Here is a 144,179-nt window from a genome sequence, read left to right as displayed (position 1 = left end):
CCTGTCAGACAACGAAATAATAATTCACCAAGCAAAAATCAGTTCAGGTCATGAGTTATCAAGATGCATGTATGTTCAAATAAGCTTCGCTTCGCAATAAGCTTACAGTATGCAGTAGCCTTACTTACTGCAGGATATAATGACAATATTTTGTAGTCAAACGCCCCTTCAACATTTTTGTTTAGTTCTTAAAAAAATGCAAACAAAATTCTTTTTCCAAAACAAAACTTCGTTATTAAACTTTTCATCAAATATTTTTATGATTTCACTGACGATCCGATTAGGATGCATTGCATAGTGTGATATAATATTTGAAACAAAGTAGACAGTATCACACTAAATCAGAAGAATCAATTTATTTATAGAACTTTTGCCACACAAGTGTGACTTTTTAGTTTAGTCTTATTCAAATAAAATGAAACAATTTAACACTTACAAGTAGCCTATGTCTAATTCAAATTGAATAAGACTATACTAAAGAAGCCACATTTGTATAGCGAAAGTTGTATAAATAAAGTGATTTATCTGATTTAGTAAATTTTTTTTTTACTAGGAAGACATAACTAATAAAACACTTCATCATAACTGGAGGACACTGGTGTAACGGTGCTAGAGTTACTGCGGTCCAGTAGTTACGGTAATTTTCAGACTACGTGTAGCCTACACAGTCTAGAAGGAACTGTCAGACCAGAAGTGGCCAAACAAAGGTTACCAGATTTGATGGTCGCAGCAGCTTCAATAAAAATAAGAAGAAAGTTAAAACAAAACCTTGTGACAAGATCATTGTTGTGTTTGAACAAAAAAATATGTTTGAATCAAGGCGTTAGTTAGAAAGTTTGAATTTAGTTAATAAACGTAGCCTGACCATATTTTTATGTAATTTCGTAGGCTAATGCCTTTTTGCCACTGGCAGCATGCAAATTGCAAATTATCAACTAGTTTTTAGTATTTGTGTTGAAATTCATGAGACATCCTGGAAACCATGCAGCAAGTGAATTGCCTTTTCAAATTTAAATTTTATGAAAAGTAAAATTAAAGGTCTGGGATAAATCGAATCAATTTTACCTAACATCATATGCGAAGTCAAGGTGCTTATCGACAAAGTGTGAAAGCATAGCTCATTTGGATTTTTAAAAAATTCTTTGAAAAAATATGTACCCAAAATCTTTAAATTTTTTCCCATAGCCAATGACTTTATCAGTCATAATTTTTGTAGTTTACTTTGAAGTCTAGTTATAAAATATCCAAAAAAAGTTTCAATTGCATAATATTTTACCCATTTTTAAGTTTTCTCAAACCAATTTCGAAACAGCATGCCTCCTTGCAATAGCAGCAGCTTCTGGACTGCTACAGCATAGTTGCAAGGGCTGCCAGGCGCGTTGGCAAAGGATACAAAAACAAAAATGTTGGAAAAAAGTTAAATTAACTTGTTGCTCTCAAACTAAAGCATAATTTTTCATTTAAATCATTCAATGCTTAAAATTGTCATTTTGACTTTTTAAAGGATTATGAATATAATTGTTTATCAAAATAAAATGTTTGGCAACCCTGGTCACTTCTGGACTGCATTAATTTCTGGACCGCTACACGGGGACAGCCACCGCACAATAAAAGTGACAGCACTGCAAAGATACAATGACTACAAAATGTAGTCAATCGTGATATTGGGTTAAACATTTTATAAAACATGAAACAATTTTATTGAAAAAAATAAAAATAAAATAGTTGAAAAAGTAGACAGATGTGATTTTTACAAAGTGTATATTTACATTTTTTCTCTAAGTCACTGATTTGTCAAAAAATAAAAGTTTGGAAATTTGGATAAAACAAGTAAATCAAACAAATCAATATCTGTTTTTCTTCTCAGATAACAATCCACCAGAGCTGAACATCACCAACTCACTTGATTTTGTTGATGGATTCTTTCAAATTAAATTATTGGAGAACGCTCAGTTGCAACTTGAAGCCACAGACGCAGATGGAGATAATATTACTTTTGGTTTAGCAATAAATAATACCGTTCCGGTCATGATCTCAGGTGAGTTCATTCTCACCAAACATTTTGATTTTGAAGCAATCAAGAAAATGTCAATTTATTTTTGAAATTGATATAATGGCCTTGTTTACTCAACGCTCTAAACTTTTTTGAAGTTTAGTTTAAACTGTTACAGAGTTAAATTTAAAATATTGATCAGAAAAATTCTTGATTTAGCTTTGCAAGTACTCGGCCTGGTTTTGTGAAGCAGTTGTTCTATTTAGACATAAAATCTGTTGCTGCAAATGCACACCTAAATACACCCACACTTTAACGTTAAAACAAAATACCTGCAGCAAGACGAATAGCTTCTTATAAATGGGAAAAGAGTTCAAAATTCTTTCTGGCTTTAGCAGTATCGTCAATGTCACAAACTTGTGTGCTACATGTCATACCTTTTTAAGAATAATTGCTTAACGAATAACACTACTGCATATTATTCTTATCGATGTCACCCAAAAAATATAAAAGGATGCTTCGTAATTTTATGGTGCGAAACAGATTGCTAAACCTTCATGCACTAACTCTTCGTAGAAAGTGGTTTGTTGTTTTCCATACGGTTCGATAATAATCGCTTTTCAAACAGTATATAAATTAGAGATGTACCGATATATCGGCATCGGTATCGGTGATATCGTCCATTTTTGAGTATCGGTATCAGCAAAATTTGGCCGATACTGTGACCGACACTAAACACGTAAAAAAGGCGTTTACTGCGGATTTTTTACAGAAGCAAAGATATAGATTTTTTAAAGTAGTGACTAACATCACATTGATGTAGAAAAATAACAACCTGTTTAAATTTTTGATACCTCACACTCCCATGACTTCTTGCGCGCACCTTTTGGCATTCGTTGCTTGCAGTGATTCTTTCACTCAAACAAAACGTTTTGTTTCAGCAGTTTTGCGTTGTTCCATTCTTAAATTGTGAAGGAGACACAATTTCTCCAATATTTATCATTTGTGTTTCTTTTTTACTTTCAGCAGAGTATAAAACTTGTAAAAGTTTTTCATCCATACGACGTCATGAATGAAATCATATCTTAAATCGGCGTAATGACGTGACATCATCTAAACATTTTATCAAATTATGAATTAACAAATGCGATCGTCACAAGTGGTTTGGTTGTGGTAAACAAATACGTTTTGACTTCGAACTTCATTGGAACAAATATATCTATTAATCGATATGTAATATATGTAGTCAAATCCCACATCAAGAATAAGTCCATATTTTTTAAGGTTTACGTCAGCTCCAGAGATCAGTAGGCACAACAAGACCTTTTACTGATTGGTTCAGTGAGGATTCGTGGTCTTGTTGCTCTCATTTTTAGTGAATAGACTCGTTTTTAATTCATTCTTATAAGACACTACGTAATGAAGAAATATGTGATAAGGTTGGAAGGCATTACATCATGTATTTTCAATACAAAATAAAGTTCAAAATTTATGCTTTTCTTCATAGTCGTCATCTACCTTCAAAGCGGCATTGCAAAGAACAATTTTCGATAAGTGAGGGCATCAAGAATAAGTCGATATGATTTTTAAGGTTTACGTCAGCTCCGGAGATCAGTAAAAGATAAGGTTGTCATCTTAGGTGCAACAAGACCATTTATTGATTGGTTTAGTGAGGATTCGTAGTCCCATTGCTTTCATTTTGAACCTACTTACTCTGTCATGCCTACTTACTCTTCCATGACATTGTTTAAGCTTGATGAGTTTATTACAACGAAAGGTGGAAATTAAATCACAAACTGATAGAACCAGCTTACTAAAACCAACCAAGTTATATAGTTTTTTTTAAACGTTGAGCAACGTAAAAACGATGCAAAGTTATACATTTTTGCTACCTGGATAGTCTTGGTCTGGTAAAAGTTTTTTAACCAAACGACAAAACCCTTAGGTCGCACATTACTTGTCGAAAATTTTTGTACGACTACACAAATAACTTGGTTTACATCTTATTATCAATTCTGATACCTTATTTGGAGAGTTTGCGCAAACCCTTAATTAGTTTTTCAGAAACCCCAATTATGATGTGATATTTTCCCTCATACCCCAGTCCTCAATCACAGTGGCCTTTCATTACTAAAACCTACTGTTATGACACAACAAAGAGGTTGAGATTGGTTTCTTGAGTCTTTAATAAATTGTGCCAATTCAAAGCTTTTTTTTTAATAGTTTTATGCAAATAAGCCCACATTGCCATTTCATATAATTCCTTGCAAATACCAAAATTGCTTCTTTTTTAACACTAAAGTATTGCCCAAAATATCGGTATCGGCCAAAATATTGGTATCGGTACATTTCTAATATAAATCATGATGTCAATATCACTATTTTTAAGAACTAACTATGCTTCCTAACTATCATTACCTGAAAAAGATATTTCTAAGTCTTTAAAAACACTTTGCGTTGACTTATCTTGTTTTGGATGTGTCATTTAATGTATACTAAAAATATAGTGTGAATATAAACACGATAAAGTTATATGAATGTGTCATTGATATTAAAACCTTTACGAAATATATTCTACCACATTTCAGAAACCGGTTTGGTGACGTGGATAGCAAACACAGCATTAGATACTGCAGGTGCCCAGTTAATCGTCTCAGCTTCTGATGGCATAGAAGAGTCGTTGCTAATGATTGCAGTTCTGTTCTGCCCGTGCCTGAACGACGGGGCTTGTCTTTATGATGAAACAACGACTGGCGATGATCTATTTCAGGTACCCAACTCAAAATCAATATACAGCTCGCAACAGCAAATGAAAAAATCGTAATTAACTGCATAGTGATAATTTTATAATGACAAATTTAACAAGTTTCGTTTTCCAAGTTGGTACTTGCGGGGCCGATCACGTAAAGGTAGGCTCCTTGCTTTCATTCACCGATAAAATCTACTGAATGACATGATCTACTGCATATCCTAATTAATTGCATTAACTAATCCATCCACGTACTGTAACATTATCATAGTCCACCCTGTCATAAAAGATACATGGAACAAAAGTTACAGTAAAAGCTAAAGTAATTAATATAAAAATGAACGTCTCCCTCAACCCAGCAATTGATCTGGGATCATGGGAACAACTTGCTCGTAATGAGTCACTCTGGCCGAAGAGAACAAGGGAGTTGAATTTAGCATTGAGTTTTTTGAAGAAAACAAAAAGCATGAAGCTCAGGAAAAAACAAACATTAAAAACTAAAAACTACAACAACCACGTTCCCCATTCTCCAGAAGATGTGATTATTTCCCACGCCCTTTCCATCATAGACTGGGCCTCCAAAGCCACATCCACCATCATCATCCAAAGCCAAATTCGTCTTAAAGACAAAAACAATGCTCGGACACACGCTGGAGCTGAAGACAGCCTTAACAAATATAATAATATGTAAACAATATTTTCAAATTTGGACAAAGCACATAAAGGCCACTGTAACGACACACAAAAAAGCGCAATACCACTAAACAGACAATCAGGCATTGATGAAGAAAGGGAAAACGCAAACATACACTTTACTGTCGCTTGCGTTTGCTTCTATAACATAATAATGATTTCGCAGTATTAAAAGAAAATGCTCAACCAGCTCAGTGCTAGTAGCAAGATTGAACAAATTATGTATAATAACGATTTCGTATTTTTTTCAGTACGTTTACTAATCTGAAGAAAATTAAATTTTATCTGTAAAAAGTAACCGTTGAGTGCTTTAGATTTTTGATGATAACAAACGTACTCAAAATATTCAAAAGCATTTCCGTATTCACTTTTATAGTTTATAGGTATGTCTCACTTTTGTAGCCTGGTTTATGTAGAGTACATTAGATTCTTGAAGCGAGCAAAATAAATAGTGAAAATGTTTGCTTTGGATTTTCAGTTGAATTAAAGTTATAAAAAAGTTTAACAATTACTGTACAGTGTACAGTAGATGGTAACAAGTTTATGTTTGCATTTAAAGGAGAAGCTAGATAAAATTTAAGTTTTTTAGCTGTCTAAGCAAAACCATTGTTCACGCGATCACAACCAATATTTTCAGATTGTTTCTTGCAATTGTACGGAAGCGTGGTTTGGTGACGTATGCGATTTGGACAGAGATGGCTGTGACTCGGATCCTTGCTATCCTAACGTCACTTGTACAGATGTAACTGCTCCAGGTGTTGGTGAGACCTGTGGACAATGCCCAGCAGGCACATCAGGTACGTTGATATCTTATTCCAAAAAATCGTAACCAAAAGCAAAAACTTACAAACTGGTAGTTTCCATTGGGCCATTGTTTATATCATGTAGCAAATTAAGGTAAGTTAGAAACAAAGTTATCATAAACAAGACATATACAAATTACTGTAAAAAGAAATTATCATTTCCAAAAAGCAGGTGTACATCTTCTATTCAGCTATTGAAGTTTGACTGACTGCAAACAAATTGAAAATCAGTTAGGCCGTCTAAAACAGCAGTGCTTGCAAGACCCTATATTGCAGGCACGGCAGTTTTCATAGTGAATTTCAGCTGTGACATGCAGTGCATGTTTGTATCGTGTGATCTAGACTCTAAAAAAATCGAAATTTTTATCTGTCTTCAAGCAAGTCTATTATTACATATTTTACCAAGATACAAGCATAGATTTTATACGTATCAATCTTGCAATTGTCTAACTGTTGCCAACACTTGATAATTTCATGGTAGACTTGCAGCAATGGTTCAAACCGCCGTCATCACTGTAAATGGACTAACAAAGATGTACAATTAATAGACTTACAGCTTCGGTAGAGAGTTTGTCTTGTTGAACCATAGGCATACGAAGCCGAGCAACGTTATCAAGTTTAACATATTAAAGATTATTATATTTACAAAAAACACAAAACTACGCATCATTTAAATATCGAACGTTTTCGACATCACAAGATGTCCTCTTCAGGAATACTATACATACAACTTAACTACATCTGAATAAAATACAATGGTTAACTAAATCTCTAAACAGGAAAAGACAAAAACTGCACAGTACTTCTGACTAGCTCAAACTCAACGATTAGCTCAAAACTCAACGATTAACTGACTAGCTCAAACTCAACGATTTTATTCAGATGTAGTTAAGTTGTATATATAGTATTCCTGAAGAGGAAATCTTGTGATGTCGAAAACGTTCGATATTTAATTGTTGCGTAGTTTTGTGTTTTTTGTAAATATAATAATCTTTAATAATATGTTAAACTTGATAACGTTGCTCGGCTTCGTATGCCTATGGTTTAATAGACTTACATCTATTAAATTAACACTACTTTCAGGTGACGGGAGAAAATGTGTCACAATAAACTTGTGCCAGACAGCAGCAAACTGCAGCCAAGGTTGCACACCATTCTTCAACGCTTTCCTGTGCTTTTGCTACGACGGATTTCGTGCGAATGCCGCGGACGACAGCATTTGTGACGACATAAACGAATGCATGGATTCATCACCATGTGATACTATTCCTAGTTCGGAATGCAATAACACAATTGGAAGTTTTATGTAAGGAATTGATGTAATATTGCATGTAACTGTCAAACTTTTGTGTATTTTGTTTAAGAAACTAATGATATGAGGTATATCAGCAAAGGCTACAGCACAGCCGCTCTGCTGATTCGTGATTATCTTTGATTTTTTTTAATTTGCACTTTCAATGACTTGTAACCAACGCATTGTGTAATTTCATTTAGTCTACCCACCTATAAATTATCAAACATATAAAGTACTTTATTCTATGCACGTTAAAACTTATTAGCTTCCAACTGGAAAAATGGTTACTAAGGTCTTGAACTTCCAGCTGCAATCTGGAACTATTCGTAACTGCTTATTTTTATTAGCTGCGAATGTCCTGAAGGCACAACGTCTGGTGACAGCAGTTGTGACGACATAAATGAGTGTGCTGAAGACGATCTAAATGACTGCGATCCCATCTCCACATCATGTAGAAATGTATATGGAACTTATAACTGTGACTGTAAAACTGGATATGAAAGGTAAGCTCATAGATTTGGTAGCAAAAGTGACGTTGGTGTCTCCTCCCTCTGCCGTGATAGCCTCGGTGAAATAAAAATAAAATCATAATGAACGAATGAAAATCCATTCCAGAATCCTGTTTGTTGCTGTTTTGTATGACGTTATAAGTCCAAACAGTTTTCATTCAACCAATTTATGAGGATGTTGTTACATTGGTAGACTGTGAACTATCTTCCTAAAAGTTGACTTACAGGGCATTTCAATATAAGATGGTCTGTGGACTGATTTGAGGGCGTTGCATTTTGAGCAGATTGGTTTGAATTGTCAACAGTTCATCAATTAACGTTGACCCAAAAGGCGCTGGTTTGATATGTATCGAGGACACGTAATTGTGTGCTTGACACGTCACTTATGAAATACCTGAAGGGTGTTACGAAAGTCAGATTCCGTACATTTCCGTCAATTTAAGCTGCTGTATCTTTTAACCACCGGCGTAAGCCTGGATATAACAAAAATATCAAAAATATCAATAAATGAATGAAAGATCAAACAAAAATTATCAAGTTTATTGAATTAGTATTTCTAACATCTTATTTCAGTAAATGCGCTTCTGTAGTTATTTTACAGTATTTGAAACTCTGACTTTTTATTGTTTATTTTAGTATGTTCTATTCAATTCAGTTGTCATGGATCGTACGCGATTGTTCGAAAGGTTTATGTAATCCGCAGTTACAGCAACTTGTTTTAACAATTCTGCCATTTAGTTTAATGCGATTTTTCTATAGACATTGCGATGTAGATAAAATTTTATGCACATTATTCCTTAAGTAGTGTTATTTTCATGACGTTTTTCCCTTGATAAAGTCTTCGTGTTGAATAGTTGTCTGATGCTCATCATTTTATTTTCTCATGGCTTCCGCTGCAAACCGTGAGTCATTCCAGTCTTTCCGAGTTTACTTTTTTACTCCAAGTTTGTATTACATTAACACAAATAATGTAAAATATTGTTTTACTGCAATTGCGAAAATCAATATTTGATCTTGCATTTCTCAGACCTGACACTGATTCACCACGAAATCCTTGCACCGATATCAATGAATGCGGAGAAAGCGATGATTGTGATGACGATTTTGAAGATTGCTCAAATACGGCTGGTTCATTTGTTTGTGATTGCAAGTGAGTCCATGTAGTGTCGGGAGAGAGTTCTCTTTTTTGTACCAAAGATAGACAAAGCACAACAACATAGCAGGCTTGAGCATTATTAGAATATATTTTACATAGGCTACTTACAAATACTTTTAACAGTCAAACGTTTTCAGCTTGAACTAAGCTCTGCTCAGGATTCTGCAAATGTTTGTAAAAAAAATGCAAGTAATTTCAACTTCTTAAACGCATCTAGCTAAGTGACTAAACAACAAGACACAATCCAACATTAAAATTCTTTATTTTATTTTTAGAATTGGATTTGAAAAACATCCACTAACAGGGGTATGTACAAACCAATGTATATCCAACTTGCTTGTTTATGAGAGTTTGTACTGTTGGCCTACAATACAATAGTTATTGTCCTGACAGATTAGTGGAAAAACACCAGACTATTAAAATGCAGCAGGGTATTAACACGTCTACATCCACGGAACTTCTTTGGTTATTAGTAGGGCCATTTTTATATGACCTTAAAAAATCAATAATATGACTTTATTTTTTGGAAAATATGACTTTATACGACTTTATGTGAAAATCGTTTATTTTTACATGCGAACAACGTCACTCACGGAACTAAAGAGTAAAACATACGCAACATAACAGTAATACACATCCATTTTTATTTTAAACCACTGTTGTAGTACAGTTTCATGTAGTGTGGAATGTTAGAGTCTTTTAAGTTACGATTTAGACGTAAAAATGACTATAGTAAGGAAAATGAGTGCTCCACAGACGCTGATGTGGGTTGACACTTCTGCAGTTTTGTATAAAGCGCTGATTAAATGTCTTGTCATTGTAGCTCCATAATTTGTTTCACGTCATTTTTGTCCTATCGCTTTTTAATGTAATTTTTGAGCTTGAGCGGATCTTTTCCGAAATCAAGGGCATTTAGATCAGCATGGGCCTCTTTGATGGTGTAGCCTACGTACAACTTTCCATTTTGAGTATTAACCCTATTCGGACTAAGCTATTTTTGTGAGGTAATGGCCTGACGTGTAGACTTATTCCATCCACACTTTCATTTGCTAATAACTTTTGATATAAAAACGTTACGAGGTTGCTTTTTTCGCAAAGTTAAAGCAAAATTATTGACAAACTGGTTAAAATTTTAAGTGGACACACATACTCTACCAGTTTTTTGCTATTGCTTTTTTGCTAAAAGTAGTCATTTTTTTTTAAATTTTCTGATGTCTCCGTCATAATCTCCTGAAATCGTTAATATCTTTGTTAACCCTATCTTAATACGAGCTGTTTTCGTACGCGGAAAGCACGTCACGGGCCATCTTAGCCTCGTGCTAATTAATCGCTAATAACGGGAGCTATGAAAATCACAGAACCAAAATATTTTACAAGGTAATAGCCATGTGTATTGTGCGTATAGAAATTAAATTTTTACTCAACAAATTTATTGAAATAAAGTGTTTGAGATGAAAAAACTTCAGAAAGTCGGTTTTTATTCTAATTTCCCGAAAATAGCTTCAAAATTGAAATTTTTGAATTATAACTAAACAAAACAAAAAATTACTTTTGCTCATTAATATAAGGCATTTTTGAACGTTTATACACTTCAAAGTAATCGCACTACCATTTGTATTGCACTAACATTAACATATATATAACTACGATTGCATGACAATGTCTAGTCACCTGAGACGAAATGCTTATTGTGAATGGCAGGAAGGTAGAAAAATGACCAGTTTAGGTTTAGAAAATTCGCAAAGAATAAAAACTAAAAGTCAAGAAATTTCACATTTCTAGTATATTTCCTTCTGTGAAATGTTTCACCAATAGAGTGGGACGTCCTCATAAAACCCCGTGTCGTATTAAGATAGGGTTAAAGGCACACGGTCCAGTCATACATGTAATCCGAAATGGTCAGTAGTCATGTAGGTCACGCAGTAAATCTTGGAAGGCACAAAACAATACAAATGTTTGCTAACTTGTTTGTACCAGATGATAAATTTTTTCAGATGACCTGGCAATTTTAGGAGTAGGGTGTCAAAAACTGCTGATAACTAAAAAATTAAACCACATAAAAATGTCATTTTATTACTAAAACAAAGATGAATAATTTTTAGGAAAAGTCATAAAACTTCAGCTAATTTGAGCCAGTAACTTTTATGTAATCGATGAAAGTTTTAGGTATGGATGGAACCCGTCCACCCGTTAGTCCGAATAGGGTTAAGTTGACCTCAATGTGTGACCTCATAAAATATAGGTCTGTGACTGTTACAAGTGTTATGTAGGCTAATCCTACAGTTTGCCTTCGTTCAATCAGAAATTGCCTTACTTTCTTAGTGCTTAATTGCTTCACCGCTTAAATTGGTATTTTTTATTTAAAGTATACAACGGTATGACTTCATAACTCAAAAATATGACTATATAACTTAAAAAGCTGATTTATGACCTAACCAGGAAAATATGACTTTATTTGACTTCATAACTTTCTTAATATACCTCATAGGGATGCGGTTTTTGCGTTAAAATTGATTTCACGACTTACTGATGCATAGAAAAAAATATGACTTTAATGACTTTAAATGGCCCTAGTTATTAGTGATGCACAATAGTACAACAATCGCGGAAGTGCGGGGTCACGTACTGTCCAACTCTCCGTTGAGGGTCATTTTTTGTGTGGAAACGAGTACAGGCAACGACGACGTTTTATCATCACATTTCTTTTGGTAACTGGATTCGAAGCAATTTTGATCTTCTCAGCGAAGACCTTGCACACAAGGTGGCAAATGTGAGCTCTTCCTTGCCTCAAGTCAATTCCAAACTTGACCCCTCCACTCACGATGCCATAAAGAACAGGAAGCGCATTGCAGGCTTTTTCCATCTCCTCCTCACCTTTTTATTAAATTCTACATCCTTCAGAAGAGGCCCAAATGAAAAGTAACTTCACCGAATGAGCTCACGAGTGACCTCAAGAATGACCTCACTGAATGACCTAATGACTGACCTCACGTCACGTTGTGCCAAGAACTAATGACAGTGAGGCATCATTCTTTGGAGAACTTTCAAGCCCCTTGAAACCAAGCCTATCGCTACAGAGGATCATCTTAAGGCGCCTTGGGTGCTAAACAACAACCCAACATTGAAGAGAAACATCATTCAGTTAATGATGGCGGGCTAATCCGAATTCAGCGGTTTGAAGCTAACATATGCAAGTATGCAGAGCTGCAGGGGTTGAGATTTAAAAATAAATTACTTTCGTTGTCTGATGATGAAAACTCCCGCACGAAATCAATAATAATTAACAATGCTGTTTAAAAAGAAAATCATTTTTTGTCTGAAGCAGTTAACGAAAATATATAAAGGTAGCAAAATGAATTTCTTATTTTTGTTTCCTGTAGTAAGCTTACATGCTTGGTTATTGTTTAATTGATTAGGATGCTTAATATAAATTTAGCCTTTGTGTAAGAGCTTACTAGTTTCATTATTATTTTAATTGTTAGAATTGTGAAAATGTGAACGAATGTGCAGATAATCCATGTCCAACAAATCTGACTTGCTTTGACAATATTGGATCATTCAATTGTTCAGAAGGTGAGTTATCGACCTTTTTGTGTAATTTTAAACTAATGTGAAAATGACATGGTCAAATTTGGAACATACAATGTTTTGTCACAAATTTTTCAAATTATTTTAACTTTGATTGTCCAATAACATTAATGGAACTAGTGACAAGAAAAATGTTATTGTTTGTATTTCAAATATAATGTTATTTAGCAGAATTCTGTTGAATGGTTATGCGTTGAAGTATTTTTATTTCGACTCAAACTGTGTCAACTTCTGATAAGAGTTTTATCTCTGCTTTGGCATGAAAGCTAATGATTAAGATTGTTAGAAAAAAAATGTTATCGCAAAAAGTTTTATAAGCTTACCAGCAACAAATGAGATAATTATTGTTGTTCTGTTGTCTTTAGATACTGAATAGAACGACATTCGATATTCATTGCTGATATGTATTATGAATTCAGTCATTTAGAAACGTTATAAAATCTATTGTACTTTAATATCCGATAAGAGTGTATTATACATGCACAATGCACATTGCAACAATCTGCATTGAGAAATTAAATTGATAGTTTAAAACGTCTTCAAGATCATTATAAATTTTCTAATTTTTTACATCAGTAAATATGCAGTGGTACAGTATTATAAGCCAACGATTTATAATTTAAAACTTTTTAGTATATAAGCTGCTTATTGTCATGCCACAAATAGTAAATGATGTTGATTGTGAAGAAAGGGGCGTTCAAAGATAAGAGTTAAACTGACTGGTAAAGCGGTGGTCGAATAAATTTGTGGCTAGAATACGGTGCGATACTGATGAGCCCAGCCTCATGGGCGAAACACGTGTCTATCGCTGTCAATTCTTGCTACAAATCGGCTGCCGAGAAACAAATGATGTTGATCTTACTTTTATTTTCTTATCTTATCTAGGAGAGCCTCCACCTTTGATTGAATGTAGAGCAAGTCCAATTATAAGGTAAAGTGAAGTATCAGTGCTAAGGTGAAAGAGGAATGCAAACGTAGTTGTTATTCCTCTTTCACCTTTCATTAAATTTTTATTGTAGTCTAAAGCAGTGGTTCTCAACCGCTGGTCCGCGGATCGGTGCCGGTCCGTGTATTTTTTTTCCGGTCCGCAGAAGACCTTACTTTCTGCAAAGCTTCTTATTTTAACGTGGAGTCATTAGCATATTGTAAAATTGTGATCGCACTGTGAAACACGCACAGCCGTAAAACTGACCTATATCCACGTAAAATTGTTTGATAATAAAGGTGAACTTTTTTATGACCTAGTTCTGTGGCGTTGATTATGTTTTTGTGACAAATTGCGTGTAATTTTCAAAAAGTTTTGAAACACAGAAATACATAACCAAATGTGGAATTTTGTCATTGATTTTGAAAACTTCAAAGTCGTTGGAGACGAAAATTTGGAAATAGATTAATTTGAAGTTCCGGGGTACAGTCAAGCCTGCAATGGAAATTTGCCAGAACCGCAGTTTGAGAAAGCAAAGATCTTGTTTTTCAAAGACTATGCGGAAAATAGCGCTTCGGAATGAAATAAAGACAAGCCGATTTGCTGTGGAAAATGCTGGTAAAATGGAGTGGTGAAAAAAGTAAAAAGAGGTGCTGAGCGTTGTGAGTCAACACTTGAAAGAGTTGGCTGAGAATTTTGACAATCATTTTGCGTAACATGAAGATCTTCGATATGGAAACTTTTGAATAAACAATCCATGCATCGATGATGTCAACACATGCGACCTTAATCTTCATGAAAAAGAATGTCTGATTGAATTACAATATGTTGTGCTTCTACTTTGCAGTCCAGATTCGAAAAACATCATTGTAACACTTCTGGTTATCTCCTGCAAACGAATTCATGGCTAACTTTCAAAACAATCGATTTGATGGCAATTGTTTCAACTAGCTATTTAGAAACGACAATTCTTTTTTATCTCTAGCTTTAATAACAAAACAAAGAAATCGCATGGATGCCGAAACAGAGCTACGTGTTTTAGAAGCTTCTTTGATATCTCGTTTTCCATCACACAGGCTATTGGCGGCGTAACAGGAGCAAATTTCCCACTGACATTGATTTTGTATGCAAATGGATTGACATTTTCCTGTTCGAGTTGATTTGATTGCCGTTTTATTCCAATTTTTGTACTGAATACAAATCATATGCTAAAACCTTGTATTATGATGCGCAACGACACCTTTGGTTAACAAAACGTTAGAAATGTTCATTCCATTAACTACGATCTTTGGTTGCCGGTCCGCGAACATTTTTTTAAAATTTTGCCAGTCCCCCACTGTTAAAAGATTGAGAACCACTGGTCTAAAGTAAACTTATTTTAGTCAACGCATAAAATTTTTTGGTTTATTGGTGTGTTTGCTAACATGCACAGCATTACCAATAATAACTCATTACCAATAATACCTCATTACCAATAATACCTCATTACCAATAATAACTCATTACCAATAATACCTCATTACCAATAACAACTCATTACCAATAATACCTCATTACCAATAATACCTCATTACCAATAATAACTCATTACCAATAACAACTCATTACCAATAATACCTCATTACCAATAATACCTCATTACCAATAATAACTCATTACCAATAATACTTCATTACCAATAATACCTCATTACCAATAATACCTCATTACCAATAATACTTCATTACCAATAATACCTCATTGCCAATAATACCTCATTGCCAATAATACCTCATTACCAATAATACCTCATTACCAATGATAACTCATTACCAATAATACCTCATTACCAATAATAACTCATTACAAATAATACCTCATTACCAATAACAACTCATTACCAAAAATACCTCATTACAAATAATAACTCATTACCAATAATACCTCATTACCATTAATAACTCATTACCAATAATACCTCATTACCAATAATACCTCATTACCAATAATACCTCATTACCAATAATACCTCATTGCCAATAATACCTCATTACCAATAATAACTCATTAGCAATAATAACTCATTACCAATGATAACAATGATCAGTGCTAACTGCTAAGGTGAAAGAGAAACGTAAGTATATTGGTCCAGTGTTCATTGTGGTCTAAAACGGAGCCCTAATAATTTTAGTCAACGGATTAAAAACTTTTGATATATTGTTATGATAGCTAACATGTAACATTGCCAGTAGTAACTTTGTAAAACGAAGCTCAAAACGTGGTAATGTGTGATAATCCACCAAGTTAAAATTGAGCGAGGTCAGCTTACGTGATGTTTGTGTACAGTACAGTGATTTTTTTTTAAAGAAATATAATGCGTTTTCATGTAAACTTGTTGTTGTCACGATTTCATTTCAAACAAAAAACAAGGATTTGTTCTAAACTCTATACACAAATTAAATGCACCTAAAAGACTTTTCTGTTACATTCAAGCTTGTGAGCTCCGTGCACAAAGTTTTGTTTCGATTAATTTTGTTTCGATTAAAATTTGTTTATAAAGAGTTTTGTTTGATTCGGCCAAACAAATGTCAGAAAGAGTCCAACTGGTGACGTAAATAAACCTAATTATTATTTAAACAACCTGCGATTTAAGAAAACGAACATATTCTCTTAGTAGAGAAATTTTTGATATGTAGGCCTACTATCACTGGTGTCCAATATTTTGGGATCTTTTATTTTTAAGTATTTGCATTGATTCCTCGCTCCTTTTTGAAATGATTGGAAGAGTGTGAAAACAGTGAAAAAAAAGTAAACACAATTAAAACAAAACATTTCTGCGACCACATATCATCGAGTGTTGTTGTCGCATTGGTTGCAATGCATATAAATCGAGGATAATTGCATATTGACTTTGAAACTCTTTTTGCGTTTAACCCATACATGGGATTATCCGAATTGAGATCTAAACTAAAACAAAATAATCAAAATACAAAAACATTTGTTGTTTTTACGTACCCAGGCTTACACCTGGTAGTTAAAGATTTAGATGAGTGGACCGGAAGACAAGGAAGCAAATCTTCGTGTCCACCTTTACACATGCCTTTAAGTGTCCTGTCAAAGATATAGCCGCATGCTTTTGAGCGATGTGAAACCGGCGCCATTCCGAGTGCCCTTCGATGCAAGACTATGCAGCCGACACTAAATAATGACTTAGCTTCACGGTGTTTGCGAAAGTTTTAAAATTCTTCACGAAAATACTATCTAATTTTTCGTTTTCACATTGATCAATCTTTGAAAGTCAAATTTAATTTTTAATATCATTGACAGCCTCACAACAGAGAAGCTGAACGAACTCGATGTTGGGTTTAATGACGGCGTTGTTGTATCCCCCAAACGACTAGATAACTTGAACGATGTTGATGCAAAATGCTTCCAGAATTTCGGCCCATTAGTTAGATTCGAACTGGACCTCGAAGATTGTTCACCAATAATTGAGGTGAGTAGGTTATTGCAGGACAATTAAGTCTGAATCTTGATAAGTTTGTTTTGAAGTTAAATTTTACAAGTTTACAATCGTTTTGTCCTATTCGTCCACATGCATGACCACTCAAGGATAAGCAATGCTATGCATAGAGCTGTTTTACATTGCATGATCAAAAGTATCAAGCAATTATATCTACAACTCCATAGCACGTGGGAGTCTGTTTCACTGTTAGTGACATTTAGTATATCTTACATGATCAAATTTCTGGGAAGTTGTTATGAAGATGATAGGAATAAAAAAGCAGCCTGAACAAAGCCGCTTGTGAAGTATTTTGCTACTTCTTCTTGTTATGTCACAATCACAGGAAGATGATTACTTCATTTACGTCACCTACGTAATCCGCAATCAGCCATACAGGAATCCCAACTCTGTCATCTCAGTATTCAAAGATTACTGTTTCAACGCAACTTGCAAGTTCCAAAAGAAAAGCAACATCAGCATGGGATCATCAATAACTCCTATTATAAAGTAAGTTGGTTTCACTTTTTAAATAAAGAGAAAAATTATTCTTACAACGCCCAATATGTCATATTTAGTCTTGATTGTCGAATGTTTAAACAAATAATATTTGTTTTCTATTTGGCCACGTTTTGTTCATTTTATTGTTTGCAATAATTTCTGATCTTTATTTCATCATTCTGCACAATACGTTAGCAAGATGTGTTTGAACAAGATTTCATTAAAACTAAATCAAACATTAACCTTTTTCGGACTAACGGGTGGACGGGTTCAGTCCATACCTAAAACTTTCATCGATTACATAAAAGTTACTGGCTCAAATTAGCTGAAGTTTTATGACTTTTCCTAAAAATTATTCATCTTTGTTTTAGTAATAAAATGACATTTTTATGTGGTATAGTTTTTTAGTTATCAGCAGTTTTTGACACCCTACTCCTAAAATTGCCAGGTCATTTGAAAAACTTTATCATCTTGTACAAGCAAGTTAGCAAACATTTGTATTGTTTTGTGCCTTCCAAGATTTACTGCGTGACCTACATGACTACTGACTATTTCGGATTATATGCATGACTGGACCGTGTGCCTTTTACGAAGATATTAACGATTTCAAGAGATTATGACGGAGACATTAGAAAAATTAAAAAAAAATAACTACTTTTAGCAAAAAAGCAATAGCAAATAACTGGTAGAGTATGTGTGTCTACTTAAAATTTTAACCAGTTTGTCAATAATTTTGCTTTAACTTTGCGAAAAAAGCAACCTCGTAACGTTTTTATATCAAAAGTTATTAGCAAATGAAAGTGTGGATGGAATAAGTCCACACGTCAGGCCATTACCTCACAAAATTAGCTTAGTCCGAATAGGGTTAATGCACGGTGTACTTTTTAGAGCTTTTTGAACAGTTTAGAAAATTGTACCTCAAGGAAAATTTTTGAATTAGGACATTATAATGTGCATTTACACAAAGTTTACTTGGTCCAAAGTATGTTAATCATGAAACAACATTTTTTAATTTCCAATTTTGTAAGCGTTGAAGTACTTTTTCATCAGTAGCCTGCTTGAAATTCCGCAATATTTTCGTTAAAGATAGAATTTGCCTTGAAAGTGATTTTTTTTCAAAGGATAGATAAATTCAGTAGTTATTAAAAGCAATAGTTTAACAGTGCTCAACGCTTTGCGCACATTGCCCTGGTACGATAGTTCACAAAGCAAACAATACTTCAAATAGCTTGTTTTTTTTGTTATTTTTTTAGAAAAACTGAAGTTGGTGAAGTTGTAGAAAAGACAAACTTTAAGCTAGAAATGTGTTTCTACAAAGATTATGACTTCGAAGAAAAACTTCCCAAAGATAATTTGAAAGTTTTTGTATACGATGACGTATTCATTAAAATTGCTCTACCTGAGTTCGAGAAATGTGATGAAGACTTTATTCTCCAGGTGATCTAGCAAAACATTCTTCCTGTTATAGATTTGTTTGTGCATCCTTGAATTTCAGTTCAACTCCTCTACATTCCATGCATTTGCCACGAAAGAAATATTTTTATGTTAATTTGTTTTTTTAAGTCAAATAGGATTTTATTGTTGTCCAAAATAAATAAACTTTTAGTTAACAGCTTTTGTAATATTACAGTATAACTTGATATACAAAAACAAAGCTATTAATATTCCTGTCATATCTTAAATATCTAAAAATCTACGACGCAAATTCAGCACAGACCCAATTGCTAAGTTATCAAGTAATAATCTACCATCTTGCATTCAAGCAATTTCTATGCAGCGTTCTATTTGCAGATAAAGAAATGCTTTGCAACTCCCTACAGAGATACTTACGAACCGAAATATGAACTCATATCAGACAGGTGAGAGCCCAATAACCTACAATGTAGAATAATAAGCACATAAGCTGTAAGAGCATAAGCTACCTACTACAACTAGACCATAAATGACTTAAGATATAATAATGAAGCAATAGCCTACACCATGTTCACCAACATGGCTAGTCAACTGGCATGACCAGTAGCATGATGGAAGTAAAAATATGAGCTACTACAGTCGTGGCCAAAAGTTTAAGACCAAACCGCAAATTTCGCGAAAATCAGTTCTTCGACCTATTTCTTGTTGTTTTTTTACTTATTTCTTGCTAAACTGTATATAAGACAAAGTAATAAGCATTTATATTGTATTTTGCATCAAAATCTCAAATTTTTAATATTTGGTGTGTCCTCCTTTCGCTTTGATGGCAGCCTTGATTCCTCTGGGCATAATTTCGATTAAATTTTTGCAAAGTTTTTCAGGAATTTCGCAGATCCAGACTGATTTGATTGCTTCAATTAGGGAAGGAATACTCGGGGGATGTTTTTCAGCAACTTTATTTTTGAGAAAAGTTAAAAAGTTTTCGATAGGGTAAAGATTGGGACTTTTTCCCGGCCACATCAGAAGAGTAATTTTCTTAGCCCTAAAAAACTCTGTTACTATCTTTAAACGATGGCATAGGGCTCCATCTTGCATAAAAATCATGCACTCGTACACCGACATGTGCATTATTATGCACTTGTAGCTTCTCCTTCATTAATCTCAAGTATTTCTGGCCGTTCATCGTGGTTCCTGGTTTTAGAAAAAAGAGTTCGGCTGTACCTTTGGTCGAAATGGCTCCCCATATCATCACATCTGGTGGATGTTTCATCGTTTGCCGGATATACTTTTCATCAAATTGTGTCCCTGAGGGTCGACGGACATTTTTTTTCTTGCACCAAACTGTTGGACACTTGATTCGTCCGAAAATTAAACTTTAGATCATCGGGCAGAAGTCCAGTCTTTGTGCTCCAATGCAAACAGGGGGCCCGTCTTCTTCATCACTGGTGTAACCCTCGTTTTTCGTGCTGGTTTTCGTAACTTCAGACTAAATTTTACACCTAAACGGCGGCTAACAGTTCTCCTGCTGACTGGAATACCGGCTTCATTCAAAGAGGCCCTGATTTCTATGGCTGAACATGTTGGAGACTTCACCACTTCTCTTTTCATGAAGATGTCAGCTCTAGGAGTTTTTTTTTTCAAGGACAACCACTGCGTTTTGCATCAGCATAAGTTCCTGATTTCTTAAATTTCACAATTGCCTGATGCACAGCAGTTTTACTAAATCCAAACTGCTCACCAATTTGACGTTCTGTGTAGCCTTCCCTGTGGAGAATAACAATTTGACATCGCTGAACCTCCGAAAGAGAGCACATTTTACCCATTTTAGGCAGACAAATAATACAGAAAAGTAATCTCTACTGGCTAATGTTAAATTGATATTTGCTAAATAATGACTGATTACATTAGATTTCGACCCACAGTAAAGATGATGCAAGTGAAACAATATCTGATGCAGTATTATGATGTAATGCAAAAACCGTCATAAATCAAGTCTGGTCTTAAACTTTTGGCCACGACTGTAATTGTTTTGAGAAAATTGAATATGACAAAAAGCTTGTCAAAGTTTCTGAATTGTATAATTCTTATGCATCTTCCATGTTTGCAAGCGAATTCATTACATTTCAAGTATAGGCCTAAGCCACAAAACTCTAAGATCTGTATCCTCACAACTGTCCTGTCACAGCTGTCCTGCCAATGGTTATGTGACCGTTAAAGACAACTATGAACCTTTGTGTGGATCGTTTAAGTTCAAATCATTTGTGTGGACAAACGTCGCAGACGACGATCAGAAAATCATTGTTAGTTGTGACGTCACGATCTGTTACAAAGACAACGACACTTGGTGCGAGCGCGATCATGTAAGTGCAAATTGGGTTTTTATGTAAATTGATGTTTTAAAATTCCTGCCTGAACTTTGAACCTTATCAATGAGATTTGCACCAAAACGAAAAGACTTTCAGACAAATTTTTTATATTTTTTTCATCTGCAAAATAGCTAGTATAATTTGATTTCATGAAATCACCATTCTTTTTACGTGCTTTTGTAGTAATCGCCAAAAACACCTACTTTCCTACTTTTGCTTTAAAAATTACCACTTGCGTATTAATGTGCAGAAATTTCAACTCATCGTTATTTAACCCTGTATTTGAATAAAAAAAATTTGAGAAATTGTTTATTACGAGTGCAATAAACAATTTCGCCGGTTAATTGTTTTGAAAGTGCTTAGCCTCCCATTTCAATTTATGGTATATCTGTTACATTGGGAAATAAGGGGAAATCAAGGCTGATACAAGTCACTAAAAATGACTGAAAAAATACTACAGTGGATAATAGGCTACGTCGGCAAAGTCGTCAAATATATTAAACGCTTCATTAATTCAACTTCAAGTTAAGGGGACACTAGTGGGACACTAGGGGACACGAATATCAATTCCGGCATCGCCCTTAAAAAATTGGTTGAAAAATGTACCAAGCTTGTAGAATACTCTACACATTATATTCCTTTGGAAAGATTGCAACAAAAATGATTGCAATCAAAATAATGGAACTTAAATAGATGAACAACGATTGTCAAAGAAATGCAAACCTTTTCCATTTTTATTTTAACTCTACCACCGGTAAAAAAATTAATAAGTCTCAAGGGAGAACTTATATCATTCCTAACATTTTGCTGGCATTGTCGCCATCCCTTACCCATATAAGGATGAGAGATTTTTTTTCACAGCTGTATTATTTAAAAAATAAACATTGAATTTATACACTAGAAAAAATTGATATATTTGCAATTGTGTTTTAAGTGAAACTACACAAAAAGAGCAAAAATCTTCTCATAGATCATTTCTCCAGTATTTATTGATTATTCCTGCAAAAAGAAATAAATGAGTAGTTGAAAACATCAAAAAATGATTTTCGAAAAAACCACCCATGAAACACATGTTACATTACTCATATTTATCACTGTAAGTTTTGACAAACAAGACATCGAATAATTGAATATAGTCAAAGTTTTACCATATTTAAAATCCTGATGAAATTTACTGCTTTTTAGATACAAAAAAATGATTGATAAAAAAATTATTTCCATCCGGATCATCCCCTTAAAACAGTTTACATTTGAGCACAGCAGCTGCAGGCCTAAAAGTAAATCTGGTGAACATCTTGTTTCAATTCTTGATTCTTTTCACATTTTTAGGTTTGCGACAACAGCGGCAGCAGGCGGCGACGTGATTTACCAAACAGGACGAAGCATATGAGGCTGATTTCAAATCCTCTGACAGTTCTAAAGATAAAAAACAACCTTTGCGCAGTTGTAAGATACTTTATTTGCATAAGAAAATAATATGAATGGATTCGACCCCGAGATTGCGATTTCCGTGGTAGTCGTTTGTTATTTTTTTAGAATTTTGTAGCGTAAAATTGATAAACAAACTTTTGTCGTGATGTGAGTTTGTTTCAAAGCTTTTCTATGAACCATTTCATTTTAAATATTAATTTCTGTAATTAACATTTGCTTTATTTTATTAGAATAAGGGGGGTTGCTCAGACGAATGCTGGATGGATAACGACAAGGTAAAATGTCTATGCTTGTCTGGGAGGACGCTCGGAAACGACGGGAAGACTTGCTACGGTATGTCGACTCTATTGTTTTACCAACACGGTTATTAATTGGAAGTTAGTTCAGATAGAATGAAACCACTATCAATGTTTTTTGTTGTCCTTTTTCGATCCATTTCGATAAGATTAAGTAGCTGTTTGGAAAGTTTGTCACCACAGTGAGGGCATGAATGCATTCATTCTTTGGCCATAACACATTCAACAATAAGGTTCTGCAGTTGAATCTTAAATGAATGCTTAACTATCTAGGCAGGCTTTCCTAAAAAAATACAATGATTACTTTTTGCGATTGCAAATGTGGAACAGGATTACTAGGTTAAGCGAAAAGACTTCTTGCAATGGCTACTACCATTCAAAGTCAATAAGTAGCTAGTCAATATGAACATCCTACATTAGGCAGGAAAGAAATGTTTGTATGGCCAACAAGCCAAAAAGTATAATTGTCGGTTGAAAATTCGATTAAGGTTCAAAGATCAATTAAACGTCATAACATGACTCGCATCTAGAAAAAAATATGTGGTTGTTAGAGTCAACAAAACCACCATAGGCATTTCTGTGTTAATCACCACGATTAAATGACATAAGCTAAACTAAGAGCAACAAAAACAAGTAGAAAGGCTTTCGCCTCGACACATTTATCACAATTTTAAATTGTGAGAAGTTTCGTATGGTATGCAAGAGAAAATAAGTCAGTTCAATTCGGTGGATTGTTTTTTTCAAAAGTGTTGTATAACGTTTGTTCCCATGCACATGATGCAATTTCGCACCGAAATATATTTTGTTATTTTCTAACAGATCAATTGAAACACAATCTTGCTGAAGAAGCACAAGTCAGTGAAGAAGTTATTCAAGCTCAACGAATCGTGATATTGGTGCTGATGGGATTTGTGCTCATAATGACCTGCCTCGTCATGTATAAACGAAACAGGTCATAAACCAGCTGTCACTTATTTATTTGACGAACTATAGAAAGCTGACATGAGATGTGAAATGTATTTGTCCACCCACTTGATTAGACTGTATCGGGGTCATGCCGATTTTCCAAATGAATCAATGTGAACGAAATTTATGAAGTCTTGCGCGTACAGTACATGTTTATGTCAACACTTGTGCTTAGAATATGTAGAGAGCCAATATAAGATTGCCCTGATTGTCCAGCATTGTAAAGTTATATGTGATTTATTTATGCAGAAATAAAACTATTTATTCACCTCATTTCATAGCTGTTTGATATACAAGGTTTTAAAAATCATACGCGAGTTTGTATTTTACAAATCACTTAAAGGGAGAGAGGATTTTAATCTAGCATAACATTTTTAACTTAGTCTGCAGTCTAAATTTAATTTCATCTTCTTCTTTATCGTGTGTCACACGGCCGTAGCCCAGAGCATCACGCAATTGAATTTCAAAAGATACTGCAGAGCTACGAAACAATTTATGATAAAAATGCAATTTGAATGAAAATAGACAAATTTTGTATACAGTATTAATATAATGTTGCTACTCCTAAAACGAGAAAACAAAATCAAAACGTTATTCACAAAAATATAACTAGCATTAAAGCTTCATGGTTTAACCTTCCTCCGTTTTGTTTGACAAGAATATGACTTGCTGCTGCCGTCTCGCATGAGGTACCAGCAGTAATCTGCCATCAGGTTCGTGTCCCATCGGCCTTGATATCTTCTTTCCATTGTCTTTACATCTTGGTGAAAGCGTTCACCTTGTTCCTTGCTGAGGTGGCTGTTAAGGAAGTTTACTTTTACACTCATATTGCATCCCAGTGTCTTGAAGGAAGAAAACAGTTGTTGAATAAGTTCACAGTAACTGTCAGATTTCTGATTTTCTAGGAAGTTGCTGACAACGTCAACAAACGATTACCATGCAGGTCGTATTTCAGTTTTCATCTTTTTTTAACTTTGAGTCTTTCTGAAGACGTCAAGTTTGAAGGCCGTGGGAAATGTTATTTTTTTCACTCTTGCAATTTGACAATGAGAGGAAGTAGCAATAACGCAATGTAGGCTACTAATTTTTCTGTTTTGTATTGAGCTAATCTCTTGCCCTTTGCACATAATTATCGTGCAAGTTCAAATCTTACAGTAAGATGAAGTCATCAGGCGGTGGGATGGCGCATCGGATAAGGCGTTGGCTTTCCAATAATGTGAACCTAGTTCGACTCCCGGCTTAAGTTGGTATTTGATGCACACCGTTCACCTCTACCCACATTGTAATAAGTGGGTGGGCATAATTGCTGAAATAAAGGCGGCCGAGAAAAATGAACTGGCCACCCTACTCTCATAAGTGTCGAAAGTTGAGTGCGATGAGAACCTTATATTCTCATTCCCCAAAGCTCAGTAACTGAGTATGGGACCTTTACTTTTATGACGTCATCGTTAGAAGTAACTCTCAGGTATCTTCTGTTAGACTAAAACGATTGAGAAATTTCAAGATAGGTATAGGTTGCCTGAAATAAGCATAAAAGCTTTTCACCACTAGTAACGAAAAGCGCTGCCTCTTAATTCCCCACACTTCTCAAAATTATGTCAAACTTTCAGAAATTGATTTTGCAATGTTGAGCTATCAGAAAGGCAATAAATGAAAGTGTTTTCTGTTGAAATATAGAGTTCCACCGTCAGGAGTATGTCTTAAAAGTTAAAATGAGTGATTGAGAAAAACAAACACCAACTGTTTATAGCAAATGAGGCAATGTATCCCATTATCTAAAAGCAAACCGGTTGTCATTTTCAGATTTGTCATAGGCAAAACCGAGGGAATCAAAGCGAAAAGCTATAAAAATTGAATCTTTAATTTTGAAAATGCCTAATCTGTGATACATATGTGTGCCACTGGTCTTCAAAGGGATAAAGGAACGAATTGATGCTTTCAAAATGAGCTTCGTGTTGTAAAATATTTTTGTTCAGTAAAATGTATTCTGTGTATTTCACTGCACTAAACCAATTTTAACTTTTTTTACAGCGTTTGACACTTCTGTGAACACATTACTAATATTTTTTAAGAAAGTTGCAAAAGACCCATTTCAGGTTGGCGATCTAGAAATAAACTTTCATGATATATTTTTTTCCGGTGTGTGTTTTTTACGTATCATATTATACGAAAGTTAATCTACTCTTTGAATTTACACTTAAGAAATAAACAGAAACTTTTCATTTACACTAAATCGACAGCTTCAGACCTAACGGTTGATCAATACATTAATATTTATCTTGCTTTAACCCTTCTTGTTGGTTCAGCACATGTCTTGCTTCAGGTTTGACCTATGCGCCACCGTTGGCTTCCATAGTCGCTTTAATCCAAGAAGATAACACTCCAATGTTTGAATAATAATCCGGTATAGGTTGTATAGCTCCTTCAACCTTAACTGTCTGTCCACAGCCCCAGCCCCAGCTAGAGGCCCCCACTTGAACCCAACATTTGTTATTGTTGCTTTCGTTGATTACCTGAAAAGAGTGGTTGATTATTATCACAAAAACTGTGTTTGTATCTAACGGTAGGCTATATAATTGAAGTAGAGAAGGAATAAAAGTGTTAATATCAAATATTACATTATCTTAGATTTTTAGTTGCTTCAAAATGTTGTAATGCCTCTTGTACAATAGGTAGATAAGTTATTCTTCAAAGCATGTGCATCATTTACTGCAGATATCTACTATTAGATAATCCGTTATCTGGATCTTTTTTGTTAAATAACTTTTTTAAAAAGCTATTTTTGATAATAACTACACCACTCTGACAAAATAACTTCAAATTTTGGAAACCAAACTAATTGATTGGTGTCCACATGACTTCATAAGGTTATAATAAATACTGTAGTATTCATGTATTAACAGATCAACTCAATTTTAAAGCATAAGTCCTTGAAGGCTTACGTTACATCAAGCCGTGACGCGACAATTTATCGAACGACAGTTAATCGAACGAAAGTTTATCAAAACGACAGTTCATCGGACGACGAATCTCCCGAAAGTAATTTTATCTAGAGTTAGGGTTAGGGTAAGTAGTTCGATTAATTTTTGTTCGATGAACAGTCGTTTCGATAATTAGTCGTTTCGATTAACCGTCGTTCGAATAATTTTCGTTCGATAAACTGTCGTTCGATAAACAGTCGTAGTACCACTTCAAGCAGATCAGGTGGAAAATAAAATCAACAAATCTAGTCTCATACCAGCAAAAATATGTAGATTATTTTGTTGTATAAAATAAACCATCCAAACCTCTCGAACTAGCGGAACACCGCTATCTCCAAGACAAGTATTGCCATTGTTTCCTGCTCCATTTGTGCATAGCATTGTCCCCGAAAAGGAAATTCCCTGATGGTTCACCCAAGGAATATTACTTTCTGTGAATTTGGCACAGCTGAAACAAATTGTACGGTCAACACACAATGTTCATACATAGTATAAAAATGTCAAGCCTATTGTTGATGCAAGCTTAATGCATTCAGTGAAATTTGATGAATTGTTTTTTAAGTGTTACCACACAAGCTCCTTTTGGAGCAGTCGTCCTCAAGCTTTATCTGACTGAGCGGCCTTTCGATGTTCCATAAGTTTATCGCGTAGCCTACCGCTTATCATCTAATTCCAAACATAAATAAATTGACCAAACATAGTGCGCGGCAAAACAGAGTCATAAGACACTGACAGTAAAGCCAAAGTGCAGCAAGTAGGCATCCATTGTATGACATGAAGACAAAAAGTACTCCAAAGAATACAAAGTGTTTTTTGTTAATCCTTTATACCCTTAGAAAGATTGAAGGGGAAAGTTACATTATAATCCTTTTTCGACGTTACTGCTTGTCAAGGTTCCTATTCTAAGAGCCAGGTAGGCTGACACAAAGCTGCTTAGATTGATGATGAATACAGCGCAATATTTCCAATCTACAAAAAAATCCATCAACTCAGCATTGAGCAGTACAACCGTCTTGTCACTACGTTCTCAAAGATAGTCAAAAGTTTCAAAATTCCACAGGTCTCGCTCCATACGGTCTTTAGTGTAAAGAGGTTCAACATCCATAGACACCGTTACAGATTTAAAGTCCAATACAGAGTAGTTTTGTTTTTTAAATGACAGATTTAAAGGTTTGGCTACAACAAAGTCTAGACAAAATGTCAGTTGTCTCAAAAAATTCGAGATTGGCAAATATTTTCACAATTGAAAGACTCGAGTTTAAAGACTACTTGTCACATTTGGTCGAAACTGAGTTATCACCAAAAATATTTTGTATAATGGTCAATGCCTGTCCCAGCGCAAAATTTGATTTAAAAAACGACTTAAATTGTCCAATTTTGTGTCTTATAGCAGTCCTTAACAATACCATATTTTCACAGTATAAAACTTAAAAAATTACACTTTTTGCAATAACTTTGTCATTTCTTAATATTTTTTAACAGTCTTTTCAGCTAAATTCTAGTCTCTCAACCGCCCGTCAGTTGCCATAAAAAAAAAAAAATTATAATAATCCAAAAAAAAAAAAAAAAATTTAAAAACAATCTCAATACTGCTCCCTACTGATTCTCCCTTTACTTATTAAAATCGCATACCAGTAAATTCCAAATTAATTCATTTTGTTCAAATTTGTAACTTAGCAGTCCTTAACAATATCCTATTTTTCCCAGTATTTAAAACTCAGAATATTACACTTTTTCCATAACTTCGTCATTTCCTAATATTTTTTTTAACAGTCCTTTCAGCTAAAGTTTAGTCTCTCAACCGTCCTCCCATTTTCCCAGCTAGAAATTTCACGTGTATTACACGTAGATTCCACGTACCTTGGGTCGTGTATTATACGTTAATTTTCACGTATAATACACGCATATGTGTCGACACTATTTCACGTGTATTACTCGTATATTTGGTGGTGGATTTCACGTGTTTTACACCCGCATTCCACCTAATTTCCTCGTATCTGACAACACTAATACACGTGTTTTCCACGTATATTTGGTGGTGGATTTTACGTGTTTTACACCCGCATTACACCTAATTTCCTCGTATCTGACACGTAGATTCTACGTTCCTTGGATCGTGTATTTTAGGTTAATTTTCACGTATAATACACGTATAAGTGTCGACACTATTTCACGTGTATTACACGTAGATTTGGTGGTGGATTTTACGTGGTTTTACACCCACATTCTACTTAATTTCCGCGTATCTGAAATCAACAATTTAATACATTTGTATTTGTAATCTACAAAACTTATGCGTATTGTGTGCCATTACTTTTATCAATTGCAGTGTAAATCGTCCTTGTTAACTGCAGCTATCTATGTATTCAACTTCAAAAACTACACATCAAAGAACATGTATTTAAAATGCGAAAAACTCAACGGTTGTATTAGTGTTTGTACGTGAGGCCGTGATGGTAATGTTCGGTGTAGACGAGCCAGCCTACACGAGGTTGGAATGTCAGGTCAGCATTCAAATTGGCTCGCTTCCCTGTCCGGCTCGCAGAGTTGGTCCTGTTCCAACATGATCTTGTTTTCATTTTCCTTGTTTTTCTGAAAAACAAGAACAGTGTAAACACTAGCAGCGTACTCGGGAGGATAAAAATGCGTTAGGCAAATAAATAAAAACTTAGGCTTAAATGAAAATTCCTTAATCGCTGATAAACGTTCTTATATTTACCTGTAGACCCTTTGGAGCATTTTTTAAAAAATCCGTGATTGCACCATCAAGTTGGTGTAGTTTTCCATCTTTGTTTAGTGTAAGCCAACATTCTGAAAAAGAAAAGGTATTCATTAATCTTTCTTTTTATCTTTAAAACCATTAGGTAAAGTATGTCATAAACATTGTTTATGACGTACCGCACCGTAAAAATAAAAAAAATGAATGAATTTGACATACTTTAGTATATCACAGTATATCTCTTTAGTTATTTAGAAGTTGTATTTCAATCAAACAATATAATATAAAATAATTAAGGAGCGCTCACAATTATTGTCAACAGCTAACGGTTGACACTTTACAGCAGAGCTACTCTACTGGCGGATCGCGGTCCGAATCCGGACCTTCTGGGTGTTGATGGTGAACCTTAAGCTTTTGGAAGAATAACCTAATTGCCAAGTTTCAGGGCTTTTTTAAACAGATTTCTACTGGGAGGAAGAAATTTTTACTGAGATTATCCTAGTTGCTGAGGGGCTGCGACATCCAGACTCCCCAACACTTTCTCAGAAATCCAATGCGAGTTACATTTTACCTCAAAAAGTGGTTTGGTACAGATAATTTAACTTTCGTGGGAAAGAACTTATTTACCGGACCGCTAAAAATGTTCAACTTGTCAACCTGGAACATTGTTAACATTAGTTGAGTAACCCTGCTCTACAGAATTGAAATTGTTGGGAAAATAATGTGGTTGATGTCAATTGTGAACACTCCCATAACAGGAAAAGGTAACGAAATTGCTTAACGTGATGGCTTACTTGTGATAACGGAGTAAATAGAAAGGGGTTGTAGGGCTTTTTTCCCTTTCTTCCCCTTCAAACTATATTGGGACCAAAGTTCGCTTGTCCCAATCTTCCTTAACATCAAGCGTAGACAACTTGCTGGATTTCTTCCTCCGAGCGCACAGAGAAAAGTAGTCTACAAATAAAAATTATAAAGCTTTGGTACAGAGTTTGCTTTGTTAAACCAGAGAAATAAAACAGAGTAATCTTAGCGGGTTTAACATAATGTATTAATTGTATTACACACAAAAATATAACATAAAATAAACGCAAACGTTTTCGACACGTACGTGTGTCCTCATCAGGAATTACTAAAATCTGCAATGTTCTGATCTTCTTCGTCGTATGAGCTGTCCTCTTCCGGACTATATGTTTGGGCATGATGTCATCAGCCATTCAACAGTCTCGTCATCCAGGGTCTTCAGTCCAAGCGTTCCATGTGGTGGTTGATGGATTGGGCAGTCATGGACGACATGGTCTACTGTCTGGTGAGGACACACGTACGTGTCGAAAACGTTAAAGTTTATTTTAATTATGTTATATTTTTGTGTGTAATACATTACGTTAAACCCGCTAAGGCTACTCTGTTTTATTTCTCTATGGTTTAAATAAAAATTAGTGATAATTAAAGCAGATGATGTCAAAGAAAAAACATAGCCGAAGTAAAGTACTTCAAAATATAATGTCTGCATACCAAGTTCTTTTTGAAATCTTGACTATTGTCCAACTTGCCACAAAACTCTTCAAAGTTTAGGACATCACGAAATGGCGCCAGGTTTACATCTGCAGGTTCAGGGTCTGCAACAGTCGAAGTACTCAGCTTGTGCAAATATGCCATCTGCGTTTGCTGGTTCTCCAATATGTTGATCAGCTTTGCACTTAAATTTTTTAGGTCCATTTCAATTTTGTCGAGCCTTCTCGTCGTTGTGGCTTCAAATGCTGTAAAATTTTTGCGATGAGCTATGCGGTCAAAAGTTTAACAGTTTGAAATCAATTACAATCAAATACTTGTATTGAGTACAACTGTGCTGGGTACATTGTACAAGAAAAAGGTATCAAGTAGCACTGTATTCTAATCACGCTCAAGAATAGCATACCACTCACCAGTTAGTGCAAAAGATGGTTCGTCGGTGATCAAATTCCGTCTATTATGTGACGACACAAGACTTTGCACTAAAAAAGTTATTAGTAAAATACAGTGGTGTAACCGGCTACAGTTGCTAATTAATTCTTCAATATTTTGAATAAAAATTATGTTACAAATCTCTTGCAACATTCCCAGATATGATTGTTTGCATTTTATCCTTCTGAGTGGGAAAGCGTCTTGCACACTAATAATAGAGGACACTGCGTAGAACAACTTCTGCAGTCTGCACCCACCATGGAGTCGACTGTATAACTGTTTCCAAATGGATTTATAACTAATGTGACTGGAATTTAATGCTACCCATCACTCCTGATGGACTACTGGGTAGAGGTTATCGTTGTAAAGTTCATTGCCCAAGGAAACAATCTGGTGTTGGAAGGTTTTGAACTCGACACCTCTCGATTCCAAAGCCAGCACGTTAACGCTACACCAAAGTTGTCAGCTCATGTTAATGCCATACTGCTATATAGATTAGAATAGGCTTGGCTATAACCATGTTGGAAATATTGTCATCTTAACCACAATACACATACATGCAAATACATACATGCCAATTCAGATGGAGCGCGACGTTTCTTTCCAGTACTCGATCCTGGCTTGCCTGGTGTAGATAAGAAAAAAACTTATTTAATTGACATGTTTCAACTTTGCAGAGATTGGTAGGAAATTATGAAAAATTACTGTACTTGATGGAGTACAGTCTTCATATTGTGGCGGTATCGGTAAAGAAAATGAAGAGTTCAATGTAAGCCTCTTTGTCTGATGTCCTTCATCACCATCGCTATCTAAACAAAAAATGAAGTTTACCGTAAACTTCAAATTACAACGAACATGTTTTCTGTGTAGTACCTAGCATTAAAAAATCAGTCTGCCACTATTGGGAGAATCTATTTCGAAGAATTCGACTCGGTGAAATCGACAGCCATTTTTGAAGATTTCTAAAATCCCACAGCGGCATATGTATATTGAAAGGAATTAGTTTATAATAGAGGTTATTTATCAAAAAGTCTCAGCCAGAAAAAAAAAACAGTTGTCAAACGACGTTTCATGATTAACAACAGAGGTTAATAAAATAAGTCTCAGCGAAAAAAAGCAATCCGGGCAGAAACAGATCCAACACTGACTGCAACGCAGTGTTCTATATAGATAAGACAGCAGTGCCACTGTGCCAGTCTATGATATTTCAGTAATCAACGTAGGTACTAGGTAGCACATTTGAGACTGACTGAGGGAGGGACGCTAAATCCAATTACCCTCTTCCATTAATAATATCTACTTGCTTAAGCACAGGTATATGGTCAAACGAAGGGTGTACTGTGAGATTGTACATGTACATTGTACAGCTTAAAGTTTTCGGGTAATAACACAAAACAGCTTTGCGCCATATTTATACATGTACAGGGTGACACAAAAAAAACGTTCATCAGTAAAAATCGAATAACTTCTAAAATTTTATTTAGATTAACACAAAAATTCAGCTACATTAGGTTAAGTAATACATTAGGTTAAGTATATGTAGCAGACATCTCCAAAGTTTCAAGTCTATACCACAAAAACTCTTTGTTTAACTGGCGCTCAAAAAATGTGCTCTAAATGAGCTTCCCGTTGCTGCAAGCACATTTGGATCCGGCGGGCAAAGTTCTCGATGACCCTCCCACATTCTTCCCTTGGGATTGCTTTTATTGTTGCTGTAATTGCTGCCTTTAGATCAGGAATAGTCTGGGGGTTGTTGCCATACACCCCATCCTTAAGGTAGCCCCACAGATAAAAATCTGGGGCGTTCAAGTCCGGTGAATACGGCGACCATTCCGGGTCACACCTGCGGCTGATCAGTCGGTCAGGAAAACGCTGCTGTAGCCATGCAAATGATTTGTTTGAGGTGTGGCACCATCCTGCTGAAACCACTGGAGGTCCCTGACGACCCCTCTTCGTCGACCAAGTGCTGTCCAGAATTTGCCAAACACCTGAACATATCAAACGAATCATTGGCATGGCTACAGCAGCGTTTTCCTGACCGACTGATCAGCCGTAGGTGTGACCCGGAGTGGTCGCCGTATTCACCGGACTTGAACGCCCTAGATTTTTATCTGTGGGGTTACCTTAAGGATAGGGTGTATGGCAACAACCTCCAGACTATTCCTGATCTAAAGGCAGCAATTACAGCAACAATAAAAGCAATCCCAAGGGAAGAATGTGGGAGGGCCATCGAGAACTTTGCCCGCCGGATCCAAATGTGCTTGCAGCAACGGGGAGCTCATTTAGAGCACATTTTTTGAGCGCCAGTTTAACAAAGAGTTTTTGTGGTATAGACTTGAAACTTTGGAGATGTCTGCTACATATACTTAACCTAATGTAGCTGAATTTTTGTGTTAACCTAAATAAAATTTTAGAAGTTATTCGATTTTTACTGATGAACGTTTTTTTTGTGTCACCCTGTACAATCACTAAAGTAAGATCGCAAGAGTCTGTTTCCCTCTATGAGGGTTCGTCGGGAGGTACTTACTGACGAACTCTCATAGGGGGAACAGACTGTTGAGTGTTGATACCTTAGTTTAGTGACTGTAAATCCATAAATATACAACTACATTAAATTTAAAATTAAATATAGAACTACATTCAATAAATTTTTCTTAACTATTTTATTAATTGTTTATCATCAACCTTCAGAGTGAGAAGAACTTAGGACTTCTACTCTTCTCTTCCTACGCTTTCTGATGGTCAGATCTTCTTCTTCTAAGTTGGAAGTGTATTCTGCTTGCTCCGACATCGCCAAAGCAATTTTATAGTCATCTGAAAAATAAACAGCTAGACTGAACTAAATATAGTTATCAGGTTATCAATAATTTACTTCATGCAAAAGTTATCAATACTTGTCATAAAGAAATTGACTACAAAACGCTCTTCTTGCCATAAACACAAAATTTGTAGCATTATAAAAATATATTATTTCTTACCATTACAACCCAGGACTCTTATTGCATACAATGTCCATTTCTCCTTATCCACAATTGAGCATTTTTTAACGTGGTAGCTTGCTCTAAATGGTGGCCAATAACAATGACCTAAATTGGTAGTCTGCAAAGTAAATAGGAATTAATACCAGCAGTCAGTACGCCATTTATAAACCAGTTAAGTGAATTTGGTATACTGTACTAGTGTACTAGCTTAAAAATACACAAGATCAACACCTGTCAAAAAGTGGAATTGGTTTTACTATGTTGTTGAACAAAGACACAAAACTGGATAAAATAAATTTTCAAACAATTTATCAATGTTTGCTTTGCAGCCAAATTAACCACTAAGCCAATGTCGTCCATCAACTTAATAATGGTGCTCACCTCATCTATAACTGTCCATGGACTTGGTACAACCTGAACAGCATTTTCCCCTGTAAACTCAACAATTGTATATTTTGCCATTTCTTGACACTAAGTGATTACTTTCCTGAAATGAAAATTCAAAACAGATTGACAATTATTAGGAAGGCAAGAGCTTACACTTCTCTCAAGTTTCACAGGCATGGTACGACATTTGTGTCATTTAGGGCGATTTTTTGTCACTAAAGGTACTTTTTTTAGTTGTACCAATTAACAAATAAAATGTAGAACCAAAATTTCATGGTTGTGGGGTTGTGTGCCATCAACTTGCAATCCATTTTTCAGAATGTCAAGCAAATCTTTAATTGTGTCTTGAGTAAAGTCAAGGTTGTGGGGCTTTTTGCTGCCATAAGTTAATGCAATAGGAAATACTGAAACTGGTTTCAAGTTTAAAGCACACAAAATTGGCCAAAGTGATGATCCAGTGCTGTTGAATAAAGGTATCCCATCTATATTGAGTGATATAGACAAACAATGAGTAGTTTGTTGAACTGGAGTTGGATAGCTTTTAAAGTGTTTCACTATTTCATCCTTGATACCAAGATAAAAGTAATGCATCCCAGATACTTCTTTAAGTTGGACATCTTGGGGTGTTTTCAGCAATGTTTTGGCTGATGCTGGCAAATCAAACCCTTTTTTTCGAAGCAGTTTTAACAAATAATCTAAGGCATTTTGCTTTATGTTATACATAATAGTCCAAGTGGCCAACTCAGCTGCAAATGATGGTTCCCCAGTCACTGATGAAAATGATTCGTTACCACTTTCATCTTCATCAGAAAAGTTTATATTTTGGATTGATTCATCAATGCAAGAGTTATCAACCAAAAATGGATCATCTCTGACAGCAAAATGATTAGCACTGTCCTGGTCACTGTCTATGGGCCTGGTTAAGTTTTCAGAATTTATGACAATTTCATCAACAGCACTGTTTTGGTTACTGATACTTTGAACTTCATTTGTGTGCTCACTGAGCATCTGTTTCTGTTCGTCCAAACGCCTTTTAGCTTTACGTGCACGTTTGCTTGCTATCCACCTTCTTTGGTAACGTCTACGATTTTCATTACGATTATCCATTACAAGAGTAAAAATATGTCTAAATTAAACAGATTAAAAACAGTTTTCAACAATTTTTAACTACCGGTACCGATTAAGTCTTGGCTTGGCATAGAATTGGGATGCAACCTATTTCGTCCCTTGAACACTTTGTACCCCCATTTTGTCCCCCAAAAGCGGGGGACGAAGTGTTCTGGGAACGAAATATGTTGAATCTCTATTTAGAGGTTAGGGTTAGAAACAGAAACATACGGTACAGAATCTGGGTAGGAAGTGTGTGTTGAGGCAAGAGTAGGATGTTGGTCTGTCAGCAACGGCTCAAAACAGTCCCTACATGATATACCAGTACAAAGCGGCCCAACAAATTACCCATAAGCATCATAAGTTGCTTTAAATTACCCATAAGCTCCATAGGTTATGTCGAATTACCTATAAGCAGTTAAGCACCGTAAGTTACATTGAATTACCCATAAGCGCCGTAAGTCACGTTGAATCATCTATAAGCGCCGTAAGTCACGTTGAATTATGGTACCATAAGCAACATGGAATCAGATGGAGTGTCACGTAATGGGTGCAACCTAGTTCGTATCTTGAACCATTCGTACAGTCAGTTTGTAGCCTACCCTGAAAAGATCGACAAAAAAAATAAAAAAAAGCCTAAGTCGCTGATTGCAGTTCAATAGCACAAAGCCGAAGTCGCTGATCAGAGTTTCCCCAAACAATTTGAAACAAACTCGAGGGATAGGGTTAGCTAAAACTGCGGAAAAATGTTTGCGGAAACTGCGATCAGCGAGGGTTAGAACATAGATTACTCTATGGTTAGAATTAGGGTAAGGATTAACGGAAACTGCGGAAAATTTTTTGCGGAAACTGCAATTAGCGAGGGTTAGAGCATAGATTACTCTATGGTTAGGGTAAAGGTTAGCGTTAGGGTTACAGTTAGGATTACTGGAAACTGCGATCACCGACTTCGGCTTTGTGCTATCTTTCTCTCAATCTTTTCTGGGAAAAATTTTTATAATGTTTGCTGAAACTGCCATCAGCGACTTCCGCTTATTTTAATTTTTTCTCTCGATCTTTTCAGGGTACAAACTGTTCAGGGTACGAATTAGGTTGCATCCACCTTCAGGTACGGTATTGCTTCAAATGTCTTGCCAAAGACAAGGCTCTTGAGGCGTGTCAAACTACCAATCTTACGAACACCAAGCCAGTGCTCTCATCACTTGGCTATGCAGCAGACTACTACGGTACGCTACTAGACGACTATGCAGGCTTATGGGTAATTCGACGCGACTTATGGTGCTCATTGATAATTTGACACAACTTATGGTGCTTATGGATAATTTGACGTGACTAATGATGCTTATGGGTAATTCCACCCAACTTATAGGTAATTTGAAGCTACTTATGGGTAATTCAACATGACATATGGTGTTTGTAGGTAATTTGTGGGACCCGTACAAGGAACCGGTGCATTAGCTATTCTGGTGACATACCGTACGGTACTGATATAGGCTTTAATGCGCATCTTCAGAGCGAATTGTCATGGTGCGCGAAACGTCAGTAAAGCAATAAACCATCTTGTTTGTTGTTAATTTTACTTTCAATTTCATCAGATGAACGTAGCAACTAGTGCTAGAAACGATAATTGTCCTGATGAACACCCAAACTTTTCAGTATTCAAGGTGAATTATATTACTAACCACGCGCTGTAAACCAGAAAGATTTTTGAATCTACGATAATAATCCTTATTTCAATCAAGATTTATACCAAACATTCTTACCTTTCAGCACGGTACCGTACCGCCTACCAGTGCTGCAACCCGCAGGGCAGCAATACAGTCTGTACACTCAGTGTACAAGCAAGTAAGCAACTGATACTGATTACTGAAGCAAGTTGATTAGTCGAATCAACAAATTGGGTTGCCAGACCCAAAATAATTCTGTAGCAAAACTGTTGTCGCAAAATCGCCGAACGCAATGAAAACTCGCCAACTTTAGACATTACAAGGATTTCAAGTCTTTTGGTTAAATGTTTAACTCAGTCCGTCAACAGATTAAAAAATTTGCGACTCCGATACAAAACTACAGAAATTCTGCAGAAAAATCAGGTCTAGTCAATCACTGGGTGACAAAGGTGACTAAAAAAAGGGTCAGCAGATGAGTCAACGACATACTTTTAATCTAACCTGGTGGCTAAGCAGTTCCACTATCAATTTTCCCCGGACATTTAAGCACATTTTAACATATTGACTAATCGCCAAAAGAACTTAAAGCCCAATCAGTTTTCAAAATTTGCCAAAAAAGAGCCAAATCGCAGAACCATAAATTTGAAGCCAAACGTCTTCTAAAATTGCAAGATTTTTAAATTTTGGCGATAAATTTTCAACATGGCAACTCTTCAACTTTATTTGATCTATTCCACGTTATTTTTATTATATCTTATATCTGGTAAACTGGCTCTAGTGAAAGACATTATTTTGGAGGGGAGTCAGGGGGCATGTTACAATTCTAAAGATTTCTATGCTGTGCTGTTGTACCATATCCCAATGAGTTGCACAGACCCAGATTAGATTTTTGCATTTTTATGGTTTAATTCATAACTTCTACAAATACAAGTAATCCTCAACAAGTTACTGTATATTGTCAGGAACTTTATTTTATGCTATTTTTACTGTTTGATTGTAATTGTTTAATATCAGTAAGCGAGGCCACTTAAATTTACAGTAAGAGCTATCGTTAAAAGATCGCATTAATTTGCGACTATAAAATGTCATGAACTTTCCTTTTTACATAACGTAATAAAAACGTGTAAAGACACCTACAAAAACACATAATCTAACTTATATCCTAAAAAATGCGGAGGAGTGTGGTTGACACCAATCTACTTGAGTGGAGAATTTTTTCTGTTTATACCGTCCTTGGGAGGTAGTTTTACCCAACATAGATTAAAAATTGCCCAAATGAACGAAAGAGCTTCAACACGTTTAATATACGTGGAAAACACGTGTTACTTTTCAACAGATGGAAACGTGCAATACACGTGGAAACAACATATAATCAACATACCAAAAAATTCAGGTAAAACATTATTCTGCTCGGGTAAACATTTTTTCTCTTTTGTATGACCTCTTCTGGGTGTGATTTTACCTTATATACCTTAAAAATTAGTCAAATAATCATAGGATTTTGAACACGTGTAATATACGTGGAAAACACGTGTTATTTTTGCAAGAGTTATATTCACAAAATAATCCCTGATAAAACTTCTAGAATCATATTGACACACTAGTCATACTAAATGATAGCTAAAATATGTCTCTAAAAAAATGTTTTTTAAACAAGTGAATTTTTGTTGGTGTACACAAACTCCTTAATAACACCTGAATTCTACCTAAGATACCATACTACCTAAAATCAACCAAAAATCAACGTGTAATATACGTAGCTTTCTAGCTGGGTTACCATATACTAAATTTTTCCAACCCCCTAAAATCCCCAATTTTCTTTTTGTGGCATCTTGAAGGGTCATACCATTCGTGCATATTTTCTGATACTTGCCAATTTTGTGTAATTTTCCAGCTGACTTCACGCCCTAACAGCTGTGTATTAACTTTTATTGTGCATTGATTATTATTCCATTATGTCATTGTATCCTTCCACCATACGTGTGAAGACCTCCACTCCACAGGTAACCGCCTCTACACGTACCCCCCATGCTTCAACTTCTACCAGTCAAGGCATGTTGAGAGGAAGACAACCTCCTGTAGGCCCGCCTAACCCAACTGGGGAAGCCCCTCGAGGAGGCACAGGATCCCTCACGAATCTGTCGTTCCTCCGTGACAGCAGAGGCCAACTCCAACCTAACGCGTCTCACAATGGCACCAAGACAAACAATAAAAAGTCGTTCCCCCTTTCTTTCTCCACACCGAGACGGAACAGGTTCCAGGCCATCTGTCCTGTACGCCTCACCCTCCCATTGTTAAGCCCCCTCCTTTGCATCTACAACACCTGCGAGTGGGCGTCCCAAGAATATAGGGACGTGCAAGCTTACCAGGATCACCTTTGGACATGTCACCGCGCGCGTGCCGAATTCCTGGTGACTTGCAGCAGATGCGACAGTGTTCTCCCTCGGGCTTACGGGCTGGAGAGGGCCAATGAGCACTGGTCGGTCTGTCCCGGAGGCATTCGATTGCCAACTTGTGTCCCCTTCAACGACCATGACTCGACAAGTTCGACGAGTCGAAGAAGCCCCTACAGGATGACTTCGCCTGGGCTCAGCTATGCATCCTTTGTGAAGCATGCCGGGTGCCGACCCTAGACCGAAGAGTCTCCTTCCCTCCCTACTGTCGAGACCGTTCGGTCTCAAAACTTCTGGAATCGAAGCCACGTCAGCTTAAGCGACGAATCACCCCACCCCAGCCCTCCTTCAGGGCAAGCCACCCGCTTTGACTCTGTCTCTCCCACCGGGAGGATTGCGACCATGACCTTTCACGGTCGTGAAAGCCCCGACTTTCCTGATCTGGACGCCCTCTTCGTCCTCCCCATAAGACCGCACACGTTCGCAACCCCTCCATATCCTCCCCCCCTGTTCACTGACTCCAGCGAGTCGTCGAGTGGGGACTCCTCTGACTCGTCTTTCAGCTCGAACGGAACGTCCTCACACCGGCCCAGCCCATTCTCAACGGCCAGGCGAGACTCACCGGAAAGTGGGGACTCTTCCGGCCCTCCCTGCGCAACGAGATAAAGGCTTTCCCTCCCCATCACCCCACACGCACCGACTGCCACCGGAGTCGCCGTCAGGGACTCGAGCGACTTTTCCGAGCCGCTCACGTGTTCTACACCCTCCCCTGTCCCGTGCCAGACACGACACACCCTGAACCTCAGCCGAACGTCCTCTGCCCGGGTCGCTATCCAGGCAACCACCCCAATCGCCAGCTGCTCCGTGAAGCGTCATTCTTCGATGCTGTCTGCTGAAGCTCCAGAATTTCACCCTCAAGTTAGATCATGCAACCTTTCCAACTTCTTACCCTCCACCCCCACAATAACGACTTTTCCCCAGGCCCCGCCACAACGAGAGGCCACACCAAGCAACGGACTCCCCCAACCTGACCATAGGGAGTCCTCTACAAACAGAAATCCACAATCCTCCAGGGTCCACAAAGAATCGTCACCGGGAAATAAGTCGCAACGCTCCAGGCGGGCGTTGCGCAGTTTAGTGACTCAAGCTTTAGAGGGTGGGACAAGCTTCGACGTGTTCTGCAACGACCTTGAAGCGTGGACCGTTGGCGTTTCCCCCCCGAAGAGGACCCGACCCCGCAAGCCGCGTTTCAACCGCGGAGCCCGGGCTCGCGCGGCCCGCCGTCGCAAGAACGGGGGTTCTCCTCGGTCGAGCGGCGGAGGCGCACGCGGGAACGGATCCCGGTATCGCCGGGGCGCGAACTTGCGGGACGAGTTCTCGAAGGACATGAAACGCACGGTCCGCAAGATTGTGGAAGGGAAAAACGCCGACTGTCGCTGCGAGATTTCGCGCCGACCTGACCGCTCCTGAGCCCGGGAGCTGCTCAACGATGCCAGAGTGGATGAAGTCTCAACGTTATCGATCTGATTGCGCAAACCTTTCCCCCGTATCCGATGGCGAGGGTCCCATTACGGCCTCGGAGGTGGAGGCGGTACTCCAGTCGCTCGACGTCGGTTCCGCCCCTGGTTCGGACGGTCTGACCTATGATTTTTGGAAGGAATTGGACCCGAGAGGGGGACTCTTGGCCGATCTTTTCGAGACCTGTCGAGTCAATCGCCGCGTCCCGGACCAGTGGAGAACCAGCAGAATCACTCTTATATGCAAGAACCCTGAGGGCGATCTGTCTGACGTCAGCAACTGGCGACCGATCTCCATCTGCCGCACTTTATATAAGATTTACGCCGCCGTATTGGACCGCCGCCTGAGGAGATGGGCGGAAGAGGGGCGGGTAATCGGTCCGGAACAGAAGGGTTTCGTTCCCACGGAAGGTGTTTTTGAGCACGTGTTTGTGTTGGACACTGTTCTTTCCGACGCTCAGTCACGCAGACGGCCTGTGTCGGTCGCGTTCCTCGACATCCGGAACGCCTTCGGCAGCGTCCGACACAAATGCATAGTCGACGTCTTGCGTCACTTTGACGCCCCCGATGACCTTGTCGAGTGCATTTCGGACATATACTGCGGCAACACCACCACGGTTCGCTGTGGCTCCGGTGAAACCGACAGTATCCCGGTCGGGCGAGGAGTCCGCCAGGGCTGCCCGTTGTCCGGCCTGCTCTTCGACCTGGTCATCGAGGTCCTTCTCAGAGGAGTGTCTGAGAAGGATTTTGGCTACAATCTACCAACGGATGAAGAAGAAGATGCCACCGTTCGGGCACTGGCCTACGCGGACGACATCTGCCTCGTAGCTTCCGACCGCGAGCAGATGAACTCTTTACTCTCCACGTCGGAACCTTTCTCCAACTGGTCCGGGCTACGGTTCAACCCACGAAAGTGCAGCACCCTGTCATACAGGAGAGCGTCCAAGTCCCGTCTGGAAGCGGACACCGAACCCTTCTATCTCTCGGGAGAGAAGATCAAGGTGTTGCCGAAGGGCGAGACTTATAAATATCTGGGCGCTCGAACCGGTTACGCCTCGGACTCTTCCCTCACCAAACCTTTCCTGTCAACCCTAGAGAGCCACATCACAGCTCTCTTCCATTCTTTCCTGACCCCCAGCCAGAAACTCGTGGCGCTAAACTCTGTCATCCTTCCGTCCGTGTCGTACCATCTTCGCGTGCGACGCTTCAAGCAGGCCGAGTTGCAGGCGATCGACCGCCTGGTGTCCCGATGTCTGAAGGTGGCCTGGCGTCTGCCGGTCCGAACTTGCGGGGCGTTCGTCCACACAAAACCGGTCTCGGGTGGCTTCGGCGTGATGAACGTGTGCCGCGAAGGCGACATACTGACAATCGTCCAGGCCTTCAAGATGCTTTCGTCACCCGACAACGTCGTGTCCGCCATCGCGCGAGGTCAACTGCGACGTCACGCCTGTGCGAGGTTCAGCACCAAAGAACCGGCTACGACCACCCTGGCCAGCTTCCTGAACGAAGAGAAACCCCCTGACGGCGTCCGTTCGAGGCCGAGTCCCGCGGGCGGAAGCCTGTGGGCCCGAGTCCCGGCGGCCACACGTCGACTGAACGTGTGCTGGTCCGCGCTGCACGACGGCGGCCTCGAGTTGGCCGCGGGGAGCTCCAAAGTCATCCCGTCCACCGGAAAGAAACTAGTGCCTGTCCTCCACCAGCTCACGGACCTGTGGTGGAGGAAGCAGTGGGAGTCCAAACCTGACCAAGGCAAAACGGTCAGCGCCCACTGCTTGTCCGAGTATTCGAACTCTTGGACACGGCACCCGGAGCTCCTCGGATCTGCGGACCGGATATTCGCGTACAAGGCCCGTCTGAACCTGTTGCCCTTGGCCAAACAAGCAACCCCCGGAGGAAAAGGTCCATACAAACTCGCCATGTGCCGAAGATGCGGAAGGGCAGAGGAGACGCTTCCCCACATACTGAACCACTGCCCGGAGGTGATGGGCCTCATCACGGAAAGGCACAATTCGGTGTTGGAGGAGCTCGTGAGCAACGTGCCTGCCGAATGGCAATCCGGCATTTCCGTCGACCGCTCGGTTCCACAGCATGTGGAGGCGGGTGGGGCCGATCTGCGGCCTGACATCGTCCTGCAACGTCCCGACGGTGTCACGGTCGTGTGTGACGTTACCTGCCCGTATGAGTACGGTGCCGATTCCCTCGTGAGAGCCGCCGACAGAAAACGTACCAAGTACGGCGAACTGTGTACCAACATAGTGGCCGCCCAGAAACGCCCCAGAAAGGGTGTCCTGGACGACCCATTCGTCGTGGGCTCCCTCGGGAGTTACCTACCGGCGAGCTCTAGAGCTCTGGTGGCCTTGGGAGTTCCTGCTCGAGGGGTTAAAGAGGTAGCCCGTAAAACGGCCGCTCTTTCGATCGAAGGGTCGTACCGGGTCTGGAAAGCTTGGAAAGCCGGGCTCGTTCGATGAAGAGCTACGTCAACATACAAGACGACACCAGCGGATCAGAACCCCACCCCACAGAGGAACAGGGTGAGTGCGAACCGAACACGTGAGGCAGCAACCTAATCCTTATTTGGCGCGACCAAACCCTCGTATATGTATTATGTAATGAACCTCGCAACGCCTCTCAGAGGCCCAGTGGGCAGGACTGAGAAGCCCCACTTGTTTGAAATCGGCTCGCAAATGTCACGACCGGACCACCCGGCGTGACAGCGAAATGGACGTTCTCCTTACGCCTCGCAACTCTTGACGCCGCGCCGTGACAGCGGAATGGACGTTTCTCCTACGCGCCGCAATGTCTGAAAGTCACGGCCGCGGAATGAGCCCCATTATTCGTACTCTTTTTATTGTACTTGGTCGCGTCCCAGCGTTTTATATTCGCCAGCTGTATGGCGCGACCAAACCTTCGTATATGTAATGAACCTCGCAACGCCTCTCAGAGGCCCAGTGGGCAGGACTCAGAAGCCCCACTTGTTTGAAATCGGCTCGCAAATGTCACGACCGGACCACCCGGCGTGACAGAGAAATGGACGTTCTCCTTACGCCTCGCAACTCTTGACACCGCGCCGTGACAGCAGAATGGACGTTTCTCCTACGCGCCGCAATGTTTGAAAGTCACGGCCGCGGAACAGAATGAACCCCAATATTTGTACTCCTTTTATTGTACTTGGTCGCGTCCCAGTGTTTCGTATTTGCCAGCTGCCTCACCTGTTGGGTTCTCACAAACCTTAGCCCATAACGACCGGTCCCACGAGATCCTTTTGATCTTATCCCCCCTCCCCAAAAACTGATTTTTCCTACCAAATAAAAGTCTGATTTTTTGTGTTTTCGTTTCTGTCCGCTAGCTCTCACGACCCAGTTGAGCGAGAATGCTTTCCGCTCAACTTGTGCACAACTCTCTGTGCTCCGCGGGTGAAATTCACTCACTTCAATTATGATCCTCCCAAACAAAATCAATACTTTTGAGGAAGATTGTATTTTTTAAACGTATTATTAGCCCCTGCAAAACGCCCCACATTTTCAATCAAATCAATCTTTCGTATTGCAGGAGAACACAGTTTCTAGCTCCCGGCCGCTCATAAAAGCAGCCGGCCCGGAGCTCCCAGGAATTAAAACCCAGGTGAGTGTCTGTAGGATGACTGCGAGAGAGAGACGCGAGAGAACGCTCTCCGTGGGCTATCTTCCCCGCGGGTATAAGCCGTGGGGGATGAAAGACCACATGTCCTCTGCCCTGGCGTCTGCTGGTTTTGTTGGCTCTTTTCTTTCCACAAAGATAAGAGTTAAACTGACTGGTGAGTGTCTGTAGGATGACTGCGAGAGAGAGACGCGAGAGAACGCTCTCCGTGGGCTATCTTCCCCGCGGGTATAAGCCGTTCTCCCCGGCAGACCCAAGCAGCCTGCCGGAAGACGAACCCCCATCCCAAAAGGGCGGTTCGTACCCGTCTCTCTGGTCCGTCCCGACTTTCTAAATTTTCGGGACGCGACCTCATCAATCGGAATTTCGGCCACCAATTCTCTCCTCACAGGCACCACATCTCCCCAGCCCTGGCCCCGCGTCCTTAGCTGGTGGACCAACCGTTTCCGGGCGCAAAGTCGCCCGTCCCCTCACGCCGCGCCTCGCATACGCGGGGCGCGGTAGGCCGGTTATTCAAGGTCTTCACGATCTGGCTTATTTTAATTTGCGTCAGTGGTTATTCACGTTTATCGCTACTGATGTAAATAAAAGTTCAAACAAAGTGGTGCGATACTGACGAGCCCAGCCTCATGGGCGAAACACGGTGTCTATCGCTGTCAATTCTTGCTACAAATCGGCTGCCGAGAAACATATTGTTTGATTGGATAGTCTGAATGGCTAGCGTGGAAGCTACACCGTTATGGTTAGCGAATCGCAACTGCTCGCTGTACTAGTGAGTGCTCAGCCATGTGCTGATAGCCGGTAAGAACGCCCTTTCTTCACATGTCCTCTGCCCTGGCGCCTGCTGGTTTTGTTGGCTCTTTTCTTTCCACAAAGATAAGAGTTAAACTGACTGGTAAAGCGGCGGTCGAATACACTTGTGGCATGAATTAGTGGTGCGATACTGACGAGCCCAGCCTCATGGGCGAAACACGGTGTATATCGCTGTCAATTCTTGCTACAAATCGGCTGCCGAGAAACATATTAGTTACTCAGTTCTGGTAAAAGTAGTCAATACTGTTGTTGTAATGTAAAAGCACTTTCGGGCACCACTAATGCAGAGCTTGGAAACGCATGGCTCGCGAATTATAGCCTATATAGCTCTTTTGATGATAGCAGCTGGATTGCTGATAAATTTAATCTTTTAACGATCATTAAAAATGCGAAAGCTTTATCTAACCTTTCATCACAATTTAGAGCTTAATACATTCAAAATGCACCAAATTAAATTATATTTCTACAGGAGAGGTTCTCTAGACCTCTGTTGTTTATATCGTTTTCAGCCAAGACGCTGCCCCACTTTCACAACTCATCTGCAGCCACTACATGTTAGTTGCATTAACTGTTAAAGCATTATTCAGCTGCTTTTGATACCATTGATCACAAAATTCTTCTAAATCGTCTCAAATCAGATTTTGGCATTACAGGAATGGCACTTCACTTGTTCTCTTCTTATCTTTATGACCGAAGTTAGTCTGTAGCAATTGAAAACTCAATGTCTTCTGCAACATTTCTTTCTTCTACAGTTGCTCAGGGTTCTGTTATCGGCCCTGTCTTGTTTTGCCTCTACATAAAACCTCTGTTTAACATCATAAAGCGACCTGAGCTTTCATACCATTCATGTGCTGATGATATGCAATTGTATTTGCGTGTTACTGATGAAAATTCTTTGTGTTGTATTAAATCAAAATTACAAAAATGTATGGTTGACATCTCAAATTGGATGTCTTATAATATGTTGAAATTAAATCAAGAAAAATGTGAGTTTATTGTATGTTCTCCGAAACGGTGTATTTCAAAGTTTAACGACATGACCCTTACCCTGAGTAATATCAATATTTCTTCTTCTAACTCAATTGAATTGCTTGGTGTAACATTAAATCAACATTTGTGTTTAGAAAACTTTGTCAGTTCCACTGCTAAATCTTGCTGTTTTCATCTTAGAAATATAGGTTCCATCAAACAGTTCATAAATGTTTCTGCTTGTAAAACTTTAACTCATGCACTTGTAACATCCAGGCTTGATTATTCAAATTCATTGTTAAATAACATTCCACATTGTACTATTTTACGTCTTCAAAGGTTCAGAACCCTACCGCTCGGCTAATTACTTTAACAAGTAAACATGAGTATATCACTCCTATACTAAAGTCCCTGCATTGGCTTCCAGTATTGTATCGTATTCGCTTCAAAATATGTCTATTAATTTATAAAGTTTTCCATAGTTTTGCTCCGAACTATCTGGACACTTTAATTGTTCATTATAAAACTGCCAGAACTTTGCGTTCTCAACATCAATTGCTCTTGTGCATTGTGCAACCCTTCATATAAGACACAATATGGAAATCGCACCTTCCCAGTTGTTACTGCCAGTTGCTGGAATTGTTTGTCTATTTGTGTAAAACAGGCTGAAAATTTAAACGAATTCAAACCTCGCTTGAAAACGTTCTATTTCACTGAATATTATGACTGAAAGTACCGTATTAATGATCACCATTGTCATGTACAGCGCCCAGGAGCATAGTTTCACTGTGGATGTGGCGCCATATAAATATTGTTACTATTATTATTATTATACGGCTCTAACGGAAATACATATAAAAATTTGTGTAGCTTTTCTGGCTTTCATACCTAAAAAGTTTCGACCTCTGCACTAATGGTACGCTTACCTCAAACTGAAAACCACTGCCTTAGTGATATTTAGGGGACATACTGCTGACTACCGCAAAGATGCTGCTACTTCACAGTCTAGATTAATCTATCTCAAGAAGTTTGCTCTAGCATCCATTTCTGCATCGACATTCTTTGTGGTTTTATAATCTTACTTTAGAAGCTGCCAAATAATTTAGAGAAAGTGCATAAAAAGAAAAAAAAGTGTAGCAAGCTAAGAAAACATGTCAATATTTCACAGCAGGGTCTCATAATATTTTTTTTAGTAAGTAGGATCTGTTCAATATCACCTTCAAGAAATTTATCTGCAAAGCTTGGTAGAAAATTGTAAAAGTGTAGAAAATTGTAGCCTTCGCAAAAAGGTAAAAAATGTATCATTTGTAAACATGGTCAGACAGCGCCTTAGTACAATATGTAGTAGCTTAGCGCACATAGCCCATAATAGGCCTACTGTAATAGGCTGCACTTACTAATCATGACTTCGAATTCCCACGAGGGCACTTTGCAATCTTGCAGATAAATTGGGTAAAGTGGTGTCTTGCTGTGCTCTCACTTGGTTGAGGCCAAATCCAGTAACAACTCCCAAATGAGGGCCTTGACTCGCACCTTCACCAATAAGGTAGTTCACTGCAAAATATATCAATATTACGAATAACTCTATAATTCCAAGTGTGCTATAAATTAGATCTACTTTTCCTGCCATTGTTCCACAAAGCGAACAATTGTTTCGGTGTTGTTGAAACACCTTTAATTATTAGTATAAATGTTCTAATACATTTTGTGCGTTGTTGAAGAGTCGTTATGCCCTTCTGACCAACTTAATTTTTGCTTATATAACAAAATTTACGAGCGCCAATTTCATGAGACTTGTCGTTTGGGGTTAGTTAAACTTGTGAATCCATAAAATAAAGTTGTAGTTTTGCAATCTTTCCATATCTACCATAACTTTTACCAGACACATATAGTCACATGTCCACGTACAAAAAATCTGATCCAAAGCTGTTGTGGGGCGTAAAATTTAGCTCAAACTTTATTTTTCCCGTTGTGAAACAATGGCACAATGGCACTAAACAACTACACATTTTGCTGATGTTCAGCGGCAAGGTTTGACTATATGTAAGCTACCAAGTCCTTTGTCAGTTTAGAATGAAAAAGTAGATGTAGCAGTTTTCACACAAAATGATACAGCTGCATTTCTATGATGGGGAAGTTGACCTACATTTTACGTGTTGTAAAATTGTATCATTGTTCAGCATGTAAATTATGTTAATTTATTATAAACTTTTCAAAGCTCTCGGTTCCTTTTCAACTCTAGTATAGCTACGAAACAGTTTATTTGAACAGTTTGTTTCAAGTACAGAAGGAAAAAAGTTTGGACAAAGCTGAAAATGTGGATGCGAGTACTTTCCATGGTGAAAGATGGGGTTCAAGGGTTACTTTTACTGGGTTTCAAGGGTTACTTTTGAACATGATTTAAAGGTCTGAAACCTTTTTAAAAGGCCATGGTGTTTGAAAAAACTAGCTCGTATTTTTTAGATTGTGTTTTTTTTATAAGTGTCTTGGTTTATGGAAACTACAATCTCATTAGTAGCGGTCCAAAGTCATCCTCTCTACAGCCCTGCGAGTAGCAAAAGCAACAGAATTCTAAAAAATGCACAGGCAGTATTCACTGCAAGCTTGAAAGGAGGAAATAAAGCACTTTGATTTTAGAGACAAGCAAATCAGTGCTTGCTGAACATTCAAGAACACCGTGCACCAGCAAGTAGTGTTTCTTCTAAACTGCCACAAAATATATGGATGTTTTTCGATCAATTTGTAAATCTTACCAGACAGACGCAGTTCTAATTCACTAGAGAAAAAAGCACGACACAACAAATAGCTTGTACGAGAAACTGCCCTTGTTCCACAAAGGAAACATGACATAACTTCCGTTAGAGACATGTTACGACCATAAAACTTTATAAAATAACATTTTTGTCACAAATACAAAAATATCGAATTTTGGTTTGTTATATGTAACTTTTAAACTTTGTATACTTTCAGTTTCTCATTTATTCGTTACTAATTGTATCTACAAATGAATAAACTATAAATAGCTGTCACAAATTACCTTCTTTGTTGCATTTTTCTTCTTCAGTTTCATGACCAGTTAACATTCCTTTCCTTCTTAAAGCAAGCTCCGCGCATCCTCCATCTGTGCATGGAAGACAGATTGGCCGAATAGAGTCAGTGTAGTTTACATATCCAAAGTTTTGTGCTGGAACAAATCTTGTTCCATCTTGACGTAATTCTTCTCCAAGTTTAATCTGAAATATTCCAAATGTAATCAAATGTGATTGCAAGTGAAGAAATAAATAACAATTCATTGAATTTGATGATCAGCTGAACCAGAGTAACTCGACTAGGCAAGATTAGAACCATGAGAGTAAACTCTAATTTCTTTATGGGGTAAAATGACTATGTAAAGCAGAAATAGAAATGCGTGATAAATTCCTAAATCTATTTGAAAGTAGTAATCGAAAAATCTCTCTCTTTGACTGGTAAAATTTTTTGGAAAGCGGGCAGCTGGCAGACAAAGACAAACATCTGAAACAATTTAACGACAAGACAGAAACAATCATCCATGCAACATATAATAGGAATATTTGGTCTAATTATTTATCTGAGGCCGTCGATGCCTGGTTCAGGCAAAGCAACTGAAGAAGAAGAATAGGATAATAACTGATGAGAGGACATATACCTTCTTCAAACAGTTGTCGAAGAGCAATAAGATAACAAGATTAATAACTTCTAAATACATTATATTCTTACGTCTGACGTAATGAAAAACATATAAAAGATTAACTCACCAATGCTACGTCAGCATCAAATGTTCTTTCATCATAACCTGGGTGTAATAAAATCCTTGCAGCAGTAAAAAATCTAGCTGCAGAAGAAAGCGGTTCATTTCTGCTTTGAGGGCGCAGATCCAGCCCTGAAATGTATGTGAAGGTTAACTAATTTGCAGCACTGGACAGTGGACATAGATAACATATGATTCGGTCATGATTTGTGCCACGCATAAGACTTTATTATTAAAATTGATAAGCAAAGCTTGGCGAAAGGGCAAAAGTAACCTTCAAACCAAATCGAGTAGAATCTGCAGATAAAAAGGACAAATCATAATATACATTAGCTAAAAACACGTTCTTGACCCAATAAAATGAAAGAAAGAAATAATTGTGAAGATAGTTAGTTTGCCTTAAAGCCTAAGGCCTCTTTCAAATGTGTTCAAATATTCTCTAATGCTGTTTCTTTGCTGTTCAGCACCCCCTTCAATAGATAGAAATGTTATTCCCCCCCCTAACTTAATAGCAATACAATCCAATGACTGTAGCGTCTGGATGAAATAATGTGACTGTTGGTAGTTCATGTGCAAGAAGACCCTCACACGACGACAAACATGGTTTCCCATACCCTACAACACATAAACCAATGCCCTTCAAGTTTTACCTTTTAGTTTTCTACCTTCCCAAAGGCTTCCATTGTAATTAAACAGTGGCAAGCTCTAAAATGTGGAGATGTTTGCCACTGTTATCTTATAGACCAGGGGTTCTCAACCTGTGGTACGCGAAGGTTTTTCAGGTGGTACGCGGGTAACTTCCGTTTTTATTCACAAAAACCTGGATTCACTACTTTGTATTTTGTTTATCTGGTTTTGTTTACAAAAAAAAAAATTCCCGAAGCCTACTCTCATTTTTAAGTAACTATTCTTGTTGTTTCATATCATTACGATCTTCAAAATACAGGTCATGTCAATTGTCAACAAGGAGCACAGTTGCTTTGAAGATCCGTACAACGCTGTGGGACAGTGGGCGTTAATTATGTCAAAAGATTGCTCTTGATAGATATCATCTACTGATATACAAATAGCGTTGAATAATGCAAGTTGTAAGCTAAAAATAGATCGGAATAAAATGTTCAACAACAGTTACAAGGAATGTTCTCCAATAAACTTCTGGCTCAGTATGGCCTATTAATATTCAACGTTAGCTTTCCATGCTGTTCCACAGCAACTGATTTCCCCTTCCACGTGGGAATGCCTGAAGGCTAGCAGGGATTTTCAGTCGTGATGAACATTAAATCAAAAAATCGAAACCGACTAGGTGCGCCCGGAAACGACTTTCGTTGTGCTGTTAGCAAATTTACACCGCGCATCTACCAATTGGTGGACAGTAAACAAAAACTAAAATCTCATTCAAGTTAGTTGTGGTGCGTTAGTGTTATTTTAGTACGCCAATATTATTCTTCTGAATAAAACATGACTCGATCAAATTAGTTGTTCTGCAAGAAGTGGTACACTTGGCAGTACAGAGCGTCCAAGTGGTACTAGATCGTAAAAAGGTTGGGAACCCCTGTTATAGACGCTTTTTGTTTGACGAATTAGAGTCTATGTTCTTATTCTAGCTTCATACTCGGCAAAAACATCACATCATTTTCATACAATTTAAATCAAAGCTTAATGCTTGAGCTAATTTTATCTATCTACAAATTACCAAACGTGATAAGAAATCTATCCTCCCAGTTACCACCATTTTGCACAATCGAGAAGGGATGAGCTGCAGTAAGAACCCATCTGTTGTTTAACACACTTCCCCCTCCAAAGATGTTTCTAGGTCTGTAAGCCTGAAACATTCATTCAAACATATATGCTGTAACCAATATGTTTGTCTTTACTCAATTCACATTTATTCTTTATGTAATGTTTCTTAATTTTAACCTATAAATGTGCATCTGGCAATCTACACAACACGTTTGTGTTGCTGTAAAACCACCAGTGTAACGTGTAGCCCTCCAGACAACGTGGTTACTGTCCTTTATAATGTTGCCAGCACCATGATGGCTTCAAACAAAAATATCGCAATATGTATAATTGTAGTCTCGACTTAAGATTATTTGTTTTATTTTCATTTCAACACAAAAACACTTCATTTTGTTTTGAACATAAACCGAGATTAACCAAAAGTTCAGGTTTAAAAAGATTCAGCACGAAATAGTTCAAACTTTATAATATATTGTTTCGTTTACCATTTAAGAAACTAATTTATTTTGAGAGATTTTCTTTCATTTTTGACTATATTTTTTTCAGTCACTTCTTCCTCTTACTGGCATAGTTTGTCTTGCAATGACAGAGCACACAATTCACCTTAAATTTAAACTTAGACTTATAGGCTAACATAAACTTAATAATTTAACATTAACTTAAACATTGAAATCTACTTCAGTTGTTAAAACTTTCAGCATTTAAAATTTCCTTGCAAAATTTTACATTGTAATTTTAAAATTGCCAGAAAGATTGTAGGCCTACTTGAAGAATGTCGGCATGATAAAAAGATATCACCACATGCCACGGCCAAGTCTCAATGTTTGCGTTGGATTCTCTAACGAGACCTACTCTGACCGTCAAGCTACTGTTCTTGCCACCCTGTCCACATATACTGAGATCTGCACCTATATAAAAAAAAGAAAATAAATTATGCGATGACGTATAAAGTAATAACCTAAGAAAGGTGTAAAAATTAAAAATGCTATGTATATGCATTAGGGAGGGCCGTCGGAAACAAATCACTTAGCAACTCGAGTTTCTTAGGAGGTTGGTCGAGTAAATGGCAAAATCGAAAACCATTTTTTAATTGAACGCCAGGAAGACGGTGCACAACCAGGGGCGAGTTTAACTGATGGAGGTCCGGGGCACTCTAAGATCAGAGGGCCCTGTGCAAAAAAGTTTTTGCGCCGAGGGCGCGAAAAACTTTGCAAGGTAACTTGAAAGTCACCCACACGGTTGCTAATGCTTTTACGTCAAGCTTAGCTGCCACCTTGTGACTGAAAATTAACCTTGAAAGAAAAAAGATTTTTTTGCAGAAAGTTCAAACCTGAGAGAAAATAAGTATAATAACACAAAATCACATTTTTCCACGTCGGGAGGCCCTTCAAAAGGGGGGTCCGGGACAACTGCTCCCTCTTCCCCCCCTAAATCCGGTCCTGTGCACAACACGGTCCAACTAATCAGTAAATCACCCTATTTGAGGAATATTACCCCCACCAGTGGTGACGTTCTCCGAAATTGCGCCCTAGTGAAAGAAAAAAATCATGAAGAAGGAGGACACCGTAGATTACAAGAAGGAAATGGAGCTGTGCGAATTGGCGGAAGCAGTGGCGACTAAACAAGTATCTATGATTTCGCCACAGTGGCGATCATTACGCGTGAGGGAGTGAACAAGAACATTCTAAAAGAATGGGCCATGGTTAAGATGAAGAATAAACTACCCACGGCGAGAAAGACGGTTGAATGGAAAACTTCAATGAAGGCCAGTCTTTGCCTCCACACTCTTTTCGACGTCGTTGACGACAAATTGCTGCACTCACGCGAGGTTGATTTTGTTAAGGACCAACGCGGAGCACGCATTGATTTCATTGGAAACGTCGATTGGGAGGCGGTGAAATCTGAAAAGAAGAGGGACGAGCGGAAGGAGCAACTGCTTTCTAGAGAAAAGCAAGAAAACGAGTGGAAAAACGCGAAGCATGTACTTACGACTCGGATGACTACATTACAAAAGAAACTCTCAGAAGGCGCTTCCCTTCAGAGCGCTCGATCGGCAGAAAAGAACTCGAAGAAGAGCAGGAGCGGTGTACTTTCGATCTTCGTACAGTTGCGCGTGAGGCAGAAAGGTATGGAATTCCGAGTCGAGCAGCAGCTGCCCTCGCAACCGCAACATTACTGGACACAAAAGATAATTTCAATCCGACGATTGTAGTCGACCAAATCAAGCTCGTTCGTGCACGAAAACAGCTCCGTTTAGAGACGAATCACTTCGCTTCCAGTTCGCTTGGAACAATAGTTGAAGGCCTTTACTTTGACGGCAGAAAGGATAAAACCCTTACATTGAATGGCATAACTGGCTATCGTCAAAAATCAATCAAAACCCACTACGTGATGCTCAAAATAATAAAATACCCAAATACCCAGGATAAAAATACCAAAAAACCAAAAAACCAAATACCCAAAAACGTAAATACCCAGGATCTGAATATATCGACCACGTTTCCATTCAAGGGCGTTCAACTGGGAACAAGATTGCCAAAACGATGTTGGCTGCTCTTGAAGCCAAGGGAACTGACGTGAAAGGCATTCTTGGCTGAGACGGAACTGCTGTCAATACAGGTAAGCACACAGGAGCCATCACCACCATTGAGCAACATATCGGGAGTACGGTGTAATGATCGATTTGCCAGTTTCACCTCAACGAACTCCCGCTTCAGCATCTCTTTGTCGAGCTGGACGGGAAATTATTAGGACCGCAAACCTTCAAAGGATTTATCGGCCGTGTCGTCGCTAATGATAAGTGCAAAATGGGAGAATTTGCAGTCGTCGAGTTCGAGAAGATAATATCCAATCTGACGGAAGTCGATGAGGTGATGGAAATTAGCGGCGATCAAAAGTATCTGCTCGATATCATGTTGGTCATCGAGAGAAGTCTGCCTCCAGAAAGCATTCGATTCCGTGATCCAGGAAAACAGGGTCAAGCACGATAGCTTACACTCGCTTCAAGGACATGCCGACTTTATATCTCGGAGCCAGAACCAACAGAGGCGCTGATAGAAATGACGACATACATCGTTGAAGTTAGGGACAGTAGAATATCGGGACGACTCGCTTCAGTGATTTTTTTCTGACATGTGGACAGCTGGAGGGTTAGTGCGAATTCGAAAGTCAAAATCAGCACTTGTGTAAAAGCTTGTCTTCCCATTTCATAACTAAACAAGTATTTTCAGCAAATAAATTTGTAGGTTTTACTTAAATTTTATTGAGCTTTCCTTGTGAAATCAGCTTACTGTGTTCTCAACATGTGTAAGCATTTAAATGAAATATAAACCTAGGTAGGTTGCAGGCAAGCTTACATATTTCAACAGCAGGTTTGAGCTAGGCCTAGTTCATGTCATGGTAATGACCTGAGTTACAATAGCATAAATACATTGAACTTTGGAAACACAAAGCAATAGTTCATACAAATTAGTTAACAGCTTGAAGGGTAACTTAGACAACCTTTTCTCTTGTTGCCTACCAGCAAGTTGTATGAAATTGAGAATGTACCGTAATTTATTGTTCAGATTCATGTTTTTCGTTTTGACCACCAAAGCAAGTAGAAACAATATAGAAACAATATCACTTGCCATAACATAGCAGGGGTTAGGAAAAAGGTAGAAGCGACAAAACACAAATGTTAAAGTATGACAAAATGCAAGGAGTTTGCCATGGTTGATGTGCCTTTTTGTAAAAAGCAACAGTGCATCTTTGTTGTTGCAGCATATTCTTGTTATTAATATGCTAATACAGTGTTTTTTTGTAAAAGTTTGTTGACATGGTAAATACTTGCTGTGTACCAGGGTGTAAAAGTGGGTACAAATCATCGAAGAATGTTGAGAAAGCAAGTCTGTTCAGGTTTCCTACACTTCCTTCATTAAAAAGCAAATGGATTGCAGCTATCCCACGTAAACATTGGAGTGTGACAAAATATCACAGAGTATGTGCATTACATTTCGACAAACATGATTATCAGATTACTTCTACTGATAATAAAGTCAACCGACGTAGTTCCAGACAAAAGCAAGATTTACAAAAACCTCGTTTAAAAACAACTGCAGTACCACACATTTTTTTAGGTTTACCAAAATATCTGTCATCCAACACAGCTCCTGGAAGAAGCACTGCATCAACATCTTCTGCACGATTGACGAAACAAAATGACAGAGTTGAAAGTGCCACTAAATTTTTTTTTGCTTTGGATGAAATTGAAGACTTTGAAAATTTAAAGAAGAAAGACATGGTGTTACCAGATGGATATATCTTGCAAATTCAGGACACACAAATACTTTTTCATCTGATTGATTGTACTGATACCCCAAAGATACTTGCCTCTGTCATTGTGTTTCAGGATTTGTCAATTTCGGCATTTGTTTCTGCAGTTAAAGTTGCTGGTTACCGCTTTGAACATTTGCTAAAGCAAGAACACATCAAGAGCTATACTGCATTGAGCAATGTTTTGGCTGATTGTAAAGCTTTAGCAGACAAGAGTACTTATCAACAGGAAAACTGCATTGAAACAGCAGTTTGTTTATTGAATGAACATGTGGCTCACTCTTGTTGTACTGAAGACAATGATACATTTAAGAATGCATTATTGCTCTTTTTGATCGAGCAATTACAGCTGCTCTCACGAAAAAAAGGAGGACGAAGGTATTCAAGCAAAACTACAACAATGGCATTCTTGTGGCAGATGACAAGCACAGTCTTGTACCAAAAATTAAGAGAAGTTTTCATTCTCCCTGCTGTTAGTAGACTACGTGTATACTCTAGTGGATTGTCTGTTGGTGCTGGAATTTTAGATTTGCGTTATTTGAAGGAAAGGACTGGAGAATTGGAAACATATCAACAGATTGTAACCCTAATGATTGATGAGGTTTACACTGCCAAAAGAATAGAATACAATAACGGTTCTTTTGTTGGTCTCACAGAAGATGGTTCACCTGCTAAAACAGTGCTTGCTTTCGTGGTTCAGTCAGCTTGTAGTAATTACAAAGATGTGGTTTGCCTTGTGCCAGTCAACAAGCTGGACACTGCCACACTTCATTTCTGGTTTAAAAAAGTGATGGAAGCTTTGAATGATATTTTTCTGGTAATTGCGGTGTGCGTTGACAATCATGTATGCAACAGGTATGTTACAATGTATTTTATTGATGTACTATAACAGGCTTTTTGACTAAATTGAAAGTTATAATATGTATGGAATTTCCATGTTTTTTTAAATTCCACTGTTAAAGTGTTCAGTAGCCTATGTCTACATCTATATATAAAAGAAATTTAACAAAGTGTTTGGAAATGTTACAAAAACCCCTATACAGTATTTTTTTTCTCACAAGGTTGTCATCTATTTTGTTTTCAACTTAGTTTTGTTTGCTTTGTCTTATATGTTAGCGTAGTTTGAAGTAATAGTCATATTTTTAGGAAAATGTTTATTGATTTATGTGGCGGTGAGCTGAAGCCATATATTCAGCATCCTACGAGACCCGAAGAGCGTTTATTTCTACTATTTGATTTCACGCATAACTTCAAGAACATCTTCAACAACTTTGTATCCAAAGTTCGAATGAATGTACCAACTGTTGGATTTTCAAATATTCTTGGTGACTCGTGCAATGCCAGATTCGATCATATTAAGCAACTTTATGCAGTTGAAGAAAGCAAGACTTTGAAAGTAGCTCATGCTTTGAAGAAAGTTTCTTTGAATCCTAGTAATGTTGCAAGAACTTCCCCCAACACGCTATGAGTAAGTATATAGGCTATTAAAAAAGTAAAAAAGTTACTACCAGTTACTTAGTTACAGTTACTAAGTTACAGTTACTACTAAGTTACTACCATTAGAAGAAAATATGGCAAGAAGCTATTGAGGAAGTGTAGAAAGTATGTCAGGAAGAATTTGAAAATTACTTTTATTATATAGGCTATGTTGCATGCAGGACAATATTGTAAAGTGTAGCGTAAAAGTATTGCATCTTTACAGAATACTTATCCATTAACGCTTTTACATTATTTAAGCATTTTATAGGTGAAGACTTGCTGTCTGGGTTAAGGTTAAGTTTAAGTTTTATAAGTGATTCCAGGTCGGGTCATACCAAAATACTTTAAAAAGGGTACCGATTGTGTTCTTTCTTGCATAACGCAGTGAGGATAAATCGGGTAATAATCTGGTGACATATCACCCTCTTCTAATCTGCCTTGAGCCAGCATGGAAGCAGTACGGCTCATAAAATCACATGGAACCCTGTCAAGTAACACATGTTGATGCGCAATCTGCTGCAAGCGGAGATAGCGAATGATTATTAGGTGAAGACGTAAATAATACTTCAACTAATGAAACAATTTTTTAGGTATTTTTAGCGAATCAACTGCTTTAGGTCTGGAGTATTATGGCAAAACATATCCTGACTTTCTTGACACAGCCAGGTACATCAAATTTGTGGTTAATATTTGGAAGGTTATGTCTGTGAAGTCACCCTTTAAAGGTAAGTACCATATGTTTATTACTTATAAAGTCATTAAATCTGGATATGTTGAGTGTACGTATGAGTTGTACGTATATATTTTGGAACTTTATATTTTATACTTTATTACTTGCTAGAGTTTTTGCTAAAATGTGTTTGTAAGGTGTTGTGTTTAGTTAGCATGTGTTGTTAGTTTTATAACATCATATGTTACATTCCACATAACATGGATAGCTCTTTGTGCTGAGAAGTATGATACAGCTTGACGTGCCATAGACGTTAATTTTTGCATTCAATGAGTAAACATCTTATCGTGAAAGCATTAATGCTGTGAACAATTTCCAGGCCGCAACCAACGTGATGACTTGTGCTGCCCGTTGAGATCGTCTGGAAGTTCACAAAATGTGCAGTTTCTGTGTCAAGCGAAGGATATTCTAAAGGCATGGAAAAAATCTGGGCAGTCTGGCCTCACCAAAGAAACTTTCACAGCTTGTATTCAAAGCATTGAAGGAATGATTGCTTTATCCAGCTACCTTGTTTGCAACCATGGGTTTAAGTACATTCTTCCTGGAAAATTTACGTCTGACCCTATAGAAGGACGTTTTGGTTGGTATCGTCAGGTAAACGGAGGCAATTTTTTCATGTCGATCAATCAGCTATTTCAGGCTGAAAGAAAAATTAGATCTCTAAGTTTGCTTAAAGATGGAGCATTTCATCAATTCATGAAACTTGTAGCAAGTGACAACTTCTCTGCAACAGAAGATCTAGATGCTGCTTCGGAAAATTTGTGGTTGAATGAGTATCTTGTCGGGGTGGACCTTGATGGTATTTCAGATGATGATGCGAGTGTGACGTACTATGTGAGCGGTTACGTTGGAAGAAGTATTTCAAGGAGAAGAAAGTGCCAGGCTTGCAGAGATTTGTTGGTGAAAAGCAACGAAATTATTAATGTTCCGGATGATATTGGAGACTACAAAACGGAATTGTTGCAAATGGCTGATCGTGGTGGTCTCTCTGCTCCTTCAGAATATTGTTTTGCTGTATGTTCACTGGCAGTTCAGCTGTATTCGTACGTTGTATCCAATCATGAGGCGCGGACAAAGCTCTTTGCTTTAAAAAACCAAAGATCTGCTTTTACTCATGCAGCCACCGTTGTAGCAAATAAGTCTGAAGGACACAAAGTGCTAGTGTTGCAAAAATGTCATCAGGGTCATTCCAATTTTGCATTTACTCTTCAAGTGGTGTTTAACTGCTTTGCAAAAAATGAACTGAAGCGCTTAAACCACTGCAACATTGACGAACCGATGAAGATGTCTAGAACTGTGCGAAAACTTACTGCTAAAAGTTCTAATAATAATTGTTAGGCAGAAAGCTACATTTTGGCACTACTGTATTTAGTTTTATAAAGTCACAATACAGGGACGAGTGCTTTTCAAGTGTACAGGTACATTTAACATTGGTACATATATCAACTTATTTTTGTTAATGACACACTTGCTGTATTTGCATCGATAAACTTTTAAAGGCTATTTAATATGTACCAATGCTTTCATGTCGTTAACTATATCGGCTGCGTGGAAAACTCCTGTTCGACGCTCGGAAAACATCTGTTTGTCACTGATTTTAAGATGACGCTGTTGCCATGGCTTCAGAACGTAACCTCTTGCTGTGGCAAAAAATTCTTGCTTTCTGTATTAGTGTCATTTTTTATGTAGCTTACGTATTTGCTAACAGTGTTTTGTGTACAACTAAGATGTACAAAGGTATATCAACTTATTTTTTCTAAATGAAACTTGTGTAAGCTTTCACTTAATTTGACTACTTTACCTTTGTGGTTACCTTTACCAGTTTTGCTTATTTATATGAATAAATTACCCGCTTTGTTAATTTGTGTATAGCTTCTGACCAATTTTAAACTTTGTTAGCTTGCAAAATCGAAAATTAAAAAAAAAATGCTATGACCCTCCAGTTGTCCACCTTCATTTTCAGTGAGCGATCCCCTACTTCTACCATCCCTAGTTGAAGTTTACGCTCCCATGCGGTTTACTACCAAGCAAAACAAGAATATTCACTTCGCTGCTCGGTCCTTCCTTCGGTTGGTTAAGCTTACTCGCTATCTGACAGGCCAATCAAAAAAAAGTGGTCTACAGTTGCCTACAAACAAATGCCTTCGCTGCGCATTCGGAGAATGTAGTTGGCCCTTCTGCATGACGAGTCTAAACCAATGCGTAAGCTCGCAGTTCATCGGATCCAGAAAGCAAGGGACGAGTACACGGGTGGGATATGTCGTTTCGAAATTCCTAAACTAAACTTTGAGTACACAGATTTGACAACAAACTCGTTGCTCCGGTGGAACGAGAGGAAACTCACTGAGCCAGCAATTCTACACGATTTCAGCATCCAACAGCTCACAGAGCTTTTGGTCGAGACCGATGTTCCTACATCGATTGACAGTTTTCCGTGCTGCACACAAGCAGTTGAGCCCGCAATCAAACTCGTCACCGAAGTGAGCGATGAAGCCATCGGCCATTACAGCAGAAATGAACTTCCTGACGCGAACTGCTGCTCGTTGACTTGTTTTCGTCGTTTTGTGTATTTTCTATTTTTTAATTTTTTTTTTTTTTTTGGAAGAAAGAATGTTTTTTATTTTATTTGGGTGATATTGACTTTGTGTGCGGCGTTTTCCCGTGGCCGGATCTAATAAAGATTTTCAGATTATTTGTTTGTGACCGAAGCCTCCTATCTGAGCCGAGTTGCTAAGTGATTTGACAAAAAAAGTGCATTGACGGCCCTCCCTAATATGCATATGGCAGCACTTCGGCACAGACATCCCGAATCTCAGTTTATAATGAAACTGTCGTAATATCAAAACTGATCAAAGGCAAACAAAATCAAGGAAGACCAGCACGAACTTTCATGCGAAGGTTTCGATCTCTCACAAAGCGCAGCCCGGAAGCACCGCGACAGTTGGCTGAAAATCGCCAATTATTGAGACTTTTATTGACGCTATTTTGCACCCAACTGGTGTGAAATGAATTATTATTATTATTATTAAAATGGTATGAAATACAGTAACAAACAACTTAAAAAACACAGTAGTAGCGGTAGGATTGTTTCCACGTTTTCATTTTATTTCAATTAGGTGGTTGTGCAATTCATTGTTTTTAAAAGGGACAATTCTTTCTGCATTTGTTTTCTTATGTCACAATCTTTTCACGGGATTGCTGCGGTTTCTGATCCATTTACGCGACGAAATGGCATGATGTGCAAATCTAAAGTATTTTCACTTTTGTCCCTGCAACCGTGATAATTGACAATACTATGATCTCCATTCAAGGTTTATCCTGCAATATAATCTTATACTGCGTTTGATCAATATACTATATTGCATAGCCCATTGCACTTCGATTTGTTAAATCTTGTAGGTTGCATGTTAGAACTTTCGTGTAATGACAAATGGCAATTTTACACATAACTAACAGTTTAAAATGGGTTGAAGATCAATATTACTTACGAACACACGTTGGTAATGGAACAGACCACTGCCTATCACTTTGGCAAGTTGAAGTTACAGTATCTTTGGTATCATGCTGAAAGTGATAGCCTGCATTGCATCTGTAAGTTACTGTGCCACCAACGAATGAATGGCCATCCCTTGGGGTTTCTGGGAGACTTGTAACTTGTCCAAATGGCAACTGTTCAATTATGCATCCGGCTGACAAAAAGTATGAAGCTAAAGTTATAAATTTAATTAAAAGTTGAAAGGGTTTGTAATTCATGAAAATCAATAAGTTACATGAGGTGAGTTATTAAAATGTAATTTTGTTCTCACAATATTCCACTCGCCTTCACAAATAGCTTAATAATGTTGCTTTCAAATCGATAAAGAAAAAGATGAAAACTATTTTTAAATTATTGTATTTTCATACAAAGTACTTGGAGCGAAACTTGTCTTGTTCACCGTTTGAGACTGACGTGAGGTGAGTTACTAGAATGTAACCTTGATTTACATACTTTTACATTGATTTAACTTCTGCAGACGTTTAATGAATGCAAAAATGACGGATTTTGCTGTCTGGGGTGATTTACTAGAGTGTAGAGCGTTGTAACATATGAAGAACGTCAAACGAAAAATATTTTTACAAACAGTTTATTACCGATACAAGTAGGTGTTTCCCCAGACCATTTTCTATCAGATCGACAAGTTCTTTGTGGATTTCCATGCAATATATACCCAACATTGCAAGAATAAGTGATGGTTTGACCGTACGTTTCGTTGCCTGATATCATTCCATTCAAAAACGGCTCAGGTCTGCATCTTAAGCCTGCAAGGATAATGCCAAATCTCAATCACCATTGAAGTGGTACACCCATGCAACTGAAGGCCAAATGCCAATGTTTACAACAAAATGATTTCTGGCCGTATGTTTACTCCATTTTAGCTTGGAAATTACATCTCATTCAATTGTTGTAAGGCAATTGAACCGCTTACCGTCTGTGATGTAGCAACTATATTCATCGTAAAAAATATTTGATACGCTGTTTGCTTTTGCCGTTTTGTGGACATTGTAGAACCAAATAAAACAAAGGTAACTCTATGTTTACCGTCTGTTTTTTTTAGGTGTTAAACCAACTCCCTTACCGCTGGAATGAGCAAGCACCTTGATCACGATTTCATGCGTATTTTGTGCAGATGAAATATTAAAGGAATAGTTTTAAAGGTGCACTGCAACGAAAATATATAGCTTTTGTATTCATAGATCTTTATGAAAAAAAGCGATTTGTAACAACAAAATTTTTTGGGGGTTTGTCATTACCTCAAAAATCTAAAAAAGGGATATTGATTTAAAGGATTCTGATTGGTCAAAATCTTTGATGACGTAGTTGGTTGTTCAGGTAGAATTCAGAACCACTGTTTTGTATACAAATAAACTATAAACAAGTGGGCTACATATACAGAGAACAATTTTATACTTGAGTTTTACGTGTTGAGATGCTTTTTGTATGGCCCCCGGTTGTAGTAACGGAAGAATCGTGAAAGGGGTACACTTTCATCGTTTACCTTTGAATAATCAAGACAAACTTGAAATGGATCTCTGCGATGAAACTCAAAAATCCACCATTCAACAAGCACTGCCATGTGTGCAGCGACCATTTTCTGGCCAGCGATTACCAGCTTGATCTACGGGCAGAGCTACAGGGCACCACACCCAAACATTTGCTCATCCCTGAAGCTGTCCCTTCTGTCTTTGATTTTTCAAGGTATGTGAAAGCCACTGTTACTGCAGTGCCAGCAAAACTTGATCGACCTAGGTCCTATGGGTCAAAATCTCTGAGTAAGAGTGGGCGTTCGGATGGAATAACAAAGCGGGAAATGAACAAAGTTTTAAAACAGGTCAGTAAAACATTGGTAGGGTAGGCAACTCTAAACACATAGTTTTGTTTCATATAAACCATTTGGTTCAAGCCAATTATTTTCTTGCATTTTTTGCAGCTTTACCAGGCAGTAGATCAACGATTGATATCTACGCCAATCCCAGATCCTGAGCCACTTACCCCTGCAGAACCTAAACTTTCCACCCCTCTGGAAGTTTCAGAAACTGAGCAAGCATAGTCACCAAGTTATTGTCTACCTGCAGTACAGGCACACAGACAGACCCTCTTCCCTCTCCATCACTTTGCTCTGCTCCATGTTGCCAGGCACCAAGGATCAGCACACCCAGAAAACTAGCCACACATGGTGCCATCACAGCGAGGAAGTCTCGGACCACGTTAAACCTGGATTGTTCATTTTTTAGTGATATGTCATTAGAAGTCGATGAGACGTATGAGTTATCTGACTGCAGCAGCAGTGAAGGCCTATATGAGACAGATGGAGAAGAGATTGTCTGTTCAACAAAGACTACCAAACTGTTAGTTTTTGAAAATAAATTAAATATATTGTTTAAAAAGTGCTACGCCATCTTTTCATGCTGCTCACCAGTGGATAACATTATCAGAACATATACAGGGTCCATGATCACAGTGACGGCTACATGCAATGAACACCATATCTACACATGGCGCTTGTGCAACGCTTCCAATGCAAATGTATGAAGCTGCCAACTGAGTGAACAACCAACTACGTCATAAGGCACATAACGCCATCCGGTGGCTGATTTTCTTTTCGTTATATTTACCAAACAAAAAGGTTTTTCAAAAAAAAATTTCGAAAAAGATAATACTCAAACACCAAAGAATCACCAAAAAATTTTTCATTTTTCATTTCAGGTCCCCTTTAAGGGAGTAGGTGAAACAAATCCGTAAACGTGGTAGCAGGATTTTTCATCCAACAAATAAGTCCTTTTTTACATCGATTCAATGTCTCTACGTAAGTTTAACCTTGCCTAGATTAAAGCAAGACAATCCACAGACGTCATCACAAGTGCATTGTCTTCGTCGTGCCGAGCACTGTTTGGTGGTGGCGCAACTTCTTTGACACATTCTTCCTTCTTCTACAAGGTCATTCGATCGCATTGGACAGCTTTCAATTGGCGTTGTCCCTAAATTGTTACTTCACTGTTACAAATGCAAATACACAGAGATGAACGTGATCTTGCTCTTGAAGATCACAATGTGTATTGATCAACAAATCTTTTGATCTTGCCCATTTCTGCAAACACGTTTTTTGCATAAAATTTTCCTGAAATTCTTTTTTGTTTAATTTTCTGTTTTTTCCATAGGATCACATTTGTCGATAAATATTATCCCATTTAGAGAACGATATTGTAGTTACTGTATTGTAGTCCACATTAAAGCATTTATCGACAATTATCATTTTGTTGTGATAGAAAAATAACCGAAAACCTTCTCAATATAGGCTACTAATCATTCATTGTAAGTGATGCAAAATATAATCAACAAAATTTATATTTTTTAAATCAAAACTTTGTAGCGTTGCCTTGAAAGTATTAAAACAATGTATCAACAGCAGAAAAACTTTAGATACTTCACCAGTTTCCAAAGCATGGTCTCATTTTGGAATATAACTTTATCAGGTTTCAAGAGACCGCAGCCTTAATTTAAAATAAATTTGCTGGCAATAATTTTTAAAATTACAAACCGCCTATATCATGCCGATTAAGATTATTACTCGACCAACCAAAAGTTTATAAAATAATTCTGATTGACTTGTTAAGTTTTTATAATACAAAATCTGCAAACGTAAAGATTTTGTACATTTTTTTGATCTATGACAGAAGAAATCCTTTATGAGAAACGATACATCAAATGTTTCACAATACGTTTATATATACCAGAAGTTATATTGATTTAACCTCGATGTATATATTCAATAGCTTGTTAATTAATGGACAGGATATTTTATTATTAAGGTTTTGTCAAACCTTCTCCAATGTTCTTTGATATCCAATCAACAAAAGAAGTTACTTTGGAATAATATCCAGGAAAATATGTCGGTTCATCGCTGTCATGGTCTGTATATGACTCTGCGCACTCCAAACCCCAACTGACTATCCCCAGTTGAACCCAACAATTGTCCTGAGTTTCAGTATCTACAACCTCAAAACATATCAAAATATGAATAAATTTGCTCCTTATTAACTTCGAATTAAACAACAATTTGAATTAAACAACTTTGAATTAAACATAATAGTACAATGGAAAAGCGAATGAATTTAAATATGCAATAAATGCAATACGTTGAATACTTCATCACCACCTGGTATCCTGTTAAAAAATTCATATACAGTAAAATATTTTTATTGTATGCAGGAACATTCCTGGTAAGACAAAGTTTAGATTGTGTGGTGAGGCAAGAAAGTCCCAAGTCCACAATCAAGAATGATTAAGGGTCTTCACAGGAACACAGCCTGGTGCTTTGAAAGTTGTTGAACCGGCAAATAAAAGAGAAAGGACAATTAAATGATAAGCAGATAAAAAATAATTTAAAGGAAATGTAAGTAGGCTATTGAGCCTTTCATTTTTACAGCCTAACCTACCTGTTTCTGGTGTCCTATCAACAGTTCATGCAACAATAAATTCATTATTGTTCTTATGTGCCATTGATTTTCTTATTTGCTACATTATTATCAAGGAGACCTATAAGAAATCAACTCTCATGCAACGTGTCTAATCGAAACACTTTGTAGACTTGCTACGTTGCCTGATAGCAAGAGAATGATGCAGTAAACAAAACAAAAAAGCAGTGTTACAATTTTAAATACATTTGCAGCAAACGGTCGGTCGTTAATGTTTAATTTCACTTAAAGAACATAGACAAATGAGGATATTTCAATAGAAGATAACTTTTGTTGCTACTTTACAGCATTTGTGTTCAGGTTTTAAATTTGTTTGTCTTGTATTCTCTCGTAGCTCATCGTCAACTTTCGGCTAATTCTTTCCAGCTATATTGATTGTTTTCTTAAAAAATAACGATTACTGGAAAAATCTACTTTCTGATCTTACCTTTCTTACATCCAGTGAAAATTAACAGAAAAGTCAAATAGGAAAAGTTCAATTACATTAAAGTATCGCAAATCTACAGTACAGCCATTACTGTTCACTGAGATGCTTGGTCTTTTGACGGTTACACTGTTTGTTTTTACTTGGAGGTAAAAAACAAAAATCCTTTACGGGCAATACCATTAATGTCTAGCTGCTGAACTTGGAATAAAAATTGTATGATTTCGTCTACAATTTTTCCCAAAGTGCAATAACTTTGAAAACGTAAGACAAGTTGGACAGTAGGGTGGCTCGTTTTTGAACTTTTTTTTTAAATTCTCTCGGGGTAATGGGGAAATGGTGCCAATGAGTAAGAAAATGCTCATGACAAAATTTGAGATTCGTAACAAATTGTCTTCAGCCTCCTCATGGGGACAAAAATCACCCACAAAAATGTGAAATTTTCAGCAAAATGTAAATTTTCAGAAGCTGTGAGGAAGCTGAAGGAATAGTTTAAATCACTCCAATTTTTTTTCTTAGGTTAATTAGATATATCTAAACAATATTGTATCTACCCAAACTAAAAATATTTTTGGAAAAAATGTTGTTTTTGACCCCATTTTTCGATTTTTAAGCCCCATGAGGAGGCTGAAGACAATCTGTTACGAATCTCAAATTTCGTCATGAGTTTTTTCTCACTCATTGGCACCATTTTCCCACTACCCCGAGAGAATTAAAAAAAAAGTTCAAGAATGAGTTACCCTATTGGACAGTAGCCAACATAAACACAAAAAATAGCTACAACAACACTTGAGAAATCAAATAACAAACTTAAATCATCAGCAACAACCGTTAACCCTATCTTAATACGAGCTGTTTTCGTACGCGGAAAGCACGTCACGGGCTATCTTAGTCCCGTGCTAATTAATCGCTAATAACGGGAGCTATGAAAATCACAGAACCAAAATATTTAACAAGGTAATAGCCATGTGTATTGTGCGTATAGAAATTAAATTTTTACTCAACAAATTTTTTGAAATAAAGTGTTTGAGAAGAAAAAACTTCAGAAAGTCGGTTTCTATTATAATTTCCCGAAAATAGCTTCAAAATTGAAATTTTTGAATTATAACTAAACTAAACAAAAAAATTACATTTGCTCATTAATATAAGGTATTTTTAAACGTTTCTACACTTCAAAGTAATTGCACTACCATTTATATTGCACTAAAATTAACATATATATAACTAACATTGCACGAAAATGTTTAGTCACCTGAGACGAAATGCTTATTGTGAAGGGCAGGAAGGTAGAAAAATGACCAGTTTAGGTGTAGAAAATTCGCAAATAATAAAAACTAAAAGTCAAGAAATTTCACATTTTTAGCATATTTCCTTTTGTGAAATGTTTCACTAATAAAGTGGGGCGTCCTCATAAAACCCCGTGTCGTATTAAGATAGGGTTAAAAGGAAATTGTTGTACGTTGACTTACTTGTCTAACCAATGGTCCTCCACTATCTCCTTGACAAGTATCAACTATATCATCACTGTTATCCCCAATTCCACAGATCATGTTGTTTGTAAATTGAACTCTTCTCTCAAGTCCATGTCTTACTGCTATGTCTCTATCTATTTGACACCTACAAATTATGGTAACAAAACAAAAACAATGGTTACTTAAACTATGTTAAAACACAACTGTCAATTTTTTACTTTGACTAACATTACATATAGATTAATACTTGGAATAGTATAGAATAAGTACTCCAATCATTACTATCCTCAAATTATTAGTTGTAGGTTTAAAGGAGTTTTTGGCTAATCTGATCTATTAGTTTTGTAAACGAATAGATTTTTAGATGCAGGATTTACAAAAATACGTTACATTTACAGCACTGCTGTAACTTACTGCAATTTACTGTAACTTACTGCACGTACTGCTGTAACTTACTGCAATTTCAACAAAGTCAGGTTAGTTAGTTACCTGCTTTTGCTTCTCAGTCTAATTAGTCCTTGCTTCAGAACGTCAGATGTTTCAAAACTATTCACATTGGTTCGCCCAAAACCTGTTATTGCGGACAGAATGTTCTTCTCTTCTCTGTCATCTTCTTGGAGAAGCCATTGACCTAAAAAAACATTCACAAAATTAAGTTTTATAAAATTGTTATCTGATTTATTTAAGGTGTGGACATTTTGATATCACGCAAAAGTAATTAGAGTAAACTCTACAGTATAATTCAACTTTACAAGTATCTATATCTTTGTGTAACGCAACATGTTAAACCCGCTAAGGTAACGTTGTTTCGTTTGTCTGTACTCTATTATGATTTCTTAATAATTGTTTACTTTCGATTCTGCACTTTTCTTCCTTTGATTCCCTTCCTGAAAGTATTCCATCTTTTCTGAGATATTCTCCCACACAGTTTCCTTCCATGCAAGGCAAGCAGACCCTTCTTACTTCTGCTGTATAGTTAACCATACCGATTTGACTGGTGGGCACCCATCTGTTGCGTTCCGACTCTAATCTTTGTCCAATCCGCACCTGTTTAAAAATGGATCCATAAGACCTGTATTGCCATCGACTGCTTCAACGACTCATTGTAACGGCGATCCCATATTCTGTTACTGAGCTTCAGGAAATGAAGATGAAATTTTCGTTATAGTGTAGCCTACTAAGCCTTCAGCACCAACGAGAGTTGGTGGCCAATTCTTTTATCTCGGTTACTTTCCAAAAATTGCGAATCAGGTTTGTGTTTTTGGAATATAAACGCTTTCTCCGCTGCACCATTCCTTCGAATTATTGTAATTGAAATTACTGTAGTTAGCACAAATCATGATTGCGCTTATCCATCAGTCTTATTGCATGTTTAAATAAATAGTGTATAGTGTATTTGCTCAGCATTGCATTTAAAATAGCATTACAGTGTAGAGAAAGGAGGTTGTAGAAAAAAACCAAGGTAACTTTGTTTAGTGCTGTTATATCATGAATTCCATTTCATGCTTTGTACTGTATACGTAGAAGTCAAGAGTATAGTTTAGACTTCCAGAGTTTAAAGTTCCAGAGTTCCAGAGTCTACCTTTAGTTTAAAGTTTCAGAGCTTAGCTTTCTAAATTTTAAAGAACATGTTTCACACTAAAGACAATAATGACGCATCTACTCTGAAACCTGCAGTATCAAAGGATATCTACAACTAAGCACAAAGCTTGTTTAATAAGGTTACAGTACTGTAGGCAATCAAACGGGAAGAAAATTGCAGTTATTAATCAATCCATGTTTACTTTGCCGACAGCAAACCAATCGTTTTTTTTTTTTACATTTTTTCACAATGATTGTAAAAAGGGGAGGGGGTAATCGTTTTTTTTTTTTTTAATTCACATTCAACCTGGGGGTTTGGATGAAAATTAAAAAAAAAAACATACCAGAAGTCTTACAATATACTGTTGTATTTTAGGTACCCGGACATTTTGCCGAAAGACATTTTGCCGAAAGACATTTTGCCGAAAGACATTTTGCCGAAACCCATTTTGCCGAAACCCATTTTGCCGAAAGACATTTTGCCGAATGGACATTTTGCCAAAACTCATTTTGCCGAAAGGACTAATTGCCGAAAGGACTAAATGCCGAATGGACAAATTGCCGAAATTATACAAATGCATTTTATGTATTATCATAACCTAATAACACATAAATGTCATTCACAAACAGATTTCACTCACAAATTATGTGCGACAGCGCGTAAGTATCCGACAGAAGTGTTATATGTATAAACGAACGTCTAATACTGATCTCCAAAACCTGTGGAGACTGCATAGCCTATAGCCTATACTTATAGATGAGAGTTGGTGTCACTTCAAACTAATACTGATTTCCAAAAACTGTGGATACTGTATATAAAGCAATTTTTAGGCAAACAACAGTAGCAAAGTAATTACTACAGTATTTCAAAGCCACTGCTTGCATGGTAACGAGACTTGGTGTCACTTCAAAATAATTATCAGTTCAAAGGCATTGCTTGCATAGCAATGAAACTTGCGACTTGGTGTCACTTCAAAATAATTACCAGTTCAAAGGCACTGCTTGCACAGTAACGAGACTTGGTGTTGCTTCAAAGTAATTTTTAGGCAAACAAACAGTAGCAAAGTGATTCTATTTCAAAAGCACTGCTTGCATAGTAACGAGACTTTGTGTCACTTCAAAGTAATTTTTTTCCAAATTGTTTCGGCAATTTGTCCATTCGGCAATTAGTCCTTTCGGCAATTAGTCCGTTCGGCAATTAGTCCTTTAGGCAATTTGTCCATTCGGCAAAATGTCCTTCGGCATAATGTCCTTTCGGCAAAATGTCTTTCGGCAAAATGGGTTTCGGCAAAATGTCTTTCGGCAAAATGTCCGCGCACGGTATTTTAAATCAGGGCTAAATTTGAAATTAAAATTATTCTCCTTCCCCCTTGGGAAAAAAACGATTGGTTTGCAGTTTGGGCTGTTGGTGAAAGAATGTTTACCAATGCAATATCAAAGTCAAACGTCCCTTCCACGTATTGCTTGTGTTCGATGACGTCAGCTGATCGATAAACTTGAGCATGCGGAGGCAGAGTGGATCCTCTTGTTCTAGGGAGCCGGTGCACACCTTTTTATGTAAAAAACATATATTGTTGTTCTTCTATATGAAATGGAATTTGTTAGGTACTGAATTAATATGGTACTGTAGATCAATTATATTGTCATAGCACATAACTAGGGAGGAACTATGTTTCGAAAGCTAGTGCAATTAGCTTACCACAGCGAACTCCCAGCATCAGGCTAAAACAGGTCGTTAATATCTACATTGTGAAGTAAGCAACGATCATGCTGTTAAAAGCGAAACTCAATCTATTGCAAAATGGAAATCAATATAATTAGTGCGCCCACTTGGTGGCAGATCACACACCTAAACACTGAACACATACTTACTATTCACGAAAGAAACCTACCAGAGAGCAACAGGATTAACCGCAAAGCTAACTATTGCAAGGTACAGTAGGTATACTACAAAGTTATATTTATCGACAAATGATCAATGTTTAACCTTGTTGAACTTATGTTATTGCTCTATATATTTCATCATTATTTTTCATTTATTGTGACACTAAAGAGACAATTTTGTGTACCAGCGCTTATATACTTCATGTGAACAAGTGAATTAAAAACACTGCAGTATAATAATTCAATACAAGCTAATGCTATGATTCACAATAACATCAAGTTTAAAATAAAATCTCATGATTGAGGTTTGGTTTAAAAAAAGCTGAGTAGTTTATATATAACATTTATTATCAAATTTACATTTTTTCTATTGTGATTCAGAGCTCTCGTGTTCACAATTAAAAATTATACCAAGATGTCTTAAAAAAAATGTTCTTCATTAAGTGTTCTTCATTTTCAAATAGTTCTTTTACCAAAAGTGACTCAATACTTAACACAATTTCCTAGAAGGTGAGAATTTCCCCAAATCCAATTTTTTAACCCAACAGACTTGATAGTTCACATTAAGCCGTAAGCATTTTGAAAGTGATCGACTAGTTCATAGATGTTTGTTACAAACCGAAGCTTTATGCATCACAGTACATCATTTAAAAATGATGCTTGGCGTTTCTTGTTAAACCTCAAATCATTTTTAAATAATGGTGTTCACGTTAATTGACCGCTCTCAGAAATAATCATACCAAACGTCAGGATTATTTTAGTTTTCCAGTTTTCGATAAATCGAATTTCCACAAAAACGTGAGAAGCTGTAAGAACCCAATTCCTATTGATGAGAGAGCCGCCAGCGAATACTATTCCGTCAGCATACGTCTGCAATGTATTATGACTTAAAATTTTGGTTGTTTTAAATCTTTATCCCTGCACTTTCTGTTGATAGAAAAACAGTTCTTGAAATGCGTTGGTCAATCGCACATCTCAACATTCGAATCAACGCTGCTCGATTTTGTGTGTTTTTTTTTGTGCACAAAGTCCAACTTTTAATAAGCTGGGCAATGGGAGGAAGACAAATGGAGGTGTTTTAGATAATTGTAATAAACGTAAGCAAATAAACATACTCCTCTGACAGTGCTTCTCTCTCTAGACAAGGTAACTTGCCAGGGCCATGCCCCTCCAACAGCAATATCTCCATTGATCACCCGTCCAATTGCTGCCCTTCGACGAATTTTTGCAACGTCTCCAGCTTTTCCACAGGAATTAATATCTGAAACCACGTTGTCAACTTGTAAATAAATAGGCAGAGGCATTTCAAGCTGTACATGGCTGTATTTGAAAGGTGGCCAACAAAATTAATGCAAAAATTGTTTGTTTTAAAGATGAGTCTGGCGGTAACGTGTTGAGTTATTAGCACAGCCAGCTTAAACACAGCCAGTTCTGGACTTGGTTCAGTCCACTGCTGAATACCAAGCGCTTGCGTAGTGTCTTAACATAACTGCCTCATTTTCTACTTGATTAAACTACTGCTCGGCTTAAGCTGGTTGTTGAAAAACATCGCTCACCTCTACCAAGTGTGTAATAAATTGGATGGGTGTAGTTGCTAAAGGAAAGGCGGCCAAGAGAAAGGAACTGGCCACCCTACTCTCGTTAGTACCGAAGGCTTAGTATAATGAGAACCTTATCTTCTCTCCCCCGATGCTTGGATCAAGTATGGGACTCACCTTACCTTACCATCAGGTCAAAAGATGAAACACACGCAAAGCTCGTTATAAGGTTTAAACTTCGCAACATTGATTATTAATTTTTCGATCAAGAGCTTATTAAACTGATGTTTTAAGTTATTTATCAAATTGTGCTATCAAATGTAAAATCTAATTGCATTAAACCGAAATGTAATAGAATCCGGTTGTCATATTTAATATGTAATATGTATATGTCATATGTAATAGAATCAGCTTGTTTGGCATGCATTGTTCCTATGTTAGTCATAGATAAAGCCAGGCATAATTTCATGTCATTAAATAAAACTGTACTTGGCTCATAGACACCTGTTTAGACAATTGAACAAAGATAAAAGAGTAAGGACAATAGTAAAAAAATCTACAATAAGAAAAATAAATACAACAAAAATAAAAGAACATAAAATTACTCCGGAAAGGAATAGAGGAAATCTTACCGACAGCAGAAGGTTCAAAGGTGAACATCTTTAAGGAATCGGTATCCGGATTATCCAGAAACCTTTCAACCGTAGCAAGTGATTGTAGTTCCATGTAAGCTCGTCGTCTTCTAAATCGTCTTCCAAACCCGATAAGATACACCTAGTAGCAAATACACTTAAACACATATTTCTCAGTTTGTTGGAGACATTTTTAAACTTGTTGTTATGCATTATTCGTAAAGCTTTGTGTTAAGTTTCACTGAGTTTTGCAAAGTATGATATATAAGCTATTTTACCTTCAATTAAGGAACCAAGGTGTAAAGTTATTTGCAATATTGATAGTTTTGTAGTCGTTAAAAAGTTTGTCTTTTAAGGGACTTCATTCGTTTTCTTAGTGTGTTTTACTTCTTCAAGTTTATTTCTTGATTTTTTTTATTTACTTCCCAGACAACGAAATACGTCATTTTGAAGTCATCAGTCTTGGTTGTGCTTTCCAAATACTGGAAAATTTACACTCACTTGTGATGCAAAACCTGACTGATTTAAATTTCCTTTACCTGCAATTTGTATATTTACATAATAGCTTACTACACAAATGCCTTCACAATCCAGTAATATAAGTAAATATAATGATATAAATTTATAACGTTTAACTTACTTCAAGAAGATCGTCTGGGTAAGATGATCGAATTTGGTCCATTGTAGCCTGTGGTGGTACTCCGTCACCGTGCATTCCTACAATAGACTCAAACAGTGACTTAAATGTTACCCCTTAATCAGAAAATTGTTTGAGTTGCTTATAATAATTTTAATTTAAAATATTCATAATCATTTGTACTCGGTTATTGAAACGATATAATTTTATAATTTTTATAATTAATATTTTTTTATCATAAAAAATTAAATTTACTTGTTATTATTGCACTTATTAAAATTATTTTATTCATATTTATATTTTTGTTATGATATTTTATTTATTTTTATTCCAATTACTTATTTTATATTTATTTAAATTTATTACTATAATTAGATAATTAAATTTTTATATAATTTTTACAATTATTATGCTTATAGAAATTTTTAACGAGAAAATTTTTGGACTGAAAAGTTGATGATATATAATTAGGCTTATGGACTATACAAGTAGACCATACAACACAAATCGTAAAACTAGCGATAGCATAGTTTTCATCAATCACTCAACTCCATCTACTTCATTATGTGTTTTAGTTCATTTTGCTTATCAGTGAAGACGACTCCATGAAACGAATATTTCCAGTTCGTTTTATCTCAAAACGCTTTCATTTATAATATATATTTTTTGCAGCATTGTACCGTTTATAAAGAGAAGTATATATCTCGTCCTTGCTTCAATTTCTTGGAAGGACGCAGCAATTGATTGGTTTAATCTGAGAAGTGCTTCATTAGTATTTCTTCTGGAATCAGATAATTGTTCAAGCAAATTTTCTGTAAATTGCAATCATAATTTTCACAAGTAATAGCTTATATATTAAACACAGGTTAACTATAATATTTCGTTTATTAAAGTAGCGATTTCTTAAAGTAAGCTCAAAAATTATGAAAAACTTTCAAATGATTTGTTATTTAATGTGGTATTTAAAAATTAAATACATAAAATAGCAATGCCCTTTAGGTTTTTTTTTTTATATTACGCCATGTGAAAATTTGATTCTGTTATTTTCAATGGTTGTTGAGTTACACATACTTAAAATACAAGTTTTAAACCAATACAAGTTTCAACCTTCCTTCTTATGTAATATGTGATATGTAATAAATATGATATATGTGATATATGTAATAAACAAAGTGTCAAATAAATTGCCACGAGACTCACGTCGGTCGTACAACACGTTTCTTAAAGTTTGAACCGCATCTTCAGTGTTTGATAAGGCCATTGGAAGCAAAACTTTAGCGCTGGATGCAAACACCATGATTTCAATTCTCATCCTTCCATTACTGGACATCTGCATAAAAATACAATAAAGGCCAATGCAACATGTGTTTAATAAATAAAGAAAAACTTAAGCATTTGACCATGGTGCAACATTTACAAACATTTTGCCGCTCCAAACTGCGCTCATCTTTGTTTTGTAAAATCTATGTATGTAAAAATATGTAAAATCTTGTCTGCCACGATAGCTCAGTTGGTTAGCGCATGACTTCTGGAACGCAGAAGTTTCAAGATCAAGCGACGCTGGTTTGGCTCTCGGGGTGTGCGCTTGAGCAACGCACGTGAAGGATTGCTCTCCATTCAGCGGCATCTAATGGATGGAATAATTCCCCGGCAACAAGACTTCAACAATTGAAACTACACTCTGTCAATCTCGGTGACCAGGCCTGCGTCAGTGATTCAAAGCCTCTACAAGTATGCAAAACTGTCAGGATGTCACAATCAATGTGCAAGGCCTCGCGTCGGGTTGCTTTGCGCCTTGACAGAATGTGCTGTTTTCATTATGGAATTTTGAGCGATGTGTTATTATCGGTTATGACCTGAAGTAACCTTGGATTGCGAATCTTTGTTATGTAACGTAGTTCTGGACCATTCTGTAAGATGCGAACCTCGTGCATTCTGTTGTTTTCTCAATCACCAATTATCGTTTGTCATGATGTCACAAGGATGTTTACCAATGGAACTCTGATTGCGAAATCGTTATCATGTAAGAGTCCTCTACCCTACGTGACCTTCTTTAGACTTCTTTAAGCTTCTGCTTGTTGACATTTATTGCAACTTGACAGAACAATGTGACATTACGTAATCTTCTCGATGTTACTAGACCGAAACAACTTTCTATAAATAGTGGTGTAGTTTGCGTAATGATTATTTATTGAGTTGATTATGTTTATGTGATTATGGGAGTTGTATTATTATGAGTTGATTATGAGAGTTGTGTTATGATTTGTGGATTGGTAGTCGGTGCAGAAACTATTCTTGATTGAGACTTGAAGTAATCGAATACAAGTAGATGAGAATTGGTGCTGATATAAATTGTGTTCGAAATTAGAGTTATTTGAGAAGCCGTTCGTTAAAGTCCTTCAAGAAGTTAGATTATCATTTCGCTAGCAGAACCATTCGACATTTAATTGACGACTTTTCGGTTTGACCCATTAAACTACGTCATTGAACCTTTCCAAGTCTTTTTTCTGGTAAGAGATAGAAAGAAATCGTGACACAGGATTAAGCTCTGCAAGAAGCTTTCCAGTCCGAGGATAAAGATTCAATTAATCAATCAATCTATTTGATATAAATTTATGTTGCATCAGTCTTGAAACGAAGCTGATAATAAATGAATGCACTACAGTACATTATATGTTTTCACTAACACTTTTGAAAGATTCTTAAATTACGTTTATCATTGAGATAATGCTTCAATACAAAAATTTCAAAAATGTATGTAAATCTTTGAAGATATTTTTACACGATCTACTCAATATGAACTTACGTTTAAGACTCTGTCTTCAGCAAACGCTAAGCTTTCTTTAAGTACATCATCTGTGACGTCATCGGATATATCGATGACGAAGTATGCTTCGTATTTAGTTGCCGAGGCTTGGGAGGCAAAGCGACCAATATTAGATACAACATCAGCTTGGATGCGAGTCGCTACTTGGTGGAGCCTTTCTATTACACGTTCATTGATGTTTGGATGTAGAGGATCTATGACGAAATAATTAGAAATAAACGTTAATTATTGTATAAACAGAACAGTTCGTTTTAATAAACCTGATGACACACAGTGCTTCCCTGAAGACAATGAAACTTCCCAAAGTTAAATTCCTTACTTTGACACAAGTATGGTTACATTATGATATTCAAAGCTAAACTTTAACTTTTGTTACCTTAATTGCATTTCATGACAATTTTTTTTTGTTTTAAATAGTATGTCTAAAACAATTTGTACCAGATGATAACTGTTGCACTACTCTACGGTTGGATAGGCTACTTACTTATGCACTGAGGAGCACCATTACCACTCCATTGAAGAAAATACAAGCATTCTTGCTTACTTTTCCCAACCATCACATATCCAGAATTACAAGTAAATTCCACAAAACTTTTAACATTAAGATCAACAAAAGTAGATATACGTCCTCGAATAGGGAATCCAGGATGTAAGCAGCGAATTCTGGATCCTCCTGAAATAAATTCACCAATTACCCAAGCCGGATAAACGTTCATGAAGTTAGTCATTGCAAGGCTTGTGAACCTTCAAATGATTTGTACCAAAGCTCGTATTATTGTGCAGAACTTTTTGAATAAATTTGATAAGATAAAAGTTTCTCAAAAGTTTATTTCATAAAAATGCTTTTTTATGCATATTTGTGTATTTTAGAGCAGTAAAATACACTGCACAGCAATTTTTATTTTGCATACGGCCTCTGAGAAAGTCTTTCTGTTCCAAATTTGTGATTTAATTATTCACGATGAACCTGACCACAATTATACAGCTAAAGATATGCAAATTTGTAATTGTAGAAATCAATACTTCAAATTGTCGTTGTTAAAACATGAAAGGACAAAATTGCCCTCTGCAACTTACGCACAGTAGTCTTTAAACTCAATTATTTAGTTACTTGCATCTATGGTAACTCACTTATCTCATCACAAATAGCGAGTCGTCCACTCCACCTCCCATTCCTCAAGCAGCGTCTTACTCTTGAACCAATCAAGCGATGAGATGGAGGACAAGTGAAGGTTACTTCACTTCCCATCACAAAAGGACCGGTTGGATCACCTTCAACGCTTCCACCTGTTTCTCTGATGGATGGAATGGGATCTCCACAAGTGATTCCTTTGCAAGTAAAAATATAACTGTTTTTGTAACATAGATTTGTTTATATCACAAGAATGGACATTAAATTATGTGATAATTCTGCTTTCTTTATTTGTAGTGAATAATATAAACATGATTAGAATTTTTCCAGTTGAAATGAATAGAAAGTTTTGTAGGCCTACTTAGTACATAAAAACATCTGTAGAATTCGCCCATGAAGTATAATACTCGGCCAGTGCCGGTCTTAGGGTATTTCGGGCCCTGTGCAGAATATACTTTGCGGGCCCCAATGACAATGATCCAATTCAGTAGCGTAGCTAGGTATTTTGAAAGGGGAAAGGGAGGTGGTTTGACGGTCGGCGGGCGAAGCCTGGCGGTGTGTTTGCCGAAGGCGACCACTAGCGGCAGAGGGTCTGGGGGGTTCCCCCAGAAAAATTTGAAAAATTATTTTGAATTTGGGGCATTCTGAAAGCATGTTCAACAAAAATTTGGGTATGAATATTACTGTAAAATGGTGCTGTCCGGTGGCATAGCAAAAGGATAAGATCATGTTTTCTTTGGCATTTTTTGGAAATAAAGCTATGTCTCTATGTTGAGTCTGGATGCAGCCTATTTCGTCCCCTGAACAATTCGCACCCCGATTTCGTACCCTAACCCTGGTACGAAATAGGTTGAATCCTTAAACATTTCTAACCCTGACGTGATTGCATAGCACGAACAATTGTTGAGAGAATATAATTTCCAGCACATTCTAGAGCGCATCTAGAAAATGTTAATAGGCTACTGTATCCCTTAGCTTTCATTTAAGCCGAAAAGCTTTGGATTTTTAGGTTGCTTCAACGTTTGATGACATTGAATCAGCATAATAACGGTGAATTCTTTGCTAAGAATGGCTCGGAGTACCTACTTCTACATTAATCAGCGCAATTTAGTTCAAGTGTTGCATCGCAATGTCTGGCTTTGATCTCCCAGTAATATTGATAAGGCAAGGTTGGTTGCAAAATTAAATTATACGAGTAGGCTAAGTTTTGGTATTACAGTAAGAAAGAAAAGGCCCAGGAAAAATTTTATAAGTGAGAATGAATACGATGAACCTACAGTACTCGCTCTCCATCACTTTCGCTCACATGACACGCAAAAATAAACCTAAGGATAAAAGCCTAGTGAAACTTTACACAGCAGAAAACAGTAACGTTAGTGCAGAAGTTTTCCGACTCCTGCCCAGAGCTTTGTGACGCAAGAAGCCACACGACCTCGTTCGGTGGAAGTTAATCAGTTATGTTGTGTATTGGGCAGCTACAGGACGCTTTGACTCTTCAATGGTCTGGTCTGATGAAGGCCTTTCAGAGTGAAGAATTATCAACATAAAGTGATTAAGCATGACGATCGAAGTTAAATCTCGTGTGTCCGCCGTGAGACTTAATTTGTCCGCCGAGATAGCTGCTCAGACTGGACAGTGGACACGTTTGTCCGCTGCAAACATTTTGTCCTAAGGAACCGACCCGACACGTTTGTCCTAAGCAAACATCATTTCGACCTATTTCGTCCCCTGAAAAGATCGAGAGAAATTTGAAATGTTTGCGGCAACTCCGATCAGCGATTTCGGCTAAAAGTTGTTCTTTTTCTCGATTTTGTTAAGGTACGAAATGTTCAGGGACGAAATAGGTTATTTTTCTATGCTTTCTTGTTGCTAGTTCCTTCCTTGAATTCACTTGTTGAATTTTTCCATTGCAAATGACAAAAATTACTGCATTTTCTGAGTAAATTGCGGGCCCCCTAATTTGCGGGCCCTGTGCGATCGCACGGTTCGCACACCCCAAAGACCGGCACTGACTCGGCATAAAGTACAAGCTGGACAATGCAAGTTAGAAAACGAAAATAAAGACTAAACAACTTCTCTGGACATATGCCTTCGCCAGCAACGAAACGAAAATAACTAGCTCTCACATTATTTTTTTAATTTAAGAATAGAATAATTTGTAAACAGGCATTATTAACTAAGTCAGAAATAAACCCTTTTAATACTACTGTGCTTGTGAAATTTTCGAAAAGCAATTTTATATCATTTGCTAAAAACTTTTTACGTCGACAAGATACACGTTGTCCATCCCATGTTCCTCCTCCAGTACACTTCCTTGATGGACTCCCAGAATGGATGTAAAATCCATTCCTACAAGTGTATCTCGCAACACGTTCATGTCCTGTTCCAGAGTAGGTTATCACTGCTTTGCGAGATGAAGGTGCCCGTCCACAGTTTACGTCTGAGCACACATGCAATTTATTGGCTCATCATTGGCTTCAGTTAAATTGTAACGGTTCACAAAGCCAAATAATGAAACATGTTTCAAACGTTTGTAAATGTTAATGCAATATGCAATCTCATTGAAATCAGTTTTCCAAAATCGAAATGCAAAAATGTAGACAAATTAACCTAGACTGATAAATAAAATCATATTCTTTCAGGTGATGATACGATTTAGGCTAATTAGCAAATATTTTGCAAAAGTTTACTGTATAGTCCTACAATCAATAAAAACAAACAAACAAATTTAAACAAATATTACAAAGAATTTGTAGGCTAACGGATTTTTCTAAATTCATAACAACCAAACAGTCCATCACTTACACATCTATTCACTTAGACGTTTGCAACACCCAGTTTAAAAACAATAGTGCAATAGCTACTAGCTTATGAAATGAATCTGTTGATATGTATAGTGATGATTGATTGACATAACTATGATTGATAAGTATAGAGTTATTTAATAAATGGGTGTAATAGATAATACGTAATGTATTGTAAAATAAAAGAAAGAAAAAAGAAAGAAGCAATCTTATGCTACGACCAACACAAGAAAACTGCAAGGATTGTACCATTTTCCCCTTTCGACAAACACTTAGATGAATAGTGTTTCATCTTCCGCAGACAAACGTCATACCTTCTACCTAACCATTGCAATGAGTACAACGAAGAGAAAAATAAAATTATTAAAACTACAACAAACTTGGATTAATGCAACTTTTTCCACAAGGTCCATCGCATCTGCATTTTAAGGTTCCACTACATTCATCATCAGTGTCGCATTCATCTCCACACTCCATATTGTTCCCCGATACTTTTGAGTAACTATAAGGTTCACAAGATACTGAAAAAAGCAACAAATAATACATTGTAAACATTCAGTTTGAATATGGTAAACCATCAATAGAGGTGTAAAACATAAAGCACGTGTCATGCCATACTTGGAAACCCAAAGATACCAATATAAATATAAGGTACAAATCAATTAATTTCGGTTTAATAAGTGCACGCATTTGCTTAGGTAAAGTTGAAAAATGTTGAAAGCCTATTATGACGTAATTAGCGGGGGAACTAGTTTTTCCAGACAATAGCCCTATTGAGCTCCATGACGAGAAGCTTGGGGCATAAGGCGTGGTGCGTTACTTAAAATTTTGGAACAAACAATTTGGTGTCCCCACTTACGCACCCAGGGTCAGATGCCTTTCTTTGGCTCCCACTACCAAGCTACCTGGTTGAACATACAGTAATAAGATTGATTAACAAAAAGTTAATCCATGCGGCTAAAATGAAGATTTGTGACAACACATAACGTGAAAAATGAGTTCTAAGAAGAAAAATCTATGTTGTACTATGCTGAACCATTGATCTCACTTGAAACAAGAATCAACTCATTAGAATAAATGACTGTGACACAATGAATAGAGCATGTTTTGGTCCATCACAAATTATGAGAAAATCACAAAATACTGTACAACTGCATTATGGTACAATCATCAAAATAATCGTCAACTGACCTGTACAAGTAGTTGTTCCCGTCCAGCCTCGCCTTCTATGACAAAAGTGTTGCATTTCTGGAAACGCTCTTTTGTAGCCTGGTTGACACACATATTCAGCCACATCGTCGTATACATAAGACGTGCCAGTCACCAATACGAGTGAACCATCAGGTGATTTCCGACGCACAATAACTTCTCTCATACTTTCGATTCTAGGAGGTGGTGGGCAGGGACGATCTGTAATTGCACAACTTTTTTTAATTATACAGCCAGCTATGGCTTGGTTAATTACCCAGAAGTGTATTGTGTATGCTCATAACTTTTTAATGTGTCAAGTTCATATATGCAGACTTCTCAAATGTATCAGAATTTATTTAATTTTCTTTAAAAATGGACCAGAATTTGTTTTGTAAATTAATTTAATATCAGCTTATCTTAATAGCTGGTTGTTATTTGTAGAATTGATTAAACTGAACCCTTGTCTTCAAAGCGTCATCAACCATATAGAAGCAACATGGTATGCAAAGTTACACCAAAGCTCATGTCAGCTTCACAGTTTTATTCTTTCTATTCAAAGTTTACTGTTATGTAAACCAACATCTATATTTGATCTGAAATGTTTACGGCACCGTATGCGTATTGTACAAGTAAAAGCGATGCAGCCCACTGCTGTAAATCTTATCAATTCGAACATTGTTAAGGCTCCCTACTGAGTCTTAGTAAGACACTTAAAAACTTGGTAAGATGAACAAACAAATTACTTATTTCCGTCTACCTAATTTAAATCTTCACACCTATCAAATACCATCCCAGACAGTCATTTTATCTTGCCCAGATCTAGTAAGGATCTGGTCAGATCCGCATACAATCTGGTAAAGATGTGGACCAGATAAAGTGGCTGTCTGTGATGCTATTGTAACATTGTTAAAACGGTTTTCTGGTTTTTATACTGAAATACATATACGAACCTGGCTGAACGCATGAGAACCCACACTCATGATCACAAGTACACACTCTTCCAGCTCCACATTGATCATTGCCTGGATCGCATGACTTTTTGGCACAAGGTCTGCCAATGTCTTTGGCTGCGTTTATATTTCGTCTCTGACATTCCGCTGAAAATAAAGTTTTGTTGATACTAATACCGATGATGATAACGGCGATGTTAGCATGGTTGTGAATTTTTTTTTTTTTGTTGGAAGAGGATGGAACATTAGGAGAGCACGTGGTTAAGTATTTGCCATGGACCACAGATTACGCCACCCTGGGATAAAATATCACAGAGGTTCAAATAGTATCTGTATGTACTTGGCAGACTTTGGCAAGTAGATAATTCTAGTTGTCTAATTCGATAAAGTAGGGCAAAATGTCAGTAATTCTAATTCTAATCTAATTCGGTAAAAACTTGTTTGCTTTAATTGTAGTTATCCAATCTCCAGTTTTGCTAGAATTTTTAGTTTTTCCAACAGTATTTTTTGGCAAAGGGAAGGATACTGCGCTCTTATCAACATTATAAAGAGAAAATGCAATGAAACGATCAAGATCAAAGTGTCATTCAATCCCTTGAGCAGCAAAGTCATGAAACATTCGATTAAATTATCAATTTACTGACATTACAATGTATATTATGACGTAAATGGGTTTGGCGCTGTGATGGTGGAATGACACTTTGATGCCGAGTTGCCGCATTGGCGTGTTTATCCAACTAAAAAAAGATATGTGACAACTGCGTCCAATTAATTCTAATCTAGTTTAAATTCTACTCTAATTTGTGAAAACTTGGGTAGCTCTAATTCTAATCCTAGTCTAATTGGTAAAAGCTTAAATTACTCTAATTATAATTCTAATCTATTTTTGAAAGACTGCAAAAATTCTAGTTGCCCAAGTCTGGTACTGGGAGAGCATTAGACCTAATCCTGTGACGTGCATTGAAAATAGACCGATCAAAAGTCTGTCTGAATACAATTTTCTCATCTACCTTTACAGAGACTAAACACAGCTAGTGACAAACCTTACTGATCCAATGCTATTAGTAAAAATGGAAATTAGAGCAAAATGAAAATCATGCTTAGCAGCCAATTTCTTATGGTTTTTGCAAGCACCATGGACAGTTGAGAAAACAAAACAATTGCCTACTGAAAGTGATATCTGGTAAAATGTGATTAAATGTTAAGGATACTAGATTAAAAGATACTAAATTTGTTTTAACTTTTTTTAATCAGAGATACACGTGAAATGTTCGAGGGCAACTTATAAGCTGATTCCGAATCCGAGCTCGTGTTTATCTCCAGCTCGTCACTTGTCAGTTTTTCGAAATATTTGTACTTCAAAGTTTTATGTATAAAATAAGACAAACTTTGTTTCGCACTGATCTTTTTTTATGAATGATGCTATGACTTAGGCTGTTTAAGATAGTTATGATTTAAGTTGTTTAAAAGATTTCAAGGTTTCAACTCAATCTAAAGTTTATACATCCAAACTTACCTTTCGTAAATATAACAACGTTCTGAAAGTACAACACTGACAAGAAAATAATTCCAACTTTAGACATTAATTCTGTTTGGACTTTTGTCACCAACATTACGTGTTGATTAAAACTGTTTGTAGGCTACAACGTAACTAATGCTGAGCAAGCATAAGAAATTTTTTTTTGAATGACAATTAATTATGCTGCACATCTGATGAAATGCAATTGATAGTTATCAAGTTAAACTTCTATTGAGTTATCACAGCGGCTTCATAGGGCCACACGAACTAATATGTTCAAAGTGGCTATTTTTACCCACTTGTTGCCATGGTTACAATCAGGTGTTGCCAGAGTTATGATTAAAATTAGGAAGGGTTAAGGTAAGGATTAGAGTTAGGAATAAGGTTAGGGTTTTGATCTGTGCTAAGGACTAAAAACAAAAGTCCAAAATACATTTTTTTGTTTTCAACAGCTTTAAACTTTTATCAAATTAGGGCAGAATTCCTTATTTGGCCACGCTATTGAGGCTATATTTACACAATATAGTGTAAACATAGCCACAGCCAATAAGGTTCATCAAAATCATTGCATTTTGATACCTTAACGCTGACTGTCATCAACAACGCAACTTACTAATTACCAACCTCAATAGCAATGATATGGTTTTAATTATCGTCGCTCAACAACTGCTAAGGACCTTTAGGCACACAGTTCATGTTTAATTTCGCATCCTATTTACGATATCATCACATTATTACTCGACCTGTCCGCAGCATTGTTGGTCATTTTACAACCACTCGCATAAATGTGCAATCCGCAGATAAGAAAGTGGCAAAACAATCACTGCACTGTACATTTCCCTTCTCAGTCCACGTCATAAGCAATGATGAAGTGTTCTCAAGCACGATCTTGATGGCGCGCGATGTTCTGAGGCTTGACATGCTTTTGTAGATTAGATTGCTTTGCTGCATTTTGTAATCAAAACTGACGTAACCAGAAGGATTATTGGACGTACAAAAATTTCAAAATTTTTAATATTATTTTCATTTGGAATTAAATGTTTTATTAAAAAAGTTCTTTCAAACTAAACTCTGTGTTGTTGTTATTCGAAACGAAACCAACGAGTGTCTCCGATTACAAAAAGTTCTATGAATTTCAAGTTTGTAAACTTGCGTCATGTTTTTGATCTTGTCATCTTGCCAAGAAAGTAATCTGCAGTTTCCGATTGAGCACGTGACCAATATAAAGTACGTGCTCTGGCTTAAAAGATAACTTTAGATGTTACACATTTACCAGCGTGGCTTCTAAGTTTATCTATTATTTTTGGAACTGAGTGGATGTTTGATATAGATGATAAACATTTGGCTATACTGTACAATGAGTGTACATCAGATAAAGTGCACAGATTTTTACTTTTGATTACATGCAAAGACCATGGCAGATGAAAACAACACCTAGTGCAAATCTATGTTGGATTTTTATCAACTACAATTGAGTAACGCAGGAAATATGGCAATGTATTGATTAATTGTTTAGTTCACATCGCTAAAATTTTGCCAATCTCAAATTCATTTTTTCTCGCGTCACATATCAAATCATATGTCATTGATAAAATGTAGGTTATGCTTCTGTCTTGCTCGTGTTTTTCCATGCGAATTAAGTTTATTTTTAGATCTCTTAGTATTTTTTCGTTGAATTTCCGCATTTAATTATGTTCTAATGAGACCCCAACAAGTAAAATTAGCGGTTTTGAAACAGTTAATAATTAATTTATATGCTGGTAGAGGCTTTGAACCACTGACGCAGGTCCAGTTACTAAGATTGAAAGATTGAAGTTTCCGATTGTTAAAGTCTATGAATTATTCCATCCACAAGGTACCGCAGAATAAAGAACAGTACTCAAGCACACACCCCGAGGGTTGCACCAGCGTCATGATCTTGAAGTTTCCTCGTTCTTAAAATCAAACAACTGAGCAATCTCGGCGGACCTTCTTGCATGAAAATGCCCAGTTTTCGTGCATACAATATGGATGTAACATGGGAGCATAGTCTTTATCCTGTTTATCAAGCTTTAATGCCAAGTTTCGAACAAATGTAACACATAGCCTAATAACGTGTTTGAGTTATGAATGTTTGAGAACACATTTCTGAGTCATTAATGCAACTTTTTTGTTGAGATGAGATATTTTTTAAAACCCAATGAACAACCTCAACAACATTAACTACAAAACGAGCTCCAGAGAGATAAGTTCAGTTCTAAAACGTAAACCTTCTCAACGATGTCAAAATTAATTTATGAACCTATGACAAAATGATGCAACTAAGACGATGACAGCAATGACGCAATAATATGATGTTACTCTCTGAACTAATGGTAATAAGCAATGTACAGGAAAAACTTTTTCGAAGTAATAAAAAATTCGACTTTGTACTTGTATTTGGCATAAAAAAAATTACTTAAAATTTATCATTTTAGCCAGAAATAAAATCGTATCAGGCGATCTCAAGAAAGCATAGACTTTTATTAAAACACAAAATAATTATTATGCAAGTATTGATAACATGAGTCTGATAGTAATAATAATAGTAGTAGTAATAAGCCTCAATCGTTGAAGGCTAATAGCCAATAAATCACAAACTTATTATTGTTGATAAATATTGTGTAAACATAAACGTGAACTGTAGAATAAAAGCAGAAATATACGATACACCAAAGTCTTGGCAATGAAGCGGTAAAATAGCTAAAAGCAAGTTAAAATGCATATGTTGGTCAAAATTACATCATGACAATACTATTTGAAAGTATTGTAGGCTATCTTTAACTTAAAAAAAGCATTACCTTAATACAGCAATAAGTTTAAACAAGTATTTTTTCGCCTTATTTATAGTTTTGCAAATTTTAGGCGACGTTTTAAAAGCGTTTTAATGCCAATTTTACTGTAAATTCGAACAGCTTCTGGCAACACTGCTACCAAAGATGGGGTAAAGATTGGATTAGTAGAAAAATGAAACAACTTGGGTCAAAAACAATGTCAAGAAAACGCGCTTTTAATGCAAATCTATAAAAAATTCAAAAACTTGAAATCTTAACGGTTTTAAAAGCTTATAAAGAATATAGGCTAATGGACCTAACATATCTGCAGTTTAATCATCAACATCAATTACATATCATCATAAAGAACTGTAATATCAGCAACATAATACGCAACCACGTGACACCAAGCCAAAGATATCAAAACAACAATGTGCGCAAACTTGTTTTTTGTTAAACAGAATTTTTACTGTAGCTTCAGTTATGATACATTTAAAACTGAATAATAATTGCATTAAGTTTGTATCATATTCCCCGATAGCTCAGTTGGATTGGGCTTGACGTCTGGAACGAAGAAGCTTCAAGATCAAGCGGCGCTAGTTCGACTCTCGGGGTGTGCGCTTGAGTAACGCACGTTAAAGAGTGCTCTCCATTCAGCGAAATCTAATGGATGGAATAATTCCCGGCAACAACACTTCAACAATCGGACACTTGACTCTTTCAATCTCGGTGACCGAGCCTTCCTCAGTGATTCAAAGCCTCTACTCTACAAGTATGCGGAACTGCCAGGATTAAGCTCTTAAAGAAGCTTTCCCAGTTCGAGGATAAAGGTTCAATCAATCAATACTCAACTAACCTCATGAAACTAATACATTTACCTGGATGAAATATCACAGGTAGTAATTCAACATTTGAATATTGCTTGTCACACGTTGAACTGTAAGATACATGATATTACAATTGAGTTTTGTTTCTCTGATAATGACTGGCAACATCTTATACTGTAGAGTCTAGACCACAACAGTGCACCCATTTTGAAATTGATTCCATCACAAGAACGTTTAGCATTAAGACAAGAACGTTTTCTGCTTGTTGATGCTGAACATTTATTTGTGCAACATGAAATGCTTTTCTTTTGCAGTACTATCTTTTCACACTGACATGTTTTAGGGCATGGCATCGAGTGTTAAGTTATTAAACACAGCATTTTTTCGTATTTCTTTCATTTCTTTACTTGAACCTGAAATATAAGAACAAATAGAATGTTGGTATTCTGATTTTGTTATTATATCTATTAAAAGTAGACTCCTAGATTATTTGCCAGTTTTGTTGGTAAAATTATGAATACAATGGTCATATTATCTCACTAATAATACGTTGTTTCAATGTATCCTACCACACGTTCTATTGTTTGTACCTTATGTTTTTGTGGAATAGCGGCAAAATGCTTCAAAGGCTGTAATACCGTTTTGTTGTTATAAAAGGTTTTGTTTTAATAAGTCTGTATTTGTGTTGTTCAAAGCAGACATATTTAAAATGTCTGAAACAGAAGAAACTTTCACTTTAAGGAAATTTCTTTGTCTTGATTTCATTTAACTTTGCCAAGATGCAAAAGTGAGCCAGGGCGTATTAACGTATAAATCCGCATAAATTGAGATAAAATTCATAGTAGGCTACATTATGAAGAAAAGCAAGACATCAAGGCAACAAGGGGACTAACAAATTAACAACTTGGACCACTCTAGGAAAACAAACGTACACGAGGAAAGCCAAAACTGAGATGGAGAGACGAGATTGACAAAGAATGTGGAACAACAAACCGTTAGGCTACATAACAACACGATCAACTGGATTGGCAAGAAAAGGGGAAAGCCTTCTCCCGGCAGTGGGCTACCACAGGCTGAAAATGATGTTAAATCACTAAAAAGATTTATTTTAGTGCCACTATTCAAACTACATTACAACGTTTTCTTTTCCAGGTTGTTTGTAGTTTTTCTTTTCTAGTTTTGTATTGTGTGTGTTGTTAATTTGTTGGGCAGAACTGGCTACAAATGTAACGCTTACTACCCAAACAGCAACTACTGTATAGGCTTCATGAACGTTTTTTGTCCTTCAAAGTCTTTCCACCATTTTTTCTTCCTTGAAATCTTCATCACCAACCAGTCATGCCTCTACTGGCAAATGGCCTCCACATATGTTTCCACATCATTCTGTCTTTACCGGTTTTCATCCAGTTAATGTCAATCTTTTCTTCAATGTCATCCCACCATCTTCGTTTGGTCTCTCTCTATTTCATTTGGTACATCTTAGTGTATATTCTGTGGTTATTTTGGCTCATTTGTAGTCTCTCATTTTTGCTAGATATCCCGACAGTTACCCCTTTAGATTTGTTGCTGTTTCAAAGACATTATTAATTTGTGTTGTGTTTCTGATAACGTCTTTCCATTTATGGTTAATATTATTATTTCCATGTTTTCTTGCGCTGTTGCCAGTTTTCTTGTTTGCTGTTTTGTGAGTGACCACGCTTGGCAATAATACTTCCTGTCGTATTTGTATGTATACTGTATACGTACGAGTACTATTATAATGTATATATACGTACGAGTACATATATACGAGTACAAACTCGTATATATGTATATACAGTAAGGGTTAATCAACCTGCTATACCAGGGTTACTCAACTAATCTTAACAAAAGTCTAGTTTGACAAGATGAATACTTTTAGCGGTCCGGTAAATAAGTTATTTCACACCCAACCACGAAAGTTAAACTATCAGTATCTGTCCCAAAGCAAAGCCCCCCAGCAACTGGGATAATCACAGTAAAAATTGCTTCCTCCCAGTAGAAATTTGTTTGAAGAAGCCCTGAAACGTGGCAATGAAGTTATTCTTCTAAAAGCTCAAGGTCCATCATCAGCACCCAGAAGGTCCGGATTCGGACCGCGGCCCGACAGTTGAGTAGCCTTGCTGTATATTAAGCCTTATTAAAAAAGTATTGTAGTTACTTTTTTGTTTACTTTTTTGTCTCAGACGATCAGGAAAATAAATTCATATCATAATGGTAGTTACCTCTTCTCTTTGACTCCTTCAATGTTTTGATCATGGATACAGCAGGAGCCAACACATCAACAGTAATGTTGTAGTAAAGACGTTTTTTTTGTCTGTCGACCACCTACATATCAGTTAACATCAGATCAAACAATGGTTTCAGATATGTGTTTACACTTAGATTCAGTGGCACAGCTACGCAAAAATTTTAAGGGAGCTAAATATTTTGATTTTACTTGATTAACGGTACTTTGTTAGGGGCAACGTCTATTCTAGATATAACGCTCAACAAACGCTCAACTCACAAAGATTTATTAACAAATTTTGAATCTCAAATGACGTTTTCAAGAACTAGAAAAAATCGCAACTCAGAAATCTCAGAAATTATTTTCACCTTATAATTGATTGAGTTCAACCCTTCGTGTTTTGACTGATTCAATCCCTCGTGCAACTGATCGTACCTTGCCTCGTTTACTTCATTTCCCTTGTCTCGGTCATGCTTGAACATATAAAACCTGAACGTGAAATCCAAAAGTTAAGAAATCTCAAGCAGTTTTGATCAAAATATAAATATTTCGTAAACTGTACAAGAAATCATGTTTAAAATTGCAAGTAGATGATAAAAGAAAGACATTTTTAAAAAAAGCATACACTTTTGATCAACTGTACAGTAATTAAAAGTTAAAACACATTTAAAAACTGAAACAGAATGCAAAGATTTAGTTACATTCAATGCAGCTCACAAACTGACAGCACTATTTCGAGCAAGTAAACTTTACCGTGACACTTCGATTGGGTATCTCGAAAAGTTTAATCCAGATGTGTAGACTCTGAAAAAAAGGTCGTCGTCTTCTCCGCCCCAGCCCCAAAATTGATTTGAAAAACCATTGATTTTTTGAAAGTGCTTTGTTGGAAATTGGGTCACACCACCTTCGCAAAACCACATTCAATCAACTTAGTACTTGAAGTATCATGTCAAATATACTGGAAATGTCATTATGGAGCTTTTTGCTTTTAAATGCAATGTTTTATCGCTTAAAGACCCTCAACTGTATTATTGTATCGCTCTCAATATCATTTACATGAGCCCATTTGGAGATTGCGGAGCTTTGTTTGAAAATACTGGAAAATACGTAACCGTAATCTTCTTATCTTTGCATCCGGCACAAATCACTGAAGTATGTCAGTCTAATAAAAAAATAAAGAATCCTAAATGAAGATACCGAACTCATGTTCAGCAAACTTTTCGAAAACTAAACTGTAGTATTGAAGATGACAATAGCAATTTAGTTTTCAAAATGATTGCTGAAGATGAGTTTAGCATCCACATTTATTTATTTTTTTTTCTATTAGATTGACCAAACGTTCCAACCATTTTGCTTCTGCATCAGACTCATCATCACAAAATCTAAGTATAAGAAAGCAAATTAAGGTTGACAGCCCTTACCTGTGTATTGCTCATATGACAAAGAGTAATTGTGAGTTGATATAGCAACAGCTAAGTGTGTGGGTAAATCTCGACAACCATACGATATTAGGTCATTTTCCAGCAATAAATCAACGTCTTGAAACACAACGCAATCATAATCATCATCTCTGGTCATTTCTATAAATCCGATGTTGATTAATTTGCCACGATTGAATGTACTGTTACCATGCTGAAATACAAGACAAAAGCTAGCAAAACAAAGTGAAAAACATTTATCTTAATAAGTGAATTATTTTTAACCCTTATGGACCCACAGAATACTTTATGCATGAAAATTATCTTGCAAAAAAAATTTGATGCAACAAAATAAAGACCAGTATTCCGCGAAACATGGGTTGAAAATCATTGTCTTACAGCATTTGCAAGCCATCTTTTTTGTGTTGTTCTAAAATTGAGAATTGTTTGCAATATAAAAAAGCAAAAAACCATTTGTTGAAAATTGAATGAAGCTGTCACCAGGCATTTAGTTAAATAACATGATACGTTGAACTGGTACAAATTAAGCTAAACTAGCACACGGTGTATAAAGTGACAATCTGCTTTTATTCCGACGTTTGGTTAATCAGAAATGACTGACTTCTTTATGGAGGTAGACCAGGTTGTGACTACCTGTCTAGCATGGCAAAACAATAACCATGTGTGTCTACATTACATTAGTTTGTCGATAGTGATGAAGTTCAATTATTGTAAAGATACTGAGACCACGCTGAATCAGATCATCTGCTCCGTTTTCAACGGCAATCTAACACATTTGATTTCACTAGGCTAAAAATTTGTACTGGTGTATACTCAAATAACAAAATATAAAATATAATGTTTTATACACTGTTCAACGTCTATGAGTGAAGAGTGGAAGTTTTTACACAAGAACATTATTGAAACTTTTAGAGAATAATCATCATTGTATATTGACTTTTAAGGTTCCCGTAGCCATTGGAAATAACGACTGTTTTATCTTACCCTTTAAATAAGAAGGGTCAAATATTTTTTGATTATACATTGTACAGATTAAGTATCAACACAATTGCTTTGAAAGTAATTTAAAGCCTCTTGTAGAAACAAACTTGCAAGGAACCTTACAACCATTAAAGCCAAACTAAGAAGTGACCTTTTTACTGCACCGGAAAAGTGGAATTGTTCATTCTTCAATACAATAATTTGGCAGACACTAAACATTTTAATCTAGAACCATACTTTCGTCTAATCTCGTTTATTACCTGGTTGATGACATAGATTCTGTAGTCAATTTGCTGTCTCTGCAGTAGTGGATGCATATGATCAAGGAAGTGAAGCAAATGCACTTTGCGGTTGCGGTATGGAATTATAATAGCAACCTGAACAGAACCAGTTTTAAAGCACGATTTGTTACTGTTAACCCGAATTAAGGTTATGGAAGCTAACTGCAAATTACATCCTCACAAATATTAACTAATAAATCTGATTTGCACTTGAAGAATGATATATCTTACACTTGTGACGCTTCTTTATATATAAGTTACATATAATCCGATTATCTAATCAATGCAACTTATTGTTCTGATGAGAAACCAATCAAGATCAGACACAACAGTTGAATGTATAAGATACCAAAGTTGCAACTTGGATCATTTTTATTCAATCACATATTGTGTATGGTGCTGATCAACTTGATAAACGTCTCTATTGAGTAATTTTTTTCCATTTCAAAAACAAAAAGTTTCCTCAAAAAAAGAATTTGTGGTAAGACTGAAATGGTTTCAGATGGTCCTTCCACTATCACTGGGAGCAAGAGATAACATTAAAGTGAAGATCGAAATGTAAATTAAAGGTTTTGAAATATTGAATAAAATGAAAGATTTCGTTGCCTAATTTGTGCTCAATATAACTTGAGTTTACATACAAAACCGATTTTAGTAAATATTTTGCGAACGTACTTTCCATTTCGCTATGCAATTCGGGGGCTTATAGTGACCTCCATCTAAAACCAGAGGATTGTCTCGTTCAGTATCCTGAATGTTGGGAGTATGATCCGGTAGGTAATAATCCTTACGTCCCTGAAGAATGAAATTAAAATTTTGATAAGTTTTTTATTCAACTTAACTAATCAACGGAAAATTTTTTATGAGTTGTTGAAAAGTTTTCTTGTCACATATATTTGTGGCAATACACATGCTATATAAAGTTTGTACAAATGAAATAATAATTTTTGCCATAGCACAAGAACTATGTTCCGAAAGCTAGTGCAAATCGCTACTATCACAGCGAACTCGCAGCATCAGACTAAAACAGGTCGTTTCTATCTACAGTACATTCATGATGTAAACAACGATTATGCTGCTAAAAGCGAAACTCTATCTAGTATTGCATAAAATAATAAAGATTATTGTTAGAGGTGCAGTTACGTATTTCATTTGTATTTTGCGAAATGCAATTCTTCAAGTAAACAAATCAAATTCAATTTACTTAAATTTCAATTGCATTGTTTATGTGTAAGGCTATGTAATTTTTGAAAACAGTCGATATTGAATGCAAACATTGTAGCATGATAAATGAAATAATATGATTGACTTAAAAAGAAAAAGCTTGTGTAGGGCCTACTCTACTGTATTGCATCATACAGTATAATAAGGCAGAAATACAGTCCCTTAAATTAGGTAACATGTTATACACTTCATACCAGCAATATAGGTGAGATTTTTGGACAAGAATGTAATATTGACATCGCATATTTTATGGCCTCATCTATTGTGCATTTCGGTTGAGCTTTAAAATATTGAGACGTCCCAAGATAAATGTTTCCGTCATTTGACAGACAAATTTCGCCATCGACACAATATTGTCCTTTTGTCATCAAGATAAATCCAAGGCTTTCATTCTCATGGTCTGTAGTTGGTCGTCTTCGTTGCTTTTTAATGAATAAACTAGTTAGTGAAGAAATTCATAATAATGGCGTCATCGATTATGTAGTCCTATTCATGACGTCATCGATTATGCAAGCCTATTAATAATGTCATCGATTACGTAAGCCAATTAATGACGTAATCGATTATGTAGGTCTATTAATGACGTAATCAATTACTTAGGCCTATTAATGACGAAATATAACTTGAAATTCTAGAATAGAATAAAAACAGTTTCATTTCGAAGCGTTTGCTAAACATGAGCTTATTTTCTACATTTTTGCTTTATTATTTGATTTTCATTATTATTATATTATTTTTGATCCAGCTGAAACTTTTATTTAATACGTTTAATATCTTACTTGAGAAACTGCGAAAACAATTGTCATGCTAAAACAAACAAGAATCGTGAACTTATTCCGGTAGATTGTTTTCATGAGCCATGAACAAATTCCCGAGGAAACGGTGGACCGCTCTGTAGGCTTCATCCTCTTTTGCAGTAGCCAGAGTGACTTTACTAAAAGAGACTTAAATCTACTTCCTAAGTTTTGTTTTAACCGTATATGCCATAAGTTCTCCTATGGAATAATTTAATCGTTAAAGGCATATTCAATGAAATTTTCAAACTGGAATTAAGCATTAAAATGCGTAAACTGAACACTCAAGAATACCTTTTTAAAAAAATTACCGAAAAAAAAATGTTTTCAAGGGCGCTGGCAAGGCCCAAAGTCCAATGTTTCATTTATTTTTTATTTTTTTCAAAATGACCAAAAAGTGGAAACACTGCTAGAGTATACGTCATAAATGCCAAGAGCTCCAGCAACATCAAATCAAAAGTATTTTCGCGCGCTGGGTTGCAAAGTTCGGACGTGTTGCGTTCAAAGGAGTTTTGCAGGATAATTTTACACGTTTTTTAAGTTTCTAGGATATTTCGTTGAGTAATAGTAGCATTGTTACGAGAAAGGTGAGGTACGGTAGTATAATTCTAGTAGCATTGCTAAAAATTAAATGTCCATAAAATCAATATTGCATCATTGTTTGACTATTGTAGAAACAATATTGCATCATAGCAAATACTATGCCTGACTTTTGTGTTGTGCTTGGCTGTGACACGACAGCATTGCATAAAGTTAGTATGTTTGGGTTTCCCAAAGACAGTAGCCTACACAAAAAAAGGAAATGGAATAAATTTGTCAACACCACAACTTGTCATTGGAGTGGACCAAAACCACACCACAGAATTTGTAGTCTGCATTTTCAAGAAGCAGACTTCAAAAATGTTCTTCAATTCCAAATAGGATATGCCAAAAGACTTGACACCCGGTGCATGTCCATCAATCTTTCCTTCTCCACCAGAAACTAGTGCAACAGCTGAAAGATCACATTTGACTTCTTCCTGGCGACCAGCTTATAGAACACGCCAAGTTAATGAAGTAATGTTGATTTTATGGTTTATTGTATTTATTTAGAATTACAGTATTAGGTTTTGATAACCTGTACGGTACCCCAGGGCCTAATTTACAACAAGGCCATTAACCTAGTGCAGGGGTTCCCAACATGTGGGTCGCGAACCCAACTGGGGTCACCTGACAATTTGCCTGGGGTCACCTGAGGCCTTCTGAAAAGTTTAGAATTTCATTAAGAAACTTTGCCACAATAATTCCAAGATACAATGAAAAGCGTTGTAAGTGTCGTGAATTTTGTATAAGCTAGTGCTTTAAACAGCCGCCTATTTTCAAAAGTTTGCAGTGAATTGGATACATCCAGTAATGTTCTGTTATTTTACACTAGTGTGAGATGGTTGTCCAGAGGCAAAGTTTGGAAACGTGTTTTTGATCTTCGTGATGAATTAAAAGCATTTTTTAATCAAAAATCTAAACCACAGTTTGAAGCACTTTTTGGCGACAAAAATCAACTTCACAAAATTGCTTAAATTGCTTGGTGTCAAACTCGTATGTTTACTTTGTCATTCTGTACTTGTTTGCGCCAGCAGCAAAAAATAAAATTGAATTCACTTTAGGCCTATAACATCGTTAAAAACAGAGTGAAATGGTTCACCAGGCATTTGATAATTAAAGTAACTTGCGTTCTTCTAGGCTACTAGGTTACCAGAAGAACGCAACCTAGTATGGTAGCCCCTAGTCACCAGAAGAACGCAAGTTACTTTAATTATAGCATCATTATTGTATGTGTGGTTTATATAGTTGTCAATTTTTAGGTGCTTTAGGTTACTATAAATTTTTTGTGTCATATTGGAGAATTTGTGCCTCTTGGTTTCCAATACGAAGAGGAAGATAGTAGGGTGGTTGAAGTGAAAGTGACGATGAAGAAGAAAGTATGCTAGAACCTGAACCCTATCGTTTTGAGCCTGAGTACACAGAGGCAGAGATCAATCAGCTTTACCTTGCTGATGTGACTGACGTTTCTCAGCAGGAGGATCGAGTGGGGAACACTGATTGGTAAGCAAATTTAGATATTTGACAACATATACTGCATTTGTTTAGCTTTACTTAACATAAAATAATTAAATCACCGACTGTAGCGGGATAAGTGCTCACTGCTCAGCTTTGAATTGTATTTCCCTATGGGTTTGTAAGGCCTTGAACCTACAACACGTTGAAAACAACTTTACAAATGCAACTGAAATTAAAAGAAAATGACATCTTAACGCTCTTAAGTTTACCTTGCCTAATACTAGTTATATTGCAAAGTTGAATTTTCTCGTCCCGGTAGCCTATGCAATGAAATATTACTAGGGCAATTATTTTTTGGCCTAAAAATTGAAACTATTGACATTAAAATTTGTTTTGACAAATTTTCAGGTATGAAGAACTCAAGTAGTTAAATTACGCATCATTGTACAAAATGCTGTACAACACAGCTGCCGCAAAACGACCTATCAAAAATTTTACACATTTTGAGGTGTGTTGAGCACCACACTATATTAACCTAATTATTTTACCTAATGGCTTATGATTCACAATAAGTAGACAATGGGCCATTTACACCAGTATAAAGTAAGCTAAAAAGGCAAATGTAATCCCATACTTGATTCAACTTCAAGTGTTGGGTATGAACAGATAGGTACTCATTGTACTAAGCCTTTGGCACTAAGAAAGTAGGGTGGCCAGTTCTTTTCTCTCAGCCGCCTTTCCTGCAGCAATTATGCCCACCCAATTTATTACACCCTAGCTAGAGGTGAGCGATATTCTCAACAACCAGCTGAGAACATTGTAGAGGGTCTGCTTCTTCGTCGTATGAGCTGTTCTTCTGGACTATATGTTTGGGCATGATGTCATCAGCCACTCGACAGTCTCGTCATCCAGGGCCTTCAGTCCAGGCGCTCCATGTGGTGGTTGATGGATTGGGCAGTCATGGACGACATGATCTACTGTCTGGTCTGTGGCGCCACACTCGCATCCCGGTGAGGGAGCCAGGCCCCATTTGCACATATCTGAACGAAAGCGACCGACGCCGGTTCGTAGGCGGTTAAGCCGGACCCACGCAAGTCTTGCGAGGGACATTCCCGGAGGGTGGGGATCGACGTCGGGTAGGAAATCACGGAGTCGGGAGGTGTTGTTTTGCCACTCCATGTTCCATGTGTAGTTCGTCCAGTGTGCCGCACTTATTCCAAGATCTTCAACGTTGTTCAGAAGCTGTCGTGCGGCGGGCACAAATGGGCGTCTTGATTTCAGTCGCTGCTGTCCTCCAGGTAGGCGCTGGAATGTACTGTGGAGGAGGTGGTCGGGGTCCTTTGCGCGACGAGCAAGGGAAATCTTGGCTCCTTTACGGCGAAGCTCAGCAGGTTGGATGCCTGCAAGGATGGGAAGGCATTCCGTTGGAGTGGGACGCAGGCATCCAGTCACAGTGCGTAGTGCGTCATTGATGGCGGTGTCAATGTGGCGGGTGTGAGAGCTGCGGCACCACACTGGTGCGCAGTACTCAGCGGTAGAATGGACAAGGGCCAAAGTAGCTGTGCGAAGAGTTTTCGCATCAGCTCCCCAGCCGGAACCCGCCAGCCGCCTCAAAAGTGCAACGCGCGCAGATTGTTTTTTGCGCAGTGACTCCAGGTGTCGTCGGTACGTGAGTGATCTGTATCAGTTTGTGATTTAAGAATTGACATCGACAAGAATTGAAATGGCTAGTGTGGAAGTTACACCGTTGTGGTTAGCGAATCGCAACTGCTCGCTGTACTAGTGAGTGCTCAACCTTGTGCTGATAGCCGAAGAAGAACGCTCCTTTCTTCACAATGAAGTTGTCATCTTAGGCGCAACAAGACCATTTTGATTAGATTAGTGAGGATTCGTAGTCCCATTGCTTTCATTTTGAGCCTACTTATTCTGCCATGACATTGTTTATGCTTGATGAGTTTATTACAACGAAAGGTGGAAATTAAATCACAAACTGATAGAACCAGCTTACTAAAAACAACCAAGTTACACGGGTTTTTTAAACGTTTAGCAATGCAAAAACGATGCAAAATTATACATTTTTGTTATCTGGGTAGTTTTGGCCTGGCAAAAGCTTTTCAACCAAACGAAAGCGCCCTTAGGTTGCACATTACTTGTCGAATAATTTTTGTACGACTACACAAATCACTTGGTTTACATTTTACATCTTATTATCAATTCTGATAGCCTATTTGGAGAGTTTGCGCAAACACTTTATTAATTTTTCAGAAACCCCAATGAAGATGTAATTTTTCTTCCCTTATACCCCAGTCCTCAATTATGGTGGCCTTTCATTACTAAAACCTACTATTTAGTATTATGACACAATAATGCGGTTGAGATTGGATTCTTGAATCTTTAATAAATTATGCCAATTGAAAGCTTGTTTTAATAGTTTTATGCAAATCAGGTAAAACTTAGTATATATTTGATATAATTCCTTGCAAATACCAAAATTGCTTCTTTTTGTAACACCAAAGTATCGGCCAAAATATCGGTATTAGTATCGGTATCGGCCAAAATATTGGTATCGGTACATCTCTAGTTAAATTAAGATGGCCTTAGTAATATGTAAGTCGGCACCGAGTGAAAAATGCACTAAACAATGAAAAGCAATTCAATGTCCTGTTAAATCTACATAAAATCGCTCATTTTGTTGGTCCAAGAAATGTAGCCAATGTGATCAGACGAGCGTGAATTTACACAATAGCCTATGTAGAGTTGGTTGATTGTGTAAAATCATGTGTATGCCATTTCTTTGAATGCAGTATTTGAACTAGACAAAACATTATTTAATTCTCCAAGTATAAAAATTACCGCTTGTAATCATAGATACTCTGGTTAATGAGAGAATACGTACAGTTAAATCGCCCGCAGTAAGAAATATTGCTCGATCAGCTTTTATGACGTAGGCTGTACAGTCGCACGCTTCGCTGCTCACGCAAATTCCCGTTTTGACAGCTCAGACAAAACCACGCGAGCAATGGGGGTCAGACCGCAATGGGGCAAAATTTTATTGAAAATCGTTTTATGGTAGCATGTTAAACACAAAGAACATGGAAAGTCGCCAAGTCAGGTTTTTCCTTTAGTATCCCTTTAATATACATCAGAAGTGACGAACCTGCGGCACGCGCGGCAGCATGCGGCCCGTCGAAAAATTTTGTGCGGCCGCAAAACAATTTGATAATCGCTCATGCATTAAAGACAAAAGACATCTCAAAGCTGTTTTATGCCTTCACTGGTACACCTTTCCTTTGCTATTTTCTTGCCCTAAACACTAACTTCCAGGTTTTAAAGTTAGAAAATAGGAATGATTTGATTTGTTTTTATTTTTTACTGTTGTATGTTTCGATTTTGCGTAAGATAATTTTAACTGTGTGGGTTTTATTACTTTCATTTGCCGTTTGTTACTTTTCATGAATAATATCTTGAGTCGCTTCTAAAAGATTTCATAGTAGGTTACGATTAAAAAGTTATGTGGCCCGCTAACTCATGTGTAATTAGCAAAGTGGTCCGCGACCGCAAAAAGGTTCGTCACCCCTGATTTACATGCATGCACAAAGACTTTTTCCCGAATCTCGTTTTATTAATATTCTATTGCAAGCTCTCTTGTGGTCTTTCGATGTCTTATAAAATTTGACATTGTTGTTTAATAGCCAACATTCTAAACCAAAACACAACCGGATTAATTATAGGGCCTATACAGTATACTTAAGCAAGCAAAGAACATAGTGAAGATGAACGTCAAACTTAAAGCAAGTAACAAACTAGACATGCACTGTACATTGGAATATCAACAATCATTGACTGGGAATATAAAACAAAAAAAGTGGTTACATCAATGATTCAAAACATTTTGAACGCTGCGAATCGGTCAATTCTTAGAAGTTTTACCTTGGCCAGGTGAAGAAGGTTGATTGTTAATATTTCCGACTGCTTTAAGCTCTTGCTGCCGTTGCAGAGTTCCTCGCTTCACACACATAAGAAAAAGGACCCTCAGCGTTATGTTGGAGATTTCGTCGTATTCCGACATGACTTTAATCCGGAACAGCGATAGAATTATTGTATCGAACGTAGTTTTAAGTTTGCGATTGTTATTATTTGCAATCTCCAGCAGTTGATCTTTCTGCATTTACATTGTAGACGCCTAGTTGGTTACAAAATAGATCTCGAAGCCATCCCTTATTAATAGGCTACATGGGATCTATTGTCCTAATTGAGAAGTAGCGCTCGAACTCATCAACAGCCAAATAAAAGTGATCGTGCACAAACCGGAAGAGTGAATAATCAGGCTCGCGAAAACCTCATGAAACATGTTCAACTTGCCTCTATTCAAGCTCCGTCTCACAAATCCAGCTTGGCTTATAATGCAGCTACTTTATCTGCCAACCTAAAAATAGGGATATATTGAGTTTATTGAATAAAATTAATATCCCATACAGGAAAGTCAGTTTTGCGACATATTTTGGGACTAAAATGTGTTGCCAGTGATAATTTTTCTCTCTAAGAGAAATCTTTGCAATGGCCTTCTCTCAAGCTCCCTAGTTGACGATTGTTTGTTAGAGTATTGTAATTTCATTTTTATGTACCAAAGAAGGTGTCTGTGCTATGCGCCCATTCCATTAGCCTACGTAGCTGCTCAAAACTTAGGCTTTAATGAGGTTAATAATTTTAACGAAATTAGTCGATACCCTCAGTCGTCCAGTAGTCAGTCGTTCAACCATAGCAGCAACACTGTCTGAGCACATGCCGACATAAAATGACCATTTTAATTGCCCTGGTATTCAACTATCTTGTAACTTAAACAGTGCGGCTCAAAAATATATAAAATCATGTAGTAGATAAAATTGAAATGTAATAAATAGTAAAATTAAATGTCAGACTGATCCACCAGGGTACGGGTCGGCGGAACGGGAATTAGGAACCATTGAATTGAATCACATTTCTAGATCTGCAGGGTGTCACAACAGCGTTTTGAACTAGTATCAGATCATATTTAGAAGCAGGTTTGAATGTTAAAGAAAAATCTTGGAAGTCCACTACATTTAAATGCAATAGTCTCTTGTAACGCGGATAATGGCATACTCGATTTTTGTATTCATTTTTCGGATTCAAAAGATCTGTGCAGTTTTTCCTTATTTGTTACACCTCGTGTGATTTGTTTCTTACAAAGTTGTGCAGCTTTTAACTTGGTAATAATTGCGCCTGATTTTGAAGCCACCCTATTCAAAACAATGTTTGCTCACACTTTCAAACTGTAATTTCTAACTTTCACATTTTTGTTTTTCGGCAGCCGATTGTACTAAGAATTGACAGCGGTAGACACCATAATTTTGCCAAAGAGATTGTGCGTTCTGGTTTTCAAATGTAGTTAAATTATTATTATTAACTAGGATGTAGTGCGTTGCTAAAACCATTTATATATTTTTGTACCGTAGGCCTATGTTTTATTCTGTTTCGGTGTGTCGCTTAGTTTTCTTTGTTCATGATACAACAAAGTATATGGCGTCTCCGTCTTGTTTAATCATCAACAATAAAAGCATACAGCTCTAGGCCTACCCAACAGCCGGCCGCCTGCAGCAATTAATTGCAACCAAACATTTCGTCTTCTCGCCTCTAACAACACACAAAGCTTTATGAACTTGCTAAACAACCCAGATCATCATAAACATACAGGACCAACCAAAATAGACCATGAGATCAGGGATATCTAAAGAAGTGGATATGAAGGCTTTTAATACGTCTGACAATAGAAGGGCTTCTGTTTATCGTAAATAATCTCTGTTTACGGTAAAATGACAATAGGCACCGATAGTACTTTTATAAGTCTTGTTATGATAACCTGCATTGCGCTATTAGCATCAGTCAATGATACTAATTGCATGCTCATGGTTACTTGTTAATACAACATCTAGCTTACTGCAAAGGCTTTGTTAAGAAAAACAGCTTACTGGTAACTTTTCAACTGTCTTTTTAAAGAAGTATTCTTTGAATATGCTCTATGTAACATTTACTAACTGTTTTCTGTGGCTGACTGTACCAGCTACACTATAAAACTTTCTGCAATTTTGAGAAGAACCGCTTGTTTAACGCGCTACAAAATACCGCCCTGGTATATAGACGTAAGAATAAGGCAATCGCTGTGAGCCTTCGCATTCCCTTCTCTGGATATCCCTGCATGAGATGTATGTTTCAATTGTTATGTTACAATTGATTGCTTTCATTCAAAAACAATTCAGTCTTTACTAGCTATAATGACTTCGTAGGCTACATTTTGCTGCGTTCTCACTTGTGTGCATGTAACTAGTAAAAAAATGTAAGATCCTGCTGTTCACTTAGCAACGAAGCATCGGGAAATGAAATGATGAGGTTCGCTCTACAACTGACAAGGTCTTTTAGCGACAAGGCTCATTTTTAATCAGACTTAGGATTTCATCATATTATTACCCGACATCCGCACTACGTCATTCAACATAGAACAAAATCGGTACTGATTTTGGTATGATTCGGCCTAGAGTCGAACACAGTACTAGAGCCAAAGAAAATAATTGCTCTGCCCCCGATCCGATAGCTATAACCAATAGCATAATCAATTGCACCTTATTTTAAGTAACTAAAACTGCATTCTTAAAAGTGGTTAAATTAGTTGTTGGTCTGTCTTTTTGGCAACACACACACGTTCGATTTAACCATTTAAACAATTTCTAAATATTTTATCATATACAGTTTATAGCCTCTTATCCGTTTTGCACTTTCAAAACTTTCGAGAAGAGGCAAATGTTTTTACGTATGACTTCGTTATAAGCTTTCCTTCACAAATGCAGCTATACTCAGGTTTTGTAAAGTTATCCTAACAGATTAACTAGTTTGACTGCTGTCTGTTGTCGCGTTTACATTGCGTTAAAGCCCTCAGGCGCTTGCTAAAACGAAAACTTAGTTTTTTGTTTCAAACTCTGCTGATTAAAATAAATCGTTTGCCATCAGTTTTTCCAAAAGTGGACATTTTTCAAAATCTCTTTTTTTTCAAAGTTTTATGATCTGAAAGATAAACCATTTCAATTCTTCAGAAACAAAATCTTTTTGCTTGTTTAAAAATTAATATTGAAGTTGCCAACTCGTTTTTTTCATCAATGTCGACAATTCCATGTTTTTCATTTATCTAACTAGGTCGTGACTCGTGTGAGCAAAGTAGCCACACAATATGGTCGGAGAGACCAAGTCGATTACAGTTTCTTTTTTATCTCATACAATGCATGCCATTAAGCATGTTTTTCAACTTAGTCTAACTTCTCTGTCAGCAAACCAAAGCCATAACCATGCGCTGCCTATCTGCTTTCCATTTTAAAAGACGTTTTTACAATAAACAAAACATTTTGCCCGGTACAACGTTACATAAAAAAAAACAGTTTGATTGTATATTCTTCTGCAAAGTGTAGAATTTCACCTTTCTGCAATACAGTATGTAGGCTGGTTGATGTATATTTGCATACTTGAGTAATCATGCAAATAACAACTACATATTTTGTAGCTAACATGATGAGAAACATAACCAACAACTTATTGTGCAATAATAACGAAAGTAGAGAAAAATACGGGTTTCGACTTCTCGATTTTAAACTAAACTACTAGTCTTCATAGCTTATGCAGACTGGTGATCAGTTAAATCATCTGCTCCGTTTTGAACAGCAATCTAACCATTTGATTTCACTGGGCTAAAAACTTCTAGGCCTACTGGTCTATACCCTGGTTGGGCTTACGCGAGATTGTAGCGTTAATACAAAGCGTCCAACCACCTATCAGCTAGCTTATCACACTGCTGTACAGAATAATTTACCAACAGCAGCTATTCAAACTGAAAATTTATACCTCATTTATCTTATACGTTTTATACGCGTAAGTTTGCTTAGACTGTACGCCTACGTTTTAAATGGAGAAACCAGCCTGGCTTAAACCAAGATTGTGATTAATAGATATTGGTCAATAAACAGTTGCTGAAAGCATTCTAATATTTTCTTTGCTTTTGTAGTATAACTACATCAAACCTCGCACAAATTTACGTTGATTTTTGGTACCATTATGTTTAGGTTTTACTCATATTAGAGATTACGTGTCTCTCATATTTATGGAAACATAGCCTACTAGGCTACTGTGAAAACATTTTTTATGGAAAACTTTAGTGAGAAAGCTATTCCTGTCCACAACTGTTGTTGAACTTGAAGATAGTGTCTTCTGCAAAGTCAAAAATTGAAAAATGTTAAAGAAAAATTGGCAAAGATTTAAAAAAACAATGAATAAGACAACAAATAATATAACATTTACCAGGCATGGCACCAACATCCTGAATTGTAGGTGACTGTTACTTTTCAACCATTCTAGGAGTGGGTGAGAGAACCGATTGATAATTTTCCAGGTGGTGCCAAGATTGGACTGTAAAGAACCACTGATGCAGCAAGGCAAAAAGGCAACCACTGATTAAAACCAAACCGTTGTCAAAGTTAATGAAAATGTTCTTGTTTTGAAAACCTAATCCAGGCAAATTGTTCTGAAACTGTTGCACAAAAAAAGATTAAACAAAATTCACTTTTTGATTAGTAGGCTAAAACTGAAACTAGCAGTAGCGCACACTTGTATGGCAGGAGGTTTTGAAGCCCCTATCCTCAAACAATTTGGATAAATTTTACATACATTGGTTTGGTTGCTATTGGTTTATCCTTCAAACCGAATATTTTGTATTTAGCTAAATAGTTGAAGTTAGGTTTCACTTTAGAAAATTGAAGTTAAGCTTCAAATGTTTGTTTCGATTTCCATAATTTTTGATGTTAAAGTTTTACAATCTTGTAGGCTACAACATTGTTCGTTCTAGTTTTTTATTTTGAAAATTTATACAGCGCTACACTTGCCATACTAGTTACAAGATCATGACTGCCACGTAGCGGCGTCTTCTTGGAAAGTTTCTCCTAGATTTCTATCAATTTTATTGTTATTTTAGCGTTCTGTTGAAAAGGATATTCTTGAACGTTAATAGAGTCTTTGATATATTTGATGATAATAATAATAATGACATTAATTTTGCACCAACTATGTCAAACTTTATGACAATTAGGATCATAAACACAACGCATAAGACAGTAGGAAGTAGCAGTGAGACAAATTAATAGTCATCGAGTCAACTGCTCCAAATTATTTTGGCATGCTGTGAACTGTCTTACCAAGGTAAAATCATGTGCTTTGAGGCAGTGGCGAACTGACGTGTCATTTTTTCGTCTTCAAAGCTTCTTATGCCGCATTTCAATTGGAAAATACGAAAATTTAATTTTGCGGAAATTTTCTCTAATAGTTTCAGCGATAGTGGATAATCTTATGTTTTAGTTGGATAGTAGGCTATAATTAGTATATCAAGCTATGCACAATGCACATGTATTGTAAGCAGAAGCTGTATGCCTAAGTTAGCCATTGTACTTCCTGCTATCATATTCTGCTGCTTAAAAGAACAGTAAGCTAAATGCCAACATTCTGTTTGTTTGGATTTCACAATAGTTTTCAAATATTGCTTTAGTTCAACTGGTAAGAGGAGAGCCATTGCTAAAAACTGATGCTGACTTTTTAACAACATGCAATTTCTCTAAATCAACATTGGTAAATGGTCACATTTGTGCTTCAAACTTTGGAAGTAAAGTGGTTCCTGGGATAGATGATGTAAAGAATTGTGATGAAAGAGTTGTCCGACGTGCCGTGAGATGACAAGCTAGCTTTAACTGTAGTTTATAATTACTAAAACTCATTTTGTGTTAGAATTATGGCATTTATAGAAATAAGTTTACAAATATCTCCGTTTCAACTATTTCTGCTCTCCTGCATGATAGCCGAGAGGTGAGAGCCCTGGTCCAAAGCTCCAAACCAATCGAACAGAAAGGTTCCAAACGCTCTCTGATCAATGTTGAGCAATCTGGATAATCCACAAAAGCAGAGGAACAATGAATTTTAAAGTTGTTGTTCTGGTGCTCACCCATAATTATCAAATGCGCTTTATAAACTTATAAATCTGGGCAGGCGCAAATAGGCCTAGGCTAAACCTTTAGCCTAACGTTTCTTCAACATGGACACGTTTAGACACTGTAAGTTTTTGTTCTTTTCAGGATATATTCAGCTGTAAATTTCATTTTGCAAACAGAACATTTCAGAATTTTTTTAAAACCTATATCCGTTAGGTCCCCTAACAGCCAACTTTTAATTATTTGTAAAAAAAATTACAATTTCAAATGCAACTGATTCAAATTTCATTGCCTCCAACGAAAGAGGCATACCTGGTATATCTAAGCACCAAACATCTCGAATACATCTGTTGAGTATTCACAAATTCTAAAAACTATCTCTGGCTTTTATTACTTTGAACTAAAATACACATGTTTCATTACATTGTCTTCCTTTGCTATAAAAACACGTGGTCTCTGGTAAAGAGTGAAATATGAATTAAGTGACAGAAATATTGACTCGAAAATTAACCAGACTTCAGAAACAAGCTGCTGTTCGATTATTAGTTGCAATGTTCGAAAGGTCCGCACACACTTGTCATGCAAACGCAACCTGCTACTCTGCCATACTCTATAGTCTAGTGTTTCTGAACCTGTGCGCTAATGGGGAAATTGAAAAGATATTTAAAAAGTCTCTATTTTTTTAGAATTAGGAATAAAAAGCTTGTGTTTTCTGGATCTGAGGCATTGAAACGAGTAGTTCAGTTAATTAAACTGTGTGATATTTTGTTGGTCGGAGTCAAATTTTTTCAACCTAAGTTTGTGCTTGTGTTTTTGTGGCACGATATTTTATGCAGCTATTTTGTGCTAGCAGCTAAATCCGTTTTCGGGATTTTGCTTTACTTCGTTACGTACCACAAACCTAAGTTGTTTCTGATAGAACACAAGGGTCGACTTGCCTTCGCTGAGCGCCCCAACATCGAAAGCTCCCACTCTCGCATTATCTCAGTAATCAGCTCTGCCTACTGGCAGACCGGGTATAAGAGTCAAAGTACCTGCGCGAGGACGCGTGAAGGAGACGTGGGCGCTGCCCGGCGGTCAATTACTGCCGGTTCCAGCGTCCACACACGACGGGTCGCCCGGTTCGTCGCAGGGCTTCTTTCTGGGCTATGCAGAAAGAGCCTGTCTCCCTGGCCCGCTCCGCCATTCTAAATTTGCGGACGGGCCATATAGTTTTTCGATCCACACTCTCCCTCCACAGGTACCTCGACTCCCCAGCCTGGCCCTCGCGACCTAAGCTGGTGGACTTAACCCTCCGGGTGCATCGTCACCCCATAAATCACGCCGCTCCCCGCCGCCGCGGGGCGTGGCAGGCCGGTTTCTGAAAGTCTTCGACCTGGCTATGTTTGTTTGTGCTCTCTCGCCGTGTCAATTATTTGTACCCGTGCGCTGTTGATGCAAATAAAACAGTTTAACACAATCAATCAATTGTTTCGAATTATCTTACGCTGCCTTCGCCTTGTAACGCTGTTTTTGCCCGCTCGGATCAACCTCGCTCTGCTTTCAACGCATTGATCAACACGATGCAGCCTCAAAATTTCCACCCCAATTTTCTACTTTTTCCTGGTAATGTAGCCTATCAGTGCCTCCGGTTACGATCGCTAGCCTCCCCGACCCAGCTGGGCAAATCTGCCTCAACTTCTGGCCAGTGCACACACATCCGTGCTCGCTGAATCAAAGCTTACTCTTCTCCAGTGAGTATGTATTACATTTCCACCTATATTTTTTGTTTCTATTGATTAATCGAGTCTCTGCTCCACATTTTTATTGAATTTCGTCTGCCACGAGAGCCAAATTATCCTTAAATAGTTGACTCTCTTCCTCGTGGTAGACCCCAGTTTTATCCGCTCTGCCTACTGGCAGACCGGGTATAAGAGTCAAGTATCTGCGCCGAGGTCGCATGAATGAGACGTGGGCGCCGCCCGGCGGTCAATTACTGCCGGTTCCAGCGTCCACACGCGACGGGTCGCCCGGCCCGTCGCAGGCCATATTTCTGGGCAATGCAGAAAGAGCGTGTCTCCCTGGCCTGCTCCGCCATTCTAAATTTACGGACGGGTCATGTAACGTTTTCGATCCACACTCTCCCTCCACAGGTACCTCGACTCCCCAGCCTGGCCCCGTGACCTAAGCTGATAGACTTACCCCTCCGGGTGCATCGTCACCCCTAAATCACGCCGCTCCCCGCCGCCGCGGGGTGTGGCAGGCCGGTTTCTGAAAGTCTTCGACCTGGCTATGTTTGTTTGTGCTCTCTCGCCGTGTCAATCCTTTGTACCCGTGCGCTGTTGATGTCAATAAAACAGTTGAACAAAATACTTGAGTATGCAATATTGTACTTTGCAGATAATGCAATTATAAGGCCTACGTAATAAAATCTTGCAAGCAATTTAAGAGAAATACTGGTATGCCCAAAACATATTGCGCTTGCTAAGTGAGGAAAAAAAGGAACATTGCTTCTAGGCTAATGTAAAACCTATGAATCGAATTGTAGGCTCTTCTTTGTCCACATATGTCTGCGGTGCTTGACATAATTGTCAATAAAAGATTAAATTCGCCTGTGCCAGTTTCTTTTTAGGATATACTTGTCTTGCTAAACAATAGTTTTTACACTTTAGTCCAGACTGTATCCGAAAACTTATCCGACCAAACTAGCACTCAAATCGATGATACACTGTGCTCGTAGCAGTAGTTTCTGTATGCAATAACAAAAATGAACTAAAAACACAAATAAATAAAACGAGTTTTCGTTTAGGTTATTAGTGTAGTTCAGCCTATCGCATAAAACATGTTAGTCTTTTCCGCGTGCAATCTACGCATTTGTCGAGTTTTTTGTTCTAGTTTCTGCATGGATTGCAATGAAAACGTTAAGTGAGGCTATATCTAGTCTACTGTAATGAAAAACTGTAATCCCAACAATACTTCGACTTGTGGCGGTCTAACAAAAGCAAAAACGATACTTGCTAACATGTTCATACATCAACACAATTGTTCAGCTGTAGGCCAACGATAATTGAATTGTGACACAACAAATAACGACGCAGTGGCAGAGTCTGTGGGGTCGAAACAAGCATTGTTAGTTTTACAAGAATAGTTTTCTGCATGAGGAAAACTGACAAGTACTGGAGATTCTTTGTTAGCTGCCAGCAGCTTAAAATTATGAACTAAACAGGAAATTTAGACACAAAATTTAATTTGAAAATTCGTTTGTTGCTTCATAACATTTGACAATTCATAACCATGTTTAAATTATTAGACAGATTAAAGTTTTTCTTCAAAAGTTCTTAATTGTTGCAATACATCTAGCAACACATTTTCAAACAAACTAACAACCAAATACACCTTATAATGTACAACAACGAAGCTGCTTCAGATTGCTTCCATTACGACAGTATATTGTTCAAAAGTAAAAGGTTCGATTCAATTTAAAAATCGAATTTAGTTGACATTCTTAAAAATGTTACTACAGTTTATGATTCAAGAAAACTACTCTTTATCAAAATTGTATTATTAAAAACAATCATTTTTGCACACTGTGGTTGTTACAGACAAGCAAGTAAAGTAAATGCTTACTTGTCTGAATGTGGATGGGTTTAAGTACAAGATGCGGTACAAATAAAAATTTATGTCGCTGCCATTTATGCTTTCTTGTATCAATAAAGCCTTGGTTAAAAGTCTCATTGTTTTCAAGCTTGATGATGTAAGAAATGGCGCGTCTGACATTGTTCAGTTGTATTTTTTAATAAACGTTGTTTCAATTTTCATTTTGTTGAATCATCCTCGCGTTCATTATTTCGATAAAAAGTTGTATGCTATCACAAACAAACACTACCTATATTTCCAGCACATTGGTGCCTGCGTTTGGATCTTATTTGCAACAGTACACGTACAATGCGTGAACAGTGTACAGTACGTACGCCTTACTCGTTACCTACTACTTGTATTAATCTACCTCTAATTAGCTTTAATTAGAGGTCAGGTAATTTATTTACTGAAGATTATTTTAGATTTTATTTGAGATTGGCCGTAAATAATCAGACATAATTCAAGAAGAGTTTGGTATGAAAGTGAATTTACATGATGCTCCAAAATGTTTATTGCAAGATGTTCCATAACCCCAGAATGAGCCTTGTTTGTGGATCAGCACATATAGAAAAAGTACCGCAACCTTTTCCAAAGTTTACTAGGTAGAGAATGTATTGCGCCTTTGACAAAACTGTGTCAATGATATGTCAAATGAAGCACAATAGGAAATACACATACTCGACTAGTTATCGTTAGCACGTTCTTGTAGCTTGTTTTGTTTTTGATAAAGTTTATCTTCAATATTACGTAATCATGATTGATCATGGCGTCACACATTGATTGCAACCGCAATGAGCATCAATGAATTGAAATATCTTAATATTAGAAAGATATTCCGAGTAACTTGAAATAATTAACTTTTGTTTAACACTTATTGCTACCGACAGTAATGCAATGTATTGTTTTCAATGCAACTATCACAATTAACTTTACAACAAAATTGAAAACGACAGTTACAGGACTTTGTCTCTACCACGTGCACTGTATTATAGCCTCTGCCACAGCACAAGTACCTACAGCTGCCAATTCCTCGTTTGTTTGCATCACATAATCTTCCCTTTGTTCCGAAGCTGCCTTGTTTCTTTGAAAACGAACAGAAACTTGGTGACTTTTGCATATAAATAAGTTCTTCACCAGAAAGCCTTTGACTCACTAAAGACGTTCGCTTAGGCCTCGGGTAGCGTCGTCGAGAGCTACGGTAGGTTTGCATCCTCTTTGATGAGGAATATCTCGGCTTGAACTTTCGTTTTGAAGGACGTCTTCGAACCGCAGATCGTGTTCGTCTTCTCAATGAACCTTTTCGTCTTTTTGTGTACCGACGACGGATGGGGCGCAAGGACTTTCCGTCGTTTCCTCCGGCGACACGAACCGCGTATTTATATTTTGTTCGAAGCCTGAAACTCACTTCTGAAAATGGAGGTATAATTTTCCAACATGTCCACATGGTACAAGAGCCGCTTAATCCGTGACAGTTACAACTTTTTTCCCGGTAGTTCTTGATAGCCTAAAAATAGAGATTGTTGATTAATTATTGTTTAACTTTAAATTATGGGCGCTACATGTTTATAATTAAAATTATTTTTTTGTGTTTTGATTCTTTATTTGTACTTTAGAGACACATGTGCAGTTGTTTTTTGTGTGTATTCAAGGTTTTGTTAGTTAGCTTCATATTCAAGTAGGCACTGGTAGAATTTCAATTCGTCCTTAAAATATCGACATCATATCACAATAGGCTAACACCAGAAAGATCCCCTCCAAGAAGATTAATTCGTTAACGATTCAAACTACAGCTTATTCCGTGGTGGCTTCGAATGTCAATGGTCTTGATAGGAATTCAATGGTACAAAGCCAGCCATTCATTATGCACGTACATCTTTTTGCTGTTAGTGCGTTTTAATTTTATTGTAGCATATCATTTTTATTGACTTTTTTTGGTTGCCATTAACTTGCTAATATTAGGCAAACAAACCCACTATGATTCTTCACTTTGTATTATTTCGTGTCAAAATAAATTGTGATACATAAATAATATTATTATCACGTGTATCATTTATTAGCTTTGTATAGTGGAAATCTGTTGAATTAGTTTTTTTTTTTTGTCGTGATTGTGGTCAAAAATGCTACCAGAAAAGGCCTTTTATTAACTCTAATGAAACAATCTTGTTTATGAAAGTTTTTTTTCTTACTGACAACCTTTGTCCCTTCAAAGGGTTCAAAGGAGAAATGAAACGAAAGAAGCGAGTATAGTCATGTCAATCATTGACAAATCGTTTTAGTTTGTATACAGTCGATTAACTTATCTGAAGTCACCATCCACATCAAAAGTACCCTCTTCGCTAAACATGGTATTTTTTCAACTTGTCAAAGCGCTTCAAAATTACGTTTGATATCAAATGGTAAATATACGACAAAATATCAAAATATATTTTAAATAATCAATTTTATGTCATTACGGAATCTGGAATGGATAAAACATCATCATGCCATCTACAGCCAGCCTACTCAATTTGACGTACATGTAGCCTACACCAATGAACGCCGAAAAGTGGCTTAATGTTTGTATGGTGAAAGCAAATGTACGTGCATAATGATTTCTTGTACCAATGCGTGTCTGGCTCTTACAGCCAGGAAATGCAAACAGTTAACTTCAAAATGATTTTAATTTATTGTAAAATAATGTGTTATATTTGTTTCAGAGGAGGCCTATATATTGAGAATTAGATTTTTAAACAATTGGTTTAAATTCTGTTTGTTACAAGTCTGTTTATGATAGAACAAACGTACCATTCTTCCTGCATTTTCGTTGTAGATCTTGACTTTTGCTTTAGCTGTGCCTCTTTCTCTGCGGTTACCAGAACGCGAAACACTAAGAAACTCTTGTGATTTCATAATGCCATATTCCACATTATCGCCGCACCCTCCCCATTCAAAGTTGTCAACCGCTGCTTGCAGTTTCTCTTCGTTAACTGTTATGTTTCTTTTTGCCGCTTCCTAAATCGCCACAAAATAAAACTAATTATTGTACGTAATGTACGCTATTGAATCAAGTTGACAATTTTTACTACAGTATTAATGTAACTTGCATTTCTCGGCCCTGTTTCTTAAGTGTAATTATTATTGTGATAAGAAGCAGTGTAGCCTAGTTAATAAAATAGCTTATTTTATGAAAATAATTTAGTACTTGAGTTAGCCCATGTAGTATTGATTGTACGAGTTTGCAAATCAATCAAGCTTCAAATCAAGTTTGTTTGCTTCGACATAGCTCCCACATTAATTTCAATTTACAATAGCAGAAAATATAACATATTTAATTTTATCATATGGAAGCTACGCTATAAAAGTGCCGAAAAAAATATGTGTTTATCTAAGTCAAGATAGCAATACTATAGAGTCGTTTAATTTACACATCTCATACGCAGTGTCTTTGGCATTTAAAGCATTGTTTAAAAATGTCACCACATGCGTGTATTGCTCCATATTCGCCGCTGATTTAGGCGGTTGAGCAATCTTTAACGAGTTGATCTACATCCTGAATGCTGGATTCGCGGTGTGGGCATGCTAAGCTGCTGAAAGTACCCCAACTATGTAATGTTTGGGCAGTGCAGGTGCCCCCACATACAACAAAACGAACAATTTCACTCTATATTTTAACTTCATGTAGATCGTTCAGAAGACCTCACCAGGCGCAGAAGACGATCTTTCAATCGTCGATTGTTGGCGCAACCACACTCATCTATCAACCCTCTCCAGCACGCAGACGTCACTTGGTACGTGATCGCAGCTGCAGTCAAGGCTCGAACAAATGCCGTTTCTCGAGTGTCTAAAAAAAAAACTTTAGTTTTCTCAATCGTCGTCAACACTAAAAAGTTTGAATGTTCATTAGGATTTATTTTATATGTTTTATAGTAAAAGTTGCTTTTCGTCGTCTATGTAGCCGAGTGGTGGAAGTCCTAGCATGGCACTCAAAAAGGCGCCTGTTCGACACCGCTCAAGAGCATGCGACTATCTGGCAGGTGAACGGCATGCCTAACGGTGAACATATAGCCCGGTGACGTGGTGTTTGCCTAAGAGGACACCCAGCGGTGGGAGGTCTGAGAGGCCTTCCCCAAAAAAATTTGAAAAATTATTTTGAATTTGATGCATTCTGAAAGCAGTTTCAACAAAAATGTGGGTATGAATATTCCTGTAAAATGGTGCTGTCCGGTGGCATAGCAACAGGATAAGATCATGTTTTCTTCGGCATTTTTCGGAAATAAAGCTAAGTCTCTATGTTTTCATCATCATCATAATCCATCGTCGGTTTGTTTCCCACTAGTGGGGGTGGCCGATTGCTTCCGCGCAGCAATTGTCTTAATCCCTTTTCTCCATTTCACCCTGTCCCTTGCATCTTCCTCCTTCAGTCCGACTTTTTTAAACTCATTCTTCACTTGTTGTTTCCACGTTCTTCTTGGACGACCGCGTTTCCTCTTCCCATCCACCTTTAGATCTAGTGCCTTTCTGAGAAAACTTCCTTCTTCCCTCCTTATCACATGTCCATACCATCTAACTCCATTTGCCCTTGCCAGTTGGTCTATGGTCTCTCTCATCTCTAGCATATCCAATAATTCTTCAGTTCTTTTTTCCCTTCTCGTTTTCACCCCACACATTGCTCTCACCATTGATCTTTCCGTTCTTCTCAGGATTGCCAGTTCACTCTCTCTCAACACCCATGTCTCGCTACCATATAGCATTGCAGGCCGCACACAGCTTCGATATACTTTTCCTTTCTTTAGTGAAAATTTTCTGCCATACAACATTTCCCCACATTCTCTGAACTTTGCCCAGCCCAATCTTGCCCTTGTTGTCACTGCTGCTTCACATCCACCACTTCCATTTATCCGATCACCCAGATAACAGAAGTCTGTCACTGTTTCGATGCCATGGCAGAACTCATCATCATGGCCTTCCACTTCATTCCTTCCTTTACTGCATTTCCCACAAATAAAACACTTCGCCAATCTTGTTGCGGCTCTTTTGACATTAGCACATCTTGCATGTAGCCTACCTTGTTTTATTTGTTGCTAATTTCTGGCTGAGATATTTGAATGTTTGGAATCGGCAAAACTAGCTCTTTTAATGCAGTTTTGTTTAAAGTTAGGCAAGCTTTGTTTTAGAGACACAAAGAGACTGAAAGCATCATTCTCCATATCGTGACGTCACACGCGTGCCAAAGGGGTGTTGAAACTCCAATTCTCCCCCCCCCCCCTGTGGTATTCGTGTGTGACGTAACAATGACCCACTGTTACCGTCTTGTTATCGTATGCGCTATGATCAGTTTAGTATTGTAGTTCTCGCTTAGTGGTTGCTAATTGTAAACTGTTGCTCGATTGTACATAGTATTGCTAAGCTGTAGTTCTTTCACAATTCAGATATACAACATGGCGTCGCCGGTATTTTAAAGCCGAGCCAAGAGAAAGCTAGAAGGACATTAAATTTGCTTATAGCCTAGATTTATTGTCAGCTGAGTTTAGCAAAATTTTGGGTTAGCCTAGGCTACCTAGTATTTCTAATCATGCCAAAGTCGCGCAAAGAATTAGAAGCTGAACTTCAAGCAGCTAAGAAGAAATTATCTGAATTAACTGCAGCGCAACCCACAGTCACTGAAGCTGATGAAGTGGCCGCAAGCTCAGCCACCCCAGCATGGCTTCAACAATTTTTAAAATCGCAATTAGAAATGCAACATCGCGCTGAAGTGCAGACAGCTGAAAGTCAGCAACAAATGCAAAATCTAATTGTCCAAATGATTCAGCCGCAAACGCCTGCAGAAGATTGCCCACCAACTAGGCACAGTGAGGTCGGGAATCATAGACCCTCAAAAGCAGATGCGCAGAAGCCGCCTGTACTTAATGTAGGAGTCTCGTTAGGCGAATTTTCAAGATGGCGGAAGTCGTACAACGATTACGTCACAGTCTCGCAAGCAGCACAGCTATCTCGGAACAGCCGATTAGCGTTAATGAGAAGTTTTTTCTCTATAGAAATGCGAGAAGCTCTCGAACATGTCTTACTCATACCTGATGACACTGAGCTTCAACCGGAAGAAGTTCTCGATAAAGTAAAGGGTTACATTCGAAGCCAACGCAACATAGCCTTGGATTGTGTAGCTTTCGAAGAAAGAAGACAGCTCGAAGGGGAATCTTTTGATTCGTTTCTTATTGCTATTAAAACGTTAGCTAGAGAAGCCGATCTTTGTGTGAATTGCTTAGATCGCCGCTTAGTTACAAAAGTTATGTCTGGAATTTCAAACAAGGAACTTCGACAGAAATTGTTAGCTATCACGCCGCTTCCAACTCTTCAGAAAGTAACTGATGTTTGTAGATCAGAAGAAGCTGCAAAATTAGACGAAACTGCCATGGAAAGGACGCGGAGCAGGTTCATTAACCGAAATAAATTTCCGCGACGTCCATATCAATCTAGAGAGAGAGATGTGAAATCATGCAGAAGATGTGGAAAACCGAACTGCCCACCCAGAGGACAAACCCAGTGTCCTGCTAAAGACAAGGTATGTCTAAAATGTCGCAAAAATGGTCATTTTGCTTCTGTATGCCACTCTAAGACGTCAAATTCTGTCAGTCGCGTAACTAACAAGAAACACACAGGTCAAGTTAAACGAAGTGCTATTAATTCATTGCACAAGCATAGCCTACCAGCTCCGAAAATTTTAGTTACATTGCGATCAGCAAAATCTAGAAGTGTAATTGGTTCCAGTCAAGCCACGCCGGATACCGGTGCTGAAGCCACCCTTATAGGAACAGGCAAGCTTAAACAGTTAGGGTACGATCTTAGCATGTTAAATCCACCAACTAACGATCCTTTAATGACCGCGAATGGACAGTCACTTACATGCATTGGTACTTTGTACTGCGAAATAGAGTATGGAGAAATGTCTTCAAATGAAACCATCTATGTGTGTAACGAAGTTGAAGATTTTTTACTCGCATGGTATGTTTGCAAGCAACTTAGTATTTTGCCACCAAACTATCCTAAACCTCTAACCTTGCATCAATTGCATACTGCAAAGCAAATTTCAAGTGTAAAAGAAAGCAAGTGTCAAGAGCACTCATCCAGCCAACAGCAAGAGCCAATGGAATTTGACCCTCCTCCAACTCGCCCTTTTGAAGAAGTATCAATGGGTCTTTTCAGTTACGCGGGAAAGTGTTATCTCGTGTATGTTGATCGTTTGTCTGGATGAATAAAGATCACAGAGTTTAACCACGATCCAACTTCTCAACAGGTGATCAGTGTTATCAGGAAATACTTTGTAGATACAGGTGTACCAGTCCGCGTGAGAACAGACGGAGGACCTCAGTTCACTTCCAGTAGATTTCGACAATTCCTAAAAAGATGGGGTGCTACCTCTGTGCGCAGCATACCTCACTATCCTCAGTCGAACGGACACGCTGAAGCCGCTGTCAAGGCTATGAAGAACCTCCTTGCTAAAACGTCTGAAAGAGGCAACATTGACAGCGAAGAATTTTGTGAAGGCTTTCTAGAATGGCTAAATACTCCGAAAGCTCATGGTTTATCACCCGCTGAAATTTTATATGGATCTCCCATACGATCGATCGTGCCGGCCCGGATCCAGTCGTTTAGTGAAGCGTGGAAAAATAAATTTGACAATTGGGATAAAGCTGCAGCAAGCATGAAGAAATATGCAGAACAAAATTATAACAAGCATTCTAAAGTTCTCAATCCCCTTCTTATCGGTCAAAGTGTACGGATACAAAACCCAGTTTCACATAAATGGGATCGTATCGGTCAAGTTGTTGGCATAGGTAAAAACCGTGATTACAACATCAAACTACCCAGTGGTCGAATCTGCTGGCGTAATCGACGATTTTTGCGACCAGAGATAGATGATGCCACCGCGACTCACAAGACAACCGAAGGAGAGGATGAGATACCTTCGCCCAATCGGAAAGTTCGTTTTAATGACAATGTTAATGTGCGACAGATACCTCCACGACGGAGCAAGCGACGTGCCAAAGGACCGCCAAAGTTGAATGACTATGTTCGCACATAAAGCTCCGGACGTTGAGAAACAAACTGTTGCTCACAACTTCCTTGTAGAAAAAGGGGGGTTGTGGTATTCGTGTGTGACGTAACAATGACCCACTGTTACCGTCTTGTTATCGTATGCGCTATGATCAGTTTAGTATTGTAGTTCTCGCTTAGTGGTTGCTAATTGTAAACTGTTGCTCGATTGTACATAGTATTGCTAAGCTGTAGTTCTTTCACAATTCAGATATACAACACCCCCCCTTGGCTACGCCACTGTCAAGATAATATTTTGGAATGTGTTTTGTCCGCAAAGAAGATGTTTCTGAATTCCTATGAAATGGTGAGTTTTAAGCTAACATTTATTCTGTGAGATTTTGTGAATAAGAATAACTCCTCAAACTTCAAAAACATTTTCAAGTGGATTTCAAGTGAAAGGCAGGAAAGAGTGTTTGCAGAACGAACAAAAGTGTTTTTTCAACGTCTCAGCCTGCCAACGCAGCAACCTGAACAGAATGGCATCAACAGAAAAATGGACAAACAAAACCTTCCCATTTATTTTAGTTTTTTAAGGTGAGTATGTACAAAAAGGAATTGTTGAGTTTCAGAAATGATCTAACCTCATAAATCATATTTCTACAAGCAACACATTATTGTAGGCTACTTTAATAAACTTTATCGTTTTGCTGACTAACAAACGGTTTGTCATAAATTTCCTGCCTGCTATTAACTACAAGATAAAGAGCCAATAAATTTGCGTAAGGTGTAAATAACGCAAGTTCTAAACAATGCATCAACTTACGCAACAAGCAAATACGTGCAATATATGGGAACGAAAAGATAGGATCTTTGCTATCCTAGGAATTTGCTTTCTGCGATAAATTGATTTTAGAACGTAAAATATGAAGAGCTCATTGACCGTACAAAACTTGAAAATAAAAAATTGTTATGATTAGTTAAATTTACATTGCGCTTCTCTTCTACTATAAATACTGCACCACTTTTAGGCTTATGTTATTCTGACGATAGCTCCTGAAGAGAGTCAGACAAAAACCTGCCGCTTCGAGCTACCGTGAGTAACATTTTACTCGCAACAAAAAATATTTATAAAATGAAGGCCGAAATGGTGAGCACTGTCTGCAGTTATGGACGCTTTTGGCTTACGCCGATTGAGCACTTTACTGGAGGCACCTTGCTATGCATTGCGCAAAGTTCACTTCTTGTAGTTTGAGCACTTTGGCAAGATTGGCAGTAGTACCATTGTTGGAACTTAGGTACCACAAATGGGAAAATGTCACATGGAGGTATATATGCCCATGGAGGTATCTATCCTCATGTAACTACTGCACTGAGGAGGCCGTAAGGCCAAAACAGTGTGCATTGTCTGCAGTTAAAATAATTCTTATCTTCGTTATGAATTCTTATCTACAAAGTCATGCAAGCTATTTTTCATTTCTGTTGAAGACTGTATACCTATCTAATACACCAAAGCGCTTTCAACATATCTGCCACCAATGAGCAAAGAACTTATAAGAATCACCGCACTTCTCGGATAGAAATGTGGTTCGTTTTCTATTTCGATTTAAATTCCTTTTCCCAATATAATCTTTAAAGCGGATTTAATTTATTGTGTATAAAATAAGAGATTAAACGATTTTAGAGTTTGCCTACATCTAGGCATAAACTAAAAATTTCAATTATTTGATTTACTTAAACAAGCTTATCTACTTTTTGAAATTAGATACACAAGCGTTAAACGGCAACTAACACCACCTGACGTTTATACAACCCAAGTTCATCAACGTTATATCACAATTGCCATCATTTTGTTATTTATTTTTATGAAGGCAATGAAATTTAAAAATATGGCGAAGAATAACATAACAACATTAATTAATGGTATTGACGTCATTTTATTTGGTTTTCTTTGAAAAAAATCAAATAATTTTCCAAAGGGATGGCATAAATAAGTTTTACTATTTAATAATACAAGTAAAGCATAAATTTACCAAATAAACTCTTTTAAGCCAACATTAGACAAATGAAATAAACTATATGAATAGCGTTAGGTAGGAGAAGATGTGGTCAATCTTGCCTTAAAAATAAAAATAGTCCACTTAACGACAACAACAAAAGAAGAAGAGGGTGCAATAACCTTCATTCTTCTTTGTCGTGTGAGCCTCTGGGACCGAGGATTTATATTTTACCAACCCATGTGCACGATATTCCCGTACTACACTGGAAAGCTACTTGTGATGATTCTTCCTAAGTAGTGGAAGATGGTCACTCAAAAAGGGAGCAAATTATTAAATTGACAACAACTCAAAGAAACATCGAGAATAGTGAAAGCAGCTGCATATGAACAGAAAGATCAGTATTTAATTTATCATAGAAAGAACAAAGCCCAAAGACGTTTTCGAAATATCAACAATTTTAGCAATTTACAAAATATAGCAAAAGAAACCAAGCCAACAGGTAAGCTAAAATAACCACCGAACTCATTGCAAGAGATTCGAAGCACACTGAAGAAACACAAGTAAACATATCAAGATAGCATTGAACCACAACTGGCATCACCTAGCTAAGAACAGTTAAACATAAAATGGTGCGACACAATATGTACTGAGGTCGTCAGCTCATGGTAGGGTGTCAGTGGATAATGACGATGGGACAAATAAATATTGATCTTAGGCACGAAGGTTTGAAAAGAGTACATGAAACAAAATTGGCTTGCTCGTTGCAATTAAATAAAATATCCTATCTTCACAATATTATTTGTAGTTTGACGTGTAGTAATGTTGAAACGACATAAACTTGTCAACTGTTACTGCCTGAGAATTAGGAAAAGATGCTAAACAATAACACAAATGTGTAATTGGTTTTTAAAAAACAAGATTAATCTTAAATAGGTTTTCGTGGGACATGTTGGAAAACATGGACATAATGTTCATGTTTGTGTAAAGCGACAATAGAACATCTCATAAGGTTGAAATCTTGCTTATACGTACAATATATCTGATGTCACGAACTTCGATTTTGGATCAGCATTTAAAAGCACCGTTGGTCATTTGCTCTCTATTGAATTCATTGCAACTAGGAAGGTTTTCTTTCAACCTCTAAAAACGGTTTTGCATGGCCATGTTAAGAGATCTTTCAATATACAAGATTTCTATTAAGTTTTCCAAGATATTTTCCGCATAACTAAACACAGATAGCGAATAATTTGAAATTTATGGTAAGTCTTCTTCAAACAAACAAGCGTGCAGCAAAAGTGCACTCTGTGTTGCATTGTCAACGCAAATATCAGCTTATTTAGTTTAGTCAATTTATGATTAAAAAAAAGAAAAACAAACATAAAGAAAAATCTAGGTCTACGTGAAGATGAAAAGACATCTCTGTTTGAAAATCCAGTTCATGAAAAGATTCTGTTTCACAATAAAGCGTCAGTATTGGCAAGATACCTCGTTAAAATGTAAAAAAATGACAGCAGTATTTTGCATTATGGTAAATATAAATAAAAACGCATTAATTGATTGTAAATGTCACTGGCAACTTGTTTACCGTCAGTATGGTTCTGGTTGTATTTTAACTCTTTATCGTTTTTGCAATCTTACTGTTTGGGGCAACTTAGTCTAAACGATTAAAACATAGCTTTGATATCTTTCTGTTTGCTTCCATAACCTATCGGTGACACATTTCAAGAAGTTACTGTGTTTTAGAGGAGCCCATTGCTTTCTCAAGATGTTGTTAAATAATCATCAAATAAAAGTATCTCAACATAAAAATACATAAAATAGTTAGCTTAAAAAGTTCACTCAAATCTTGCAAATGTTAAAATCGGTTGTCAAAATCAAAGCTGCTTCTTTAGCAATAACATTCGCTTATTAGGAAGCAAAATCTTCAAACATTTTCACGTCCGAGATCTTATCCTTGAGCATAGTCCATTAAAATTGTTCGCAATTTTTCTGATTTTTCGCTTTTTTTATCTTTTTAACTTATAAGGCGTTTGAACGTATTGATGGGTTTTTTATTCTCAAAATGCTGACAATGCATTATTTTTATACATGACCAGATCGTGTTATTTAGTTGCATCATAAAGGATAAATCACTAAATTAAAACATACACGAGATTTTCCCCGTGTTGTTTCGCGTTGTGATCCGACAGTGTACATCTAAGTGCCGTGAGAGCGGGCTCTCATTTTGTAATAGACTGAGATACATTTTCACCCTGCCAAAATTGATTTTAGGGGCCCATCATTTCCCCAAGGTGCACGAGAACTCCAAGAAGCCATCTCGTATTTGTTGGGAATAGTGTGTCTTACTTAGATACTGTATATCTTAATTTGGAGCAGGAGGATTTTATTGGGACCAGGTCAAAATTAGTCTCTCAACAGCCTGAGGTTTAGGCCAGTTGTGGGGCTTCGTAGTACAAACACTAACTGGTGACTTTTCAACATCTCACAAAATCACCCTGATGTTCTTTAGCATTTTTACATGATGTTCCTTAGCATACAAAGATTGAAATATTGCAAACATCGTTTAGAATTATACGTAACAGTGGTTTGTATAAAGGAGAGTACATGAGTACAGACTTACGAAAGTTAATCTGCAATTGTTGCTATGTCGCGATACATTTTAAACTTTAACGTTTTGCGAAGCTCGTACACAGATTCAAGAATAAAGCTTATAAAATAATCAGCTGTCAAAGAGGTGGAATATCATCTTGTCCACAACGAACCATTTATCTTCATCACAAATCCCTATTTTTGCGTTTTTCTTATTTAGGATTGCCAACATGTTTTTATTTTTCAGTATATATTTTTTACTTTTATGATTTTTATGATGATGATGGCGTATGAGCGATCTTTCCAGGCTAGATTGGAGGGCAGGAAATCTTCAGCCACTCAGCAGTCTCGTCGTCCAGGATTCTCAGACCATGCGCACCGTGTGGAGGCCGGTGGGTTAGGCAGTGGTGGATGACATGGTCTGCGGTCTGTTCCGTGGCACCACACTCGCATTCTGATGAAGGAGCCAGGCCCCACTTGTGCATGTCCGAACGAAAGCGGCCGACGCCAGTTCGTAGGCGGTTAAGCCTGACCCACGCAAGCCTTGCGAGGGACATCCCTGGTGGACGGGGATCGGCGTCGGGTATGAAGTCACGGAGCGTGGAGGTGTGATTTTGCCACTCCGTGTTCCACATGTGGTTCGTCCAGTGTGCCGCACTTAAACCAAGCTCTTCGGCGTTCTTAAGGAGTTGTTGTGCGGCAGGCACAAAGGGGCGTCTTGATTTCAACCGCTGCTTTATAAGTGGTGGTCTCTTGAGTGTTGCATGGAGGAGATGGTCGGGGTCCAAAGCGCGGCGAGCGAGAGAAATCGTGGCTCCTTTACGGCGTAGCTCAGCGGGTTGGATGCCTGCTAGGATGGGTAGGCAGTCCGTTGGAGTGGGACGCAGGCATCCAGTCACAGTACGCAGTGCGTCGTTGATGGCGGTATCAATCTGGTGGGTGTGAGAACTACGACACCAGACCGGCGCGCAGTACTCAGCGGTGGAATGAACAAGGGCTAGGGTAGCTGTACGAAGAGTTTTAGCACCAGCCCCCCAGCCGAAACCCGCCAATCGCCTCAAAAGTGCGACGCGTGTAGATAGTTTTTTGCGCAGTGACTTCAAATGCCGGCGGTACGTGAGTGACCTGTCCAGGGTTATGCCGAGGTATGTAGGTTCGGCACAGTAGGGCAGGCGTTCCCCATCAATCTTGATGTTTATCTCACGCTGTGCCTCCCGGTTGTTAAGGTGGAAGGCCGCCGACACTGTCTTTGACTTGCTGAGCTGTAGCTTCCATTTCTGGAGGTATGCTGATAGTGTTTGCATGTCTTGGCTGAGGTTTCTCTCCACTGACTGCCAGTTTCCTGCTGAGTGCAGGAGTGCCAGGTCGTCTGCGTAAGCATATTTCCTGGAGGTGGTGGGAGGCAAGTCGTAGGTGTATATGTTGAACAGGAGAGGAGCCAAGACTGAGCCCTGTGGGACGCCGTTTTTAAGTCGGCGTAGTCTGCTTCGACGACCGCTACCGGTTGTGAGGGTAAAACTGCGGTTTTGCACAAGTTCCATCATCATATGGACCATGTGTCTGTCAGGGAGCAGACGGAGTAACTTGCAGGTAAGGCCGCTATGCCATACGGTGTCATAGGCAGCCGTGAGATCAACAAACACGGCGCCAGCCTTCTTCTTAGCCGAGAAGCTGTCCTCAATGTCTTGGGTCATAAGTGTGACCTGATCTACGGTTGATCGTCCGTGTCGGAAACCAGCTTGTTCACGGGGGAGCTGCGGATCTATTATTGGTTCGACACGGGCGTAGATAAGTCTCTCGATTGATTTTTATTTTTTATGATTTTTATGAAACGCTGCAATTGCGCTAAATATTTCACTCAGTTGCTTTCTCTGACCCGATCACGCTCTGGTCGCGTTTTGTCGCGTTCTAGCTTTCTTAGACCCCTGTCTGTTATGTTTAAAAGCAAGTAGCCTATTGTTTTTGCTTGGATCGTGAAAAAGTAAACTTGATCTCAACCAAACCATCGCTTATTTGTGTTTAAAATTACTAATCTAGAGCTCTATGTCACTTATAACATTTCAAGCATGCTTGTGTCACATGAAACATATCTCGAAGAGTTTATATGCAGAAAGACAATAATTAATTTTTATCTTTCATTATGAGTCATAATTGTAGATTTATACATATCACTCTTGCGCCACCTCATGGTAATTTGAGTTGTCATAATGCATGTGCTAAAACAAGAACTTTTCTGGAAGAAAAAATACTCTTTTTTGTGAATTGTTAAGAAGTAGGCTACTGTGAACAAATCACGTCCATTTTTTGTTGAGGCTGTTTAGAACACGCTTGAATGAAACAATGCTAATAATCGTCATAACACAAAAATATTTACATTTTATTTTTCCGAGCTATTTTTTTTTTATTTAGGACAATTATTTTTACCTTGGTTCATCACCCGGGCGTAAAATGGCCTCACTGCTTGAGTGCAGTTCCATCTGTGATGCTTCATCTCATTCTGGCAAGCCTCTACTCCCATTTCGATTCCTTTACGAATCTAGATGGACAAATGTAGCTCACATTGAAGAACTGGAAAATGATGTAAATAATTTAAAAATATTTTGTAATGTAAACAGTTTATCAGTACCGTCTGTTGCGTGGCTGATCATGCGACTGTGACTCGACAAGACACTTAACAGTGTGCCAAAATAATAGGATCAGCTGACTCCATGACTAAATGTCCCTTCGCTGCTTGCAGTTGTGTTGCATCGTTAGCAGTGTCCAGCATGTTATGCCAATGATGACAAAATAAAGCATGATTATGACGTCATCACTAACCTGCTCAACCACCGGGAGTTGTTTCCTGCACATGTCCAACTGAGGTCCTCCCACTTGTCTTGCCCATTGACAGATTCTGGAGGTGTTCACAAGACTTGATCCACTTCCAGGAGACCTGGATGCAATTAACTTTATGAAATATACCAACTGTTTTACAGTATAAAAATTCAAAGAAAATGAAGGGGTGTACCAGCAAACATCTATAGGATTGGCCCATGATACCAGAGAAGGATCCACAGAGGATAACTGAGAGGTTACTTGTTATTTGAGAGGTTATTTGAGAGGTTAACTGTTATTTTTTTATTCACTTGTTTTACAGTTATAGCCTATATTGTAAACGAATTGAAGGAAGTCAAGTATTGCATTGCTCTATTCCTATGCATGCCAAAACTTTGAACGTCTGATCGTAAAACAGAACAATGATGCATTGTGAAGTTAAAATGGTATGAACTTGTTAAGCCGATTATTAGCGAATAACAACAAATGAAAGACATAAACGTTCGTGTGCTGTGTTTCATAAGACGAAGCTATACATGTGATTTTCAAACAAATTTGTTAAATAACAAATCTAAAGAAAGCTTGTCAACTTCTTTAAAAAATCAACAAACTGATTTGTAAATTTTTGAGTCAGTTTAATTTTATGTAGCTCCAAAATACATTGCGATTTAATTCTATAAGATGCTATTTACCCAAGCGGGGAGCAACAGCATAAAAGGCAAAGATAATGCTGTTGAAAACAATCGTAGTTATGAATGATGAAATTAAAACACAGATTTTCAATATTCTTAAAGAGGTTTATTGTTAAGACAATTTAAAAATAAAGTCATGAAAAATGATTATAGGTGTTGTGAACCTATGAATTTTATTGGAGAAATGATGACATAAAAAACAACGTGATTGATGGGTTGAAACATATCCTATTGTTTACTGAAGTGAAACAATGGACCAGGTGGTATTTCCCTTCTTATTCTTTTTAGTTTACATCACAAAAATATTTTGCTACATTAAAGTAATGCAACGAGATTGGGCTTAATATTTGATGAACAATATCTCAGACACTAACAAGTGAACATAATCAGTTAGATATTTATATTCGTCCATACGCGATGCATATGATGTCACGCAAAGGCCGGAGTTCATCCGGATCTCATTACCTATGTCTATTACTTCATGCTGACAATCAAATTCGATGATGAGACAATGACAACCAACGTAAGCCGCGCGCGAAATCGTTGTCAAGTTTATAAATGACTCAACAACAATCTTCTAATCACAACTTTGAAACTGTAGCAGTGTTCAGAATTGAACTTTTGCCAGTGCTTGGGTTCCGAAATGTTCAAGTATGGAGAAATGTAAACAAGAATCTTGGCTCTGTGAGGTGTTGATGTTAATGAAGTTCTGAAACAACTAGCCAAACTTGCGCGACACTTTGAACTGTGAAACCTCACTTTATATACGTCAGAAAACTTTTGGATGTTCTCAGTATACAGATCAATAAATCAAGGATAAAAAACTCAACTACTTTTGCAAAATAAAAAGCAGTATAGTTTGTTGCAGTCTACAGGAAAATGAAAATGCGTGATTCAATTACAGAGGGAAGTTCAAAATTCTATTTGACTGTTATGCTATAAAACATAATATAGTAGATCCATATTATTGAAATCCTGTGCAATATAACGTTTATCGTCAATACGATATTTTACATTTGATTGCTGCCTTATGAGCACGATTGATCGACTTTTGCATAAACCAAATGTTTTCATCGTGCTTCAACTGAAACAATTTAATAACATTTACGCAGTATATTTGCTTTACTGAAAGCAATAAGCTATCACGTGTACTGCATTTACAGAGAATTATACTAAATTCAATATTTTCTTGAAAATTGAAACATACTATGATCTTTTTTCTTGCACAAGTATTTGTATCTGTTTGATTGAACTACAGCTCACAAAGCAGAACAGGCGAACTTGATAGAAAGTTGGCAACAAATATAAATCTCAAGAATTCCAATAGATTAGAGAAACGTATTACAGCAAGTGATGTACACATTTAGAAAAAAATGAAATATGAAAAATCCTCACGTTGCTTCTTTTAGCAATTTTATAATTTTTCAGATTCGGTTTAAAAAGATTCAATTTCATGAATTTAAAACCTTTTGAAAAGTAATCCTGTCAAATTTGAAACGACCAAAATTATTCGCTATCAAGAGGGTCATTGTTGGAGCTGAAGATCTTCCCGTGCGATCTCGCAAAGACCGTTGGTGGCTTTACAGAAATGAAGATATTTCAAAGATCGATTGCACAGTGATGACGATTTATCACGAAATAGATGAAATCGACACTAAGTCGGCGCCTCTATTCATGAAATAATATGATGTTGTGTCGTAACCATGTTGACTACGCACGCAAGCTGGAAAGCCAGAAATGTGTTTTTGGTTGTTACAATTTGCATGGCAATATCAGTAAAACACTTTATGTACAAAAGCGCCAGTTGACGCTTCTGTGTTGAATTGTTTTATGATTATGCTATTGAGCAAAACTTATGGATATAAAGAATTAATTAGGCAAGCAATACCTTTGTTATGTTTTAGTAATGTTTTGGTCCTTGATAGTTTAGAAAAAAAGCACAACAATTAACCTATAGAGAAATAAAACAAAGTAACTTCAGCGGGTTTAACATGATGTATTACATACACAAATATAACATAATTAAAAATAAACTCTAACGTTTTCGACACGTACGTGTGCTTATCAGGAATTGCATATCTGCAATATACATAAAATGAAAATATTGTAAGGTAAATTTGACTTTGCACTACAACTGTAACTGTATACTAACGACACTCCAGACTGAAAAGCACAAACTGAACGAGTGACACAGGAATGATTACAAGTAAATTATACCGCGGAAAACAGGTCACATGATGTGTAAACTACAGGCATTTGACAAACAATTAGAACACACACAAGAGGAACGATGAGCCACAGGCGAATAACTGCCGGTTGAGAGACGGATTATTAGCCTACGTTTGATTCTTAAGGCTTCCATGATCTTAGTCTGAAATTAAGATCTGCCTCCAAAAATGATGTTTATAAATTGGTATATTGCAGATATGTAATTAATTCCTGATGAGGACACACGTACGAGTCGAAAACGTTAGAGTTTATTTTTAATTATGTTGTTATTGTGTATGTAATACATCATGTTAAAACCCGCTGAAGTTACTTTGTTTTATTTCTCTATGATTCAACTAAGCAAACTCTCTACCAAAGCTTTATCAATTAACCTATACTTTAACAAAGTCAGTTATTATTTTCTTATTTAAGATTTAAAGTCATTGAATCACTTTAAAATGAACATGTTTTATTAGCCAGAAGACGGGCTCTGTTATTATTTCAAATCAAATTGTTATCGTTTCAAAATAGTAATCATTTATCAACGTTTGCTTTAATGTATCTAGACTCAATCTTTGTAAGTTTGATTGAGTGAACAGAAAGAAGAAAATTCTTCAAGCTTTTCACTAGGCAAAGCATGTGCTCTCGGCAAGTTTCAAACCGGCAGCGGTTGGAATATCGAGCAGATATCTAACCACTCGTTTACTTAACCCCGGTTTAATTATACTCAGCAAAATTTTCCAAACATGTGTGGAATAATAAGCAGTTGGAGTAATAATCAGTTGTAGTAACGAAAGGAATACTGGCAATCATGATTTACAAGCAGTGAATGAGGTAGCAAATAAACACAGAGCCGATATTAACCAGTTGGCTTGTTTCAGCCCCACGATTAGAGTAAACTTTGAACTGAGACACTTTACAAACTTCAACTTCGAACGTATATTTTCAAACGTAAACGTATTACAGCTGGGAAGATAGCATCCAATACATGCAGTAAACTGCTATGCTGTGATCCTTCATCCAAAATGCTAATTCCAGTGTTAAGAAGACAATAAGAATGCATTAAGAACAAACAATAAGAACGTTAAGAAAGCAATTTGAAACACTGAACTACTTCTTGCACTAAGTGAACACATATAAGGGAAAAACATATCTGCAGTTCTTTAGCTGTGTTCCTTGTATAAGCCTGTCATCCTAAAGTATGTGGTTGTGCACACCCTCGGGTGTATATATTAACAGACTTTGCACTATTTTTGGTTTGGATATTAATTCAATGATATTTAACGGTAGAGCAATGAAGTTATAACGGATTGTGACAGCTCTGACCGCTTCCCTGCATGCTTAAATTTGGCAAAGCTGTGTTGCTGTAAACTACGAGAAATTTTTTAAAAGTAAAATTTTCAACGCTTGCAATACAGATAGCCTAACTTGTTTTAACGACAACCACTTTATCTTTTCATCCCCCAATGCTTGATTTCAAGCACTTGACTAAAATGCGACTTAGTTTTGTTGGTTTTGAACTTTTATCCTCCGACTGACAAAGCCTTGATAGGTTATTCTGGTAGTTTCACATACTTGTTGGGACTTTCGACGCAGGGCCGGTGACCGAGATTAATAGAGTGAAGTTTCCGATTGTTGAAATGTTGTTGCCGGAAAATTATTCCATCCATTAGGTGCCGCACGGCCTACTAGAACACGGCCAAATATGTTGCTATTTGAGGAAATTTCTAAGAGTCTGAATTGTTACAATCATAGCTATGACAAACCTGTCATCTTCCCATTTCCAGAAGTAAGTAAAATAAGCAATATTTGTACCTAGACATATGTTTGGCTTGTTTAACCGGAGATTAGATATGTATGTTAAGCACAACTTATGCAATAACAATGTAAAATATGTAAGATTTTCCAACTGCAACCTGGAGGTAGTATCGTTTGGTGTGTCGCTTTTGGTGAAATTGCATGTTCCATTTAAAATATCAAGGATTTTTTGTGAATTCTATGTTGTAAGCGGTTCATTTGATGTGCTAATTTAAATTTTAGTTCGTTTTGTTTTCCACCAAGTTTAATTTTGCAAGTAAAATGTGGCTATTGGCAAAAAATCCTGCTGTACAAAAAACCTAACGACTGTGTGATGAGACTACCTCCAGGATGTAGTTGGAAAATTTTTACATATTTTACATTAGTATTGCATAAGTTGTGCTTAACATACATATCTAATCTCCGGAAAAACAAGCCAAAAATATGTCTAGATGCAAATATTGCTCATTTTACTTACTTCTGGAAATGGGAAGATGATAGGTTTGTCATAGCTATGATTGTAACAATTCAGACTCTTAGAAATTTCCTCAAATAGCAACATATTTGGCCGTGTTCTAGTAGGCCGTGGGTGCCGTTAAATGGAGAGCAGTCCTTATAATGCGTTGCTCAAGCGTACACCCGAGTCGAACCAGCGACGCTTGATCTTGAAACATCTTGGTTCACAAAGTCACGTGCTAACTAGTCATTCATTATCACCAATTGTTTGCTTAGAACACTAATAAATAGTATGAAAAGACCAAACAATCATGGTACGATTACAGACATCGCATTGTTCAAACCTTTGATTCAAAAAGTGGCACTGTTTTTGATTCAAAAAGTGGCAAAAGGAATCGATAAAATTACTCTCTAAAATATCAGGGTTGAGTTATAAAAAATTCGAGTTTGAAACGTAGCGATCATTGTGCTGTTGACAATGAATTCAGTACCGGTACATAGAAACCAGGATGATCAGACTCAACATGAAATGTTATTGTGATTATATTATTTCCTGTGTCTCTAACGGTTAAATTGCGATCAGTGCTAAGAGCTGGCATTTGTCACTGGCTAAAATCTTTCTACAAGTTTTATTACGATATGAAACTCTGCATCCATACTAGCATCATGTAGAAAAAAAATCATTGAGTATGTCAAACATGCTAAACAACGTCAGAACGGAATCATCAAACACACGGCCTATTTTCCAGAACATTACTCTATACAATGCTAGGCTTTCTCGTACTGTAACCGTTTCATCTGGTAAGTTGAAAATTTTCCGTTAGTAAAAGTTTTTAGCGCTTCAAAGTAACCCTAGCAATCGTGGTACCTATTGGATTTAGGCCGAAAATCTTTTTCATAAAATGATAGGATCACGATCTAGCTCCTACATCCTTTTGTTGCAATAAACCCGGACAACCACATGCTGTGCTGTAGGCAAATTAGCACGGTAGCCACTTTAACAAGTCGAAATTCTGCCACTGAAATTGACTAGAATGAAACCGCCAACCAATCATAAGCTACGGTTTAAGTGACGTAAAAAATGGCGAAAAGAACATCATAAAAAGCAAATTAAGTGATGGATTTTTTGTCAGCTGGTTGGCTTAGGGGTTAGGGTTAGGGCTAGAAAGTATTCATTTCATTGACGCGTGTTCGATTCTCACCACTGCTATTGCTCTTTTTCTTCTGTAATTACCAAATAAAGTTCAAAACAAGTACTAACTCTCTGGATGAGTGCTAGAAGGGTCACAATTGGACGGTAGCCTCTTATAACACGTTCTGATTGGTTGGCGGTTGCATTGTAGTCAATTTCAGTGGCAGAATTTCGACTTGTTAAAGTGGCTACCAATTAGCACGAGCTGAAGAGCCGAAGTTTTGTCTTTTTCGTGACTACAATGATAGCATTACAATCGAATTGTTTATCAACAAGACCGTTCTCTGAAGAAAGTTACCAAAGAAAGTGAAATATATTCTTAGTTGAACTAAAGCGCCGAAATTGGTTATTTTAGCTACATTTTAACAAGAAAACGAAATATTTTTGATTTTCAAAAAAAGCTGAATAAACAAGAGATATGTAAAAATACAATGTTTAAGATCAAAATAATTCTTTAGCTCAAAGCATGTTTGTTGCACATAACATGAACTTGACTGAGAATCTGACAACGTCAGCTATTATTTCGTCATAAGCTGACAAGAAAAACACGTCACTTGTGTCTACTTGAAAAGCGCAGAACACCATTTAGCGTGGATGCTTTACATGCAATCAATAACAGCGCGATGTCAAAACAATGTCATTGAAACCAAAACATAGCAACAATGGTTGGCAGTATTTATTTAGACAAGGTCTCAAAGTTTGTCTGTACCTTGCTCTTCAAAAGCTTCTATCATCTTAGTAAGTTTACTTTTGTAACATTTTCACAAGTTTTAATGTTATTGCACTTATCGGCATCATCAGAGAAATATTCCTCAGTACAGAAACTACGAATGATCATTTCTTAAACCCCAGCGTCCTTTTCGGAGACAATCACCAACAACAATGAAAACGAGACTTTGACACGCACTTGGGATTGGTTAGTTGCAGTAGAGCTTGGAAATAGACAACTTGAAAAATGTAATCAATTCTACATGATTATTGAAGCAAGGTTTTGAAATCAATTTAAGATATATTGACAACTTAGTTGACATTACTTCACTATTTTAAAAGTAAAAAGAAACTTTTTACTATACAATAATTAATTACATTTTGGTTTTCTTGTGATTCCCACTGTTCCGCAAACCGTTTTCGTTTTTTTTTTTTTTTAGTAGTAGTCCACTTCAATACAGTAGCCTATGTCCAACAATAACATTTCACCTCCAAAAAAATTGAAATCGGACTGTACCATAAAAATGCTTGAAATTCACATTTTGTCAAATTTTCACGATGTCCAGAGGGCTCAAAAAGTATTTGAAACGGGCGAAAAGCGCCATGTTTTGTATCCAAATACCGCGTGCAGATAGTTTGTTCGATAAGGTGTTTGGGAAACGGGTCTAAGACAGAAAATATCATTAATTTCCTTTCAAGTTTTTCTTAGAACGCAATTTTAGTGGCAGTAAGGTATGACAAACTGAAAAAAAATTGTTCGCAAGCGTGTAGGAGGTTAATTACTTTGACTTCAACATTTCGCTTTGTACTTATACGAACACAACGGTTATGACAACTCATAGTCGTCCAACTTATAAAAAAATCCGAAATCGTTACAGTTCTTTGTGCAACAGAAAGTTTTTACAAAATATTTTGTTTCAACGCAAACAGATCAACTTAAGTCAGCATTTTGCTTTGTACTTGCTAATTCATAATCATCCAATCTAGCAAAGAATTCTAAACTACTGTTTAATTCTTTCTGGGATCGATCTGCATAGCAATTGTTTTTCAATCTAAGAAAGACACGATTTTACGATTTTGCATTTTCACACACTCAACAGATATATTCAAGTTAGTTAGCCTACAAATTTCAAGCTGCAAAATATTTTAAAGTAGTTTACGAGGTTGTGAAGAAATCTGAAGAAGAAAATCAGTTTTACATGTGAAAGGTATGAAACTTCTCCGACGTAAGTATTGTATGACATATTTTTTCCTTCATAGCTACGATATGAAACTGCAACAAGGATAATTGTATAAATAGATCATAGCCTCTTTGATCGCACTCCTTCACGACATATTCAGCAAATGGAAACTAATGCCACGATCCTAATGCTGCAAGACCTAAAGCTTTCAGGTCTGCTTCTAGTGTGGAACCCAGAGTTGCTTTATTTGTATGTCCGGAATTTAATAATCAAAAGGTGGAGAAATTGGCCTTTATGAAGATTTTTTATTGAATTAGAAAAAGCAGTCACTTATCGGTACACTCCGGAAAGAAAGCACGACCAATCTGTAGCTGGAGGAACATATACCCTGGCATATAATGCTCAAATACGAGACGCAGTCGCCATATCCAAAATGAAACCACCACTTGCCAGCAATTATAAAAAATTTTCAAAACGTTCACACAAAAATTAAAGCTTTTCTAACCAAGCAAATCAGGGTATGGCTAGTTTCGGCATTCTTTACTTATTTACTAATATACTCATAAAGCAAGGAATAAAAATTCATCATAATTTCATATCATCGAACTCTCAGTTTGACTGCCCCAATTTTTTGAATTCCAGCAACACTATGAGTGGACGCTGTTGGAATGGATTGCTGTCAAACCACTAGAGGCTCAAGAACGTGCCGATTATGAAAATACGCAACCGCAAATCGTTGCCCAATTTGTGTTGGAAAATTAATGCTAACAGCATTCATTGCAATAACACTATCTGAATTCATATTTTTCAGTATAAAGATATACTTTATAATATTTGTTATGTTGCACACTTACCACCAAACGGCTTCTACTGTTGTTGATGCTAAAAGGATGAAGCAAAACAGGGTAATAAGGTGCGGAAACTTTGATGGTTCCTTAGAAGACAAATGGACTCCACTGTGCTGGCGTCTTTGCGGTAACTTTGTGCAAGATGAGCGCGATTTACTAAAATTGAGCGTCTGCTTATTTCTTGTAACACGACAGGAAAATTCTCTTTGAGGCTTTGTGGTAAAGTCTTTGGAGTTTTTACTTGATAATAATACTGCTTTGTCTATTCTTGTTCTTTCTTGTCGCGTATGCAATGGGGGTTCTATGATCGGTGCAGTTGCTTTTGGTAGCAAAGAAGCGTAGTCGGCGTTGGAATTTGTGCGAGGTGTTGATGAATAGGATAAACTTGTTTCGTCAACAGACGACACCTTCGCGTTTTTACGCTGCCGGCAAAAAGTGTCTGGAACTGCCTTGTTGTTAGCAATAATGTGAGAATGAAGCGATTTCACCGACATTAATCTTGCTAGCAGGTAGGAACTATTTTTTAATCTGAAACAATTTAACTCGGAAAATTGAGGAACACTCTCTTCAAACATTTTGTAACTGCACAAATCTGCAATTAAATGGGATATTCTTTCTTGAACAGTCAGCAGCGGTTGTTCATTCAGAGAACCTTTTTTTTTTCATTGAATTCACATCAGTGTCTAAGTCTTTCCTCACATTCGCCATAGTCCAACTGAGTTATCCACAGTGAATGAAGCTTAAAGTCATTTGTTCTCACAGATAATTCTGATAATGTCACTTTTTTCCTTTTGGAAAACAGATGACAGTGACAGGTTTGTGGTTAAGCTTCAAGTGCTAACGTTGCTTGCAACCAAACCTGTGTCGTAATGATTTATGGCTATAATGTCAAGAACTTTTGTGCGGTAACTTTGATCAGTTGCTACAAAAATTTGCAAACAAGGCTTGCAAGCATAGATTGATACCGTTCAAACTGAACTTCGTTTTATGCTACTGGACAACTACCAAATGTCTGAAAAAAATGAAGCGTCACAGAAAGATTTGCAACTTCATTTTCCTGTAGAGAGAATTAAAATATGACTTGATAACTAGTAGTCAGAATTTCATAAACAACAAGCAATTATTAAATTATTGTAATTCGTATCTCCATGACTACCTGGAGATGGAGATACGATATCTCTAGTTAACCATGATATCTTTACTTTCTGCTTCAATTGTAATGCAAATGTAATGCAATTTATGCATTAAAATTTCAATTGTTTCAATTGTATGTCAATATTTTAAGAAACACCTGAAGAGGTAATAAACATGATTAATATTATCTTTCTCGCTTTTTCCATATCACTGATCTAACCTCCACAGAAGATTAACATTATTGCTGAAAGAGACATAAATCGTCATCTAAAATTTCTGCGCTTTATTGTTTAACTTTTTTAACCATTTAAGTGGAGAGGTTGCATTTTTTTTCAAATCCCAAAACATACTGTATGTTAATCGTATGCTGTCTTCCTCATGAAGTAAATGGATACTGCAAACATTTATTGTCGACTTTTCTATAAACGATTTATCATACACCTTTTTCACAGCAGCCAATAGACATCTATCTATCTATTGTATTTATTAGCGAAGAACTGAAAAAATTAAAAATCAACTTATCTTATGACTATTCTTTCAATTTTTGTATAATCGAAAATTTCCAAAACGGATAAATTTACACGCAGCTTTGAGCGCATAATTAGCCCAGGTGCCAGTTTGAATAGCCTTGTTCATAATTTGAATACAGCTTTTATGCTAGTTTGGGTGCTTCTAATATTTGCATTAATTGTTTAATCGTTTCCTAAAGTCCAGCTAATACTCCACTGAAACTTATTAAACATTCACTTGTAATAATTATATAGGTAGGTGGTTCACCTCTTGTTTCAAACTATAATTGACAAATTTTCCATGTTCGCTGACGTCCGAAATGCGTTTCGACCTTCAGCGAAACGGAAACCGTTGACTATCGCAATACAACAACTATTTTGCATTGACGTTTTTGCTGCCGCACCACTGACATAGTCGCTCTCGCATCTCATCATAATGCAATTAGCGAGAGCAACCCACAGCAAAATGCGAGATAAGAAAGAAAAAATCTAAAAGATCTTTTTTTATGAAAAAAAATTGAAAAAAATATATATTCATTGACAGACTATGAAGCGTGCTGTATTGAAGTTGAAGGTTTAATTAACCGATATTTGAGATTTTTTAAAGTTACATTACAAACAATAAATTAATGAACTTGGCAATTGTTAATATGCCCTCTTAAATTATTTGAAGTTATTATGCAAGAAAAATCAACTAATGTTACACACTTCCATGATTAATTTACGAAGGAGAATATCCCAAACTTGAGAAGAACAACTTTTATTTTTAGTCTTCTTAACCACAAAACGTGCATTAAATATCTGTGGTGAACTGGGTGGAAGTCCCTCTGAAAATCAAACACGAAGCTTTAAAATGACATTTTGTTCATAAATATATCAACAAAATAAGATCAAACTTGGCAAGCAACTACTTTTTTCGGTGTTTTCTGCAATGCTTTCAATCGCTGAAGTGAGAGCTGATCAACGCTTCTTGCTAAACTTAAAACATCGATTTGATCATTTATTAAATTGCAAGCATTTCATTTTCATCTTGTAATCGAACAACTGTAAAATTTTGAAACATTTCAAAGTTGCTATGACCAGCAAGTTTTTAGTAGTTAAGACAATATGCCTTGACACCACAGGCGTCAGCGGCTTCACACCGAGATGAAAAGCGTGGCAGAAAAACAGATTAAGATTAAACCTTGTTTAGAATCAAGATTTATTTACTTAAAAATTTACCAATTCATCTACAAATTTGTTGCTTTTTTACGTTGGTTTAACAAAAAAGAAGTTAATTTATTTTCATATAAAGTAAACGTCATGTTCGCAACATGCTCCGGACAAGCAAAATGGCAGACAAACGTACAAAATCAAATTCTTTTTTGTTTATACAAAGACAACGTTTTCAAACGTATTTTCAACTTGCAAATTTGACTCAACATGAAAACTTGTTATCTTATTTTCATGTGCATTGTGACAGCGACAGCAAACTAATGGTGTGTTCTTGTTTATGGATCAGGCTCATCAAATTGTAAATACCAGTATTACATCTGCTTATCCTTATAAAATGTTGGCGCCGTTTATTTTAACTCCGGCATTTATTAAGAACAGAAATTGCTCCCACAATTTCTGTTCAATTTGTTTTCTGTGAAAAAAAGATTTTTTGAAAGATTGAATGAAAATTGACTAACTGGTTGAAACGCAAAATAAACGTGTTTTCCATCCATTGTCCCAGCTTGGAATATATGTAAAACTTCAATGTAAAACTTCATGTAAAACTTTAGACCCTTCCTTTGCGGTGAAGACTAGGCGCGTTGCCCCCATAGCACATTTTCTTCAAAAGTTTGTCTCAAATAACTTATTTATGGCTTAAATCTGTCACCCCGAGTTGCTTACATGTGAAAAGTTTCAATTATTTTCACCTACTCAAGGTGACATATACCTCGCTGGACAGACGTAAGTTCCCGATGCGATTGTGACTGAATTTCAAAGCAAGAAACCAACTGCGCTTTTTATCACTCACTGAGTAACTACTAATTTTCTTAAACGATTGATTTACGATTTAGCATCAAATTAAAGAACAAGTTTTCAGATTGCTACATATACAAAAGTGGAGCTTTAGAAGAGTCTGCTATGCAGTGTCATGAACATAACATTAAATCCCATCGGAAGACTTGATACAATATGATTTCCATGACTACAAAAGTACAATTATAAGTTTGAATTGAAATAAAATTGTGTCATTTTGCGTCAAACTCCATGTCATTATATGTTTGTGGTCATGCACCAGTGGTTCTCTTATAGGCCGCTATCACACTCATGGACTCACTAAATTATACAACATTTAATTCTCAAACTATGGGCCATTAAGCAAAGTGTGTACAGCAGAACTGTTGAATTTGTGCAGCGAAGCTGTTTGCTGCACAGTACCCTACGTTTTTTATTCCAGATAAACATAAATCAAACTGAGATTCCAAGTGGACTACAAAGTCATTTCATCCAAAACAAGCGCAATTTAGGGTCCGAACAAAGATCTTGAGATCCGTTACACAATTCATAGTAAGTTTGCCAAGAAAATTTTTACTTGCTGCAGCACGATTTTCCAATCCATAAAATTGATTAACTCCAATGTTTTATGACACAAAATAGTTAATAAAGTGTTCTTCACTGCATACCACCCAAATACAGAGGATTTACAGTATTTTTCTGATACTAAAAACTATTAAATTTAAAAGAGTTTCCTTTAGCGCAAGTCCTTTAGAAACTGCGCAAGGTGACTTATTGCATTTGTCAATTTTTGCAAGTGTACAGTAGGCTACAGGAGAAATGCCACATTCGCTTATATACAATACCAATTTTTGCTTTTACATTAATTTTATGTTTCTATTGTGATAACATACATTTTTAATGTGATACTACAAATTGCAGCACAAGACAGCAAAGGGACACATATAAAAAATGAGTCAACAGCTTCCACTTAAACTTTAAAAGACACATCCACCTGCCATGGAGCGGTATCGAACATAAGTTTTATCATGTGGTGGTGCATGTGCTTTCATAGTTTGCCAGCGCAGCCGACTTCTAATTACACTTTTTCAAGTATAGACAATATTATTGTTTGTCGCATCCAGGCTTTCGCCCGATGGTTGACAAGTTAGATTGATTGGACTGGAAGGCAAGAACGCCAATCTTCATGTTTACCTTCAGGTATGCTTATTGTTATAAGTAAGTTTAAATTTTATGATTTTATTACCAAAGACAAAGCCACATGCTTTTGAGTGGTGTTGAACCCGTGCCCTATCGAGTGAGCTCTCATCACCCTGCTATAGAGCTGATGGCAAAAACAATGTAACTGTGACAGTGTGACATTCAAGGTTGCTCTCAACATTCAAAACGTAATAATCAGAACCAGACAAATAGCAACGGTAGACTGTGTAGTCAAAAATATGTCACAATTTTATAAACCACTTGTTCAAATTTATGAAATCATTGCAATTAGACATTTATTGGAAAATATTAATTTTTTTCATTTTCATGTTCACTCTGTCCAGCACAATTTGTCACAATTCTTTAATTATGGTCTCATAATCTAATCACACAACTCAAACTTAAGACCTTCTCCTAACATTGAGTCAAATATATTATTTACAAATGTCATTTCTTTAGATATTATCTGTCAACTCCTTAAAGATACATCGTGAAATCGCTTATGATCTTTCTAATCGGAAAATCTAATTGGAAAAACGAAGAATGATGATTCAACTGTGAAGTCATATAAACGCTTAACAATTAAATATATTATATGTATATGAAAACAATCGTTCAGTGAAAAAGAAACATAATGTAGTGTACACGCTAAATGTTACAATTATAAAAATGATTGATTTGCAGAAACGAGCAACAAAAGATTTATTTTAATTCCTCGGTAAAAATGGTGTAGGCTAAGCGCTGATAAAGGACAAAAATCGGAACAAATTTCACAACTGAATAAGTGTCATTCTTTAAAATGCACTAGAAATTAAATTAATGGTTCTTGGGGTTAAGAAGAAACTTTTTGAAGTACAGTATATGTATCCATTGTATCTACATTTTTCTACAGTATTTGTTTGTAGCCTACTTTGTTTCATCATTAACCAAACTACCGTTCATATCTCTATTTTATCAAGTAGCATGGAGAACGTGAGGTCGTTCCGTTGCCTCACTGTGAAAACACTAGGATTAATATGCAACAGCAGGAGTGGCATATTGACTTTACAAATGTAGATGCAAACGAATTTGTCATAGCACATGACTACAGAACTGTGTTCCGAAAGCTAGTGCAAACTACTACTCTTACACTCTCACAGCAAGCCCGCAGGATCAGACTAAAATAAGTCGTTTGCATCTACATTTGTGAAGTAAATAACGATCATGCTGCTAAAAGCAAAACTTAATCTATTGCTGACGTAGGCTATATAGTTGAGCATTATAAGTTAAATATCTAAAAATGTGAAATTATAAATTATGATCTATATTGAATTGTGTGGCTCTGCTACACCTTTGGTAACCAAACGAACATGGACAAACACAACAAAGTTGGTAGGTTAGATTTTATTTTCTCTTTTGCTGGGGTGGTTGGGATTTCATGGTATAGACGTGTGAAATAAACATATGCTTATTTCTACTTCTACATCAATTACATAAAATCACTTTGAACTTCAATTAAAGCACAGCCACAAGGCTGTCAAAAAGTTGAAAATTCCTGTAAAAATTAACGAAAATTTACCAAAAATTAACCAATCATTAGTTGGTTGTGCTACAAAGTTTGATTGTTTTGTTTAGAAACCGCCCATATGGCGTGGCGTTTGTTTCCAATTCAGTCGCTGTAATTTTATTTATATTTGTGATAAATGCAAGGTTAAAAACAACGCTGAATGAAATAATATTATTCTTACAGAAGAAATATTATCAATCAAATGACAACAAAAACAATCAAGGATCAATGCCGCGTTTTAACGTCCACTGGGCAGCTAAGGAATTGTTGTCGCTTCAGAGTGACGTTGAACCACCTGCATTGCTAGCCTACAATGGGGTGTTTTATCAAGGGCTATCAAGTGTTTTAGCGTTTTGATTGGAGTATCGTTTTATGAAAACACCGTCACCATTTCGTTTGGTTGTGTGTGAGTTTGATGCTACCTTCAAAGTACTTTGTTGAATTGAAGAAAGTACAAAACACTACAGATCTGCCGCTTTTGGTACAGTCTGGCTTTGTCTGTAAATATGGTTTCACGTCTGTGCTTTTCCGATAAGTTCCAAGTCTTTACGCATCGCTATGAACCGACAACAAAATTAATATTCAAAATCTGTTGAATCTGTAGCAACTGATTTATTGAATTGTCATCAGGCTACTTCGCTGTACGATGTAATTCCTTTCATGAACCAATAATTACCTCTTCTACAAAGTCATTTCCGCTTTTTCAGTACTTGCAACTTTAACCTCATTTGCCCAATTTGTGTCGTCATAAACCATTACGATCCAGTTTATTGGCAAAGAAAGTGTTGTATATCCATGTATATTTACAATTGTTATCATGACATATATAAATCTGTTATAATACATGATAACAACAACTTATGGCCACATGAAAGGATGGTGGTTTACGTTGTGCTCATGGCTATAAGAAGTGACAGCCCACAAGAATGCACTCCAAAAAACACGTGTGAAAAGAATAAATTTTAGAGCATTAAGAAGTTAGAATAGTCTGAATACAGTTGGTTCTTCTAACCAGTATGATGTAATGAATGAAACACTGAGCTTATATTAACCGTTCATCAAGCAAACCGCATTGACATCTTCAAGGTGATAAATGGAAGATTATTATATATAGCTCTTCATTATG

General features: G+C 37.1%; 6 protein-coding genes across 6 annotated transcripts in view; 1 reads left to right on the top strand and 5 right to left on the bottom strand.

Annotated features, from left to right (window-relative positions):
* LOC145769267 (mucin-4-like) overlaps nt 1-24,428 on the top strand; it is a 42,098-nt gene extending 17,670 nt beyond the window's left edge. The window contains exons 12-28 of the mRNA XM_082580850.1: nt 1,868-2,038; nt 4,582-4,763; nt 6,073-6,232; nt 7,322-7,544; nt 7,880-8,035; nt 9,069-9,191; nt 9,473-9,503; nt 12,680-12,770; nt 13,671-13,716; nt 17,017-17,185; nt 17,538-17,701; nt 18,946-19,129; nt 19,484-19,551; nt 21,291-21,465; nt 22,801-22,917; nt 23,133-23,235; nt 24,018-24,428. Of these exons, the coding sequence (XP_082436976.1) occupies nt 1,868-2,038; nt 4,582-4,763; nt 6,073-6,232; nt 7,322-7,544; nt 7,880-8,035; nt 9,069-9,191; nt 9,473-9,503; nt 12,680-12,770; nt 13,671-13,716; nt 17,017-17,185; nt 17,538-17,701; nt 18,946-19,129; nt 19,484-19,551; nt 21,291-21,465; nt 22,801-22,917; nt 23,133-23,235; nt 24,018-24,157 (2,303 nt within the window). The 3' untranslated portion in view covers nt 24,158-24,428. The remainder of the gene's footprint in view (nt 1-1,867; nt 2,039-4,581; nt 4,764-6,072; nt 6,233-7,321; nt 7,545-7,879; nt 8,036-9,068; nt 9,192-9,472; nt 9,504-12,679; nt 12,771-13,670; nt 13,717-17,016; nt 17,186-17,537; nt 17,702-18,945; nt 19,130-19,483; nt 19,552-21,290; nt 21,466-22,800; nt 22,918-23,132; nt 23,236-24,017) is intronic.
* A 2,066-nt stretch (nt 24,429-26,494) lies between these two features.
* Nucleotides 26,495-50,363, bottom strand: LOC145768364 (testisin-like). The gene is made up of 4 exons (XM_082579846.1): nt 50,313-50,363; nt 48,673-48,829; nt 27,452-27,593; nt 26,495-26,677 (listed from the first exon to the last, which is right to left on the bottom strand). The coding sequence occupies exons 1-4, from the start codon at nt 50,356-50,358 to the stop codon at nt 26,495-26,497; spliced, it is 528 nt and encodes a 175-aa protein (XP_082435972.1). The 5' UTR covers nt 50,359-50,363.
* LOC145769278 (uncharacterized) lies at nt 29,526-35,398 on the bottom strand. The gene is made up of 10 exons (XM_082580864.1): nt 35,168-35,398; nt 34,784-34,904; nt 34,491-34,619; nt 32,516-32,614; nt 32,377-32,430; nt 31,787-31,855; nt 31,377-31,621; nt 30,659-30,818; nt 29,865-29,956; nt 29,526-29,737 (listed from the first exon to the last, which is right to left on the bottom strand). Exons 1-10 carry the CDS (start codon nt 35,246-35,248, stop codon nt 29,651-29,653), a joined length of 1,137 nt encoding a protein of 378 aa, XP_082436990.1. The 5' UTR covers nt 35,249-35,398; the 3' UTR covers nt 29,526-29,650.
* A 23,023-nt stretch (nt 50,364-73,386) lies between the features above and the next one.
* On the bottom strand, nt 73,387-85,975 carry LOC145768363 (complement C2-like). The gene is made up of 13 exons (XM_082579844.1): nt 85,909-85,975; nt 84,393-84,539; nt 83,443-83,661; nt 82,632-82,772; nt 81,711-81,887; nt 79,447-79,644; nt 78,800-78,988; nt 78,295-78,509; nt 76,689-76,818; nt 75,492-75,568; nt 74,852-74,993; nt 73,797-73,942; nt 73,387-73,551 (listed from the first exon to the last, which is right to left on the bottom strand). The coding sequence occupies exons 1-13, from the start codon at nt 85,973-85,975 to the stop codon at nt 73,387-73,389; spliced, it is 2,013 nt and encodes a 670-aa protein (XP_082435970.1).
* A 1,943-nt stretch (nt 85,976-87,918) lies between these two features.
* LOC145769277 (beta-1,4-galactosyltransferase 4-like) lies at nt 87,919-96,672 on the bottom strand. The gene is made up of 9 exons (XM_082580863.1): nt 96,483-96,672; nt 95,898-96,125; nt 95,155-95,274; nt 94,459-94,575; nt 93,200-93,410; nt 92,532-92,682; nt 92,147-92,267; nt 91,774-91,876; nt 87,919-89,943 (listed from the first exon to the last, which is right to left on the bottom strand). Exons 1-9 carry the CDS (start codon nt 96,606-96,608, stop codon nt 89,870-89,872), a joined length of 1,251 nt encoding a protein of 416 aa, XP_082436989.1. The 5' UTR covers nt 96,609-96,672; the 3' UTR covers nt 87,919-89,869.
* Nucleotides 96,673-112,976: 16,304 nt separating this feature from the next.
* Nucleotides 112,977-137,250, bottom strand: LOC145768362 (protein Wnt-6-like). Its single transcript, XM_082579843.1, has 6 exons — nt 136,682-137,250; nt 127,597-127,711; nt 127,204-127,315; nt 115,861-116,000; nt 114,965-115,171; nt 112,977-113,684 (listed from the first exon to the last, which is right to left on the bottom strand). Exons 1-6 carry the CDS (start codon nt 137,248-137,250, stop codon nt 113,058-113,060), a joined length of 1,770 nt encoding a protein of 589 aa, XP_082435969.1. The 3' UTR covers nt 112,977-113,057.
* Nucleotides 137,251-144,179: the final 6,929 nt, after the last annotated feature.

This window comes from Aplidium turbinatum, chromosome 4 (assembly GCF_918807975.1).
Source record: "Aplidium turbinatum chromosome 4, kaAplTurb1.1, whole genome shotgun sequence".
NCBI classification, from domain to species: domain Eukaryota; kingdom Metazoa; phylum Chordata; class Ascidiacea; order Aplousobranchia; family Polyclinidae; genus Aplidium; species Aplidium turbinatum.
This window is presented reverse-complemented; position numbering and strand designations above follow the sequence as displayed.

What these genes read in the sequence shown, in the direction of transcription:
- LOC145768364 (XM_082579846.1), bottom strand. Translation starts at nt 50,358, where the DNA reads ATGTTAACTGGTCATGAAACTGAAGAAGAAAAATGCAACAAAGAAG. An exon ending in AGAAAAATGCAACAAAGAAG is followed by an intron (nt 48,830 to 50,312) that starts GTAATTTGTGAC and finishes TATATTTTGCAG; the next exon opens with TGAACTACCTTATTGGTGAA. An exon ending in GTGTTCCGCTAGTTCGAGAG is followed by an intron (nt 26,678 to 27,451) that starts GTTTGGATGGTT and finishes CACTCTTTTCAG; the next exon opens with GTAATCAACGAAAGCAACAA.
- LOC145769277 (XM_082580863.1), bottom strand. Translation starts at nt 96,608, where the DNA reads ATGAAGCCTACAGAGCGGTCCACCGTTTCCTCGGGAATTTGTTCATGG. An exon ending in GAATCTATGTCATCAACCAG is followed by an intron (nt 93,411 to 94,458) that starts GTAATAAACGAG and finishes CTTGTATTTCAG; the next exon opens with CATGGTAACAGTACATTCAA. An exon ending in TGAACTCAATCAATTATAAG is followed by an intron (nt 91,877 to 92,146) that starts GTGAAAATAATT and finishes ACTGATATGTAG; the next exon opens with GTGGTCGACAGACAAAAAAA.
- LOC145768362 (XM_082579843.1), bottom strand. Translation starts at nt 137,250, where the DNA reads ATGTTTGAAGAGAGTGTTCCTCAATTTTCCGAGTTAAATTGTTTCAGA. An exon ending in ACAGTAGAAGCCGTTTGGTG is followed by an intron (nt 127,712 to 136,681) that starts GTAAGTGTGCAA and finishes AATTGCATCCAG; the next exon opens with GTCTCCTGGAAGTGGATCAA. An exon ending in AAGATCGTCTTCTGCGCCTG is followed by an intron (nt 115,172 to 115,860) that starts GTGAGGTCTTCT and finishes GTGGCGATTTAG; the next exon opens with GAAGCGGCAAAAAGAAACAT.
- LOC145768363 (XM_082579844.1), bottom strand. Translation starts at nt 85,975, where the DNA reads ATGTCTAAAGTTGGAATTATTTTCTTGTCAGTGTTGTACTTTCAGAAC. An exon ending in CTGAAGACAGAGTCTTAAAC is followed by an intron (nt 76,819 to 78,294) that starts GTAAGTTCATAT and finishes ATTTTTATGCAG; the next exon opens with ATGTCCAGTAATGGAAGGAT. An exon ending in AGAGAAGCACTGTCAGAGGA is followed by an intron (nt 73,552 to 73,796) that starts GTATGTTTATTT and finishes AATACATTGCAG; the next exon opens with ACGTATGCTGACGGAATAGT.
- LOC145769278 (XM_082580864.1), bottom strand. Translation starts at nt 35,248, where the DNA reads ATGGCAAAATATACAATTGTTGAGTTTACAGGGGAAAATGCTGTTCAG. An exon ending in CGCTCCATCTGAATTGGCAT is followed by an intron (nt 31,856 to 32,376) that starts GTATGTATTTGC and finishes TAACTTTTTTAG; the next exon opens with TGCAAAGTCTTGTGTCGTCA. An exon ending in ACCATCTTTTGCACTAACTG is followed by an intron (nt 31,622 to 31,786) that starts GTGAGTGGTATG and finishes AAAATTTTACAG; the next exon opens with CATTTGAAGCCACAACGACG.